Genomic DNA, 144,179 nt, shown 5'->3' with positions numbered 1-144,179 from the left:
GCGATCATATGTGGCGTTTCTGCCTTTATAATCGTCATGTGCGACTCTCCATTTAGAAGAAAGCGCAAAAGCGTTTTGCGTCTTATTAGGTAACTTCCATTGGCATAGCGCATCCAGGGAGGGAGAAAGCGAGCCACACAGGAACCAACACAAAGCGCCAACTTTCAACAACCGAGTTTATTTTCGGGATCGCCAGCACGCATACCCTGCACTTGGTGCGCCACAAGACACGTGTTCACACATTACAAACATAAAAACGCAAAAGAACACATGGCCCCGTTACAGATGTTTACGTCATACGCACAGATTCCATTCCTTTTGTTGCATGTGCGCGATGGATGGTATGCTGATGCCTGCGTCTCCTAAACATGTCAATGCCACTGGGATTCTTGGTAGTTTAGCGTAAGTGAAAAGAAACTCTATTGTTGAAAGTTAGCGCTTACGAAGACGGACGATATATATTTACGGCGCTGTTATCTGTTTCCGCATTTTCGAAACGGAGCCAGGATATACCGACCTGATACTTTCTGTAGTACTTGGTCTTCCTGATCAAGAAATCGAGGTCATGCATGCCGTCCAGAGCCGATTTCCAGGGCATGTAGTCGTCTTCTGGACGAACCAAGTCCAGGAACTCCAAGGCAATGTCGTAAGGCAGGTGGCCGTTCCTGAGAAGACGCACGCAAAGAACAGCATGACGAAAAACGCAATGATCGAAACTGACCTGGTCAACGGTGTAAATTTCTCATATCAATTTACTACTTTTACCTTTTTTTATTTGCTTACGAAACAGAATGTTGGGTGTGCCGGCGACGTGACGGATGGATGTATGTCCCAAGTTTGGCAACAGGCGCGTTTATGTACTGTGTCCTATATTTTCCTATAATTCTTTTCTACATGTTAGTGGCGCTTTACGCCGTTTTTGGGTTGTCTTGGCGCAATATTTATTTGTAATGCATTCACTCACCGCAGTGCTCTAGCGGTATGGTGCTCGACTGCAGACCCGAAGGTCGCGGGATCGAATCCCGGCCGCGGCGGCCCCATTTCGATGGAGGCGAAATGCCATAGAGGCCCGTGTACTTAGATTTAACACCACAAAACAAAATGTCTGGAGCCCTCCACTATGGCGTCCCTCATAATCATGTCGTCGTTTTGGGATGTAAAACCGCAACAATCATAGTATTTGTAAACCCCTCCCCCCCCCCCCCAAAAAAAAAGAAAAAAAAAACGGCAAGAAGTGAAAGATGGAAGCTTGCGATGAAAAATTGGTAAACAGGGGGTGGGTGCTCGAGCCGACGTTTCGACAAGTGGACTTGTCTTCTTCGAGGCTGGAACTGCCTTGAAGAAGTTCCAGCCTTGAAGAAGACAAGTCAACTTGTCGAAACGTCAGCGCGAGCACCCACCCCCTGTTTACGGATTTTTTCATAGTATTTGTAAGGCATTCAAATAACAATCAGCAAAATGTATTCAGTGCAAATTAAATTGTGTGAGTATTCGTCAGGCTATACTTTGCCCCACTGGCACGAAGCCAGAAACGTGAAGATTTTCGAAGTACCATTACGTAAAAGGGTGCAGGCGTGACCGCGAAGCTTTTGGATGACTGTGGCGTTAAAAAAGAGCTGGCACCAGTCTAAAAAAAGAAATATTCGGATACAGTTCTGCGGCAACCAGCAACACGCAGACTCAGGTACGCGCAGTGCCCACAGAAAGCGGTTTACTAAAACTGGTATATGAGACGATGACGGTGAGAATAAATCGCCGAACTCACGAAGACAGCGAGGAGAGAGGGGAGCATGCAGGAACTTGTAATAATGCGCTCTTTTAAATCTGTAGACGGCGTTTTCCGTCAATGCTCTCTCTGCTGCTACCAAAAACTAAAATACCGCGGTCGTGTGCATGACGAAACACAGATTATGCGCTTAAAGGCAGGCTAAAAGGCAACAAAGTGAATTTTCACATGCGAAGCGTTCAAAAAAAACTTATTTCGCTCATATACCAGTAAAAATGTTGATTACTGGAAGAAGCAATAAAAAGTATGCCGTCTTTCAGAAGCATTATACGTTGGACCAGTTGGTGCATCGTTTACAAGATTCCGCCGCTGAACTACGCTGAAGTTTAGGTACGTTGGCCAAGCGGGTCACGAAGAAGAGACTGCCTCGGGAAACACTCGCCGTCCTCTTCAAAGGGTGGCATGCACCTACCGACCTACCTATTACGGCTGCACAGTGCAAAATGTGTTATCTAAGCAGGAATTAGCATTTCCGGTGCTTTTGCATGTATAAGCATTGTTTCTGCCATCTGACTGCGCACATGCCTCGTACACTTTGTTGGAAACCCGCCATTCACTATTAAACTTCAGTCGTAAGAGAGCGTCTGTCCTACTCGCATAGTATCTTCCCGCCCTGATTACCGCTCCGCGATGCTCTCCCGACGCAAAGCTCGTCTCATGGTAAAGCAAAGAATTTAATGTCAACGAAGCGTATTTCGCTGGTGAAGTTTAGCTTGGCATTTCGCCTAATGCCTCACTCTAACGCTTACTTAGATATTCCTAACCGGAACGGATGGTTCAAACAAGTCTTACTTTGCAAGATCCAAGGCATCATCAATGAGCTGTGCCCGATTCAAGACGTGTATTGCCTAGGAAAGAGAGAAAGAGAAAACGTGTTGGTAACGTGTCTTTTGGGAAGAAGTTTATACCAACAGAAAACTGTGCGAAGTATGAAAACGACGACTTTTCTAGAGCAGTTGTTTCTTTTATTTCGTCACATGTAAATATGCCATGTCAAAATAGAGCACTTAATTTTTGTAAGTCGTAGATATTTCCGAAGCGCACCATATGTCCAAATGTAGAAGTGCGATATTCCAGGCCAACAGCCAGATAATGTTTCAGACAGGCATGCCGGGCCACCGCTTATTCAAATGTGTCACGCTGCAGCCATACTGAATCTACTGCATTACTCATAGCTCTGTCGAGACCACCCAAAGTTTCTCTTTGCGTTAAAGAATACACACTCGAGCAGCCTATAAACCCAGAACTTAAAGGGGTCGTAACACCGTCACCTAACGCTCGCGGAACTGGAAATGGGAAGCCAACTGGCGACCCTTGACCAGGCCCGGCGAGCCGCTGTAGCCAGTGGGGCCCTGGAAGAGGGGCACCACCCACCCTAACCACTCCAAGGCATGACATAAATACATGTTTCTTCTTCTTCTTCTTCTAACGATTTGCGGTTCCTTTCCCGAAGAAGACAAGTAGAGTGTCTACTTTGCCTAGAGCTATATGAAAAATGCACTGTAAAAGAATATTTCAGTGCAAAATAAGCCCTAGAAGTCGCCGCCTATAAACCCCGTCCACCGCCGGCGATCGCCATTTTAACATGGCGTGTGTGACATCATGTGCCGCATGGAGAGGAGCCATTGTCTTCTACCAAAGTTTCAGCCGCTGCAGATCGTTCAATTTAATTGGTGAGCGTGTGCGTGTGCGTGTCAGAGAGAGAGAGCGAGAGGAAGAGCACGTGTTCTCATGCTACGACAGCCGGCTGCGAGACAAGAAGTGAGAAAAGGAGAAGGCGAAGCGATAAAATGCTCCAGCCAGTCTGACACTCGAAAGCAAAGAGAGCAGCCCCCGCTCGACACTCCAGTTTTCCCCCGGAGTCGCACCTTTCGCCGACTCGTAATAGCCACATTGTATCCATGGTTATAAACAGCGCGAAGAAGACGCGGACAAGAAAGAACACAGGACTAGCGCTGACTGCCAACTGATGTTTCCCTTCCCCGTTTTTTCTGTATCTGTGTATATTTTGCGCGTTTTAACAATAAACCATCAGTTGGCAGTCAGCGCTAGTCCTGTGTTCTTTCTTGTCCGCGTCTTCTTCGCGCTGTTTATAACCATAAATTCTCACCAACTGGCTCGCATTCGTTCGCTTTTAAGCAACATTGTGTTTTATCGAAAATGTAAAAAAATGCCTCTTTTATAGCACTATATCTCACATCATGCCTCTGCAGGAAGCCGGCCACCTTTATAGCTACGTAACAGTGCAGGAAAGATGGACACGAAAAATATAAGGGGTACATACGTTACTTGCGCTTGTTTTCGGCACGGTTTCCTCGCTATCGGTCTAACACGTGCATTGGCTCAGATTAGTGTAGCTCGGGAATATATTTTTCGCACTTTTAATATGACAGATGAGCGTCATAACCATTATTATATTCTCTGCGCGTGCGCAATAGTGTCACGCATCATTTGGACATGACTTGGCCAGGAGCGCACCTCAGCGAAACAAAAGGTCTCAGACACACACTTCAACAACAAAGTCGTGCTTTAAATCGAGGCTCCCACCTCGGGTTTCTCTCTCAGTTGAGACTGCAGCAGCCTCCAGTTGAAGATGTCATAGTTGACCCGGTAGTAACCAACGCGCTGGATGTTCACTATCAGCCACTGGTTGCCTGCTTCCACTTTTTTCTTGAGTTTCCCTGAACGCGCGCAGGTGCGAGAGATTTCGTTTTATGCTGGTTTGCATTCTAAAACAAATGAACCGGGCTCGTGATTGCATCGGTACGTGCTGTCGTCTAGAGTTATTTAATCATACCTGTTCTGAAACACGAACAGGCCCATAGACGAATTCGCGGAGGATAGCAAACAGACATTATATAATATAATATCTGGGGTTTTACGTCCCAAAACCATGATATGATTATGAGGGATGCCGTAGTGGAGGGCTCCGGAAATTTCGACCATCTGATGTTCTTTAACGTGCACCGACATCGCACAGTACACGGACTTCTACCGTTTCGCCTCAACCGAAATGTGACCGCAGCGGCCGAGATCGAACCCGCGACCTTCGGGTCAGCAGCCGAGCACCGTAGCCCCGGGCCTGATCCACCGTGGCGGACCGCAAACGGACAAGCCACAGGGAAGCGACGGCAGAAAACACATTTCGTTGCCACGATCGCTGCAGTATTCGCTGTCTTTGAGCGAGTTGCCGCGACAAGAATTAGAATTGCTTGACAAGGAAGGTCGAAGAGTTCTGTGGTTGAAGTACCGTTTGCGAAATGTAAGCCACAAACGTAAAATCACTGCTTGCTTCATCAATGCGACATCTCTTGAAGGTTTGGGCAATGCAACAATGAAAAATAGCGTCTATTGGTTTGTTTTCCTGGCTACAGAAGGCACCACAATCAGCAAACTTCGCGATTTTCGGCCAACGGCGTGTTGCCATTTTGTGATACATGGAACTTATAGGGAGTTTCGTATGGTTGAAGAACTCTGAATGTCAGCGGCTGCCATCGTAGGCCTACCACCTTTGTCACCACACGGCGACAAAGCGCGCCTGCCCTTAGCTTTTATCATTCGCACACGTAGCCAAGTACGCTTATTCGACTTGTGCATTCATTGGCTTTTACTTTTTAAAATGCTATAGTGCACAGAAAAGCAGGTCCAATCTGCTAACAACAAAAAGCTCCATTTAAAGTTGCAACATTTTACTTAAGTGCATTCATATTTATACGCAGTTTCTATTTTTTAAGAATCGGTGACACGTGATTACTTACAGCAAGTTCTCGGCTATGCTTTCTGAATGTGACCTGGTTGAAGAAGGGTACACTGAAGGGGGGCCATGGAGGTGGTACATGTTGGAAACAGCGCGGAGACGGGAAAGAAGGGAAGAAGCACAGCGCTTGTGTCGCGTGCGTATTTCATTCTGCCCCGTGCTGTTTCCATCGAGGTATACCTGGTCTTTATGAATAAAGCTTAAATTCGTAACGCAACGCAAGTACTGCGTGTACTGCTTCTGGTGTCTTGTGATTTCGCCTTCTTTCATTTCGTGTGCAGCGATGAGCGCCTTTTAACCTACTTTACAACAAGGTCGTAATGGAAGATGCGATAGAGTTAAGAGCGAACCCACTTTCTGTGAGCGTGCAAGTGCCGCACTCACCTTCTCGCTTGTTAAGCCATTCGATCTTGGCATTCTCGTCGAAGTTTTTCTCTGACATGGTCGTGTACGTCATGGGAATGTTCCAGGTGGTTTTCCTGTAAATAAGGAAGAATTTCACAATGGCTGTGTAAGATGGCCGCTGTCCACTTAGCTGTCTATTTAGCCGTCTACGGTGAGTATTGGAACACATCCAATATCGAAAATGTCTTGCCTATGTGCACAATCCTTATAATGTAAACGAGGCCTCACTGGATTCACCTTCTTGGTATAATGCGCTGACGCCCTTTCAGAGCGGTAACGTATAACACTCCTTCTCCACTGATGCATCAAATGCGAAAATCAAAGACGCATTTTACGTTGCGCTGTGTTACATGATTTCGCGATCACTCTGAGCGTTCATTGGAGGTATGTCATGCCTATATACCTAATGCAACTAGTGTTAAACTTCCTATAAGCACATCATACTTTCAAATGCTAATGAACAACAACGACAAACATTTCAGTGGTTCTTAAAATTTTACCAGAGATGCCAGCGCTAAAAAAGGGCTAATTTCTATTGTAATAGATGCTCGATGTTACATATCCTAAAACGGCAGAAAATCCATTTCTGTCTCCACTTGAGATTTGTGTCATACAACATAAACTGACTCCAATTAAACTATGAAAGCGCCGACTAAGTAAATTCTTCAAGTAACAGCGCAAAAAACGACCGTACATAGAGAAGAAAAAACGCGCAGCTCTGTGTGCGTCTTCTGTATGTCCTGTCGTTTTTTGCGCTGTTCTTTGAAGTATGTACAACCAACTAATTCGCAATTTTGAAGTAAATGTTTTTCATTTCAAGTTAATTTAACTGAATAGCATTGTCCTGGTCACATTTTAAAATTTTGGAATTAATCTATCACTTTCCACAACGGATCCTCGACAGTGGGAGACGCCAGTCTCACGTGTCATGCCGGTTGCCCCTTGCCGGTGCGTAGGCTTCCTGCGTGACGACGACTGTTCCCGTGCTGTAGTTCCTGGTGGCCGTCAGCAGAGGGTAGCCGGGTGTCTTTACCCAGGACTTCATCACTCGCTTCACGCTCACCTTTGGTTCGTCACCTTGAGCCTGTGGTTAAGGCTGCATTTGTTAGTCACCACTACAATGGACGCCAACGAAAAAAGAAATACCTTGTCATCCTTAAGGATTCTTAAGTCTCACCGACAATGGAGTACATGCCAAATGCTCAAGCGGGTTGTCGCGTTTTCTCAGCTTTTGTTGTTGTTATTCGAAGGATCTTGCGTAAGACATACCGTATTTACTCGAATCTAAGCCGATCTTTTTTTTTCGAAAAAAAAAAAAAACGATGTGCGAAAGATGGGGGGAGGGGGGGTCGGCTTAGATTTGAGTACAATGACTAAGTCTTTTTTTTTCTGGCCTTGAGAATTTCGGGGGTCGGCTTAGAATCGGGGCCGGCCTAGATTCGAGTAAATACGGTATATAATAAAAATTGCAGAAGGGAAAGAAATGAACGCGCGCAGACCTGTCTGATTCAGGTACTGCAGAAAGGAAATGACGCGTATATGTTGTCTGTTATCCAGCGGGTAAAGTCATGCGGAACAAGTGGCTTTTCCCATTTTTCCTCACTGAGCACGCTGTACATTTAGTATCAAGGCATAGCCATGGCCACATTTCGCCAGGCTACAGAAAGTACGTGACAATGACCTTGCTTTCGCCGACATGCTAATGCGTATTACACGCTGGAAGTGAAAACTTTTTCTACCTCCAGCAATACTCGAACCGTCGCTGGCTTTCTTTTCATAGCATAGGACTGCTGGATCCCTTGGTCGACAACGGCCCGCGTGCATATTTTTGTCACTAAGCACATTCAATTGTTACAATACGAGTAGGGCCCACGCGGCTGATACATCTCAAATGACGGCCGTACGTAAATCTACGACACGCTACACCTCCTCATCATGCGTGAAAGGTATATATTATAATTAACGCAATTTTTTGTACACCTGAAATGCTGTTAAAGAATAAACTGCAATAAACTACGTTTTACCATCGAGAAACGAAGCAAATGCGCTCTCCATGCCGCGTCCTGTGCACTCTAAGAAAAACAAGATTCCCTGTCACTCGTTCTGGAGAGTCGAACTATCTTCAAAGACACGCATTAACTTTCTTTTGGAGCTATTCAGACTCGTGGGAGGCACGGCTCTCTAAAGAAGTGCAACAGGTAAGCTTTTTATTTATTGTTCTTTTTATACGGTGCTGTTGAAATGGAAGTTCACTCGAGTCCACAGAATGCAAACGTTGCGGGAAGGGTGAGCAAATACAACCGCGTAAAGTAAGACTTACTGAGCTGAGTTCGTGGAACAGGTCTTCTTGTTTGACATTTTTGAACTTGTATTTAATCAGGTAGGCCTGAAAAGAGAGTTAAAAATATGAAAAGCACATGTTGCAGTGTTTAAACATATTCCGTAGGCCATACGAAGCCAACGTAAAGTTTAATTTTTACTCTGTTGAGGTACATATTGAAGTACCAAGATTTTTTTTTTTATAGAATATCTCGACTAGTGCACAGCCCCAAACTATGCAAAATAATCTCTACACGTTCATAAAGAGAACTTTGTGGCTTAACATTAATGTACAATGCGAGTATTTCTGTTATTGCGCAGTCCGGAATTTATTTCACACCCTTTTGACCCCAATTAACACCAGCCATTATTATTATCGAAGTCTTATTGACTGTGTGCACTGCTCGCCAAATAAAACCAACTCGCACTCAACATTAACGAGGCGCAATGTATTTATTCATCTATGTCTCATAACATTTACTGTCGTTCATGTCATGTTTCTCACTAATAAATGAGCATCAACTATCGCCTCATCTATGAGCATTTCTCTTCCTTTGCTCAACCTGTCTCTGTCACTGAGACTTAACGCATCGACACATTCTTCACATCCTTTATGCATATAATCGGGACATTTTTTTGACAACTGGCATGCAGTAGCACTTAGTACAGGGGGTAAATAACTTTTTTTCTGTCTGTAACATCTAAACTTACTATTGAAGGACACGAGACGGACACCTACTCGGACACCTACTTATAGAAGGTGGTCCGAGCAAAAAAGCCCATCGCTGTACACCAACAATACTCCATTTTTACCAACGCTTTGCCTGAACTACAGCGACGTGACTGACCTTAAGACCACGGATGAATACCTCCGGTGTCAGGAAATGCACCATCATTCGAATCACGCTTGATGCCTGGAAATTAACCGCGGTTAAATCATGAGACAAAAAGTTTATGTGCTCTGCGAAAATTATGCATCGCACAACTGCGCCGATGGTAGCACAATCAATTGCTCCAGAGATCAATGAAAGCGAACAGAACTTGCCTTGCTGTACACGATTCTGTCAAACAGTGCATCCAAGTGATGTGTCGAATTCGATGTCACCGACACTGGATGTGCCGTCACCGTGGATTCAGCTCTCAAGATAGGCTGCATTTCGTTAACCACGAACAGATCCATCTGCAAGGACGAAGCCCATTTTTGTAACAGTTGCGCACTACGGATTTTTAACCTACTTGGACCCTGGCTCATGGTGAAATTTCAACGCGCACAGAAGACACATTGAAGTGGACGATGAGCTCTTGGCCTCTCAACTGTTTATTCTTCGAAATGACAGAACATACGAGCACCAGCAGTCTGAACTTAGCATTTGCAAAATGGGCCATGAATTATAAGAGAAATAGAAACCCAGATAAAAGAAAACGCCATGCGGGATTCAAGAAAGCGAATAATTTGCATTCTTAAATTCCGCACGAAGTCTATCAGCTTTTTTGTTTTTTTTTTGCAAGCCATGACTCGTTTTGTAAATGCTCAGTTCATACTGCTGGTGTTGAACAGTTGAGAGGTGAAGAGCTCATTTCGTTCACCTCAATGTGTCTTTTGTGCGCGCTGAAATTTCACTCTGAATAGTAACCAACTCGTCCAAATTTTATTCTTCTGGCCCGTGGTGTTCTCGAGTTATGAAATAGCAATTCAACTTTGTTAGAGGCCTGACTGCGGTGAAACCAATCGGACGTAGCCAAAGATGGTGCAGTTGCAATTGTGGCGGTACCGAATGCATTCACTTGTACCTAACCATTGCCGTACACTTCTTCGATAAATGATTGGATGATATTTAATATACACAAAATTCTGGTGCCAACTTTTCGTGCGATCCAGGAGCGTGAAGCCTATAGATAACGGACACGAAAGTGCAAGCATTTCATGTTTTCATTGCGCTGCGCTGGCGTGTCTCATGTTCCCCGTTGAAATTGCGCAAATAACTATCAGAGCGCATTCGCATTCTGTTGTGCAAAATAGTTTACCTTTAAGTACAAATCTTATTGTTTAGTCACTTGCTAATGCTAATTAAATATTTAAGTATGCTATAATGCTAAGTAAATACCTGAGTACTAAGTAAATGTCTAGCGCTTTGGGAATACCGACAGCGTACACAGAGGTGGTTTGATTCTGTTGCATGACCTCGTAATGATATGACTGAATTTAAATAATGTCTTTCGAGATTGTTGACGCGGCGTAGACTTGCGCCGCACAAGCAATGCAGGACTTCGAGCACCCACCATTCGCCACTGCTGCTGGATGTAGTCTGCTCCGGTGTACTGCATGTACGTGGCGAATCCCTCGTTGAGCCACAGATCGCTCCACCAGTTCATCGTGACCAAGTTGCCGAACCACTGAGTCAAGAAAAAAATAAAAGCTACACTCAATTTCATGGGTTGAAACCGCATGCGGAAGCGGCACTTTCAACAGATCAGCCCTGTTGACGTTTCTTTTTTATTCGCAAAACTGTAAACCACGCTTTGACTATGAGGCAAGCAGTCGTGAGTGGGTTGGGATTAATTTGGCGTGCACCTAAATCTATAGTCGCTTAAAACCTAAGAATAAATGCAAGCTCCGGCCGCAAAACCACGGCGCGCTTGTCAATCAACTATGGAGAGGCTCGTGCAGGCTGGTTTTCTTCCGAATTATAAGTACTTTCTCTGTGCTAATGCAAATATCACGAAAATCGATAACTAAAGGCCAGTCGTTCCTATCTATAATATGACATTTGGCTAAGTGGTGATGTCACAATCTCTGATCAAATTGGCCAGGACGTTCACGTTTTCGTCTTATATCAAGCGAGAAGCGACACGAACATGTGTCTGTATGGAAAAACCAATCTGAAACACGCGAATTGTGCTTGATGTCGCGGAAATGAGCAAATGTTATTGGATAAAACATCCATGCAAATTATCTCTGGGTGGCACAGTGATGGATGTGGGTGTTTAATTGGAGCCGACTATAAGTGCATGCGTATTCGTGCATTTCGGCCCTGTCGCCGTGGCCAATAAGAATCGAAAGAGCGTTCTCGAGCTTAGCATTGCGACACCTTAGCCGCTAAGCTACCACGACGGCTGAAGAAGAACATCCAGCAAAGCGTGGCGTCAAGCATAATCGGACCCAGTCACAAACAATGGCTGCCTTCACTGCTCTTCACTGAAACTAAAGTTGCCAAGAGTCTTAAACTGCGCTTTCCTTGATGCGCCCATAACGCTCCTGCTATTCTTTCGTGCCAATATCTACCTCCTCTTCTCTCGTTCTCATGCGGTTCAGGGGAGCTCACCTGACAGACTGCGTTATTTTCTCCTATCAAAATGAACCTCTGAGAAGCGTCACAGAATAATGCTTCTCTGTACTCGGGCTCAAGCATAGTTTTTGGCGCTGTAAGGGAAAAAATGTGTGCGTGCGCATTTCCTTCACGTTATTCCTTTATCGAGCTATACGAATCTTGCAGGCAATAACACGTGCGAGCCATGTGTGCTTAAACTTTCTACGATCATTCTCTCGAAGTGAACTCATCGGGCTTTACGCGAACATTAATATGTTCCATTGCAAAAGCGTCAACCCTTTCAAATTAATACGTCACTGCGTTAATTTTCTTTTTCGAAATTCCCGTCCAGCTTTTGGGACCTTTGGTGAGCTTCAGTAAGCTTTAACGGTGAATTTGAGCGCTCGAACATTACAATGGCTTTTACATCAATGTCATCGAGGTTGGGAATCCGCACCTTCTGTTGTAGATCTGCTGTCGATCCTGTTTATACAGGCTTCACTGCGTCCTTCAGCTTCACCCATCAAGTAGTACACATGCACCTGTCGCTGACGCTTGCATTTCCTCATCGTGTTACTCAGCGCATGCCTCGCTCGAATTCCGAAAGCTGCCTATGTTTCGCTTTTGCCAACGTTCTTGAAGTATTTTTGCAAGATTTTTAACAGAGACACAAAGGACGATGGACGGTGAAATACGCAACACAGAAGCTGTCGTATCACTATCCGTCACCTTTTGTGCGCTGTTCCCAATCTTCCATGAATGCATCAGTTTATCAACCTTGGCAGCTGTGTCATGCTTTGTGCCGCTATTAACCGTGGAGATGAGTTATCATTGTCGCTTGTGTGCCGTCATGAGATCATTGCGACAGCGTTGTTTACGATTCTAGTTGAAATATCGACGCGAAATTTAATACAAAATATTTAACCTCGACTTCCATTTTATATTCTGAAAATTTGCATATTATGGTCAAGCTCACAAGGATAAATGTTTTAAATGACACTTTGTAAGTATAAAGCGATTTAATGTTCCTCTTTATTGCGTCTATAGAAAATGGTAAACAAGAATGGAGTTGATATTTAGAAAATACACCACTTGCTACAGCACTTATATAATTCCACCTTTGTTGTACTATTGCCATAGCTAAATGTTTAGTAAATTGTAGTAGAAAACAAAAACGGCAGAAGTGTGGTCGCAGCAGGATTCATGTGAGCCAAGTTATGGCGGTTGTATTAACGTACGTCTATGGGTGCCTTGGGGGCCACAAATATCTGTGCCATCGCGCCTGGTAGCATTTTGCAGAAGGTGAGGACATTATTTCGTGCTTATTGATGAAGAGATGGTTTCTGAAAGCCCACACAATAAAAGCACGGGTTCGTTTGGCTAGAAAGCAAAGCACAGAGGCTTGCGTCAGTCAGTTCTGTCTTGCTACGTCTAATCGCCGCTTGTAATAATTGCCTCCATTACCGCAACGTGCATGTTTGGCTTTTTGTTTAGCTTTACAATCATGTATTGATATATCGTTTTCATGTTTATCTACCCACTGTGATCAACTTATTGTACATTATGTGAACTTGAATAATGTTTTTAATTACGAGTAACCACTTTGTCCTGTCGTTACTCCGTAGATCAATGTAAACCAACTGACATCCGTCTCGCTACAAGAGCCGCCGCTGCATCCGGCCTACGTCCTCCCCACATTGACAATCTATGTCGCGACTGCACGAATCAACAGGTCGCCCACCTGGTGCGCAATCTCGTGGGCTATGAGGCCCGCGATGAGTGGCTTCTTGTATGGCGTCGACCGCTCGTCGTACAGAAGGCACTGCTCGTGGAATGTGAGCAGGCCCCAGTTCTCCATGGCATCCGCCAAGAACGACGGCAGGGATATCATGTCTGGCAGAACATTGAAAAAAAGTGTGACAGATTACTTAACGACAATAACGCACGTGGCTCTGACGACGTGATTATCCAGAACAAGCCTTACAAAAGAGGGGCAGGGATGAGATAATCAAGATAACTACGAATATGAGTTTGAGTTTCAAGATTGTTTTGTTCTTTCCTTGTACAAGAAACAAAAGCTATCTGGGACTGAACGCATTGTGCCTGAAAGAGGACCCAACACCCTCGTACGCAGTTCGGGCAGAAATCATATTTGTACAATAATACTTCAGTCAATATAGACCGCAAACAGCATTCACGGTATCCAGTCCAACATGAAAAAGACAAACAAAAGAGGAAAGAAACAATGTGTGATATTAGCTTATATCAGGCTGTGACTATACAATACGCGTGCATCAAAGATACTAAAATAGCCACTGCTCTGGACAAGGTAGAGAAGAACAGTATGAAACAAGTGAAACACAGTATCCCTATGGTTAACAGAATACACGCAATACAAATTTACGTCGTCCAGCTACTATCATTACGTACAGCAGTATTTGTTACATTATTTTCTGGGCTAACCATCAAAACGTCTATTTTCCTGCATTGGGACTCTTTCTATAGCTTGAAACCTTCTTCAGGAGATTTGAAATTGAGCTTTCATTCTAGTTTAATATGTAAGTTATTATGTAGATAAAACTATGTTTCCAATAATTGTTCATGTTCTTTGCATGCGGCCTAAGTTCTCGCGGATAGGATAATGGTGTTGTCTAGCTCATTCGTTTTGCGCACACAGCTTTTAGCTATACATGATTTGTAACACTTTGATGCAAATAAATAATAATGATGAAAAATGTCATCAGAACGAAGCATTTGAAGTTTTGACACGAAAGCATTTTATGCCGGGGTCCACCAATATTTTCATTACGTATTACCATCACGGAAATACGTCAGCAAAATGAACGCCATCAAATGGCAAAGAAAAAAACTATAAAGTTCCGTTGACAGTAGTCGAACCCATGACCTCTCGGTCCGCGACGATAGCTGGCGGGCGTTTAGCCCACTGAGCTACCGCCAAACTTTTTTTAGTGCCTACGTACATACATACAACACATAACGGAGGCTACATGAACACGCCTTTTACCTTTCACACTTTCCTCTCACAGTGCTCTGCATGGCTGGATGGATGGATGGATGCTATGAGCGTCCCCTTTATAAATGGGTGGCGACATGTGTGACACCAGGCTCGAAAAACAATAAAAAAAACGCGCCGTTGCTGCGACCGTCCCATTCGGCCCATTTCCAATAGAAGTGTTTCCAACACACCGCGAGGTGGTGGCTTTTGCCCAAGCCTCGCTCATAGCATCCATCCATATAGAAACATAGCTCTCCAACGCTCGCCTGGCTGTCGCACCGCGTTCCCCGCTCGCCCTGTGAGAATTAACTGCCAGGCTAGAGGGAAGGCACAACGCGCGTAGCTTTCTCTTCGCGTTTCACGACGCTTGGAGGAGTGCATATCGAGTATCAGTGTTTATTATGTGCTTGTTGATGCCACATTGCGCGGGATTCACCATATGCGGTGTCCACATATATGTCAAGAACTTCAGCTACCGCAAGGGTCAAATCATGATCGTAGGCGTCAGTCGTCGGTACGGAGATGTGCCACTAGGCGTCAACGTGAGTGCGTCCACATCAGGCGGTGCTACATCTGCCAAACAACAATAGACATTAACCAAGCTCTGATATACCAACGCTCTAATTTAAATAAACGAGCTCTCCAATGTTTTTCCTAATTGCCTAGGTCGTTGCAGTAAATTCGGCAAAATATTTTCTGCAGAAGCAAACAGTTTCTCGTATTTAATTTTGGTAGTTGTTCCCTATACCATAGCTTCGTAGCAAAGCTCAGAACGAAAAAAGGCAGTTGTATATCTGCTGTTTCAGTCATAGCGGAGTCATTTAGGAAATTCCACACATAATAACGATACCTTTAGATAAATTTATACACAGTTTAACTGAATTCCAGCTGAATTCTTCACTAAACATGTGTCGCGTTTTTACTTGGTGCAATTTCATTCCCAAATAATTAGTTCCCTATATGTGTGTGTCCATATTGTTACCTTATGTACTCAACCATACCATTTTATTTCAAAAGCTTCCATAGTCGGTACAACTAAGAAGTAGGCCCCACCCGAGGATGACCGAAGCGCAGCAGCCGATCACCTTCGAGATTAAAGAAATAGTCCCGCTTATGCACTAGACAGCGTTTTCCAAAGGTGGAGTCGCCGGCCGTCAAGCTCATGACGTCGGTCTAGAGATCGCGCCCATTGGTGCAGTCTTGTGTGCATCCGCCTCTGAGAGTAAATGCATCAGACTTCTAAAGTTGTGCCCGACTAGCACGACTATGAAGCTAAAATAATGACATAAGGAGAAGGCCTCTCTGCGCGTGACTAATGCCAGGAAATCAAACTGCTGGAGACTTCGCGCGAGTTGTGTGTTTTTCATTGGGATGAAATATCTCTCGCATAGCATAAGTGTCTACAAACCCATCTTCGGTAGCGGATAGGCGACGCCCAGCAGATCTTCGTAAAATTTGAGTAGTTTTGGAGCCACTTCCAGAGCGTACTCCAGGTACGGAGACCTGTCAGTCAGTGACCATATGGTAACCTGTCAAAAAAGCGAAAGTCAGTAAAGCGTGCAGAAACTGGCAGAAGATGTGTTGCCACCTCGCATAAGCCCGAAACCAGTTTAGTCACCGCGGTCACTTCAATTCCTAGTGCCGTCCAGTACATTGCGTTCATTCCAGGTCACTAAATGCCGTTCAATACACGACTTGCCTCTTTTTACGGGGGCAGGAAATACCAGGCCGACGTGTGCTTGTGTTTCGCTTCTTAATATATATATATAGTAGACTAACATAGAAACTCTGCTTTCACAAATATTTTTGAATAATGATAGTCATAAACAATTGCCTTCTAGATGCTATATGAACAACGAATGCTTGTTCTGTAGTAATTGCGCATAATTAATAAGGCTGCTGAAAGAAAATGGAGGCGTGGGTCCGTCAAACTGTTTCGGACGGCTTTTTTCCTTCCCCTAATCTGGTTCCTAACTGGCCGAAATAAAAGCGATTTGATTTGGCAACAACTCTACGTGAGTTTCTAAATTGTGAATATCGGATTGCGATTGGACAATCAGGGCCTGCGTCAACGCGCCGCGTAAGAAAGCGGGTGTATATTGCGACAGTTGTACGTGGTGCGTCACACGTAAAGCACAACGCGGCTAATGTTACACGACATGCTAGACAGCGTATATAGCTTCATGCATGAAAAAATGCACTCATCGGCTGGACAGAATACACACGTGGTCAGTTATCCTCCCCACTGCCTACTTCTGTTTTCTTATATCTCAGCTTAGAGCAACGAATGTATTGTATAAAATATTGGGTAGGTGGGACTTGAAGCTGCTTACGTTTCCGTTGCTCTGGGACGAGAAGTTGAGGACCGCAAAGGCCAGAGTGTACGTGGACATGGGCATGGTCGGCGCGAACGTATCCGCCACAAAGCCGTGCGATCTGCAAGTTTACCGAACAGGGTGAGCAGAGCACCACGCCGTCGCCTTAACGACGCGAGGCAAATTTTGCGACGGTGGTGTGACGTCATACGTGACGTTTCTGCTCAGGTCATGTGACTCATGCGACGGCAACCGCACGCTCCGCTGTTGCGCTCTTTAGGATATGGAAACTCGCCTCGTCGCTGTGTAGAATATAGAGGGTGTCCAAAATATCACGCAGCACGATTTAAAAAAAAGAGGAACGTCGTTACGCGAAGCACGCATAGTGCATATTGTTCCCTGTATACTGTAGTAGCCGCTACCATGTTTTTTCGTTAATGAGGCTTATTTATTTAGTCCTAATTATGTTTTTAACTCGACCTATACTCACATAATCATTAAAATGTCAATGCGGCATATGTAGGCATGTTGAAATGACATCTAACTGCGCTATTTTCAACAATGTACTAATTGCGCGCTCGCTTTTCTTGGCTAATAAAGAAACACCCGCGAAATTAAAAAAAAGGCCGATCTCTCCTTCATAGGAATCGGTATAACACGAAAGTGAAACGTGTCGTCACAGAAGTAGTTTATTGTTTATAGTGCATTAGTACATGAGAGCTTGTACAATGTATACTGTTGTTTGGCAGATATACATCGCTTGATGTGGACGCATCGCACTCACGTTGACGCCTGTTGGCACATCTCCGTACCGACGACAAACGCCCATGATCATTAGTTAACCCTTGCGGTATCTGTACTTCTTAACATATACGTGACACCGCATGTGGTGAATCCCGCGCAAATATGGCATTAACAAGCCCATAATAAACACTAATGCTCGTATGCACTCCTTCAAAGCGTCGTGAAATGCGAAGGGAAACACTAGGCGCGTCGTGTCTTCCTTCTAGCCAGGCCGTTACTTCTCACAGGGCGAGCGGTGAACGCGGTGCGACCAAGGAGGTTAAAAAAATTTCTGGAGTGGAAGGTATCGCAACGCCTTGCCAGCACAAGTGAAGCCAGCTTTTGCCCACCAAAGAGCACGGAAACATGCTCTTTTCTGGTGGTGCCTACTTAGAGATCAAAAGGCTTTGATCTGTTAGTGTGAATACTACGTTAATTATAAAATAAAAGATCGTTGTTGCCGACAAAAGTAACCCGTCGAGAGGAATATGACGATTGATCTCCAATAAAATTTGCCTTGACTTTGAGGCTCATTTAAGAAACTAGTAACACAAAGACACTTGGAGGAGCATCTCACCTGTAAAAGTTGCCATATTAAACTCGTCTGGCGTGCGAGGGAAAACGCGCGCTTTCCTTCGCCAAACGCCTATGGTTTATCGTGCCCCTACTAAGATGGCGGGTGCAGCCGCCATCTTTTGGTGGGCATGGCTTCACTCTTGCGCAATAATCGCCACTCCAGCAATTTTTTTTTAACCTCCTTGGGTGCGACAGCCAAGCGAGCGTCGGGGAGCTATTTGTCAATATAGATGGATGCTATGAGCGAGGCTTGCGCTAAAGCCGCCACATCACGGTGTGTTAAAGCGTTGACGAAATTAAACTTGTATTGGAAACGCGCCGAATCGACGGTCGTTGCAACGATGCGTTTTTTTTTTTCGAGCCTGGTGGCACAGGTGTCACCGCCTACGTTATAAGGGACGCTCATAGCATCCATCCATCCTCCATATCCATCCATACATCCATCCAAGAGCACTGTGAGAGGAAAGTGTGAAAGATAAAAAGCGCGTTCATGCAGCTTCCGTAATGTGCAGCTCAGTGGGCTAAACACCGCCAGCCATCGTCGCGGACCGAGAGGTCATGGGTTCGATTCCCGTCAGCGGAAATTTTTCTATAGTTTTTTTTCTTTGCCATTTGCTGGCGTACATTTTGCTGGCGTACTTCCGTGACGGAAATAAGTCATGAAAGTCTTGGTGGACCCCGGCATAAAACACTTTCGTGTTAAAAATGACCCGTGATTAGACTGCAGCGAGCATCAGGAAGCAGCACCCTCAAACAGGCTCACTGTGACGTAGAAAGTCAAGACTACGCTCTCACCTTTTGCGGGAGGGAGCATAGTCACGTTTTATTTTTCATATTTCGCGTGCTTTCTTTATCACCCGGGGAAAATGAGCACGTAATCAGAACGTTGCTGAAAGTAGCGCAGTTAGACGTCATATGAGCATGCCTACATATGCCTCATACGAGAGGTTACCTCTCGCAGTGCCTACATATGCACTGCGAGAGGTTATTTGGTCACTCGAAATGAACGAATTGAACAAGTTAATATAGCTGTGGCGCTTTATGCCATCTTTTAACTTCCGGCCACTCATTTATCGTAACAACATGAGCTCATCAAGGCGCCTTTCAACGAGGAACATGCCCACGGGCTCGTTCGACCGCTACGAGAGGTGCGCGTACCTTTCTTCCTGTTTTTGAACTGGCATAGTAGACAGAGCAGTGTAGCCTTCCGGTCTCACAATCGTCACCGTGAAGACGGCCTTGAAGTCTGGCTCGTCGAAACACGGAAAGGCTCTTCGTGCGAACGTCGGCTCGAAGAAGGTCAGGAGGAGGTGTCTGAAAATCACGCGTCTCCTTCCGTTAACACGCATGGGGTTGTTTACACAGATCGCTCGTGGTTTGAAGGCTCTGCGCTTTAGAGCTCCATTTCTACATTCAACTGCTATAATACCCGGAACATCCCTTTCCTCCGTTGGCAATCTATTTTATAATTTTGGTGATCTAGCTGCTGTATTTGTGCGTTGTGGGATCGGCGCACAGCGCATATGCAAATGCTTTGCTCGTGTTTTGGAACGCAAGTACAACACCGGGCACCTCACAGGAAGCGGATTATTGTCAGGCAAGTCGTTTCACAAATGATAGACCACGTAACGCTAACACAACGTCTATATTTCATGGTAGCAAGTACTTGCGTAACCAAGACATCATGCAGGACAAAGCTTTTACAATTGTTTCAGTGCAGATAAATTTAAGGAACATGGGAGTCTTGAATGTTATACTGAATCTGAAGGTCCACCGGCTACCACCCGATCTTATTAACAAAGTATAGGCATCCATGAATAGCATATCGATTTCTTTTATTTAAAGCCAACTTCCTATGCATTTGTGCGTACAACAGTTCGTGACGAGCAGATACACGGCATAAGGCTGAATTTTAAGCAACAGATGTAATGCCTACATCACTGAAGGTATACGGTGCGTTAGTGACACAGCGGGAAATGATGAAGGTGCGTTAAAAACCGAAATAAAGTGACTGAAGAAGGATATAAAAACAGGCAAGGTTTTCTCCAGCAACCTGCGCAGCCACGCCCGGGCTTACTTGAGTGTACCGTTCGCACGGTAGTGATACTTGTAGAAGCCTCTGTCGGTGCCCAGTTTTCCTCGGAAAGCGATGCTCAGTGTATAGGACTCGTTAGCGCGAAGCTTTTCTGCCAGATGAATTTGGAGGAACTCCTCTTCCGGTTCCAGGGTCAAGTGGTTGGCTTTAACCTTGGCGAACGGCGGCTGGGAGTGACGAACCGTCACGCCAAGGCCTTGTGGCCGCTCAACGACAGCTCCAGCTCTGGAGATGCGTGCAGAGTGATGACGTCCGCCTCTGCAGCAGCATTTAAATACGTCTTTCGGGATCCATTACAGCACTTATCACAAAGCTGATGAAAAGGCTCGGAATGAACTGTTACACGTATACGGTATTGGTTAATTTCTTATGTTACATTAGGCAACCATGGCTACGCACTGTGGTATAAGACAATCTCTGCGTTCTGTACACAATTTTACGTAAGACATGTGGGCGCCGTCACCTCGGGCTGTTAAACGAACGCTTTCTTATTTCTGTATCGCGACGTGAATTGATATCATGAAACGTCGAATGTACCAACCCAACCCGTATGCGACCACCGTAGCACTGTTCATTTCGTTGTTAAAGACACGAAACCGCAAGGTTAACAGCCCAATAAGCCGGCACCGAAACCCGCCCGTAAAATAGTCTATAGAGGCGTTCTTCATGGACGCCTTTTGTTCACCGTAATACCAGGGAGATGGAGTTTGGCGTGCTTGTGGTGCATGATTAGTTGCGGTATACATGGACACCCTCAAGACACGCAACACAGCGCAGCACGCGTCTGCCCTCGTCGTGTACGTGCCACCATAGGCGAGCGCAAAGTAGGGCGAGCCAAACTGCACCGCTCACCCCGATAAAGGCAGCTCACCGGCCGTGCAGTTGACGAGTATGTCGACGTGTCCGCGGAAAGTGTCCACCTGCTTGGGTTTTCCCTCCAGCTGGGGCTGCAGCTCAAGCGAGTAGTGGACGGGCACCAGGTGTCGGGGCAGGCGGCGCGTGTGGTGACGCTTCCCCGAGGACGGAGCCACGATGTCGTGGCTCAAGTAGGCCTGGCGGTCGACCAGGGACCACGGCTGTGGCGGCACCACGTCCTCGAGCGGCGGCGGTCCGGACTCGCCCGCGGCCATCGGAAATAATTGGTGCTGGATGAACACGCGCCTTTCGGTGGCGATGAAGATCACCAGGATGATCACCACCGCCGTGGTCACCGTGCCGATCACCACGCCATTCGTGAGCCGGTCGATGCGACCCATCCTCTGCGGAGAACACCTCTTATATCATAACACGAGCAGCTCTCTGAAATGTTAGTTCTGTCGGCTTCTGAGCGACAGGTCGAGATCACAATTCCTTTCGCACACCAGTGCTGTCAAAATGCACGATGAATGGATGTTACGCGTGCAGACATGGCCACAAGAGATCAGAACAACGCACACGCTAACTATCAAATAAAAGAGCGCACTGCAGCGCAAAACAAAGTAGACGCAATAACTTATCTGCGCATGCGCAAGCATGAGGTGCCACCTTTGAATCCAGCACACGTGGGGATCTACGCGAGAGATAACTATAGTCAGGCATTTCATTTCTTCTTTATGCAAGTTAATCTACGGCTGGTTTACGCATGCACTACCACTTTACTATCGATATGCCAGGCCTCTACCATCAGCCGCGTGTCTTCATTCTTGTACGTGTGCAACATTGCACATTCATTGAATTTCGGCGTGCATTTGCATCTCGATACAGGCGTCATGACGGGTGAGGAGAACGTAAATACAGTCGAAACCCGCGATAACGAAATCCCGAGGGAACGAAATTCTCACCGCAACGAAATATTTTCGGAGCACCGGCGAACGCCCATAGGAGCCAACGCATTTCGCAACTCGCGACCTTGCTCGCGACTACGAAAGATATTCATACCGCAGTCCCTTATAACGAAAATTTTGAAACTCGAGTGCGCAAATAATCTACTCTCGCAACATTAACTACATTCGAAAACTGCTGAAAGGCATTCATGCTAAACTTAAATTGTGCAAAACTATCGCTACAGCGCACTTAAGAAGCAGCCGACATCATTGTTCACAAAAAAAACATAAAGCTGGCGACAATGATGATGATGATGAGATGGCTTGCCGTTATCGCGGACTACGTAGCCAACTCCACATTCCTCATGAGTTTCGTTCGTTGGCTTGGCTCTGCGCTTGGCTTTGTCGGCTTTGCGCGCACATGGTCGCGTGTGTGGAGCCATTTGTGGAGCGTTTGCTTGGTCGCTTGGTGCAACGTGAACTGTGTGTCGCGATTGCTTCGTCCGATTTTGCTGCCTGCGAAGATGCCGCCTCCAACGAAAAAGCGGAAGTTCACCACGCTGGAAAATAAGGCTGCAATCATCAGTGAGGTGGAAAGGGCAGGAAAAAAATGGACATCGTCGAAGAATTGGCGTTGCGTGCAGCTCGTTGTCTACGATTCTGCGCTGATCCGCGCTGATCCAGCGGAGCCGGAAGAAAGTTCGCCTGTAGGCGCGCTTGATGACGGTACTAGTGACAGCGCAGTGCCGCCGTCACTGACCAGTGCATGGAGCGAACTTTGTGCCGTGGCAAACGAGATTCCCGATCGAGAGGCATGAAATTGCTGCATGGTAAGGCCCGCCAAAGCGAACTTACTGACTTTTGGAAATAAAATGTGTTTTTTTGCAAATTCCATGTCTTTTCTGTCGCATTCTCGCGCCAACGAAATTCCCGCAAGAGCGAAATTTGGTGCTTTCCCCGCCGATTTCGTTATTGCGGGTTTCCACTGTACTAATGCGTAGTAGGAGCGTACGATCACACCAGGCGTCCCATCGTGTGAATTGAGTAACGGGTGATGGTGTTACAAAGGGCTGAGCCTCCTCATCAGCAGCGCAGCACAACAAGTGTGCAGCTACGTAGGTGTGCGCGTATCACCTTACACACGTGCAGTGTGTACTTTGCTAAGTCTGTACTACACCTTTGGAAATTAAGTTGAAAGGCAAAAGTGCTCGCATTTAATGCAAACATGTCGCAGCTCACTTGTCTGACCCTGTATGTGCAGCCAGACGTTCGCCTTCGTGTGTTACAGAAGAGTAACACTTGCCAAATTTTTAATGAAAGCTGAACCAAAATATTGCATTATGCACTTTGTGACCTGCGGAATTACCTCTCAATCACGAAGGAATGAGTTCTCGGACTTCCCTTCGTAACCAACACCAAACAATTAAGTCTTATGGTAAGTATATCACAACTAGCGGTCCGAAAATTCAGGCACCACTGCACACAAGAGTTGACGTAAAACAATGCCAATTAAGGTAGAAAACGAAGCCCGGCAGGCCATGTTTAAGGGCTCATTCGAATGCGTCCACGCTCAGCTGCTAGCTTTCACGGCTTCTCTGGAATGCATGATTTAAAAATTTTTGAAAAGTAGTTTGGTACGAGCACTCGTATTGAGTCCAGAGTGATCTTAAACGAAAACGCGGAAAGAATTCTGCCATAAGCTCGGCGTTTCTAATACGGCAGCGCCCCACGCGCCATAGCTAAAACTGTCTGCATCGTTCGATAGAGCTCGCCTGGCAGTGCGCTGCATTGCTGACATCGCTGAAGGTTTAAGGACAATCGAAATGGGAACGCATTAACGGTGATAAAAGCGATTTCAGCCAGAACTTACGGAGACGTCTGTGCGGTCGACTCTTCCTTCTTCTTCTGCGAGGCACGAGACATATCTAGTCGTGTGGCAATGCTACCAGTCAGCTACGAAAACATTAACATCGCAAAATTAGCAATCATGCGCATTGATTGAAGAAATACCCTTATTTTATCGCATATTTTCTTAGTCACAGTACTAAAAAGTTATATTACCACAAGTATCGTTGCATGGTAAAATCGGCACCATTTCGGTTCGGTGTTTGGTTTCTTAGGGGGCTTCGTCCCTTCGACTCTAGTCTTTACTTTGCCTGTCTTCCCGTAGCAATATACTAGAAATGGGAAACGTCTTGCAAGGCGTCAGTTAACTTTCCTCCAAAAATTGCGTTTCCTTATCATCCAAGGCGATAGAGGGCTATCTGAAGCACGTGTCTGAGTTAACATTTAATGGCAACCTTCAACAATCTCGCGGTTGATTTGGCTCACATTTTTATACATTAATTCAGTTTGTATGAAACAGGGTTCGCAAACAAGGGTTCGCAATTCACGGCCGCATATAAACCCGCTTAATTCTAGACAGCGGCGTGCTCTCTCATACGACGTTCAGTCCCGTTTGGTCTGAGTGCTTTTCCCGCACGAAGTGGCATGACGCCCATAGCTTCGACTGGCATGGCACGCCTGCCTCATGGGCGACAGATAGAAGTCTGGACGCCCGTCAGGTGTATTGCGCGGCCTTGTTCAACGAGTTCCTGCAAAATGACAACTCGAACGTCATATTTCTTACCTGTCTTTTCTTTTTTTCAGTCCCTGCCCCACCTGACGTTCGTTAAAACTTTGTTTCTCTAACGGAATTTCATCGGCGCTGTATCATCCATCTAACGCATCTTCGCTCTTTTTGGTCGTACACTTCTGAGATGAAGTAAAAAGGGCGTCTTTTTTGTTCACAACAATAATCGTCATCTGGCTTACTTGCGCTTCCTCTTTTTTGAACTCGGGCTCGCACTTTCTTATCATGAATGCTATCACCGCGATACACGCATGCCGATCGTGACTTCGAAGTACAGGACGCACGGCGACGGTGCACGTAAAGGCACACAAGACAGACGACGGTTTATCGTTGCGGGCAAAAATACACCCTCTTTACTCGCTCTTTTCTAATCGGTACGAGCGAACTGTATTTCAGTTCGTTCACACTCTTGCATTGTTGAAAGTGGCGCCCTGTGTGTGTGCGTTGTGTGTGTGTGTGGTGTGTGTGTGTGTTGTGTGCGTGTGTGTGTGTGTGTTGTTTCTATCTTGTTCGTTGCCGTCTTCGCTCCTTGTGCCTAGGATCTGTTTTCAAATTGCCCATTTCAAGGGAATAAACGGAGCGTAATCTATTAAAGCCTTGACAATCACTGGTACGTACTTGGATACGTGCTGTCGTATTTCGACAGGCGCGTATATTCCATAGATATGTGAAGCTCGCTACACAAGAAGCAACCAGCAAGGAACAGGGCCTTGTGTATTCACTTTACTCTCCTTTCACGGTGCACGAAATCCGCCATTCTAGCGTCCTGTAAGTAAATAGAAAGAAAGAAATGGCGCTGGTGGACGCGTCATCCGCAGATGGAACGCCGGCGCTTTTTCTAGTGCTCCGGGTGATCTCCGCCTTTGACAGAGCGCACTTTGGCATTGATTCATCGGGACGTATAAGTTTTAGCGCTGTTGCACGTGAGCACGGTATAAATGACGCAGCCTCTGGAGAGACTACTGATCCGTGGGAAACGACGAGCTTTAACTACGAGCACGCGCCGTGCAATGAAACAGTGGGCCGTTGTGTTAGCGCTTGTCGTCCAAGGCTGCTGCGCGATCACTTTCGCCGAATGGCGGAAAAATCTACTGAGCTTCAACCCAGGCTCACTGCAGCCAGTGCAAGAAGTGAGTCTCTTGTGGCGGAGGAGAACCTTTTATAGCGGGGCTCTTCATTGTAACCGTTAGTCGTCGACAGAAAACTATCATCATCATGGACCAGCCGCGGTCTGTTCGGTCGTTCTCTTCTTCCTTTTTTGCTTCGCTCCCAGAACAAGTACGCCGATCTATCCGCGTGGATGCAACGACTCTGATGGGCGAGAGATACAGAGAGAGATAAATAAAGAGAGAGAGAGCGAAAGGGACGGAGAGAAATTCTGGCGAAAAACATTCTTGTGACGAGTGGCATTCGAACCCGCGTACCCAATTACGAAGGGCGTCGTAACCCCTCAGCTATTCGGAACGCTGGCAGAGCATCGCATAGCCTTGTATAGTATTATATACCAAGGGGTTGGGATGGGAAGTGAGGGGGAGGAGGTGGGGAGAGAGTAAACCATAGCATAGAAAGAAAGAGAGAAATAGAGTGAAAGAAGGGAAGAAAGACAGAAAGAGAAGGAAATAGAGAGAATCAAAGAAAGGGAGAGACAGACATAGAGAGATAGAAAGAAAGAGGAGGCGAGAAATAAAGAGAAAGAAATGCAAGACAGAAAAGAGAGAGCGAGGAAGAAATACATAAAAGAAAGAAAGAAAGAAAGAAGAATGAAAGAATGAAAGAAAGAAAGAAAGAAAGAAAGAAAGAAAGAAAGAAAGAAAGAAGAAAGAAAGAAAGAAAGAAAGAAAGAAAGAAAGAAAGAAAGAAAGAAATAGGAATAGACAGACACAAAAAGCAGATAGAAAAACAGAGAGGCGAGAGAAAGAGACGAAGAAAGAGAGATAAAAATAAAAAGAAACAAAGAAGACTTCCTTCAGGCTTGGCACCACTAGCGCGAAGCTGCCTTAATCTTTATTTATCTGTTAACACTGACGGGCGTGGATGGGGCGAGTCAGAAGGGCCCGCCTCCTCGCAACACTAGGAGGGATCTAATAAATGCTTGTTGGGCGCGTTGGTTCATTCTGTAATAGATGAGCGCAAACGGACGGGACAGTAGTCGTCTTGTCTTCTTGTGTGGGATGCAATGACTCTGAATAAACACACTAGGAGGGATCCCTGCCTGTAGCTGCCGTGGTGGCCCGGGCTCTAGCCACCACTGCCCGTTAGGCTTGGAGGTCGGAGCAGCCGAGCAGAACAGCTTCCCAGTTGGGGATTGGAGGGGCATGCCTGCACTGTGTGATAGGTGCTAGATAATTAGCGCGTGGCTCCCCAGACGAACAAGCGCAAAGCGAAGGTGAGACGAGTTCACGCGTTGTTCAGGAAGAAAACGCATCTATAGAAAGACGGACTTGCAGCAGCCACTGACTTTCAGCGATCTTTCTAAAGTGAAGCTATCTTCGATTGGAAGGAATAATTAGACACACAGTACGCAAGGACATCAGCTGCGTCAATGAAAAAAAAAAGAAAATTGACAAGTTGGTGCTCCTTCGATTGGTCACAAGCAACGTCTTGTAGTCGGAGGAACGCCGTCCAATGTCTCTTAATGTACACCGTATTTCTACGTCGTTCTACGTGATTCAAAAAGCGGCACGCTAATATTTCCTTTATATAGAAGTGAGAACAATAGGCACATAATTTCAGGATTGCGATCTCGGCATTTTTTTTTTTCACAAATGTTTGTTTACGAGACTTTGGTGCACGTATTAATACTAATGACGAAAAATTCTAGCATAAGCATTCAGGGCTACGCGTAATAGATGCGGCTTCCGGGTGTTCGAAGAGCACGACGGAGTAATTAAAGCCGCCGCCTCGCTCGAAGGCTCTCAACCATGTCAAACCCTAACGACGAAATTATCAATTTACTATACCTCTTTAAAATGTACGAAAAGAAAGCTTCTAATTTTTCAACGACTTTTTATTATTGCTCGAAAGCGCATTCCTACTATACGAGCATATCACGTCCGTAATTAACTTTCACTGGTCATCTGAAAGTGGCCACCATTGGGTGCTGTTAAAAGGCTTCAAGTCGTTTGGAAAGAACTTCCTGGCGGAAGCTGAGATAACCGGTAATATCTGATTGATATTCACTGCAGGTTTGCTCTGCTATGGTCAGAGTTATATAAATGAGATGGAAGGCAGAAAAATTCACCAGAATAATTATTCCTTGTTCATGTGTCGTATTTTTTTTTCTGGCATCATGTATGTTTAGCTCTTGTTCACAGTTGTGTGAGAGGTACAGATGGATCGTATGCTTGGATATTAGCTTGAATCTTCCCTCTTCCTTTAAAACTTCTTGGTAATTATCGGTAAAGCTACCTTCGAACAAGAGGAATGTTTTTTGTGCTCCATGTGGCAACTCATTATGATATATGCTTTATCGCATTTGAAAAGTAATTCTAATATTTAACAACTTTCATTTACTAATTTCTTAAGGTAAGCTGCCGGAAATAGACCGCTGATAGCACGCCCTTACAACAATAAAAAGTGGCATCACAATATAGAAGACTGAGCAATCTAGGCCGTTCAGAGAAAATGAATTCAGTACGAGAATGACCAAGTGAAGGCCATTAAGGACGCGAGCACAAGAAGAGCTCACGTTTTAGCGTGCTAGAACCTCTAACATAATCTTCATATACCAACTGGCCCAGAAAACTACACTGCCAATAGGAGTATACTGAGCCCCACTTTGAGAAAGTTCGCAAGCTGGTGATTGAAGGCATTGCGTCATTCACGCGAGCAAGGCGATTTAAGGCAATATCGTAATTTACTTTCAGGTCTATATTATACAGATGCATAAGTCGAAATTTCGGCATATGTTCTCAAGCTACCATGTTGCCTTACTTGTTGACCGTATTATCTTCTTTTTTCGTGTGTGTGTGTGTGTGTTGTGTGTGTGTGTGTGCGTGTGTATGTGTATGTGCATGTGTGTGTGTGTGCGTGCGTGCGTGCGTGTGTGTGTGTGCGTGCGTGTGTGTGCACGTGTGCGTGTGCGTGCGTGTGTGTGCACGTGTGTGTGTGTGTGTGTGGTGTGTGTGTGTGTGTGTGTGTGTGTGTGTGTGTGTGTGTGTGTGTGTGTGTGTGTGTGTGTGTGTGTGTGTGTGTGTGTGTGTGTGTGTGTGTGGTGGTGGCGCGCGTGTGTGTGTGTGTGTAGTTTTGCGTTACATGCCTATTTACTGGCGCTGAACCGAGGTTGGTTCTCGATAGCGGAGGCGAAATGGAGAAAGACTTGTGCATTTGCAAAAATGAAAATACGTAAAGCAATGCAAGATATTCGGAAAAAAGCGGAACAGTGTTCGTGCGCCCTTCTTTTTTGTTTCATTCTGCAAGTTTTCAAGGCCTGCAACGTGAAGTTGTTCAGCTTGATTGGTGTGATGGAGGCACTCAAGCAGAACTGGGACGAATACACGGTGAGTGCTTGCATATGGTTTAGCGCTTGATAACACGCGCTCATTTTGGTAGCTCAATCCCGATCGTCATCCTATGTCCTGCGCAGGACGCAGGCCTCTCCCAATGACCTCCAAACCCGCCCTGCGCTCATTTCATTTCAAGACTTGAAGTTTTTTAATTTCCTCTTTCCACCGAAGCCGTCCTCAGCCGCGCTTCCCACGCAGCCACTTCGACGCTATAACTCATCAGGGCACCCAGCGGCGCAGTTTGCTGTAAGACACAATGGATCTTCTATGCGAGCTTATGTAAAGACGTCCACTTGTAATCGAACAGTGCAGCATGATTCGCTCTTTTAATGGTGCTAATCACGAACGAAGTAATTACATATAACTGACTCAATCAAGATCTGCCCACTTTTATGTCTACTGCAGGACGAAGGCTTCTTCTCCTAACCGTTCACCTTGTCTAGCGCGAGCTGGTTCTATTTTACGCCTGTAATTTTTTTTAAAGTTTCATCCCGCCATCTAACTTTCTGGCAACCTTGGCGGTGCTTTTCATCCATCGGTATTCATTCGGTTGCTCTGACTGCGTGGAGTCTCTCACAGACTCGAGAAACAAGGGAAGCGGTACGCAGTATATTGCTGACCAACCAAAAAACGCCAGGTCTGCGCGGAGCGCTCCGCACAGTCACAGCGTAAGCTGGAGGAGCGGCCTTTAGCGAGCCCATTGTCAACTCTCTTAGACGAGTACTGCAATTATAGTAGCGAGGTACCCACTACGCAATAAATCATTCCATTTTACGAAGTACCGAAGCCCCCACTACGAGTTCCTAAGGCAATATGCGCACCTGCGCAGCTACACACTTTGTTGTTGCTGTGCTGGATGATGATGAATAGTAATTGCTGAGCCCTTTGTAATCGTTGGGAAGCTGTAAACCACCCACACGGTGCGCTGTTCACATACGTATCCCCGGCGTCAGGTGGCGCCACCGTGGGAACACAACGCCATCTCTCGCATGGCGGTGAGTACGATAGTGTCTCGAGGGGAAGCCGACGTACAGGACACGCGGGCGCCACGTGGTGGAAACAACAGTTCAAGGGGTCCTAACACCCCCGCAAAAGACCACCGGCTATAGGGGGTATGCACTTGACGTCATCCGCGAGGAGCACTGCCGTCGTGCGCGGTTGCCGCCATGCTGAGGGTCGCGGTTTCATGCGCTGGCGCTGGCACGGCGGAGGATTGAGCGCAAGCTGTCTCTTTTTATGATCAATCCTAAGGTGCGCCCTGTGGCTGCCATTCACGCAAGCACGCGGGTTAAATAAACCTGTGCGTTATCACAAAAGAGTGCGCCTGTGCGGCAGTGTAGAACCAGTCCAATTGAAATGCACTGGACTTCAGCGCGACGTTGGAGTGTTTCCTCGCGTCGACCGCACCGACGTCAAGGGCTACCTTTTGCACGCAACAAACTTTGTGTCATTCGAGCAACTGAAAGCATACGAATTAATTGAAGGTCATAATTACCTGAAGATCGCGTGGCCGGGTGCATCAACCGTGCGTCAAGGTTCTCGGACAGCACGATCGTTGTTGTGGGAAACATAAACACGCCTAACCCGTCTATTTCAATCGTGGTTATTGTGCAATAGCCGTGTGAACTCTGTGTGCGTCCCGTAATCACAGTAATTGAATGTGACGGTCAGCAAGGGGTCAGCAGTTTCCAGCGGTTGTTTTCAAATAACTTATAAATCTCAACAGCCACTGCGTGCCGTGCATGTGTTTAGCAGAGTTGTTGCTGGTTCCGCAAGGACGGTGTCAGTCTGGTTCTTCGGCCATCATTCAAGTGAGGCGACCTGCGCGTAAAGAGGAAAAACACAACAAGAACTGCAAGCACACATCTGTCGTCAATCACTGCGTGAGCAACATTGCGAATTAAAAATCTCTTCATAGTAAGCAGGGGTTCTGCCCTAGCCACGGTGTAAGATATTACACCGTGACCCTAGCCAGCCATGAAGGAACTCAATCGCAGGCCACGCGCCCATGCTTGCTCAACGTGAAATGAACTGAAGCGTACGAATGCGTTCTACCGACGATTAAAAAATGAATAGGAAGGCAGTGCTTTTGCTGTGGGTGCTTCATTACAATATTTCGTGTTAGCGGACTAAAAGCGATCTGCTGAATAACGCGTATAGGTCGATATTAGGAATTGCATATTACAGAAAAATTTCCGAGAAAGTAGAATTCCTAAACCATGTTTCCATGATCGCGTCACGGTCCTTTCATATGGCCGTCCTACAGGCTGACGAACGCTGGACAGAACGCATCTCTCTATCTACCATCTAGCCGCCTACGTCCGGTTGCTTCGTGATCGCCTCCTTAACTTGGTGCAGACCAAAATTGGCATGAGAGGGTGTGAGGGTTTGGCGAATATGACTGTCGGGTCATAACATGAATAACGTGAAAATCCGGTCGCGTACATCGTCAAACCCTTTCCTCCAGACATGTGTGGCACATACCCGTATACCACGGGCCACGGTATGCGGGCATGTGCCACAGCCACATGTGATCGACAGTTTATATCTACCTACGAACGGCGAGAACAGACGTTGGTAATTTAAATGCAAGAGCGTTAAGAAAAAATGCCCCCACCTCCCCGAAGGGAATCGTGAGGAAATGCGAATGCATTTCTTGCGCCGAGAGTACACGGCCTAGTAATTTTAATGGTGTAAATTAATGACGAGACGAGGATTTGTACCATAACCATTTATTTACACATTCATCAGCACCTGTTTGTGTTGTCATTGTACCTGACGGCCATAATCTCAGCCTTGTGGTCGCCGTTGGCGTTTCACAGCGGCGTCTCGAGCACACATATCTTGAGAGGCGCCCAGCCAGCGAACGGTCCAGAGTGAGGCGCGAGCGGACGGGAGAGTGGGGCGCAGGGAGGAGAGAGAGCGAACGGCGAGAGAAGAAGCGGCGAAGCACTGCACCTACCCTCTCCTACACTCTCTCGCACCACATGCTCCGGTTGCTAGGGGCCAGGATAAGCGCGCGCGCCCGCAGCTGTTGCTATGGGAGAGGGAGTGAGAGCGGAGAGATAACACCTGCCGGCGCGCGGACAACGCCGGACGCCTCACATAGCCCGACTAAGAAATGCACTCGCACTTAAAAGGGACATCGGCAGCACTGACCCAACGAATGCAAAGAATAAAGAACAGGATCCCAGCAGGAATCGAACCCAAGTATTCTGCTTGGCAGTCAGGTATTCTACCACACAGCTACGCAGGTCTTGAAACTGCTTTGGAAAAATGCCCTATACATGTGTAATGTCGGTGTAACGTCAGTTGTGGTTGCAGTGCTGGCTATCTAATTTCAGAATATTGTATACTCAGGCTCTTTCTAACTTAATGTACGTTTCTATTGTACTTGCATATTTTGTTGCTTTTTTTCTGATTTTTTTTTGTGTATGTGCTGTTACCACTCCCCCTCTGTAACGCCTCTAACATGACGGGTATAATAAAATGAAAATTAAAATGAGATGAAATAACAAAGCAATAAATATTGTATACGTACTCCTTTGATACAGGCGTCATGTCAGGTTATCGTCAGTTGTGGTCCTAGTGTTGGCTCCGCTTTCATAGCAGTAAAATAAACATTACATTAGTATTCCTATGATTCAGCAAGCTATGTTCAAGCGTTGCTCGACCCCAGAACAATACGCTAACGAAAGTTACGCATGATATTCACATCATCGCACCGTAAAGTGCATTTCGTTTTGATAATACTGACGTCTGCGCTCTAGCGAGTGCTGGCGTTACGTCGTACCATAAGTTACCCTTTACTCGCCAGCGTAGTCGACGTGCCTGGTAAGTCCACGATGCGCACACAACTACTACGCTTACAAAACACGTCGATCAACCTCGTAAAGCTTGGCTCAACGCCATAAAATACAGAATAGAAGTACTCGCTGACTGCTTTGCATGAAACCGATTCCCACAACGCGAGTGATGTGCCATTTCTTAAAATTTTTTTGCTTCAACATTGCAGGCAGTGCCATGCGTCAAAGGGATGTTATCAAGGGCCTTCCCGGATTTTAGCGAAGAGTGTTCGATGAGCGGATCCTACGGAAACGTGAGCGCCTGCCTTTTCAGGGCACTTCGTCCGTACAACGTATCGTTCACAATAGAGGCCTTATTTGGATGCAGCCTGGGGGAACCGCGTGCGCCGTGCAATTCTGCGTGAAGCAAAATAAGAAAATAGTCGAGGGTTCGACGAAATATCATCTTGCGAGGAGCGAACATTGTAGCAAAACTGAGCGCTTGCCAAAACCAGGAGCGAAAGAAAACTATACGACGGTCAAAAACTCGCACTGGTTTTTTGTTGACGATGGAGCGAATGTACAAAAAACCGTCCTTATGTAAAGCCGTTAGACAGCGCAAACATCTTGGATACTGTTCTGGCATGTTGTCACGTGTCCGGTTTAGAGTATGATTAGTAGAATGATTGTATAGCGTTTCCACGTAAAAATCATTATCTTCTCGCCTACTACAGAAACAAATGGTGAAAGTTTTAGGGCACTTGTGGTACAGAACGACAGCGTTCTGTAGTCTTGTTGGACGGATTGTGTTCTCACGCTTGTAGTAGAGGAAAGAAAGACCTCCAGCACGCGGCGCGTTCTTTGTGCTCCACATTGTGCGGCGCACACAGCTATGAAGGTGACCTCGACTCAGTGAAACGACGATCTATCATGCCTCTAGACATCGCCAAGGCCGTCAGCAGTTATTTTTCTTTATGGGAAGCTTCGCACACTACAAATGAAAAAAAAAGAGAGAAGTCCGTGCCCGAACGAGGTTGCCACAGCTGAGTACACTTTTAGGCTTAAACGCAGCTGAATGGCATAACGAAAAGAAATCGTAAATCCAACCCTCTACAGTGTGCTATACCATTTAAAACAGTGAGCGTATACTGATAGACATTTTTTTAATAATTTTAAGTTGTATGCAAAATTTATTTACGCACAGACACCTGTTGTGGTGGCTCAGTATAAAGTGCCGCGCTTATAAGCTCGGAGACGCGGCACTAAGAGCGATAAAAAAAAGTTTTTATTTATATCGCTTTCTTTACTCATATATTTAGGTATAGCAAGTAGGCACGTCGGTGTTAACGCTCTAGAGTCATCTTGCGCTCCATGTATCCAGCGCGACACTGGGCCCACAATCAGGCACGGCACTAGGCACTGGGATCCAGTGGCGTTGGGTTCGGTGCAGATTAAAGAACCCCAGGGGTCGAAATCATCCGGAGCTCTCCACTACGGTGTCTCTTATAGCCTGAGTCGCGGTGGGGCGTTAAACCCTAGAAACCGACAAGCAACCAAAGTAGGAAGCTATAAGGCTCAAGGAATGAGCACGTCGCCAAAAGCTAGGCGCGCACCGCGCCAATAATTTCTCTTCGAGCTTTGAGCTTCATTCAACGCTAGAGAGGGTCTCGTGCTGCCTCGCAGATACATAATGCTGTAATAACTGTACGGGCTTTACGCCCCGAAGCGATGGTCTGATCATGAGGGACGCCGCAGTGGAGGGCTCCGGAAATTTCGACCACCGGGGGTTCTTTAACGTGCACCTAAATCTAAGTACACTGGCATCTGGCATTTCGGCTCCATCGAAATGCGGCCGCCGCGGCCAGGATTCGATTCCGCGGCGTTCGGGTTAGCAGTCGAGCACCAAACCGCTAGACCGCCGTGGCAGGTGTCTCTCGGAACACGCAGAACTCTAAAGTGCTGTCTTCTACTATACCGCTGCTCAAGACGATCACAATGTACCTTTCGGGTAAAAGCTTTAAGTGCGCCAGCGATATCGCGTCGCCTTCACCGGCCACTTTTTAGAACGTGAGCAGGCCGCGCTTAATGCGACACGCACTTTGAATTGACTACAGTAAATGTCGCTGTACTTAGACACTGCTTCTGCTCTCGAGGAAGTCATAACGTCGACGAACAAGTCGGAAGTTACCTACTAACATTTAAAAAAAAAAGGGCAACAGAATTTTTTGTGAGCACGTTTGCTAATGTGCATCTGCGACGCCCGCCAGTTCTCTTTAGGCGAACAGTGCATAGACAGGATATTCCGGCTTTAAAAAAAGAAAAAGAAAGAAAAAACGAGCAAGGAAGACAGGATCAGTAAAGAGGACATAAACACCGCCTTTGAAAACACGCAAAGAAGCATGATAAATATACAGGGTGCTTTTTTTTAGACAATACAAATTTTTTTTATAAAAATCCTACGGCAGTAAGCCTCTTGCCGTTTTCGCCCATGAACACTGTCACCGCTAAATAACAAGAACTCGTTAATTAACTTTTTAATTATTGACTCGAGGGCAGGTGTTTATATTAGAAAGTTGTTGTGCGTGCCAATTTATGGCACACCCATTTTTTAGAAATCACGAAAGTTGTACGTAGTTCGAGATACTCGTCATCGAATTTGAAGGGCGAAATCGAAACTGATCGCGCCCGGCGCGCACAAAGTGCGGGTGCGGGGGACACACGGACGACACGTGATAGGGAAGTGACGAAATTCGAATCAAGGCGCGCACAAGCAGAATCTGGCCAGAAAAATCGGCAAGCATTCTGAAATACACGAGTAGACAGCCTAATGTTTGTGTGCGATGGGTGGTGCTTAGGTGTTTTTTTTTAAACTATAAAGAGGCGCGAATAACTATTTCGGGTGTCTGCAAGAAGAAGCGCCGAAGTGGCAGCCCCTGAGTTCCATGCTTACCAGACAAAGAAAAGGTTGATATCGCGGTTTTCTTGTGCACAGTTCGAGAGAAACGGATAAGCACCAAACACTATTCGCGCGAAAATAAGGCGATGCGCGGGCACATGTGAGATGACTTGCAGCTTTTCACGAATGTATACGGGCGCGGCGCGTTTTCATTCAAATTTCGTCGCTCCCTTGTGACTCGTAGTTCCGGTCTGATGTAGCAGAACGGTCACGCTTCGTGCGCGCTTTGCGCGATCAGTTTCCATTTCGCCCTTGACATTCAAATAAGAATATCTCGAACTACGTGCAAGTTTTGTCATTTGTAAAAAAAATAGGTATGCCATCAATTGGTAGGAATATCTCGAACTACGTGAAACTCTTGTGATTTGTAAAAAAATAGGTATGCCATCAGTTGGTACGCGCTACAACTTTCTAATATAAACACCTGCCCTCAAATCAATAATTAAAAAGTTAATTAACGAGTTCTTGTTAATTAGTGGCAACAGTTTCATTGTAACAGTGGCAAAGATTTTCCGCCTCGACCTGAAGTGCGTGTGCGAAACCTACAAGAGCCTTACTGTCATAGGATTTAAAAAAAAAATCTATGTTGTCTGAAAAAAAAAGCACCCCGTCTATTGCAATGCACAATCCCATAGTTCATATTATCAAACCAGCTTACTCTGTGCATTTGGTTTTCGCAAATAATAATAATAATAATAATAATAATAATAATAATAATAATAATAATAATAATAATAATAATAATAATAATAATAATAATAATAATAATAATAATAATAATAATAACAGTGGATTCTTGCTCTCGCAATTTAGGACAAGGATGTCTTTAAAAAGTTAATTGAATGAAAAGTATTAATGGATTTACAGCCTCTTAAGCTTCATGCGCACCAAGACACTTGTTTCTTTCGCTATTTGTTTATTCATTTCTCAGCGTGAATGAGAGCACGAAATAACATGCGCAAAGAGCTGTTTCTGTTTGCGAGACTGAGCGGTAAGAGAGTGAGGACACCACTATAAACAGGACGTCGTGCTATTGGGCTGTCGAAATTAGCGCCGTGCCCATTGCATGGCGATGATGGTGAAAATGTCTTTATTCGAGGCTCCCTCGAAAACCGCTCAGTTAGACAGAGAAAGGATCAGTCATAGCCACGCTAAGAGTTGCGGACCCTTGGCAACAGGCGAAGGCGCATCTCCGAAGCAAAAGTCCAATTGATTTCAAAAAGCTCACGTTACATTGTGGAAATCCGCACCAGAACTCACACGCCGATTCCGCTGTGAAGTCGAAGCAGAACAAGTACGGGGGCACAGTTTCTTACATGTGGGCCATCTTCACTCTCTGCGTGCAGTCGATCCCTTTTCGTTAAATTGTGGCCTCCGTGATTAGCTCCGTCAACGCGCCGTTTTGAGAAAATTACACTTGTCCTCTGGGAAACTCGCCGAACGGGACGACCATAGAAACGGCGCGTTGCCGGAGCTAATCGCGGAGGCCACGGTTAAAAGTACCGCTTGCGCAATGCGACCGGATTGATATTATGCCTCTTTCTTTGTTATGCCCACACTGCCGTATTTTTGCTTTCAGTCAATTAAGTGCATGATGTCACCAGAAGCCTTTGTAAGTAATCTATTATTGTTTATTCTTTCATTCGTGCATACGAAAACATTGTCTCCATGAAGACTTGCAGGCTGCTGCACTACGCGTAATACTTAATTTAAGAAATAAAATAAACTTATATTTGGGTTTCGAAACTGTAAAGAATTTATGTAGGAATTCCAGGTTTCTTCATAAAAAAAAAGGAAACGCGCTGTTACGTGTTACCGTAATCACCGAATATCGTGGAAGGTAATGCTAATTGGGAGTTATCCAAACAACAAAAGTTCAGGGGAAGACGGAAGCTGGAATTAGTGAGAAATCGTTGAAAATGGAATGTCGTAAAGACAAGTCCACTTGTCGTAACGTTGATTTCAACGACATTCACTGTTCAAAGATTTCTCAATAATTGTAACTTTTGTACTTTCAAGTCGCATTGTACTAGACGGATGCTTAATAGGCCATTAGTAAATCACATATGTTCTACAAAGTCCTAAATAAATACGCTGTTTGGCCTTTGCAGCCTTTCTCTCATAAGCGTTCAACCTGCCTTAGCCGGCAATCGCAGTGCCCAATAATCTTTACCTCCACAGAACTATAAACCTCAGGTGTCTTAGCTCAGTAACAGTAATTATTTTGAGCGGCCGCAGTAGTATAAACGCTCCTGTAGCGAAACGCTTGTGTGCATGGTGGCGTGACGGTGTATTCTGCGTTTTTTATCTTGATTTTGCTTCAAAGACCATACAGGCGTTCGTGCTGTTTCGCCATAGCGCTCTGTCGTGAGCGTCCTCCCCAAATAAAGGAGTTCCGCATATCCAGCGCCCATTTTGGACCGCATCTGAACGAAGGTACTACAAAACGGTGCGGAAACGGTGATGCGGAAACCATCACTCCGCAGCCCACGCGATCAACACCACCAAGGGTGGTGTCCAACGCTGGCCGAAAGCACGTCATCTTTGCCCATCGAGAGGGCGGCCGAGCAGGCGTTTATTTCATTAACGTACTCGTTGAGTCACCGCAGAGCTAAGAGCCTACATCAGGGACATTTGATGGGGCACCATATAAGCTGATCAGTTATACGAGTCCAGGGTGCGGCAAAACACCAGCAGCCAATGTCAGCAAAATATATTCCACGCGAATTCGCCCAGAAAGACTCGCTTTATAATATTCGTTCGCGCCATTAAGTCACTCCTGGAATTCTGAAGAGCAACAGGTGAAAGCGTCAGGTGATGAAATATCTCGGACGTTTTCTGTGAGTCTCCTTAACTATGATTATGCTTGATAAGCAGCAGCCCTAAAAATATCTTTTAGTATAGTGATATATCTTTAATTTGATTAAACTAATTCGAAATGTAATACTGTACAATGCAGGCCGTTATCGGAAAGAAAAATGAAGAGGCCGTGGGACCAGCATTCGTACGTTTCAAACATTTTATAGCTACTTTTGCTTACTCTACCTGTGGCGTTATTCTACCATCACAATTGCTCATCACATACATAGCTTTTTTGCACAAGCATGCATTAACATTTGCAGTGTTCTGAGTGATGTGTTTTGACGCCTCTGTCCTTTCGCGTAATTTTCTGGCTTCGCTCTCCCGCTGCGAAATGCAGCAAAGTGTGCATGCTTTTTTTCTCTCATTTCAGTGTTCATATCCCCGATCACTTATTGCAAGCGAAAATAATTGATTCACTACAACTTTACAATTCTTAGGAATAAACAGTGTTACGTGGAAGTATGCAGCCGATTAAGTTGACAAGACATGACGGCCGTGGTACGCACACAGCGTGGCTAACCGAAAGGGTTTCGTCTTGCAGAGGAGATGAAATAGGTTCAAGAGTCATGGACATGAACACATTTGCCTAACGTACATCTTTGAATATCAAGTTGATGCGAAGAGCGCTTGTGCGAAGTTCATTACGCAATTCACGACCGATAGGGCAAATGTGTGTGCTATAAGTGGGTGAACAGTGTAACATGACTGAACTGGCGTGGCGTTGCGTGAAGTTGCACAAGCCAAATGCAGCTCACAGGATGCTGCCAGTACTGTAGACAAGTGCTTGTGCGTTTTCTTTATGACTAATCTACTTTCCCCATAGCAATGCGCCGGCGCTGTGTCTTATGAAAAATGCTCGATTTTTCGCGCGTCACTCGAGTAACTGAAATACGACAGCATTATTCGACTTATCATTCGGGGACCATCTGCAGGCATCTGCGTGACTTGTTCGCGTATACGCTTTATGGTCATCATGAGATGTGACACACCGCTACAGTTTCTTTAGTTTGCTTGCTATACTGCCAACAGCCACGTGCATACAGTAACTGTATAGTCTACGCGTCTACAGCGTACCACATGAGCCAGTGAAACAACAGCACAACAAATGCTTATGCTTTGATGCTTTGTTGCTCACGAACACGTCGCGTGCTTCATGGAAGATTATATATATATATATATATATATATATATATATATATATATATATATATATATATATATATATATATATATATAATGTAGTTACCGTTAGCTATATGTAAAGCAAAAAAGCGCAACGTGGAACGTCACCAGACACGAACGAAGCCACATAGATTCATTACAACACGGTATGATGTCATAGTAGGTTTTAACGTCTTCCCCGACCGCGTTTGCCGCGCACGTTGTTTCAGTAAAGACAGGGGCTGCGAGAGCAACACGAGACTGCCGCAAGCGCTCTCTGCAAATAAGGCGATCAATGGCTACGTACGTTGCAGTAAAAGAGCGAGGTTGACCAAAGATATGGAAAGCGACTGCGTGTTATCTGAGCGGCTGGCAAAACAGGAGTACCAGTGTACGCCGATTAAAGCGTACCGGTAACTATATAAGCAGACCGGGCCGAGTCAGCCGATAGCAGGGTCACGTTTTCTCCCGACATTCAGAGGCACGGAAAAGAGAGAGAGAGAGAGAGAGAGAAAAGAAAGAAGGCTGCGGTAAGCTTATGGCCGGTTGATTCCACAAACTGCCCTCACAACCGTTGTTTGCATAGAGGGCTCGTCATTTTGTAACTACACCCTCGCCGCGCCTTACAAGTACGACATCGCCTTGGCTAGCACGAGGGATTTCCTTCGTCGTGGGTACTCACTCGACTAAGCATGGTCAACCGGTCTTCAACGCCGACGCCATCGGTCCCGCAGAATGTCCCGGGATCTCGATGATGTAGTACTTCACAGGCTGCTGACGGATGGCTGCGTAATGGTGTGGGACCTGCTAGTTTCTTTCCTGCGAACACGCTACACACCATCTGGCAGAGAACGCGGGGCCGTCCAGCGCGCCTGCCGCACACGCGCACATGCTACTTCCTCCTGTCGAGTCCCTGCCTTCATCACAACACTTCGCCGAATTTTGTTACCGCTACGTCACTCTCGCCGATCCAGTTACATTGCCAAGAATATAATACTTTGTAGAAGGCAGTTTTTCTATCTTGGATTTCATTTAAGGACGCACATTATATGCAATACTATTAGACTCGGGCCGTGTACGCCTTCGAGTACACGTATATACGAGCTCGGTCGTATGTACATTGCGTACTAGCGCATTTGTACAAAGATATTGCAGAACATCGTTATTTCAGCGGCTATTCATTCTTATTTCCTATATCTCATGTGAACAGTTGTGTCTAGCTTAACATTTTTTCCCCATTGAAATCGAGTTATGACTGTCTCAAGCGCCGTGGCGTGGTCTGCAATGGTGTGTCTACAACCAGGCGAAAAACGATACCACGATGGGAAAGATATTTCTCGGATCTCTCGTGCTTACGGAATTCCGTCAGATGTGAACTCCTTTTCGATTTCAACCGTAGTGAAGGCAAACCAGGTGGATTGCTGGAATAAACGCAATTAGGCGCCACACTACTTCTGTCGCGCCTTTTTCTGTTTTCCACAATTCTGAACAGGCGTGCAACATTTTTGCCTGGCTCGTTTTCCACGCTGTTTTTAACGACGCTTCATAAAGGCCGGCGAAATCTCACGTCCAGTCCGACGTCTTGGTGACGCCTCCCAGACGTATGTCGGTCGCAGCGTGTATGGCCACACTGCGCGAATATTTTCAGTTACGAAATATTTATGAAGCAAAGTTATTCAATATTATTGCGAGCTAGCAGACAATAATGCCAAGGAAAGTATACGAAATGTTATTTGTAATAATTGGGATACGAATGTGAAGAAAGTAAAGTGGACAAAAAGATAACTTGCCGCCGGCAGTGGTAGAGCATCGGACGCATTATTCGAAGGTCGCAGGTTCGGTCCCTGCCGGCGGCAAGTTATCTTTTCGTCCACTTTACTTTCTTCACATTCATATCCCAATTATTACAAATAACATCTCCTATACTTTCCTTGGCATTATTGTGTGCTAGTTCTCATTAATATTGTGTCTAAAAAAGAAAAACGGGCCCTTAAAAGCCATCTCCTTTCCTTCATTCTAAGGTCATTCAAGGTTATTCAAAAATTTGAGTCGCAGCAATTCACACACTTATTGCATTTCTCGTGCTAAAATTACTTCGTAAACGTAATGTCAAATATAAAATACCTTTATTGAAACAAAAATTAAGTTGATAGGCGAATTTACAGTCAAGACGTTTGACGTCGAGCACGTAAAACCTTACCGTGGCAGCAACTCTCCCCCCCATGGCGATGATCGAAATGTGTTCCGATGCATGTATCACTGTTGCTCTGACGTCAGAGGGGCGCGAGCCTGATTTTAATCAACTTTATTTAATTGAGTTATCTAATCTATGGTTCAATTATTTGAGTGGCCTTCTAGCTCAACGAACGCATCACACCTATGTGAACATCGCTGCTATGTGTTTCTGGGGTGTTTCTTTATAACTACTTAGTTGTACCGCGAAATCATCAAGCCGGAGTAACCAGAATAAATCAAGCTTTTTCTAGAAAACAATATTGTGCCATATTGCTGATCGGTAGCAGTGGCACTGACTTTAGCACAAATTATGACAGAAAAACGCCGAGGAGTTAAATGCCGAAGTCCCTGAATGACTTCATCAATGTTAAATTTCTCTTAAGTTTTTAAGAACCATAAAATAAAGAAGCAATAAATACGGTAGTGCTGCCGACTGTTTCGACACTGAAGCCTTGCCCAAGTCGGGCTCAAAGTACTGAGAAAAAAAAATGCGCGGCACATTTTTCTAGCAAGCGTGTATTTTTTATTTTCCTCTGGAATCAGTAATGATGGAATGAACCACTATGAAATAAAGCGCTTGCAGCAAAGCATGTGCCGAAATAAATCGCACTTGTTTCTGTTATAAGGTTGCTGTTGACCTTATGTTATGCTTTTTTCAGAAGTGCCTCATCGACAACGCCCTGCCTTGAAGAAAATCGACGCACGTGCAAAGACGAGGCTATTAATACTGACTTTAATAAAGTTGTGAATCTGCTGAAGGGCTTTGCGACGTCCTATGCAATTTTTTCATGAAAATATACTGTCAGTGCGTCGTGCTAATGTTGTCTATGACAGTTGCAGGCACGCGTATATAGATTTTAAGCATTATGCACTGGTGCCTTTAAGAAAGTGTTATCATCTCCTGTATATGTATTTGACAGCGCACATTGGGTTTGCGCAGCATGGCTGATGCGATAAGCAAAATTAATCTTAAAAAAGACGGTAAGGCGTGCAAACGCGGACGCAAGAGGTGGGAACAAGACAAAACGAACGCCGAGTATCAATGCACTGCGGCGGAAAAGCAGGTAGACACAAAAACACATCTGCGCATGCGCAGGTATGGTAGTGCCACATGTCCACCCGGCACACCGGGAGATCTACGCAAGATATAACTGTGCAGGCATTTCATGTCATGCTTGTGTAAGTTAATCGAAGGCAAAATCCTTACAAACGAGTGTTTTTCAACACAACAACGATTCGCAGCGTTGACCGTCCAGAAAATTAAAATAAAGTAAAGCGTCATAAAATAAATACCGAGCCGACCTGCGTGACAAGGAACATATGTTGAGCTAGCCGATAGCACCACAGCAGTCGCGCGCAATGCCAGGTGTCTTCAAAGTGCACCTGAGAGTGGTCTTCCGGACAAATTTTAACACGATAGCGTTAAAGAGCCCGCGTCTAAAAAAATCCTATGTCTCCGTCGTTAGTTGTGAGTGACAATTCAGCATTGTCTGTAAGCAACAAAATCTACAAAGAAAACAAATAGGTAAACAGATAATTAAAATATTGGGTTGTGGTGGGAATCGAACCCAGGTACTCTACATGGCAGTCAGGTGTTCTACCACAGAGCTACGCCAATGTTTGAAACTGCTTCGGGGGAAAAAAAACCTCTAGAGGTGTCATGTAGTGCAAGAAATGAACTTTAATTGAACGTTGAATTAATGAGAGCAGCATTCCGGGCAAGTTGGTAATCCATTACTTGAGTAGGATTGCGCCACAGTAAAAATAGAGAGAGATTTGATGCTTCTTCTCTTGCCGATATAGTTTACGAAGGCCCAGTGAGTTTTCTAAGCGACAACTTCGACTAAAACTTACCTTATAAATAGAATGCCGATCTTCTTGTCTAGGTTAACTGTAAAGTTCGGACTGCGACTGAGGAACTTTGCCAGTTCTGGCTTTTATAATACCTCCCAAGATTTAATATATTGCCAAGATTAACTGAAACATCTACACCTCAACTGCAGCTGCAATTCGAATTGTGTAGTAATATTCAGATGTGTCGTGAATATTTATTCATATAACATGTTAATCACAGCGCTGACAGCTTTAGTCATTTACACACGTTTCATAATCTTTGTATGTTCCTAAGCTTACTAAAAGCAGCTTTGGCTGTTATAATGCGCTCATAATAGCACGATAAAAGCAGAAGCATAGTTTTTTCATTATGTGGCTACATTGTTGGCTACATTTCTGCCTCTGGCCAAAGCTGGCTACTTTTTTGGCGACATTTCGAGATTTTTCAGCTAGTTTTTTACATTTTCGACCTGACAACCCTGAGGGTCGCCTCACACCGTCGCCAGGGTATACCCGCAGTTACACAGAGGGGCCTCCTGATCGCTACGCACAGCCACGCGCAGGTCTTCAAGGCGGTCCCTCGCTTCGCTGGAGACACTGGACTGGCAAACCGGCAGCAGAGGTTGACCGCCACGTCCAGGCCTATGGACGCCACACTCCTCTCCTTGTCTCCTCTTGTCCCGATCTTCTCTTACCTTTTCCCATCCCCCTAAAGACGCTGAGCCATGCTCCCAACTTGGGCTGCAAGAATAGCCTCTTTTCCTCAGCTCGCCGTCTCCTCCTCCAAATTTGGTCAGAAGCAAACATTGAGGTCATAGCGCTAAACTGACGTGGACAAGAAGGACGTCCCCATCGTCTTTCCTATCGAGGCCAGTTTAACGTTATGGTCACAGTGATTACTAATAGAGCCCCTTTGGAAATCATGTTTCTTCGTATACCGAAGAGCGATGCTTCGTCGCAATAGAGGTTGATTAATTCGTCCATCTACCCCGCGGCCAAAGCACGTGTGCCCTTCCATTATATTTGCGATGGACACGGAAACTGTGTGTGAGTACGCGGAGAACCGAGGACGAAAGAAATAAAAAGAGGGAGAGAACAGCACCGCCGTTCTCGAACCAGCTTACAAGCTTCGCGCAGCCTCGACACCGCGGACATTTCCTTCACTCCGAAGGCAATTCATTAAAGATAGATATTTTTAAACCTGCGTAGCGCGCAGAAGCGGGATGATTCGTCCTGATCGTGTTGTGCACACGGATGTTGCTTCAATGTCGACATGTTTTCCAACTTGAAGCAGCTGGTCGTTTTCGTTCAAAAAGGGGGCACTCATTGAGGGTTCCCCAAAAAACCGCTACGCCATGGAGCCTCGGCGGTTCTGGCTCTTGCTGACCTTGTGCGGCGTGCTAGTGGCACAGCTAAAGGCGCTAAGCTTCAGCGAATATCGAAAGCGTCTTTTCGCCTTCAACCCTGCGACGCTGACGCCACAGTGCAGATTAGGTGAGCTCCTGCGGTTCCTGTAGCAAACAAAGACGATACCACCACAAAACAACAAGCGCCGCTCTTTTGAAGTGCACTGAAAGCCTTTAGTATCTTCCCGCTCTTTAATACACGTAAACTCACTTCAGTTTTTCAGAAGTGCGCCACCAAGCTGCTCAGCATGGTTCACCTCCTTGAAAACGTAAGCAAGCGCTGGAAGGATTACGAGGTAAGCGCACATGACAATGCGATCAAATAATTTTGACCAAAGCTGAGTCGCTATAGTAGCATTTTTTGTTTTTGTTTTTTTGCGATAGTCCTGGATGCTCCTTATCACACTCGTTCTGATGCGTTTGCAAACGCGCGAAAACTACTCAACTATATCCCCAGAAGTTTGCTTAGGAATATTGTAATCCCGTTCTTAAGCTTTCTTTTTCGCTCTTGCGTAGTTTGTTGAAGGAACGATTACGATGTTGATAACATTCCTGACTGCACTTGAGTGAGTGGTGCGACAGCTTACCTTTTGAAGGTGTGCTATGCCTTACTTCGCAGCTACGTGCTGTTCGATGGCGGAAAAAAAGCGGTAAACTGTGGTGTGCATGTAAAATCCTTTACCTTAGCGGTTCATACATTCTAGTCGTGTCACTCTGCTTTCGTGTCATTGCAGTCCATCCCGTGCATGAAGAGTTCCTTCGATCGAGGCTTTCCGGACTACAAGCAGGAATGCAGTAAGAGCGGACTGTACGGAGATGTGAGTGGCGTGGCACTTCGAAGGAAGAGCCGCTCCTCTACTTCTGTCAGAAATAAGCAATGACGTACCTCTCCTCCTTCTCGTATTCCCGGTATTGAAGAGCTAGAGCAATACTTGCCGTTTTATATTTTATCTTTATTTCATACTTCAAACGTGTGCAGTCGACGTGCAAGCTGAAATCGTCACGAGAGCTCTTAAAAAAACTAAAGCCATGGTAAGGCATAAATATCATAGAAGGATAAACGCAACAGAAGGAAAGAACTTGTGAGAAGCCGCTCCTCTACTTTCCCCCAGTGTGGAGTATAGAAAACATACTCCGGCGAACTTTTAACTTTTAACTTTTGCTTTTAACGCTTCTTCACTCACTCACTCACTCACTCACTCACTCACTCACTCACTCACTCACTCACTCACTCACTCACTCACTCACTCACTCACTCACTCACTCACTCACTCACTCACTCACTCACTCACTCACTCACTCACTCACTCACTCACTCACTCACTCACTCACTCACTCACTCACTCACTCACTCACTCACTCACTTTAGTGTGGATTAGATAATATTGGCGACCACAAATTAGCGTGGTCATGGCACAACGTAATGTGCCTTGTCGACCATAATTTCTCGCAAGTTAGACATTACATTCGACTGCACAGTTTTGAGCTTGTCTTTTAAATATGATACTTGTTGCACAGACTTTGTTGGTAATAGAAAAAAAGGAGGCATAAGAACAGCGCAAATAGGGGCCAGCTGGTTATACATGGTCTATAGGGTAATCGCGCTGTAACGTACTTGGACGGACTGTACACACCCCAGCACGGAGCGCAAACTAACAACTGTTTTAAAACAGTTGTTAGATTGCGCTTCGTGTCGTGGTGTCCCCAGTCCATGTTACAGCGCGATTACGCAAGACCAGTAGGTATAAGATTAGGCGACGTTCTAACGCCATGCACCAATCGGGCAACTTCATTTCCAGCAGCGGAATGTCGGAAGACAACGCAACACTCCCGCATACATTGAACATTCCTTTTTACAGTCACTATAAAATGATGTAATCTGCAATAATAAGTAGGGTCTCATGCTTTATGCCAATACGTTGCTCACGGAGCAGAAATTTGCCGCACTTGTGAACCAACCATGTGTGCGAAAATGTGAAAAAAGAGTGCAAGTTTGCGTTTATTAATGTGCCCTTGACCTTTGCAAATATTCATAAATTATTCGAAAACTATTCGTACTATCGAACAATGGTTATTTAACTTCGAAAACAGGCTGAAAAGTAATACCCGTGAATATGTTCGTCTCCTGTAACATTGCTGCTGTCCACCATAGTCATTTGCCCTGCGGCCGAACGGCCAAACATGCTGGTGCATTAAAGTGAGGCTTCTCAGAAAAGAAGCCTGCTATTCTCGCAAAGCAATGTTCAAGGTGTAAGCGTATAACGTGCTTTGTTGTCACTGAAATCCTGTTTCGTTCATAAAGGAAGTACGAGAGAAGCAGCGGATGCATTTCATGTATCGAGAAACGGAAGTGACGTTGTTTAGTCCGCCTTCCGTAGCCTTATCATCTAAGGAAATGAGCCCGTTAAAGAGGTGTGAACAATGAAGAAAATCATACGTGCGACCGCGAGGCAATGTTTTAGGCATGACGAGTGCATCTGCTGACAACGAGCATACTCACGTGCTTGATGTCTGGCTTTAAAGGCAAGCATGCAATCATATATAGCTTGCAGAAGGATATCTTGAAGGGCCAGTTGGTACATGTTGATGCGTTGAACGCCGCGCGAAAACGGGACGGAGAGTCCCGTTGCAACGAGCCGTCAATCGCTCTTCTTCAAAAGAAGATTGCGTATTTGTCGGCCTAATGGTTTTACCAAGACACGTGGCGGACATTATGGCTGTCGCTTCCTCACCGTATCATGTGATAGTCTTAAGTTTCTTTTAGTTCTTGTTTATAGTCTATATATTCTGTTGCAATAAATTTTCACACAGTTGTTCTTCAGCGCTTGTGCTTGTGTTTGTGTTTGTGTGCTTATGCGAACATACCATGTGCAGGCGATAAACATACCCGGGAATTTCTTTAAAGATCATCTCTCTATCTCTCTCTTGTGTTAACTGCTTCTTACCCTCCGGCCCGTTTTCGCGCTGTTTTCATCGCAATATACAGCTTGTTACCTCAGCGAGTGCGATTCATTACAATCTCTGGCTGTTGTCTTCATCAATACAATTCGATGCTTTAAAAAAAAGTATTGTATGACCTACAGAATCGGCAGCCTTTCAGCGTGTTCGGTAAGCACAAGTTCGTCAAAGTTTGACGACATCATTGTAGTTTGAAATCGATGCTCGCTAGCAATAACGATTGCAATGCAGAACACAAAACGTCACCATACACCGATTATGTTTTGCATAATTCTCATTTTCAGGCCGTGAAATGTCAGCTGTCGGATGAAGCCTTGGTATGTATAAAGAGGATAGTGAAATATTTAATTCTAACCAATTCGTTTCTATGGCTTGCAGGACATCTTCAAAGAGAAAAACAAGCTGGCACCTGCATTGGTAATGCGCACATGCTGGCACATACAATAACCTGCACAAGCACCCCGTTTTTTCCATAAGATTAATACTTAAGCCCGAAATTCTTGTAGTCCCATTGATCTTGGTTTCAGAACGACGCCCAAGTGCTGCTTGAAACCGCTGTTGCGTCTCATTCATCTATTCACCACGTTACCACAATTTCTTGTCTCGTCAACTGCAGCTCAATTCGTGTGAGCTGGCGCAGAATGCTGGAAAATTATTCAGGCGAAAACCTTAAGTGCCTCACCAGACGGTGACCTAAAAATTCGGTATGCGGTACAGAAACTGCAGCCACGGTCGGTCGGCAAGAAGGTAGGGCGGATCTTGGTTAATTTCGTGACATGATCATGTGGTGTCATCATGACGTTTCACACCACCGAAATTTGAGACGTTATCGTAACATATGACGACGTTGTCACATTGCATCCGCGCTTGGTCAAAGGTCAGCCGGCCCCTGAAGAAGTGTAACATTACGTGATGTGCAGCTTAATTCCGGGAGAGGTGTGTCAGAGAAGGCTAAGAAAAATATTCAGGGAAGGCGAAAAGGCCCTAAGGCTTTCGCCTTGATGTTTCTTAGGAAGGACATGAGGGCCCAGGTATTTTTTAAGTGGTCCTGCACTTCATTCACCCGGCGCTGTGGTGTGCTGGTTATGGTGCCCGACTGCCGGCTTAGTCAGAAGTCGGGCACCCGAAGGTCGCGGGATCAAATCCCGGCCGCGGCGGCCGCATTTTGATGGAGGCGAAATGCTAGAGGCCTGTGTACTTAGATTTAGGTGCACGTTAAAGAACCCCAGGTGGCCGAGAGAGAGAGAGAGAGATGCGAAGAGGAAAGGCAGGGAGGTTAACCAAGTTTTACTAACGTTTCGGCAGGAGGGACTGCCTTCGTCAGAGTGAAGGAGTGTAGCGGCGAAACATTTATTGCGAAAAATTCACAGGGTCCCTTGTGCATTCACTTAATAAGACAACACGAAGGCGAAAGCGCCATCTTCTTTTTCTTCTCACTCGATGTTCCGCCACTCTCCGAAAGCTTCGTGCACCTCGCCTGGATTTAAACTGCCTCCGTGATTGGCCCACGTTTGAACAAGCTACGATGTCATGTGATGACGGCATTATGTGACGTTACGTCACGCCTGAATTTGTGACGTCATTGTGACGTCATCACGCGATGATGATTTTTTGCATCACTCATGCTGTGCCCGACGCCGCGGGACGCCGACGGTCAATTTTCGCGTTTGATCAGACATCTAAGGCTTTCGCCTTAATATATATATATATATATATATATATATATATATATATATATATATATATATATATATATATATATATATATATATATATATATATATATGGCTTAAATGCGGAAGAGTAACTTCAGTTCAACGTTTATATGTATACAGAGGCGAAACATAGATTGCGAAATAGGCGGAGGTATGTTCACGAGGGGCGGGTGGATGGGGCCCGACGTTATAGACTCCGCTGGCTTATGAGGCCTGCCGTGCCTAGTCGAGGAGTTGCGTCTCCCGGTCCTCTGTGGCGAGCCGGAAGTACCCTCCATGAATTTTGCTCGCTAGCGGAGGTGCGTTGATTTTGGGAGGCCAGATCTGGCTATTCCTCGTAATGCGTTCAAGAGTAGCTTCGCGCCACGGACAGCGAGCGCTGTATTATTGCCTGGCCGAGTGAGTTTGTAAGGCTGGGTTTGTATTAAAATAAGGCTGTGTTCGTAAGGCTCTAAATGAGTGTGTATTCGTCGCCAGTCAACTCGCCCGAATAGATTAGGGTGTGGTGGACTGTACTTTCACGCCGTTGGTGCTCAAGTATTTACGGAAGGGGTTTTCATCTGAGTAGTCGGTTGCTAAAAGCACGAGATGCGCCGTTCGCTCACTCATTGCCCTCGAGTCCTGCGGACCCGGGCCCCGGATTATCGTGTGGTCCTGCGTTAGGTTCGTATGTAATAGGTGAGGGCAGAGCAGCATTCCGGTGGGGAAGCAAGCGATATATCCGTTGGGTAAACTGACACGCAAGGCAGCGTTGAAACGCGTCATATTTCCGTGCCCAGCAACGAAACGCGGTAGTGGGCCTGCGTGGCGGCCGGTGCTTCATTGCGGTGTGCGCTGGGTGTGGGCACGTGGGGGTCAAATGTGCAGGACCAAAGCTTATCGCAATGCTTCAGTTGTATACCATACTTAGTTGGGCGTCCGCAGTGCGCACCGGTCGCGCAAGAAAGCGCTGGCCGCCGTGCGGCCGAGTGCGCGATTTTATATCCTAATGAAATAAGAGCTATACATAGCAGAGCTTCCTGACTGAAAAGGCGCACTGATGAACACGGAACGAGGAGACTAGCGTTATACTGTCGTTTATAAATTTCTCCATGTCTTTCAGCGCCCCTTTTCCACCAACACATACCAACTAGCCCAAGTGTGCAAAATACGCGGTGTTACCATAATATACTATTAAACGGACCAAAGTTATTTCACTTATTTGAGGATTATAAAAACATTTTCGTGCATGAAAACGCTGAAGTCAGCTATTTGAACTTTTTTAACGTGTGCTTCTCATTACAGGAATGCTTGCTTCAGAATGCAAAAGACTGAAGATAATCGAGGGAGGGGCTGGTCAATAAATCAAGTTTTAAAATGTGAGCGCACAATTGGGGCGTCTCGCTTATTCGCGCGCAAGATCGCTACAGCCGCTTGAAAACACCTATACGCCACGGAGATAATTTTGTGCGGGACACATTCAGTAGCCGCAGCGGACATATCGGACTATCACATCTTGTATCCCGGTTAATGAAGCAACAGCAAATTATCTTGTTAGGCGAGCTCATTGCAAACCACATTCCTTATCGCCGTGCTACGCCACAACGGATGCGTTTAAAGAACCCTCTTTCTTTTGCTTCAAAAAATAACATAATGGAACCGACAAAAGCATCCGCCAAACGCTCACTCTTAGTAACCTCACCATAAGAAAGAAAGGGTGTGTATATAACTCTCGCCGTTAGCTACTTAAAGGATCTGCGCTTTCTGGCGTAGTGGTTAGCGTCACGCGCTGCGGAACGAGAGGTCGCTGGTTCGATTCCGCGCTTCGGAAGCATTTCTATGAATTATTTTTCTTTGGGACCTTTATATATATATATATATATATATATATATATATATATATATATATATATATATATATATATATACTTATACATATACGGTGCATGACGGCGGCGACGGCAAAATCCAGCCGAGACTCCATATAATTGCTATCGCAATAAAAAAAAAAGAGCACCTGTAACTCTTTCTGGTGAGTACTGACTCGTCACATATATAACTCCCTTTAAGGATACACGTCCACTCTCTTTCGGAGAATCGCGCCTCCCACGACACTCCAGGGAGACTATAATGATCTCCAAAGAGAGTTAGCGTTAGTATGTTCGAAGAGAGTAACATGTGTGTGTGACTCATGTGTCAGAACTCATCAAAAAAGTAAAAGAAATTTATTCAGCTTTTTTTAATTTTTTAGAGTGCTATGTGACATAAAATCTGTTTCCCGTTTTGCCTGCCATGCCTAGGCCGGCATAGACAAATAGATAGATAGATAAATAAATAAATAAATAAATAAATAAATAAATAAATAAATAAATAAATAAATAAATAAATAAATAAATCGCATCTTGCAATGCACCCTCTTCCTAACTTTTCCTCTCCTCCATGCCGGGAATGGGACCTTCAGCCACGTGCTTAGCAGAGCAACACTTCTGTTGCTATACAGGCAACAACGACGCTCACGCGTGAAACAACGAAATGCAACAATGAAATGTGGCAACGTGAAATGACAACTGACCTCGGTAAAAGATCGGATTGCCATAGCAGAAACGGCTGATCGCCGTCAAGTCCACGATCGAGGCAGCATCGATTATCGGAAAGAAAAACGGCGCCTACAAACACGTGTGACCTTCGAGGGCCTCAGCCGTGCCCACGCGCGTTTCTGTACACTCGCTGGCGCCGGGTTTCTCGCGAGCTAGAGCGCCGTCGCCGCCGCCACCGAAATCTGTCTCTCAGAAGTTTCACCTAAATATTTAACAAAAAATTAAAAGCACGCGAGTGCTCACGTGCACCGTGCGATATGTAATAGTCAATGGAAATCAATAAATGAGTAGCTGCAGATGAATGTGCGCGTAACAGCCCGCTCAGTAAGTGCTATACGTGTGAAATACAGCCTAAGAAGCACACAGTTTCACCATCATAGCGTACGGGTTGCTTAGAGATGAAATGTCTCCCGCAACGCTCAAAAATCACTCCTAAAGTTCGACGCACTGAAACTGCACAGTGGGCTGAGGGACGCCGTAGTTGGGGGACCCACAATTATTTTGGTTAGATGGAGTTATTCAGGGAAACATTAAAAAGGATTAAATCAGCTTCGCACTGGTAGCGCCAAGTTTGAAGGAAGTGCGTAACTGGGCGGCCTTCTCTCCTTATTTTTCTCTTTCTTCGCGTCTTTCTTTTTCTCTCTATTTTTTTCCACGTCTCTGTTTATTTCTATTTCTTGCTCCGCGTGTAGTACACGTATATTCCTTTCTATTTCTCGCTCCTTCTATCTCTCTTTCTGTCTTTCTTCCCTCTCTTTCTTTGTATGCTATGCTTTACTCTCTTCCTCGCCCTCGCTTTCCTTTCCCACACCCTAGGTGTGCTATACTATACAAGGCTATGTCGTGCTCTGCTAGCGTGCCTGGATAGCCGACTGGTTACGATGCTCGTCTTGGGATCGTGGGCACGCGGGTTCGAATACGGCCAATTAAAAAGATTTTCGCCAATAATTTCTCTCTTTATCTATCTATCTCTTTCTGTCTCTTTGCTCATTCTCCCACCAATCAGAGTTATTCCATCCCACGCCGGACAAATCGCCGCGCGTGTTCTGGCAGCGAAGCAGAAGATGAAGACGACGAAGAAGAGGACGAAGATAGCGCGCCCCGGTTCGCGGTGATAATTTTCTGCTCGCGGATTACAACCGACGGCTAACATAAACATGCCGCTCCGCTGTTAAAAGAGCAACGATTACGGAACACCATGCGCATCATGTATACTGACAACGCCACTCGTACGAGCGAAAGCTGCACGCCGCTTATACTATACCCCGAGTTAACATTACGCACGTCGTAACAAGGTTCGACTGTAAACACCTGCTTCAGCAAACCTGCTGCTTGCCTGCATGGCTACGCGATCTGCTAAAAATGTGACAGAATATTTTGGCCACGCTTTAGATGCAATCATTTCCGTTCTATCTCGGCGCAGATGCCGTGTTTCTTGTTAGTCTTCTGCGCGCAGCTTAATTGTGCATAAATTTCCCGCGATAAACCAGGACCTTGTCCTTCGCTCCATCACCGTTTGTCCCCGGATGTACCAACCAGCTAGATGCTCGTTGTCAATGTGAACACTGAACATGTATTATTGTTTATTGCAAAATATTCATCTTTAATCACACAAGTTTCTCTGACAAAGTACACAAACAATGTGGTTAGACAATGTATTCGAGCGAATTGTATAATTTAGAAAGTGGCTGAACAATTTCCTTCGCGGTGTTTAATACTGGTTTCGTTAACATTTTTCCGCGGCAAGAGGTCCGCAAGATGGCCGCGTCAGGGTGGATTATGCTGCTCCTATAGAAGGCGCACGCACTATACTACGTATATAGAGCACAGGTCCGTTTGAAAAGCTGCGTATTAATGAAATATTTACAAAGACGGCGCAAGACATTCATTACTCGTACGCGTAGTAAAGGGCATGATGGTTGCCATACTAACTGATGGCACGGATTGAAACAGCGGCGATCCTTTGGTGCATGCCCCCGAGCAAAGGAAACACGAATCTCCGGCTGTGACAACTGGGATAATCTGTTTGCACCTGAACCCTTGCCTGAACAGCTCGGCGTCACGTGACCTGAGCAGAAACGTCATACGTGACGTCATACCACCGCAGTACAATTTGAATGAAAAGTAAGGTTCTGGCTGGTGCTGCAATAGTATTGCTATTTTGCCAGTGTCAGTGATAGACCGCGTCACTTGGGGACCCGGAGACGATACCACCCACTCTGCAGCTGGATGATTCGCCAACCGAGCACCCGGGCGGGTCATGCTGGGATCAGAAAGGGATCGCATGGTCAGCTATCAGGAAATAACTCCGCACTACAGGTTCGCCCGGGAAGTGTACCCGCCAGCACACAAATCACTTAAGAAGTTCAAAGAAGTAACTTAGAGGTGACTCCAGACAAATACGGACCCCAACCCCGTAGCCTATCCCTACTACTACCTTGACAAATATAAAAATACATGCAAGCAGTGCTAGCAAAGAGCATATTTATTCCCATTCTGTGGTCATGCCCAGCAGCAGACCATAAGAATCAGGAGGTAAATAATACTGAGCAGTGGGAGGCTGCGTTGCCCAGCACTTTCCTTAACCTGCAGCTCAGGGTTATCAAGAGAGCAAGGATGCCGCCCGGGCCCATGGGCTCGTGACCGCCTAACCACAAAGTACCTTGCTTTTTTAAATGCTGTTCTCACTCATTCCTCCACTTGGGGCCCCAGCAGTAAATTATACGCCGTGCCGCTTCCCGGTGCTCACTGTTCTTCCAGAATCCTACTGCCACAGCCACCGGGGTCAACAGCGACGTGCAGCTCTACCACTGACGTCATTCGTGACGTTTCTGCTCAGGTCACGTGACACCGAGCTATTAAGGTTCAAATAGAATCTTCCGTGACAAGTGAACGCAAACTGAGTGCTATGGGCAGTTTCACAAAGAGCCTTCGCACCGCTTTCGCATAGCGTGAACCGAGTTGCCCATTGGCATTGCGCAGCTTCGACCTAGGATCCCTGCATGTGATTTTACATATTTGAAGTGTTCTATCTCGCTGTACCAGATGGTTTGTGCGACGTGGTCGGGAAGCCCATCAAAATCCCCATACACATCACGGTGGTCTCCCGGCCTACTTGTTTGTTTGGATATTCAAACGTTTCACAAAAAGACACTATGTTCCCGTTAGCTTCCCTGAAGTGGTCTCGCAAATACTAAAGTTACATTGACCGCGATCGGTCCTTACGGAGCAGGAATGCAAAGCCCGGGTGTGATCGCAGATGCGATAAACACGACCCGTTATCGTTTCAGGTTAAACAGACTACGGAATGTTTCTTAGTTTGCACGGTTTGTAACCACAGCGAAGAAAAAAAAAGGCTGCAGTAAAATCGCGATATGGAAAAGTGTTTGCATATTTGCACAAAACTGAATATATAGCGCAAGCCACGGGCACATTGAAAGATGGCACGACAAGCGTTAACTCGCCACTAACTCAGTCGCAACTAAGCTGCGAGTCGGCTCAACTCTCTTTGCAGAATACCCTATCTCGACGCAGCTGCTTTATATTGTCCTTCGTGGACGGCGCTGTTCTGTTTTCTGTAATTAAATGCTTCCTGTTGTTAATTATAATTAACAAACTGGAATAAACAAGAATGCGGCTTCTTTGGTATTTTGACGACGGTGGAATCTGAGAGCATAAATATATCTATTTATATCATCGCAGCACGTAAGCTCCGCATTTCAAGAAAAAAAAGACTCTATACCTGTTACTCCTGTCGGTTAGCTCTGACATGCCACGCATATAACTCTCTTTTAAGATACGCGTCAGTGTTAACGCGTATCTGTCGTATTGCTTTGTCAGCCCCAATAGTGGTATTGCGGAAATCGGCATACTCTCTTCGGATAGTCGTGGGTGGCGCGAACATTCAAGGTAAAGTTAACGTGTTTTAAGTGGAGTTATATAGGTGGCAAGTTTGGACCAACCAAAAAGAGTAGCAGGTAGTATTTTGTTTCTTGCAGTGCAGCGTGCGTTGCCTAATAGTCGGTCATCAGCGACGCAGCAATGAAGGGCGGTGTACTAGAACGACACAGTGCTTGAGAAACAAGTGCAGCCCTAGAATTCATGCTCAGTGACGTAGATGAAGATCTTTGCCAGCGCGCTGCCGCTGTACTGGCCATGGTGGTAGATGCTGGTTCGCAGCTCCAGCTGGATGTCTTGCGGTCCCTGCAGCGGCCGCACGATGGACACCATGGCTTCGTTGAAACCGGTGTTTCGCAAGAAGAAGTGCTCCCTGGTCGCCACCTCGACGCCGTGGGCCCTGCGCGCATAAACAGGGTGTCACCATGTGTTATGGGTAGAGCGTCATCACTGTACTTCAACAGACCGACAACCAATCGGATGATACATCTTTTCCTTAGTGCAACAGAAAGCTTACCGGTCAGAGTGTCTAATCATATCTAATCGATGTGCTTTATGCTTGCCTACAGAAAACTGTCGTGATTAGGCGATGGATAGCGCGGGGGAAGAACGCAGACTAGGTGCCCTTTAGTTAGGCTCCTGAAAGGCCCAGATAATAGTTCACTTTTTCTCGAGCGAGAAGAATACTGCAGTCTGAGTACTGCTCTCAAGCAACCGAAATATATCTTTTATTGCGATAGCAATTGTATGTAGACCTTGCCTCACCGACGTCCCCGCGTGGGAGACCTAAGGCCCGGTCGGCAAAAGTTCTGCAGCACTATCAATAAAGTTGTTACTAACCACTTGTATGGAGAGTCTCGACGGCTTTTTGCCGTCGCAGTCATGTCCCGCCTGTATGAAGTCCAAATGGATAAGATCCTCCCCGCGCATCGTATGTTCTACCGCGGGTAAAAGCGCGCGAGCGGGGGCGACGAACGTGGCCGAAGGAGAGATCAAACGAGCCGGCCCATTTCCGTCGCTCGGAGGGTGCATGCTATAACATCACCCCGCTCGGGAGGCCTGCCGTCGGAGCAAACCGGAAACGCGTCGCCCGTGTCGCGCGAGCGTCATCTGTGAACTTTGAGTCTAAGGCGCGGTCACGATCGTTGGCGCGCGCGCTATCTCGACAGCCATCACAGCGGGCGGCTTATACCCTTCTACGTGCCGCGCTCTGAACGCGAAGTGACTATGCGGAGAGCATCTCTGCCTGGAGCGGCCGTATTCTCTTACACAAAGGTTTTGTAGTTACGGGAGATCGGATACAAAACAGTTAGCTGCCAGCCTCACTTCGTATAACACTACAATTTGCTGCTATCGCATTCATTGCTTCGCCCTTGCGGGGAAACTGAATTTTTTTTTTCGCTACTAGCTACACATTTCCGAAGCGTTTTGCTTTGTCAGCCCTAATGCCCATTCCGCCAAGATTATTCGAATACCCCGAGACAGGGACAAATGCATAAAGGAAGCTTCATGATGATTGTGAAAGAGCTCATTGCTTGTTGCTGCTTGCTTATGTGTACAGTTCCGGTTCTCTTGTCTAGGACGGCGTACAAGGATATGACACCTGCTGCTTTCGCTGGAAGTGACGCGGAGCGAGCTCGAGAAGCCCTCCATCAGAAAACCCGCTTTATTTGAACTGCGGCAAGCGTTTTTCTGACGCCGCGGAGAAGTTCTACAAATACGTTGGGACCATTAAAAGTGATAAGAGCTTTATAATAAAAGTTACCCATTGCCAAGACTAATAAATGCAATAGAAAAAAAAAATGCTGAGACGAGCAATAATCTCACCTAATCTGCCTACAAGGCCACCTCATTGGCAAAGGCTTCCAGAACATCTGGAAACTCGCTCAAACACAGAAGTATACACAATTAAACCTCGATATAACGAGCTTCAATATAACAAAATTCTCGATATAATGAAGTACCTCACTTTTCACAACTTTATGTACATAGAACGCCATGTATATTGAACATCAATATAACGAGGCGTGCATATTCATGATTTCAACGGTATATTGACGTTTCAGTGTTGCCGCAGAGGACGGCAGAGGCGATAAAATTAAATTTCTGCTGGGGCCAGTGGTAAAATTGTTGAGTGATTCAGGTTGTCGTCTCGCTTTTATGCGATTTTAGACCACAGCTCTTTTGGCTTAGTGCGTCGAAGCGAGTGGAAAGCAAGTGCTTAGGTTTGGTGAACATGATAGCAACGGCGTCGCACTAAACCGGACCCGAGGTTTTGCTAACAAGACGTGGCGGCAGAGCAGGCACGATAGCGTCGTTTATTCCATGTTTGGCTTGCATTTCTTGCATGCTCGCGAGTGTACCGCCGCGAGGGAATCTTCGCCGTCGCTTCAACAAGCCGCGGTCGCCGGATTTCAGGATCAAGAAAATTAATTTTTCTTTCACGTAATTGAAATTAGTTCATAGCAGCGCAATCCCATAAATGCTTGTTCCTATACTGTGCCTGGATAGCCGTGTGGTTATGACGCTCCCTCTCGGCTTCTTGCCGTTTTGCTCGGCAGTCCTCCCTCCACCGGAATCGCCCTCCCTCGAACCTGCCGTGCTCGATATAGTGGGGCTTGCCGAATTCCTGAGGCGCATACCCGCCCGAGTTATTGCGAACGCTACGCGTAGTTACTCCAAGCTTAAACAGATCCGCTGTTGAAAATAAATTAGTTTCAATAAAGTTTTGCGTCCATCCATCCATCGATGCCCCCACGTTGCGTTTCGGAGAATTGTTCATAGCCAGTCTGTACGGGCGTAGCGGTGCAGGCCAGTTAAGTGGCTAAAGCGGCTATTTAATTGTCTGCAAAAACTAGAAATTAGCAAAATCGAGCGACGTGAAAAGCAAGCGTAAGGCAAGCCGCGCTGCGTTGTAGCACTTCAGCTCTATACATTAATAGTCGTCACGACAGACGCTGTTGTTCGTTGCATAAGCATTGATCGAGCCCTTCTTTTTATTCAAAAGCGTCTCCTTGCAGCAGAAACACTTTTGAACGACATTTCGACTGGTTGCTGAACGTGCTGTGCGCATGAGACAAGCGTTCGCACAGCGGCTAAATATTGTCGACCACTCATTAACACAAAGAGTGCCTGAGAAGCGAAGAAGATACGTCGTATTACAACTGCGAATGAAGGAATCTCGCAGCTCTTTAATTAAGCGCCCGTACCTGGATGACGCGCGTGCCTCGACCAGTTCCAGTTCGAACTGGACGGTGGAGAACCCGAAGCGCGGGCCCCGCATGGTGAAGAAGTCCTGTTGTCCCGACGGTGGTATCTTCATGTTGTGCGGCAGCGTGAAGTAGTTGAAGGACAGCGACACCGGCACCTTCCGGCACTCTTCGTCCCCGATGGCGCAGTCGCGCTTCTCGCGCTTGCAACGCCTGCCGGACGAGAGGAGGTTGGCCACGCGCGTCAAAAAACCAGCTCGCTACTTTGTTAAATAAACAGATGATGTGTCCTTGTAGAGATGACGCAATTATTCGTAAAATGTAATTAAATTAAAACTAACTACTCTTCTAAATTGTTTTCTAATGTAATAAATTACATAAGAAATTACAGCTAACCGAAAGTAATGACATTACGTTGCTATTAGGTTCGAAAAGTAAGACTTTAAAATTACATTAACAATGATTAGTCATTCATGCGCTAACTAATGGACGCTTTATTTAAAGCATACGAAATCTCGGAAACCTTTCTCCCACGCTTGAAATTAACTCATCATTTTTTTTCTTTTTGCTCAATTTTTATGCCAATTTTTATGCCATTTTTTCCCTTTCTGGTAAAATTTTTATGCAGTTTTTATGCCACATTTTAAGCCAAACTAATGGAGAAAGTAATGAGTAAGTTCCTTGAAACTGCTCGCTTGAAGTGATTCAAGCATTAATTCAAACCTACTAACATCACACATCACACGCAAGGAATAAGCGGTACACTTGTATGTTTCAGACGATTTGCTTGTTTTTCCTGAGCGTGTTCTGCTTGGACACACCATGTTTAAACTTCGTCATTTCCTCGTCGCCGGTAATTCCGGTATGATGCAACACAGCGGCCGCATTTCCTGCGCGTCCAGCGCACTATATATGTTTCGATATTTCCATTCAAATTCAAATATGAATATCTCAACTTACGTTCAATTCCCGCCACTTCTAAAAAATAGTCATGCCAAAAATTGCGACGGCTTGCAACTTTCCCATGTGCCATCAAGTTGATCATTTAAAAGTTAACGGCTTGTTGCTAATAGTAGTGATATCAGTGTAACTTTCGCCCCAACAACGTATTTCCGCCTCGACTCATAAGAGTTCGTGCGCGAAGACAGGTGCCTGAATTGCATAGCATTGTTTAAAATCTGTATTGTCTAAAAATAACAGCCTGTACATGTAATTGTTTTACACGCTGAAACTGCGACGCCGTTCCCAAGGACAATTTATACGCTAGCCTAATTTTTCGAGTTTTCTTAGGGTCATTTAAGTAATATAGCCCACGATGTATCACAATTTTTCTGTTAGGTTATCTTGTGATCACTGATATTTCTTCGGCATCTAGCTAGCGTCCAACTGTTATGCTTAAACGGACGCAAGAAAATCGACACGCTTTTCAACTTGAACCGCAGTATCAGCGACAGCGCTGCGCTAACCTATGTCGATCTGAGTCATTGACCTGAAGTAGTGATTTCTCGCTCATTTCGGTTGATTGGTTGGTTTATGGACTCCAAGAATGACTCAGGCTCTGAGAGACGCCGTGGTGGAGGGCTCCGAATAATTTAGGTCACCCGGTTTTCTTCGACGTGCATTGACGGCCCCTAGCATCACGCCTCCATCGAAATGCGACCGCCGCGGCCGGGATCGAACCAGCGTATTTCGAGTCAGCAGCCGAGCACCGTAACCACTCAGTTATACCGCTGCGGCTCTGTTAATTTCTTTCGGAAGACTCGCATATTCACAGAAGATGCCGTACGAACTAATACAGCGCCCAATGGAAGATACAGGAACGAAGAGCCTAAAACCGACCAACAATGGGAAAGCAAGGTATCAGCCTGAAGCCAACATTTTATCAAGTCCTTTGTCAATGTTTGCTATGGGTTGAGGCTTCCCTTGTTCCAAGTCCTTTGTCCATGCATACGTTGCCTACGGGCTGAGGCTTCCCTTGTCTGTAAACTGTTTTAAAAGTATGAACCAGAAAATACTACACTTTTATATGTGAGTCTGTGTGACCGATATGAGTGATTCCGGCAGCTGCTCGCACGTTCGGGTTTCATCTCAAGGCGATTGTGCTAGCGTATCATAAGGTTTGATGGCACCCACGTCTTGTGGTCGGCGTCCCTGTAGTATCCGGGTGGACAGTCGAGCTTGTTGCACCGGTAGCCTCCGCGAGTGTTCAGGCACACCTCGTTCTCGCCCCGGCAGATGTCACGCTCGCATTCGTCAATGTCTGCGCACATTGAAGACAGGCACCACAGCAGGTGGGTATTTCACTACACAGAGTGCGACAGAAAGCGATAAACGACGCATAGAATGGCAGGGCAGCTAACCTGAGACAGTTCCGGTCGACTACCCTGCCCAAGGAAAAAATGTATAGGCATAAAAATAGGCTCTAAGATGGGACAGAAAGAGAACCGTGCAAATAAGGTAACCACGTATACTGTGGTAGAAGGTACGAGGCAGTCTCAGAGTTTATCGTGCCCATAGAAACCCGAGTGAAAGCTTCCACGTCTTTGGAAACACTGGCCTCTTTGTCCTAACAGGGAACAAAAAGGAAAATCGATCGAGGTGATTTCATGCGTATGAACATGATTGCTTGGGGTTCTCTTTTTATTGCAGAAGTACATACCGCTGTTTTTTTTCCTTTTCCTTTTTTTTTGCCAGAAAGCAGGAGAGTTCTGCTATTCAATACAATCGATGTACTACTGTACAGGCTTTTAGATCACTTTCTGATCGCCTTTTAGTACGCTTTTAGATCACAAAACCACGCGAAAAAGCGAAAAGGACAGATGAAGCTGTATAAATACACTGCTAGAAGCATACTATGGCTCAAGGTATAAGGACACATATTAATATACAGATTCAAAGAAAAGACCCGTGCAGTGATGCTCGCACTTAGCGTCTCGCCACGAAAGCCATGTTAGTTTCTCGCCATGAAAATGAGCTACACTCATTTCAGTGTATCAAACACGTCGTGATCTCCGAATAGTTTATCGAGCCTAAATGGAAGTGCCTGAGAATGCTCCCTCCAGTCATGTGAACAGAGGCGACAGCGCAGAATGGGCAAGTACCTTGACAAGTCCTCTTGTCACTGTGGAGGACGTAGCCTTCGGGACAGGTGCACGAATAGGATCCCGGTTCGTTGACGCAAGTGCCGATGCACAGGCTGCCCCGACCTTTCCACATTTCACACTCATCCACGTCTGCACAGCACATGGAGAAAGGTCGGCATTTCCATCTGCACCATCTCAATCGTAGCACGAAACAATTTGTGTTACCTCGCTCTTAGCTCATCAAAAGAACGTCTTATCGCATAAGCACATTAAGCTCAACTCAGTTCGTATATTTGCATAATGAAAAATAATTGGCGCCTCCGCATTCGCGCGTTAGTTGTTGTTGTTGCTGTTGTTGCTCTGGACTCGGTAATAACCTCAAGTTGTAAGGTTCTCGTCTCAGTAGCTGGCTCATATACACACGAGAGTAATCGGCCACACGCTGGATATTAGACTCCAGCGATGGGTCGTCCTCTTTCCTTAATCCGTGTGTCTGTGCTCTGGTTTTCGTGAAGCGTATTTCTGTCAACACCTGTCCTTCGGAAAAACCCATTTAAGTCTATAGCTGCTGTGAAAGCTCAATGCATGTTCTTGAATATTCGAGCAGTAATTTTTCGCACGTCGTACCCACATACAATAAGCTACTTGCAGCTACTTAAGTACTTGCGCCCGCGGATACCAAAACGCTATCAACTTAGATCGCGACTTCGTTGCGGGGTACACCTTCATGAATGATAACACCCTAAACAAGCACCGTTTCTCCTCCGTTTCGTAGTTCTCGAGCTTTATACTTTCCATCCCTTGTAGAGCCTATATGAAGGATTGTAACTATTACGCACGGCTTTTGGAAAAAAAAAGGTGTAGCTTCGCTGGCACAGTCACTGCGTTCACGTGTCATTTGTAGACGCAAATGGAAGAAGCGCCTCTTACCCACGCACGTCCTCTGGTCCTCGGCGAGACGGAATCCTTTCCTGCATATGCATTGGTACGAGCCCCAGGTGTTGATGCAGGAATGGCCGCATGAGTGCGAGTTGTCTTCGCATTCGTTGACATCTGAAGTACAGAGCATATTGTGAGCATAAGTGGAAAGCGCGCGTAGGGGAAGCTAATTTGCGCCACACAGTGACTTAGCGCGGCTCCTGTGATGAAGACCGGACACAACAGACGCGGTTACCACCACTTATATGTAGCGTGCGATTCTACCGGCTAGAGTTGCTGTTGACCCACCCGCATTTGAATAGGAGCAAAATATGTGAGCAAAATAGGAGCAAAATAGGAGCGAAGAAATAGTGAAGACACTAGTGATGCAGAACTATCGGTAAACTGACCATCGATAGCATCGAGAGTTTTTCTGAAACTATCGATAGTCTAACAAACTATCGATAGTGCTAATATCTACAAACTATCGATAGTCCAATCGGTAGTTCCATCGGTAATATTACTAGCGATATTACTGCCACGCGTGTTTATTGCTTTGTTTTGATGTATTCGGGTTTCACCCACAAAGACTGTTCGCAGCGTTTGACGGAGACCGCGCCGCAATGTTTGAGAAGCTTCGCGATGGTTTGAGATCATTTGTTAAGATTAGGCGTCGGACGCGAATAGTCAAGCTTATTTGAGAGCTTACGCGACAGGGGCGTAGCCGGGGGGGGGGGGGTGCTGACCCCCCCCCCCTCCCCCCATCAAAATATTTCTGGCTACGCCTCTGTTACGCGAGCACCAGCGATAATGCTGGAAGGTTCGATGACTGATGCACTACACGGGGTGTTCAATTTAAAAGGTACAAAATGTCGTAACAACATGACCGATAACATATATGCCTATTCCGCTATCCATGGGAGAACGTAGGGAGACATCTAAGGATGCGATTGGAGTCTCTGCCGTGGATAGGAGTATGCGGGGGCGCCCGCATGCGCAGGAGAGAGCAGAGGCTCCTTTAAAGAGCGCCGTCCACTTGACGCAGCAGTGCGTGTGAGGACAGGATGGCGTTCACATCGCAAAGTTTGTCGATTAAGGAGTAGCGACGCGTTATCTGATTTCTGACAGCGGAAGGTGTTAAACCGGCCGCCATTCATCGCCTGCGATTTCCATGTGTCTGGTCCCCTGAAAAAACGTCTGAAAGGGAAGCGCTTCAACTCGGACGACAAACTCAAGGGCGCTATGAAGGACTGGGTCTCGTAACGGCCTCAGGAATTATGGGAACAAGGAGCCCTTCGGTGTACGTTCATCGCTGGGATCGTTGTGATCAGGCACATAGTGCATACCTTGAAAAAGCCTTCATTTATACCCACAGTGTAGGTTCGTACCTTTTCATCTGAACACCCCTTGTATAAAAGACGAAGTGTTCCGCCGATTATCAGATTACTCGACGGCCGGCGACTGTTCTCGCCGCTATCAATGCGCAGCGTGTATTGCTTGTATTTTCAGTTTTGATTTTCTGGGCACAAGTTAGCCCCAAAAAGAGCTCCGTATTTCCCAATTTTGCTATGGGCACCGTGCCTACGTTAGGAGCCGCCGCAGTAGCGCTCTGCTTCCAGCGCCAAAGCGGCCACGGCAACAGATCTGGCGGGATAAGGGAGCAGACAACGCAGGCGGCGGCAAGCCACTGCGCCGTTATCTTTGCCGTTTGCTTCCAAAAGACGTCAAATTGTTATCAGCTGACCGAGAACGTAGCGTTAGCGCGGGTGCTTCTTTTCGCCAGACCTCGTGTATCCTCAGGCGAACGCGGCAACATTAAATGCATGAGCTGGCGGAAGACAACGGAGGTGACGAGCCCGTTGAGCGAAACTGCGCACGTGTAACGCGGGCCATCTCGCTCACTAAACAGTCACAGCTTATCACTCTCTGGCTAACGCGGCAGCTTGAAACTGGTGATACCAGCAATTGCACTGTCACGGCCGCTGAATGAAAAAACGCTTTCCATCGAACGGCCACGGCGCTGCATTCGCTGCGCCGACTTCGTCGTCGTGGCTCGTGTTTTGCTGCCATGGCACTGCAAAGCGTGCCAATTATTATTACGTTTGAATTCAGAGAGCTACGTGATATAGATAGTTTCCTCCGAGGAGCTAATCTGAAGAAGGGCAGGGACCTCCTCGAAGCGGGGTACGTTCACGGCGTCGTGGAAGAGGTGTTGCTCGGCAGATCAACAATCACGGGCAAATGCAACCCCAGAAAAAAAAATACCCCATCTATTGAAAAAACTCACTTTTGTCGTCGAACGAGTGCGATCCACCGTTCACGCCGATTCCGTTCATATTCTCTAAATGGAAACCGGTAAAAACGCGTGCCCGGAGAATTCCTGTAGGTGTTACTTCACCCAACAACGCAGCAATTATTCCTGGAGTTCGGCATTCCTACGAAGAGCGGAACCGGCACAAGTTGAACTGCCCGCGAAAATACCTCGCGCGGTCACAGCGGGAGCGTGGAGCGAGCAGGGGTGCAATCGCGGAACGATGCTATTTCTGATTCCAATGTCATATTCTATGCTATTCTTATCATCCACCACTCGCGGCTGGCCGATCGCGTTGATAACGCGGACGGACCGTCGTTCTGACCACTGGCCAAGCGCGAAAAGAACGAAACGCATTGGAATAAAGAATAGAGTCGTTCCGCGATAGCAGCCCAGGGGTGCAATCGCGGAGCGATGTTGTATGCTATATTATTCTTATCGTCCATCACCTGCGGCTGAGTGATCGCGTTAATAACGCGGACGTACCGTCGCTCTGGTCACTGGCCAAGCGCGAAAAGCACGAAAAGCAGTCATCGTAAAAGGCATAGTTCCTCCACTTCACCCCATTGCGAACGCGTCAGAGCATCCCGCCAAATCTGCGCTTCTTGCCGCTAGGGACACCTTCGCTCGGGCAGCGGAGTTACGTCTGCACGGAGCCTATAGCATTCTTCACCGTCACAAGTGCGTGACAAACTATCCACAGTGGTGCGAATAATGATGCTGTTGCTGGCTAGCCATATTGCCAAAATAGTTGCGATAGCCTACAATCAGCTTCGCTTAATTTATGAGCAAATTTTGACGAGATAAATAAATTATATGCGCATTGAAAATGGCGGAATACGTCCATCTATAAATTCATATTCAAAATCAACCACTTACATCTCACAATTAACAAACAGATCTTGATAATTTTATTTTATTTTGAAATGATAAATGCAATATAAACATGAAGCCGCGCAGTTTCACCACATGTAACGGCTTCCTTTCCGCTACAGCTGAATAGTTTGACTTTAAGATCATGTTTCACCGAAACACTCTCGTGAAGAACCCAAGCATGTCAACTTTCTTGCCCTTCAGCCTGCTCCACCGGCTCCACTATGTACCACGCGCGCGGGGAACCAAGTTTATGCTGCAATGAGTTCGCGCTGTTGATTTTATACTATCCATAATACTTACTGTCGATGGCGGTATATGGGTAGTATTTTTTACCATCGATAGTTCGATAGTTCGATAGTGACTCAGCTATCGATAGTGCCATCGATAGTTCTGCATCACTAGAAGGCACTCGAATATGGGTGTTGCGCGTGTACCTTTGAAATGCTTTTAATAATATCACTCGAGCGTTGAACCGAGGAACATGGTAGCATCTAATATCGGCGAAAAGCTACGAGATCTGGTATACGGTGCGCAAGCGCACGAAGCACGCATGCGTGAATGCTGTCTTTTATACTTAAATATAGATACACTCATGGGCGTGTCCATGGGGGGGGGGGGGGGGGGGAAATTCAAGGGGGCGGCCGGCCCCCTTATCCTCTAAGGGGGGGCGCCAATCCGCCCCATATCTGTATTCAGTCGGATCGGTCCCGTCATTGTGTAAAGGGCAGGGTTATGCCCACGAACGTTTCTGACTATGATGGCGGCCGAGGACCCCTGGTGTTGCTTTTTAACAAGCAGAAAGCCAAGCTCAAAAGGAAGGCCGCTGTGAGAAGCGCGCAATCGCTTGGTTTTCATTTTGGCCCCCATTGTGAAGCCGGTTTTCTTCCAGACTCGACCAACGTAGAGGGGGGGGGGGGGAGAACTTTGTGCTTGCCTATGGATTATCGTTATCTGCACGATAATGTGAAGGCTGGTGCGAAGCTGATCGTCGTATCGCTGATCTCGTTACTTGTCGCCCATATTAGGCGCTACCATGCCCCGAAGTCAACGCTCGCGCGATATTATTAAAACATTCCAAGGGTGTACAAGAGAGGTCAAAAGAACACGAAGGCATGGCCCCATGCATGTATTTCCATGTGTATATCATTCTATCCTTCTTGTAAGCGTTACACTAGTATTTCGATATGGCATACAGCCAAGCCACTATTTCAGCTGTATAAGTGTAGATATGGAAGTTGTGCTTATTGCTTGAGGAAACTCTAGTCGCCTTGTGCAGTGTGCAAATCATTGGGCGCGTTCAGTTAAGGAGCTCGAGCGTGCTCTAGCCAGCGGAGTGCGCTCTTGTAAACTTAACGGCTGAAAAGCGACTTCCGGTGCGTGATTACGGAGCGCGCTCTACGCACTCCAACACTGAAACGGTGCGCGAGAGCTTGCGCCTGTTACGGCTTCCGAAGAAATGATGTGTTTCCGACTCTCCTCCGACGAAGTGCGTTCTCCTTCTCCACTCGTTGCTATCGCGGAAGCAACATAACATTCGCCATGTGACGCTTTCGTGCCAGTCGGCCGGAAATAGCCGTTAAGATAAGCTTCGAAGGCGTTGCACTCGAGCGCATTCGAGTGTGTGATCTTGGAGTTCGGAGCGCACTAACTTAACGCGCCCATTGCTTTGCTTTCCTCTACAGACTCGGACTCTCGGAGGGTCAGCAGTGATGGACAGTGCTTGCCTCGCTCTTGGAAATTAAATGATTTTGTGTGTCACCGCGGAAGCTCCCTCGTACACCATTTTGAGCATGCCACAAAGGTTCAAGAAGGTTTTTACCGATGCAGGTGCGTTCATCGTAGCCCCTCTTGAATCCAGGATTGCAGTCACACGTGTAGGAACCCGGCGTGTTGATGCACTTGGAGTTGACAGAGCAGACTCGGCCCGCGAAGCGCGTGCACTCGTCAATGTCTGTGCGTAGAAAATAAACAGATCACTATCTTGCGAGACAAAAATCTGCGACCACAGTTGACGCTGAAGTGTTGGTTTCTGCTTGCTTGGACTGAAAAGCGGAAGAAGCTATCCGAGTTGGCCTTGAGAAAACCTTATTTAATTAATGTTTATTTATTAGTACAACCTGAAGCCTATTCAGGAAAAAGGAACAAGGACGAGCTTGAAAGTAAAACAACTAGAGAACTTTTTGACTATATACAGCCCATGACGACGAGTTAGATCATGCCTTGGCTCACGTTTAATTATAGTAATATAGACTGATGTTTTATCTGAAAGTGCGTGCAGAGGCACGCGTTGAAAAGATTACATGTCCTTGCGTTATTATCGAAGGAAAGAAAACAAGGATTGGAGTTATTCCGCACAACCGTTTCACGTCGACAACATTTAGTTGCTGCTTTGATTTAAAGTAAAGGAAGGAAGGAACACAAAAAGGGAGAAGGCAGGGAGGTTAACCAGACAGCAGTCCGGTTGGCTACCCTACGCCGGGGGAAAGGGAAGGGGAGTGGAAAGATGGGAGAGACAAAGAGAGAGAGGGGGAGCGAGAAAAAAAAAAGGAAATGATCAATAAATGAGCTGACACGTATGTGGCGGTGGCACTGTACAACAGTCATAGGCGTTCACAAAGGCCCGTAGTTCTTAAGAAGCACAAAAGCGCTTTAACTGCCTTGTGGGCCGCCGAGCGATGGGGACGGTGCTCCAGCAGCATCTGCACGGAGAGCGGTCGATCGTCCAATCGTCGCATCGCGTCAGAAAGAGTTCGTCGTTCAGAGGCAAATCGAGGGCAGCGGCATAACAGATGATCAATGTCTTCCTCAGTGCTGCAGACCTCGCATTGGAGTGACCGATTTAAAGTAAAGAAGTTCAGATAAGAAGGCATCTATCAGACAGCTGAGTGACGAATGCTGTTGCCGACAACAGTGCATTTTCGAAGTGGCTTTAGTAAAAGCGTGTTTTTAGATCGCAGTTTACATACTTGAGGCTGGCAATGCCTCTTCTGAATAAGAAATTTACAAGTTCTGTTACTCAGCAAACACAAATGTCGTAGCTGTTCTGTTCGCTACAGGTACGTACTGTCGGCCGCAAAAGTTTGCGGGATCTGCAGCGCGTGGCGGAGCGACGGAAAACTAAGGAAAACTGCATTGCTGCGTCCCCTACCGTGACGCGGCGGATGTTGAGGCTATCGGCCGCGGCCTCCGCCATTAGATCCGGCAACGGCACGTTGTCTAAACGCGCCGTCGCTAATCGCCGAGGCCGTTAGCCTCAACACCGGTCGCGTCTTGGTAGGTGACGCAGCAATGCATTTTTCCGTCGCTCCGCCACGCGCTGCAGATCCCGCAAACTTTTGCGGCCGACAGTACATATAAGACAGGTTTTATGTTACAAAGTAAGGTACGCTGACAATACTCTCAACCAACAGCTCTTTCTTTCTTTCTTTCTTTCTTTCTTTCTTTCTTTCTTTCTTTCTTTCTTTCTTTCTTTCTTTCTTTCTTTCTTTCTTTCTTTCTTTCTTTCTTTCTGTGTTCTTGGCTATTTCTTTTTTTCTTTTTTTGCTTCTACTCCTTCTAATGTCAACAATCGTTGAACTTGCCTTCCTCCTATTTTCACTCCAATTCAGAACTACTATGTCGGTGCGTGCTACTGGCCTCGCTAAAATGGCAGCAGAGACAGCAATCGATTCTTTTCAAGTGTGCAGCGGGACCGATCACTTTTGTTGCGATAGCAATCATATGGACACTCTCGGTGGGTGTGCCGTCGCCATTATGTTCCGTATAACGCCCAAATCGATAACATTGCACAGCGTGTCGTATGTTCTACGTACGATTGAAAGCGCGCGAGCGCTGCCGACGAACGCGACTAGCAGAAATTAAACGTGTGAAGGCGCGTGAAGAGGGGCTGCGTACACTCCAGCAGCAACTCCGTACTTTGACCCGCCGGGCGTGGTTGCCCGCGGTCGCGATCAGCGGACACCCCATACCTTGTTGTGCTCTCATCGCGTGCTTTGAAGCCCCAGAGAGCAGAAAAGTCGCTTTACTCTCAGCAGCGGCCGCATTTCCTGCGATATGTACACCGTGAGACGACACCACACGGAGAAAGGCACTCAAGACGCACAGAGCGCTGCATTTCCTAAACGAGTGAGCGGCTGGCCTTTCTTCGTATAATATTGCAATTCTTTCGCTATCACATTAACTAGGTTCGCCCTTGCGATAGAACTGGACTTTATTTATTTATTTATTTATTTATTTATTTATTTATTTATTTATTTATTTATTTATTTATTATTTATTTATTTATTTATTTATTTATTTATTTATTTATTTATGCAGGTTCAGGCAGGGAAGGCAAAACGGGGAACACATATACATCAGACAGCATTCTAAAAAAAAAAAAGAAAGTAATTCTACTCTTTTTGGTGAGATCTGAGTCGTCCCACATATAACTCTCCACTGCGTTTCCTTACACCAGTGTTTCGTTGAGTTACGCCAGGTCGCATGCTAAAGGAGTGAGCTGCCAGCCTTTCTTCGTATAACATTCCAATTTAATGCGATCGCATTCATTGCTTCGCCCTTGCGGCAAGACATTGACTTTTAAATGCGAAGCATTTCTTAGCGAACTTCTGCGAGTTTGAGCGTATCTATCTAGCCGCCTACGACTTTGGGCTCTCCTGGCCGTTTCGTTAATAGGATGTATGTACACCAAAATTGGTATGGCGTAACGTGACTTTATGACAAACATAAATGACACGTCATAACATGAAAATCATGATATCCATGTCATGAACGACATGATTTACATGCCACTGTTTTGGTGCTCTTGCGGCCGTTTCGTTAGTTTGATATATACCAAAATTGGTATGGCGTGACAAGAGTGTATGACGAACACAAGTGACAGGTCCTAACGTGCAAATCATGACACGCGTATCATGTACAGCATGATTTACATTCCACGCTCATGGCGCGTTCGCGGCCGTTTCGCTAGCTTGATATACACCAAAATTGGTATCGCGCGACGTCACTGTGTGATGAACACAAATAAAAGGTGGTAACATGAAAATCATGACACGCATGTCATGCACAACATTACTTAAGTGCCACACTCATGCAGCGCTGGCGGCCGTTTCGCTAGCTTGATATACACAAAAACTGGTATCGCGCGACGTGACTGTGTGACGAACACAAATAATAGGAGTTAACATGAAAATCATGACACCCATGTCATGCACAGCATGACTTACATGTCACGCTCATGGCGCGCTGGCGGCCGTTTCGCTAGCTTGATATACACCAAAATTGGTATCGCGTGACGTGACTGTGTGACGAATATAAATAACAGGAGTTAATATGACAATCATGACACACATGCCATGTACACCATGACTTACGTGCCTTGCTCATGGTGCGCTGGCGGCCGTTTCGCTAGCTTGATATACACCAAAATTGGTATCTCGCGACGTGACTGTGTGACGAACATAAGTAGCAGGTGGTAGCACGAAAATCATGACATGCATGTCATGTAGGGTATGATTTAGATGCCACGCTCATGGTGCACTCCCGGCCATTTTGTTCACTGGACATATACTTAAATTGGTATGGCATGACAAGAGTGCGTGACGAACATAAATAGCAGGTCACGCATCGTATATACGTAGCAGAATATATGTTTCATTAGCATGGCATATACCAGATTATACACGCATGCATGTATGACAATCTCGCAATATATAGCGAACTAGATTTCATGACATGAATGACTTCATAAGCCTCAATGACAAACAAGACGATGTATGCAGCTCTTTGCTGGCTGCTTCGCATTACCTCGATTCCCACACTGCGTGGGATCTGCCGATTTTTTTTCTTTTCATAAAATCGATTCTTCACGTTCTTCGCTCTTTGAGATGACCGATTTAAGTGAACAGCGAGCGGTGGTGAACCTTTGCTTCCGGGTCGTAAGAAGAGCACTGTCTCTTCACCAGTAAAAACCTTGCGAAGGAAGTCGCTTTGGAGCTGTTTTTTTTTCGAAGCCCGGCATGCTTGCACTCGACGATCATTTTTCTGGTCTGTCCAAATTCGAGGCACAAATTTCTCAGCGACCCTTCTCATTCCAAAATGTTCTCTTAAAATTCACTGAGTGCCAAGATATACCAAATGACCTTTCTCACTCTTCAATGGTCCGCCGTCGGTCTTCAAGCACAAGTGCGCAAAGTGTTTCGACATTTTCGTCCGTTCGTCAAGTTGGTGGACGTCCAGAACAAGGTTTGTCACGAATCGACACTTGTCTGTTTTTTTAACCGAGAAGACGACTCGTGCCTTTCCGTTTTTCCCATAGCAGCGTCCCTGTAAGCAGTGCTTAACATCTCAAAAGTTTCTGCGGCATATTTTCGGAGCAAGAAACTAAATTTCACAACCGCACGCTGTTCACCTGAATCGGCCATCCCGAAAAACGAGGAGCCCGCGGAGCCTGTTTCACGACAGATATCCCCGTATCCGGAGAAAGCCCTCCTGGTAGAAGCCACCGGATGAAATGAAAGGAGCAAATTCATGTATACTATTTTACGGATGGGTCTCGGTGCCACCATATTGGGCTGTTAACCTTGCCGCTTCGTACCTTTAATAACTGAACGAACAGTGCTACGGTAGACGCATACGCATGAAAACGGTTGGTTTGGTGAATTCGACGTTTCGTGCCTTCGTTATATGGCGCTATAACATAGAAAAAAAAACATTTGCGGCGCCCATGTGTCTTACGTAAAATCATCTATATGCCCTTTCTAAAGGAGTTGCGCGACGCTCGCCTAGCGGAAGGAATGCGAGGAATGCGGGAGGGTAAATGCGCCCAGAACAGCGCTTTGTGCACCCCCTCGTATGTAGCTTTGCAACAAATAAGTTCCTCACGGAGATGTACATTTTCAGTTCGTAATCACGCCGCAAGGAGCAGCACCTTTGACGTGGCTGAATTCACTGACCTTCGCAGTCCCGGAAGGCGTTCATGCGGAACCCGATGGGGCAATCGCACGAGTAGCTGCCCGGTATGTTGTTGCACGTCTGGTTCTCCCGGCATTCGTGAGTGTGGGTGGCGCACTCGTCGATGTCTGCGAAGTCGTTGCACAGACAATAATGGAAACAGTCAGTGTTGCCACTTTTTTACGCTCATAACACATATGCGGGCTCGCTTTCGCTAGCTTGTTCGCCTCGGCGAAAGGAAAATTATCGAGCACGCCGAAATTGGATTTCAGGAGGAGATTTAGCGTGACGAGACAAACAGCAGTGTAGGTCACCGAACTTTTTTATTGCTATTGCAATTAAGGGGACACTCGATGCTTTTGGCCCCTCCGTGGTCGGGAGTCCATGGAGGAGCGCTCCGCTCTCTTCTTTCATCCCTCTGGCGCTGGGCCTTATGGCCTACAGACTGTCTTTCTTGATAACCGCTAAAAAGATTATTATAGGCCAAAACTGCATCCGATGAAAAACTGTTAATGATAAAACGACTATGTTCGTTTGTACCTGGAACAGTGTTTGCACGGTGGAGTCGGCACATCGTGATGCAAAGATGTGTGACGTAGATTAATTCTTTTCCCCCGTCCTACATAAGCATGAAATAAAAAAAAAATTACGCAAGCTTCGCACTAGTGCTGTCAAGCCTGAAGGAAGTGGGCGGCCTTGCTTGTTTCTCTCTTTATCTTTCTCGTTCTTTCCTCCTCTATTTCTATCTTTTTCTCTCATCTCTCATTTTTTTCCTGTCTTTTTTGTATCTGTTTATTTCTATTTCTTCATTTATCTCTTTATGTATTTCTTTCTCTTTCTAGCTACTTCTCTCTCTCTTTCCCTTTCGTGCCTTTCTTTATCTCTCTCTCTCTCTATTTCTCCCTTCATCTTTCTTTCTATCTCTTTCTATCTCTCTCTTTCTTTGATTCTCTCTCTCTCTCTCTTTGTTTTTATCTCTCTGTTCCATTCTATGCTGCGCTTTGCTCTCTCCCCTCTCTCTTTTCTGCCTACTCGCCCTCACTTTCCTTTCCCACCCCCTTGCTATAATATACTGTACAAGGCTATGTTTTGTTCTGCTAGCGTGCCTGGATAGCCGAGTGGTTACGATGGTCGCCTTCAGATCGTGGGTATGCGGGTTCGAATCGCGCCTCGTCAAGAAAGTTTTACTGCACGAATTTCTCTCTTTCTTTCTATCTTTTTCTCTCTCTGTCTCTCTCTCTCTCCCTGTACTCTTTCTCTCGCCCATCTCAGTTATTGTATCCCACGCCGGACAAATCGGCGCACGTGCTCTGGGAGCAAAGAAGTTGAAGAAGAGGAAGAAGGGGACGAAGAGAGCGCGTGCCGGTTCCTTGATGGCGATAGTTTTCTGTTTGCGGTTAGCGGCGCCACGCCACGCTTAACAGCTCGGCCGTAAAAAAAGAGCGCGCGCAATGGAGTACAGTGGGGACGTCGAGGCCTTGCCTCACCGCCGCCTCGCGGGCCTGCTGGACAGCCCAAAGTTGGTCGCCGAGGCTGGGGCTGCGCAAGGCAGCGGCCCACCGCGGCGGAAGGGTTCCGGAGTTAGCACCTAGCGGGTGGAGACCTAAAGCCCAGTCGGCGAAAGCTCTGCCGGACCATCAATAAAGTTGTTACCAACCAACCAAATGGAGTACAGTGGAATTATTTGTCTTGATCTTTGACATCTTCCCTTTCTCGGCCTTTTACTTACGCTTTGCTTTTCCTGTTCTGTCGTCGCTTTCATTGCTTTGTTCAGTTCATGTGTGGAATTCTTTCTCGCAAATGTCTCATTACCATTATCTTACAGCACTGAATATTAATCATTGTTTGTCCTCATTTTGAGCTATTACGTACTAGTATGTTTGTCGTACTTGCCAACATTTCCACGTGCCCGTGTGACCAGCGGAACATTTTTGAAGCCAATTACGAGGAAAGTATCGATTGCACTGCACTTTCAACGTTAGAGCGAGAGTTAGTGAGAGCAAGCAATAAGCCAGGATCATTTAAGAAGAGAACTTCAGCGCAAATGAAGACGGACCGCAAAGACTAGAAAGACAAGCACTGGCGTTTCTTTTTTCTTTTCTAGTCTTTGTGGGTCCGTCTTCATTTGCGCTGAAGTTCTCTTCTTAAATGCTATGTACCAACTAGGCCCAAAAAACGTTTTACTGAAGTCACGATCAGCCGGCGATATTTGAAATCGCTGGGATATTTGCTAACGCGTACCAAGACACCGGTTCCCCTGCGAATTTGGCTCGTATCCTGGGTCGCAGCTGAGCAGGCTCTCGCAATGGTAGGAGCCCGGGGTGTTGATGCACCGATGGTAGCGGCCACACAGGCTGCGGTTGTGCGCGCACTCGTTGATGTCTGCGTGGAAACGGGAGGAGGGCAGTGGAGAGAAAGGGAAGAATACGTTGGCATCGGAATGTGAGCAATGTTGTCCACGCTGTGACAGGCAGTTTAGCCGAACGTTTTCTGCTCTCCGCTCCACTCATGCTCACCCGCTCAGCATTGAGCGGAGGAGCAATTAGCTAAGTGTTCCGCTCGCGCAGCAGACATTCATTTATAAGTATTGAGTAAAGTCACTGCTGTTAAGCCTGAAGCCTCAATAATTTGAGAACAGCTTTTGGTAACCACGTAGAATGATCCCAAATACTTTGCTGTCGAAGTACGTCAACACAAGTCATCTAAAGCAAATGCAAGCTTCAGCTGGAAAATTACGAGTGCTTGCTATAGCGCTAACTTTTATTCCTTAAGAAAGAAAAGTCAGGTAGAGTTAGGTATAGCAACAGTTATTTTAGGCATGTGTACTTATGTGAGGGTCGACCGCGTTGCAGGATAGATCCGCATCTCTCGCAATCATGCTCATTACTACCCCATCTTTGTACACACCTACGCAGTTGCCGAAGCTGTCGCTTGTGTGTCCCGGCCGACAGTTTATGGCCTGGCAGCTTCCGTCCTCCAGTCGGCGGCTCCCGGCGGGACAAGTGCTCCTCACGCAGCGAAACGAACCTTCCGTGTTCTGGCACTCGAAGTTCGGGCCGCAGTTGTGAACTCCCAGGGCACACTCGTCATCGTCTGAGATACAGACAGAACGAGAACAGTGATAGAAAATCAAGGCACAGCAGTACTAAGTCGCAGAATGCCATGCCATTCAACGACTGCTCCAGATATGCACACTTCTAACTTCACCCGTTGAATTTTGCCCTCTCTGGACTCATGGACACTGCAGCGCTTAGAAACTTGCTAAAGTGGTAGGAGACGGACGTATACCTGTCACATGCAAAGCCCCTAGTCACAACAAATAGTTATCAGCTACGTCTTTTTCGCTTGCGGTAACACGACTCGAATGATTTGCATGGTACGACCCATTGTTTTGCGCTGAAGGAATTTGCGATTGCTCTTGAATGCTTCCGCAAACCATTTTTTATGGATAGATGGATGGACGGATGAAAGAACTTTATTGAGGTCCAATAGGTCGCGCTAGTTTCCTAGCCCGAAGCGGGCCACTCCCGTGTTGGGACCGAAAGACCTAGCATTTCGGCTGCTTCGCGGGCCCGTTGTACTGCCCATAACTGTCCCTCTAATATCGGACTGCGTAGAGCTGCGTCCCACCGCTCTTCAGTGTTTTTCTTGTCGCTGTGTAACGCGGAGCAACGCCAGAGCATATCAGTGAGATATATGGTGACGGGGCATTTATGTGTAAATATTATTTTAAGTTTTGTATACGAGATATATTGTAGACACCCACACCTGTGATAGCCTTACTATGTACTTGAATCAACATGCCTATTATCAGCCTATTTTGTGTCCCCTGCACGACGAAGGCCCTCTCTCAGTAATCTCCATATCTCGTTCGAGTCGATTACATTTATTTCTCACGAAATTCTTAAATTCGTCACTCCATCTAACTTGCTGCCGCGCTCGACTACGCTTCCCATCGCTTATATAGTATCTGTAAATAAATAAATAGTACAACTAAATATTAGTGCGGGGGTCTCGCTACCCCTATAGGCGCCCCTCGACTGTAAAACCTGACCTCCTTCCCGATCGACTCAGTTTCACCTGGTGTAAATTCCTTCGCTAGAGTATAAAGTTAGGTGCTTTTAAGACCACACGGCACAACACTAACGTAGCCTGGGGGAGAGGGGTGGGCTGAAGAGGTCCAAATCCCCCCCCCCCCCTCAAAATTTTCAATTTTGCGTGTGTATATAAGCAGGCACACATGCAAACGCATGCGCGAACGTACTTAAGGTATGGTTCAACCACCACCGGAAAAAATTTCTGGCTACGCCACTGCGGCACAGGCGTATTTCGATTGTGTAACGCTAACTGTTTGTCGCGGGGACGAACTACGGCGGTTACTCCCTTTCGGTTTAGACTGTCGATGCCATACCAGCTCGAGTCACAGACGATGTCGCAATGCGTCTCACGTAGACCAATCCACTTGTGCAGAACGTTACATAAGAATCGGCGTCGTGTCATGCGTCAGGAGAAGAAATCATGACGTCGCGGTGCTGGTGATCGTCATCTAACCACTATCGTCACACACACAACTAATCGCCGCGCACAAACACGTTGGTACACACGGGAAACGCTTTGCGGAACACCAAACGATGCTGAATACGGCCACCTGCTTTCAAAATGCTTCGCATGACATCCTTTTTATACAGTGGGTCGCATCTGCATAATTCTTTTGCCATTATGGAAGCCATTATTCGCGAAATTATGGCAAATAATAGCGCAAGTTGCATTTACCTTCACACTGGCCGGTGGCGGCGTTGACGGTGTAGCCGGTTCCACAGCCCGAGATCCGGACGCAGGTGAATGACCCTGGGGTGTTGTCACAACGGAAGCCGATCTGACAGTTGTGGCCGCCGTACTGGCACTCGTTGACATCTGGGTTCGCGCAGCAATGTGTCCACAGTTAGTTTAGGTCGTGAGGACATGAAGACGGACGCAATGCTATTGCCACTTTATATTAGAAAAGTAAACGAGACGGCTACACTTTGTGGTCACCATATGATACGGCCCACGAGGTGAGGAGCGACGGAAATTAGGTTCAATGTATATGACGTCAAGTATATGAAGGCCGTAAAACGTAAAATGAAACGCTATTATCTACTATCTGGTGAATCCACAAACTAATTTTTCAATTTATGATATAATTTTTAAGAAAGTTATCAAATTGCAATTAGAAACCTCAATCATCAAGTCAAACTCTCAAACTCACAATCAAGAAGGACATCACATTTTTACAAAGTGCACGTTACTGATGAATTGTAAGCCACGGTGAAATAATAAACGAATTCGTGGTAGAAATTTTGCAACACCCTCATAAGCTGTGGCTTCGCATATAAAATTTGTATCCCTTAAATGCTCTAACTGACGCAGTGTGCAGAGTTCCGACACCATTTTTTATTGAATACTTATGAATGTGAAAACTTGGTGTACCTCTTTTTCGAACACAATGTCTTCTACCCAAATATTACAGCGAGTGATTATCTGCGATGTCGTTTTCTAACTACACCAAAGATTAGGAAAAGCAAAAGAACTTTACGAATGAAATTTTAAAAAATCGCAGCAGATCCACGTGGTGAATGATGATGAGTGGGGCGAAGCTCCGGAGCAAATCATCAGTAAAGTGTGAATCTTCCGTGTAACGCATTGTAACTACATTGTTTGAGAACCACAATCTGTCGCACACACCACAACTATGGCCGAAACTTGTCAAGGAAGTCACGCTGGAAGTGCGCGTCGGTGCTTTCGGGCAGAGCCCGCCTGATGCGTTTTGCAGCCACTTCACGTGCTCGCACAGCCTCGGGCTCTGCCTACCGGTACGCGCGCTTTCTCGCCGCTTCACGGTCCTTCACATTTTGAAGATCCGATTCGCGCCGCAGCCGTGCAGCTTCGGCCTCGCGGGCTCGAACGGCGGGGTCGTCGCGCCACAGCCGTGCAGCTTGTCGAGCAGCTTCGGCTTCGCGGGCTCGAACGGCGGGGTCTTCTCGCCGCAGCCGTGCAGCTTGTCGAGCAGCTTCGGCCTCGCGGGCTTTAACGTGCGGGATCTGCTTCGCGACGTCGACGTGCAGCTTCGGCCTCGCGGGCTCTCACCTCAGGATTCTGTCTGCGAGCGCGCTGCCGCCGCCTTCCGTGCCCTCCGTTCCGCAGCCTTGTCTTCCATCCGGCGACTCCGAGCGAAAGAGCAAGCGCGCCAAGAGGGAGCCTCTTGGCGCGCTAACACGCGCCATCTAGGGATCATTCTTCATATTATAAGGCTAGCCATACAGCGCCATCTGTCTTCTATCCGGCGACTCCGAGCGAAAGAGAAAGCGCGCCAAGAGGAAGCCTCCTGGATGGATGGATGCTATGAGCGTCCCCTTTATAACGGGGAGGTGACATGTCTGCCACCAGGCTCGAAGAAGAAAAGAAAAAAAAAAGCTTCCTTGTTTCATGTTGGCCTAATACCTTATCTACATTGATTAAATCTATGTTATTATACCAAAACAATATAAATTCACTGTCTATCTCTCTGCCTCTTAAGGCAGAATGACCTTATTTTTCCCCCATTATTTATTTTTGTTCTTTATCTCTACTTTTCTGCCACCAATACTCTAACCGTCTCTTACTTATTTCTATCGCGGACGTGTGCAGCTTTCCATTGTTGTCCCTAAAACCCAAGGCTTCATGTAGACTCGTGCTCACACGTATACCTGGGTGAATATCGCCACATTCAATCAGTACATGTTCCATCGTTTCCTTAGTTCCCCCGCAGCATGTACATTGTTCTTCTTCGTTACTGAATCTCGCTTTATAACTACGCGTTCTAAGGCAGCCCGACCTTGCTTCAAACAGTAAAGCGCTTCCCCTTGAATTATCATAAAACCTTTCCCTCCTTATTTCGCTTTTTCCCTTTCGGTAGTTACTCAGAGCCGGCTTCTTTTCCATCGCTGCCATCCAATAAGTCCTCTCCGCCTCTCTGACATTCCGCTTAATGCTCTTTGTTGCCATATCGCCCGCACTGCTAGCCGTATATTTACTGGTGAGCCTCCTAGTTCTTTTTCTCCACTGCGTGTCAACGCTTTTTCTATACAAATACCTGAAAACCTTCTCTGCCCATCTACTCTTCTTCATTTTCCTCAGCCTCTCTTCGAATCTCATTTTACTCTGAGCTTCCCTCACTTCAAAGCCTGTCCATCCCATATCACCCTTTACAGCCTCATTTGTCGTCTTCCCGTGAGCGCCCAACACGAGGCGGCCCACCGTCCTTTGATTTACATCCATTCCTGATTGTACCTCTGACTTCATGCACACTACTGAGTTCCCAAATGTAAGCCCCGGGACCATCACACCCTTCCACAGCCCTCGAAGCACCTCGTACCTATTGTACCCCCATAAAGCTCTGTGCTTCATGATTGCAGCATTCCTCTTTCCCTTTGCTACCGATGCTTTCTCTTGTACCTCCATATATCTATCCCCCTCATTTACCCATACTCCGAGGTACTTGTACTCGCTTACCCTCGGTATTTTTTGGCCCTGTATAAAGACCACATGGTCTTCGTGATCACTGAATACCATCAATCCACATTTTGTTGCACTAAATCCTAGTCCTAGAGCCTCACATTCCCTTCCGCATATATCTGCCAGTCGCTGTATATCATCTTGACTGTCCGCAAATAAGACAATATCATCAGCATAAAATAGACCTGGAAGCTTCTGCTCAACCATCGTACCGACCTGTTTGTGTGACAAATTAAATCCATTGTTGCTACCTTCTAGCGCTTTTTTCATCCTCACCATGTACAGCATGAATAACAGCGGGGACAAAGGGCATCCCTGACTCAGCCCCTTGCTAATTTCAACGCTGTCCTTGCTACTTATTCCTTCCCATTCTATACAAACTGTATTTTCTCGGTATATTTCCCTCAAAAGCTGTATACAGTCGTCACCTATGCCCACTTCTTTCAGTATATCCCACAAAATTTCCTGATTAACGTTGTCATACGCCCCGGTAATATCTAGATAACCTACGTATAAGGGCCTGTTTTCTATTTTCGATATTTCTATACACTGGGTAAGAACAAACAGATTATCGTCTAACCGCCTCCTGGCGCGCGCCACCAACGCCATCTAGTGAGCACTTCACGAACTAGAGGTGGCTACTACAATCAAACGGAGAATGGACAGACCCATGGCATAAGGAGCTTCGCCCCTAAAAAAGCGATCCACCGCCTTGTGGCAATCGGTTTCATGCGAAACTGTCAGCGAGTAGTTCTATATGATGCATTTATTGGCTTTGAGCCAAGCGTTACGAGGTGGGTCGACGTGTTTTTGCAAGTGTACTAGTAGTTTTGTGCACATCGTGGGCTTACCAGGAGCGCCGACTACAATGGCGTTTAAAGGGTAACTTATGGTCTGACGTAACGTCAGCACTCACGTTAGAGCACAGACGTCAGTATTGCCAAAACGAAGTGCACGCTACCGTGTGGTGATGTAAATATCTTTTGTTAACGTAGTCCTCCGGGATCGAGCAACCCTTTAATATGGCTTGCTGAATCATAGGAACATAAATGTAATGTTTATTAGACCTTTATAAAAGCGGAGCCAACACTGGAACCACAACTGACGTTAACCCGACATGGCGCTTGTATCATAGGAGTACATGTGTAATGTTTATCGCTTTGCTATAAAATTAGATAGCCAAAACTGCAACCATAATTGACGTTGCACCGACATTACGCCTGCATAGGGCCTTTTTCCAAAGCCATTTCAAGACCTGACGTGGCTCTGTGGTAGAATACCTGACTGCCGCGCAGAACGCTTGGGTTCGATTCCTACTGGGATCCTGATTTTTAGGAGCTGGCTCGCCAGGTTCTTAAGATGGGGCAAAGTCCCGCGCCGTACGCGCAACCTTAGTTCCAGAGGCAACCGCTGCAGGCACAGCTCGCGCGAAATAGAAGTCTTCTTCCTCTTGTTCTTCGAGCGCCTTGATGGTGATATTAACGCAGGCAAAACCACATAAAGCATAGCCAACTGTAGCAGGCGCACGCTCACGCGAAAGAGAAGTCTTCTTCCTCTTGTTTTTCAAAAGCCTTGATCATGATAAAAACGCAGGCAGAAACCACATATAGCACAGCCAACTGTAGCATGCGGCGCTTGCTGCAATCCGGTGGTGCACTTCGATACTAATAACATGAAAGAAGAAGACAAGGCGGCGGAGCGGAGGGCTCGCAAGGCAGCAGCCGCGCGGGCTCGCCGCCAAGACTCTGCGGTGAGAGCTCGCGAGGCCGCAGACTGTTTGTGACTGTTTGTGACTGTGACTGTTTCTCAAAACTTAGACGGAGGGTCAAGTAAGCTATACAGTGCGGTTAAGTATTTACTGCACACTGGTTGACTAACGTGGGAAGCCGTAGACTTGCATAGTGTAGGACGGCTGTATCCTTTTAAATGCAAGAAAAAAAAATCTAAATCCTTTTCCGTATTTTTATTTCAGGAGTATTTTGCATTAATGCATAATAATTACACGATATGAGCGCTCAGCGCTGGCGAAACATCACCACGAGCGTTAAAGGTGACGTCAGCGAAAAGGTGCTGACCAGCGCCATAACGCTCGTAGGTTACGTCCCTAGCGGCAGGCGGTATGAACTAGAACGTGGGCGCTGTAGAGGGGACATCTGGGCAAGCCAGAAGTACAGTAGGTCGTGGGCTGGGGCAACTGGCTGAGGGAAGGCCAGTTGCGATCACGTGATCAAAACATGGCAGCGCCTCTGCGCAAAATCGTTTATAGCACCGTTTGACGTGGTTGCACCCACGTCACGGTGCATGAACCGTCACACACGTTGACGTCTAGTGGCACATCTTCATCCCGACGACTAACGCCCATGATCATGATTTAACCCTTGTGGTAGAATATCACGTACCTGGACGCCGCATATGGTGAAACCCGCGCAAAGCTGACATCAACTAGCACATGAACACTGGAACTCGATATGCATTCCTTCAAAGCGTCGTAAATTCACGAGAAACGGCAAGGTGTGCGCTCCCAAGTAAAAGGGTAACCTACACCTGTGCTCATGCATACACTACCACACTGCGCCTAAGCAACACGGGAGGCAGATGTTTGCAGCTTGAGCCATGAACGCGCTAAGGCATCCGCTTCCCGCTGGCGCCTGTCTCGCTCCACCAAGGCTTGACATTCGCTCATCGACATCGTTGTCTTTCTGCGGTGCTTAGTGCAGCAGTATTATTGTCGGTGCTATTGCACTCGAAACAATAGGAAGCGGAGAAACACCGTTGGTGCATGTGGAAGCGGCACTACTGCGACAACGAGTCGTCGCACTTTGACACGAAGCGAAAGGCAAAGAACGCAATTGCGAATAGGGTGCCTCCTCGATGCTAGCGCCGCCAGCGTTACTCGCTGGGGTCGAGGCGCCCTAACTGCCCTAACCGCGTCGTCACCGAACCGCTCCCTATTGGCGCTCGTTAGTGTCATGACTAGAGGCCGGATTTTTAGGAATTAATAAAGCTCGTTTTAGGCGCCCAAAACAGGCAGGCAAAAAATGTTTTAGGACTCCAACGTCGCAAATATAGGCACAATAAATTTTACATAAATGCAAATAACTTCAAAACAAAGACGTGCGCGACCTGTATCTATTACAGGAAAGCAAGGAATGTTATTGTTTATGATGGCACAAAGGCGCCAACAGTTTAACATAGCCATATGTAACTGTCCTTTTTCGTGCTCTGTTCGCAGAACAGTCTCTCCCTTTATTCTCTAGCATGGTGAGTCTAGTGTGCACTGTGGAGTGAACACACTGCTGGGTCTCTTTCTTTCTGGCATGGCTGAGAAGGTCAGCACAGACGCAGATAGCCAGACTGCTAGAGACCATAATGGAGGGATGCCTCATATTGGCCGGGTCGAATCGAGTAGGGACAATTTCTCCCCTGTCGGTGAACAACTTAAAAAGTAAATTACAAACGAAACAGAAGCCGCGTGTTATACACCAAATTTTTATTTCTTCCTCTGCTCTCTATCGGGAGCGGCCACCCTACCGAGACTCCAACGGACACTCTCGCAACTTACGCACCTCATCAAGAGGACCGCAAGCCAACGAAACGGGCTCAAGGAACATGACACCCTACGAATAATGCTCACCAGCCTCATTACGTACGACAAGCCGTACCTCACTTTGAAAACCGCGGAAATAGAAAAACTTAACATAATGATGGGAAAGGCAACCACAGTCGCCGTGGGACTACCCCCCATAGCTTCTACTACACGTCTTCTTAAAATGGGCGTCCACAACACGTGGCAAGAGCTCGCCGAAGCTGACAAGAACAGCCAGGTGGAACGACTAAAGCTCACGCCCACCGGGAGGTCGGTGTTGCGGTATTTCAACTACAGCGAGACGTACATCGCCGATGCGGACCGGAAAAAGCGCACCCCGCTGGACGTTAGAGAGTCCCTGTCCATTGCGCCTATCCCGTGCAACATGCATCCGACTTTCCACAAAAGTAGACGAAAGGCTAGAACTGGCGCTATTAAACGAAAGTTCAAGCAAGACCCGGACGCCCGCTACACCGACGCGGCCAAGTATCCACGTAGAAACGCATACGCTGCCAGCGTCGTAGACTCTCGGGGCCGAGAGTTAAGGCATGTTCACACCAAGCGCGGATCCGGAAAGCGGATGCGGATTATCCGCAAAAGCGGAAAACCCGCGGCCGCTTGCCCGGATCGCTCCTGGACCGATTTTCTCCGCGCGGAAAAGTTGGCCGCTTTGGCCGCAGCCAAACAGGGCCCGAAAAGCGCGCGCGCAGTATTGCGTAGTGCCGCAAGATGGTAACACGTCCGCCGTCGATTGGTGGATTGCTCCATCCCCGCGGCGGAGAGGGCAGAAGGCAACGCGGTTGGTCTGAACAGCCACGCGGCCTCGCTGCCTCTCCGCCTTGAAAATCCGCTTGCCCGCTTGCGTGCTCCGCGTTCGGTGTGAACGTGCCTAATTAGCGTCGGCCATGGTGAAGGCATGCAACTCAAGAGCAGCGGGAGAAGCGGCAATCGCTCTCGCCACAACCACATGTACAGACGCCGCGGTGATCTTCAACGACTCGCAAGCAGCTTGCAGGAATTATGTGAAGGGCCGCATCTCAGCCGATGCACGTAACATTATAAAACGGCGAAGCACTCTACTCCCATTCACCTGCGTAATAGGGGTGGCAGGACACGGGGGTCTACAGGGAAATGAGGTGGCTCATGCCGCTGCCCGCGCGCACGTCAGCCGGGCTGTCCTGGACCCACAGGATACCCGACCCGTGGCTGAAGAGACGGAGGCTGTACAGAACACCTATTCGTCGCTACTTCAGCACTATACAGACTGGAGCGCCAGGTGTACCCTCCACCACATCCAAAACCGACCAAAGAAGAAAGCGTGATCATCAGACGCCTGCAAAGCAACACACACATACATGGAATATTAATGCACCGCCTCTACCCAACGAAACATAGCTTCATGTTCCCGCTCTGCAGCTTACCGGACACCCTGACACATTTGCTCCTGGAATGCCCGTGTCATGCAAACCGCGATATTGCCACGCCCGCTTCTTGTTTTATTTTGATGTAGTCGGGTTTGACCAGCAAGGACGGTTAGCAACGCTCGACGCTGACCATGTCGCAGTGTTCGATAAGGTTCGCGATTGTAGTAGATCACTTTGTTAAGATTGCGCGCAGGACGCGAATAGCCTAGATTATTCCAGAGCTTGCGCGACCACCAGTGATAAGACTGGAAAGTTCGATGCGTGATGTATAAAAGACGGCGCGTCCCAGCCATGGGCAGTTTTATCGCCGGCCGACGCCCTGTTCGCCGCTATCAGTGTACAGCGTTATTGCTGTAGCTTCAGTTTTCATTTCCTGGCCACAAGTTCGGCAAAATAAAAAGTTTCAGCTTGAACACGACGACAGTTCCCTTCGTCGATTTCACGACCCCGTGACAATATGCAACCGCAGACGGACGTGAATCAAGTGCCAAATACGAACGACGACCACCTAACCGAAACGTGGGAGGCCAAGCTCGCCCTCGAGGACATGGAAGACCAGCGACAAACTCTAATAATAATAATATTTGGAGTTTAACGTCCCAAAACCACGATATGATTATGAGAGACGCCGTAGTGGAGGGCTCCGGAAATTTCGACCACCTGGGGTTCTTTAACGTGCACCTAAAGCTAAGTACACGACAAACCAGCGACAAACTCGTCATCAGGGCCAAGAGGGCAGTCGAAGCCAGAGCGTTCCTGGACTAGGGAGCCCTCTGACCTTAGAATAATACCGAGCATCACTCGAAACACTGTTTCGTAAATAAACGTTTATTGCTCTCTCTTTCTCCTTTGCTCTCTGCGGTTCCGCATTCGGCAACCGCTCGCGTCATGTCAGCGGGGCGGCGTATGCTTGTCGGCGCGTCCCATTTCAGTGCTGCTAGCGGTTGTTTTCCGCGAGTTGGTTGAACTACATGACTATGTTGAAAGCTATAGCAGTGGTTTTCAAATGGGGGACCGCGAAGCCATTTTTGGGGGGACCGCGAAACCCATCCTCGAAAAAAAAAACAAACTTGTTTTTTGGACGCACATTATGTCCTGTGGCAACGGCCCCTTCTCATTTTTGATATTATTCACCACACAGCATTTTTGCATTGCGGCAGAGCTGACCTATGTTCCCCCTTCTCCATTAGATGGCTGTGAAGCTTTTGTTGCAGTTTTGTACTACATATGCACGCCAGCATGCTATTTCCACGCTTGCATATTTGAAGAGGAAACATAGCTAGAAACAGGTTAACTGTGGCTGGAGATAGCACAACTTAATGACAAGCTGTTGAGATCGAATTAGCGTGGCACTTTAGTTTGAGCCTACTTTGCCAGGGAGAAACAAAAGGCACCTATCTCTCGCTGCATGTTGAGTTAACTTATGACCCCCCCCCCCCTTCTCACTGCAAGGGGTCCCTCATCACTTCCATCAGTCCACAAGGGGTCCCCGAAACAATAATGGCTGAGAACCACTGCTCTATAGAGTTCCGAACAGTCAGTGTTGCCCAGTAACATGAATAACGGTCTCAAACTGCACTCGAAAGCAAAACTTGAGGCTAAATAGTGTTCATGCATGCCCGATTTTGAAAATAGGCATAAAAATATAGGTACTTAAAGGGATTTAGGCACAAACGCCAAAAATAGGCATTTATAGGCACTATAAGAACGCTATAAAAGCCCTACTTGACCTCTAAGGCAAGATGATATATCAAAGTGGTGCGATAGGAGCGCAAGGAACGCATTTGCTTAAAATCCGGTCTCTAGGACTCATGGCGCAGTATATCACTTCACCGCTCACAGACGGCGACACCGCCTCGCAAACGAAGATCACCCTGCGAGAGAGAATGTGTGAGAGGTATTAGGCGCGTTTGCGGAGCCTCGTGCATGTGCGTCGGTAACTCAGTGGGTAGAGCGCCGGGCTCCTATCATCGCGCACCGAGATGTCGTGGGTTCGATTCCTGGCGACGGAACTCTTTCTTTGTCATTCGTTAGAGTACATTTTACCAACGTCATATCTGCGACGGTTAAGTCTTCGTGGATCGCGGCCTAAAATATGTTCGTGTTAAAGAGAATTGCTCGCCTTTGCAGGTTCCCGAGACCGAGTCACGCTTGTATCCGTGGTTGCAGGTACATTCGAATCCACCGTGAGCGTTGCGGCACACCTCGTTGACGCCGCACGGCTTGTCCTCCAGGCACTCGTCGATGTCTGCGTCACACGATTTACATTTAACATTAACTACACGGAGACGACAGTCGTAGACACGAGATGTGCAGTGGTCACACTGCTTCAATTAATACAAAACACGGGCCTTACTGCCCACATATGATACGCATGTGCACACCAAGGGCCAGTCTTCATCGCAATAAAAAAGTATGAAGTGGTCAATGACTCGAGAGAGAGAGAGAGATAGACAAATGTAATTCGAAAAGGCAGGCAGGTTAACTAGCAGGTAAATACAGTAAAACCTCGGTGATACGATCACGGCTCGTACGAATTTCGGGGTGATACGAATTTTTCTGTGGCCCCGGCCAAGGCCCATTAGCCTGCAATGTATTGGAGTACGGGTGTTGCGAACCGATTGGCACTCCGCGACGTTTGATACGAACGTACGCTGGCGCACAGGTGCGGCCCGCGCTGTCGCGGAAGACGCGGTAGTCACGCGCGGTCGCGGACATGCGCACGGCGCGACCATCAATGGTGCCTCGTGCCTCCGAGATAGCGCGCGCGAATTTTGGAGGCGTTTATGCGCCTTAGCGTTTAGATTACAGACGACGTTGACGTCGCGATTTTTTTTTAGACGCGTTGAAGCGTGCACCGGTGCTCGAGGCAGCAATGTCTTTGTACTGTGTTAACACGTGCCTGCCACGTCGATGCAAGAAGACTGAAACTTGGGCTGCGGGTCCGTCATGAAGTCCCATGAAACGTGGATGAAGACCCCAAGAGACGAAGCGGACGGTCTTGGCGAAGGAGCTTGGCCTCTATCTATCGTGTGCAAAGCGCTTCTTAAGTCACTTGTGCCGCAGTACTTTGTTGTCATGCAGAAAAGCGTAGTAAGATTAGGAAGGGGCCACAAGCGGTCACGGGGCACAACACATCTGGTTCATTAATTACACAGGCGCTCATGCACCGTATATTTACGAGTACAAGTATGATCGTTGGCGTCTAAAAACTTTACTGGTAATCATTCAGAGCTCTTCATGACGTCGCTGCGGCCCTGAGACACACTAAATCAAAACGTATGCCAACTTTCTTTTGTCGCATACTAAATTTCCATAGTTTCTGGTGATACGAATTTCGGATGATACGAATATTTTTTCGTAACCCCGCGAGATTCGTATCACCGAGGTTTTACTGTATCCGGTTTGCTACCCTTCATTGGGGAAAGGATAGGGACACACGCACAGGGGAGTGTCATAGTCGCTCAACAAGTCGCGTTGCTCGCAGAAGTTTCAGCAGTGCCGTCGTCGCTTATTTCCGGTGTGAAGCCCCATTCCAAGATGGATTGCTCAGAAAGCCGCTGGTCGTAGACGCACGCAAACACTGCTGGAGAGAGCTGCGCTGAGAACATTGACACAGGATGTGTTCAATGGTTTCTTCGCTACCGCTGTGGTCACAGACAGCACTGCCTGTCATCCCGATGCGGCAAGCAAAGGCGTTCGAAAAAGACACTCCAAGCCACAGGCGGCAATGAAAGGTCGTCACGGATCGGGGTAGCCCAGGTGAAATAGTGATTCGCAGGCACGGGTCCAGGCGGCGTTCTGAAACCCTTTTTCAGAATGTTTCAAACGTAATTAAGTTACATTACCCGTTAGAGCATGGGGGAATGTAATGGCATTACATCACTATTAATTTTGAAAAGTAATGAAATTACTTTGACAAAAGTTATTCATGCCACCCTATTCAAGGCTTCGAGTGTTACGCGGCTTTTCCGATGGCCTATCTTGTTCTCACGTTTGAGGTTCAGCACGCAGGTTAAGTTGTCTTTGTTAATTTTCTTTCCTGTTTTAGTCAATATTTTATACTATAAGGGAAGCGGGCATGCTATATTTTAGTTAAAAATAATAGGCAAAGTAATGATAAATCTTCTCTAAACTACTCGCTGAAAGTAAATTCATTGCATTACTAAATTACCAGCCTTCAAAAGTAACTCATTGCGTTAATCATTACAGCAAGAAGTAGTTTAGCTGTAAGTTCATTACAGCCAAGTCTGATACGAGCCCCTCTGCTCGCACGTCGTGTTCTTGGAATTTTTCACAAAATCACGTACCTCTGCACGCCCCCGTGAGCGGATCGGTGCGGTAACCGGCCCCGCACGTGGGGTCGCCTGGCCTTCCCTTGGTCGCAGGGGAGCTGGGAACAGGAAATGACGCATCGGGGCGTCTCTCGCACAGGTAGCTGCCCCTTGTGTTGATGCACTGCAGATGACCCGTACAGCTGTGCGTGTACTCCTCGCACTCGTTGATGTCTGACAGGGAGGGAACGTCATCATTACGCCCACGTGCTACACTCAACTCCGTTTGTTTACTGCGCCGTCACGAAGTTCGATCTCGGACGGTAATAAGTCATTCAATAAGATTTGCAACGCCCACGACAAAAAGTGGACACGCTTTTGTCATTCCGGCACATTTCCTACTTTCCGTCTTGTCTTCATTCGCGGTGGCCCGCCGAGCAGCTCGTTAGAAAGAAAAAAAAAGGTAATGCGAAAGAAGGGGCAGCGGTGAGCCATGACGAAGCACGTTGAGCTCGTGGCCGGCTCATATATAAGGCGCAACGCTACAGAAGCTAGCGAGACTTCTTGGAGTAGATGCATTAGGAACCAAGAAATATAGTCCAATGATTTTAGCCGCCCGTAATGTGGTCTTACAGCGGAGCAGTTATGCTTTTCGTTATGTCGTTACGCGTTCGCATAAACAATCATCGTCATGAATGGTCTCTACCTTTCTAGAGCGTGCAACGCAACGACTCTCCTTCACCTTCTGCTTCTCTCTTCTTCATCTTCTGCTTCGCTCGCCGAACACGTGCGCCCAGCGCGCGCTTCCACCGCTGCGCCGATTTATCCGGCGTGGGATACAATAACTCGGATGGGCGAGAGAAATAGTACAGAGAGAGAAAAAAAAGATAGCAAAAAAGAGAAAAATTCGTGGAGAAACAATTTCTTGACGAGGCTCGATTCGAACCCGCATACCCACGATCCGAAGGCGATCATCGTAACCACTCGGCTATCCAGGCACGATAGTAGAACAAAACATAGCCTTGTAGAGTATAGTATCGCAAGGGGGTGGGAAAGGGAAGTTAAGGCGAGGGGAGAGAAAGGAGAAGGGGAGAGAGCAAAGCATAGCATAGAATGAAACAGAAAGAGATAAATAAAAAGAAATGGAAGAAAGACAGAAAGGGAAAGAAAGACGGAAAGAGAGAGAATCAAAGAATGAGAGAGAAAGATAAAGACCGAAAGAGAAAGAGATATAAGGAAACATGAGGCGAGAAAGAGAAAGAGAGAGAAAGAAAGAGAGGAGAGAGAAATAAAGATAGAAATAGATGGAAATACATAAAGAAAGAAAGAAGGAAATAGGAATATATACAGCGACAAAAAAAAAAGACATAGAAAAATAGGAAGAAGATCGATAAAGAAAGAAATAGAGGAAGGAAGAAAAAGAAAGAGAGAAAAAGAAGGCCGCCCAGCTCCGCACTTCCTTCAGGCTTGGCACCACTAGTGCGAAGCTGACTTAATTTTTTTTCGCATTTTTAAACTGCGTAATAAACGAAGATGCTTTGTGCCTTTGAAATCAACAAACCACGCTATATTACACGGTTGTCAGTACGTAGTTCTCGATCTACTTAGGCGTCTTTCTTTTTTTTGTGGCCTCCGCGATTAGTTCCGGTAGCGCGCAGCCGGAGCCACTCGCGGAGGCCATGGTTACAACGACAAAATCCAAGTGCGAGACGCGCGGACTTACAGATTTTGCTGACGGAACTTCGTGCATAGCTTCGACAGCGTGGCACCTGATGTATGAAACGGGTGCTTCTCAGCCCAGTGCATTAATTATGGCTCCGTTAAGACAGCGGGAGCGAGGAGAAAGCTCAAACGGCGGATTCTCTCCCCTTTTTCACTTTAATTTTGCTCCCTTCGCTGTAGCGATGAGTAGGCCTCCCTCGTGAGCTGCCGCAGACAGCGCCATCCTTTTCCAAACAACAACCACCGCTCGCGCGGCTCACGCATTGTCTCCAGTATTGAACGCGATAGAACATATAATACGTGGAAACCAATACAACGGGCAAACTTTCTACTAGCATCGTAGGAAAACTAGAGCGGAAGATCCAATATGAATGAGAGAACGACAGGACACGCATTTTCCCCATCCTAGTATGGCACACTTCATATATATTGTGGCACGTAAAGCGAGGTTAACCAGTCTAGCCTGACGAGGCCGACGTGGTGAGTATCAAGACAGCACGGCTCACTCGTTTGATGAACTATTCGGCAAGTATGGCACGTGCCTATGCTAACCTTGTGCTAGGTTCGTAGTGCTGTACTGCGTAACATTTTGTAGAACTCTTCGATTGGAACTGTAACTTTCGATTTTGCTTTAAAAGATACAGGATATGTACGTGAAAAACACGAGGTTGATTATTCTTAGAAGAACTTCTTGCAGAGTGAGTTGACATCTCTCAGTTAAACTGGAGAGCATCATGCAGTGAAGAATGCCACCTTTCTGATCCATTAATTGTTCCGCAAGGATAAGTTGCTAGTGACACTTATGGATGTGTGCGGTGAAACCCTCGCACACCAATAATATATCATCTGCAGAGTCGAAAGACGGGTCATACTAAATCTCGCTTTCTGTCATCCTTTCACCGCTGCGTGTGTAACATTTCTGCAGGAGTGCAACTAACTGAGTGTGCCTTTCCTTTGTCCTTGTCCTTAGCCTGCGCTGCCAAGTGGCATGCAACATCCACAAGCCCGCATTGCCACCCTTATTGAGCTGATTAATACAGCATTAGGACGAGAAGAAACAGCGCTAGGGACGAGACGGTGGTAGATAAGGCGATGAACAAACAACCACTGGTTCATTGCGGAGAAATGCAATTCATACACAAGCTGCGCGCAGAAGACTAACAAAAAATACGGTATCTGCGTAACATCGCGTAACATACGTCGGCCAGGCAGTCTGTCACGTTTTTAGCAAATAACTGATCACACAGCTGCGCAGGCAAATAGAGGGTACGTACAAGTGACACAGGCGTTTCTAGATGTGTCAGTATGATATGCTTCCCTAATTTCAAGTGTATTTTTTTTAAACAGCGCACTGCTCAAGGATTGGCCAAGCAGCGCCACGATCAGCGCCTTGGTCTCGTAAGCTATCCTCGTCCTGTTCTTTTTCCAGTCCAAACCATTCCCAACTGAAAATAGTGCGCTGACAGTATAGCGGTGGTCCACGGGACAAGTTGTATTTAGCTGTTCTGATTGACTCGAGACAAGTATTTAAAAGTGTTCCACTTCACCTTCGCATCGTCCAGTATCGGCATTTTTCCGGTACCCAGGCGAACAACCGCCGTTTGAGACCGGCACGCAGCTGAAAGAGCCGACGCCGTTGACGCAGATCTCGCCGCTGGCGCAGCTACTCAGTCCTTCGGCACACTCGTCCACGTCTGAAACACCGAGAAACATTTGCTTCCAGCTTTCTCTAAGGCCAGATCAGAAAATTATTTTTTCACACGTCTATCTAAATAATGGGGACGACCGCATTCGAGTAAGTTGCACAAGGCAAAAGTGCCTGAAATCTAACATAGACGTCCGGTACAGAAACCGTAAGGGGCTACAGACGTTTTGATCCTGGCAGCGATGACCAAAAGGCTCAAAGGCAGTTTTGTTCACACAGTTATATTGCATTCCCGTGCACGCTTCCAAAGAAGGATAATAGCGTGAATGCTCGGGAACACTGTAGCTCGTGTGAGGTATTCTAATGCATTTCTCGAAAGGCAGGGAAAACAACGCACACCATACACTCGTAAGCACGGTGGTTTGCGAATGGTGGGTCTGCTTCTCAAAAACACGTATGAGCTGAGCGCACTGTAAGCGCGCTTCCTGGAAGGAGCTCTTGAGAGAGTCAGTGCATGCGTTATGTGATGTAGTAAATATTTTTATGAACGTGGTTCTTTAAAGCAAGAGGTGAACTTAATCACCGAACGACATGGTCATTCCTTTTTTCTTGTGATCAGCTCTTCCAAGTTGTTTAAATTAAGTTGTTTAAAACACGTAATCTTTTCGTTACGAAAGAAAACGTGAAGCAAGAAACGTGTTGCCAGAATAAACGTTGTAATAAGCCTTTTAATCTCGCTGAAGTATCTTTTTTCAACAATCCTTTGATTTGGGTGAGTTGGTTCATCTTGACAGTGTTATTAAAACGCGCTAGAGAGGGAGACACGAATTTTCCTTTGCTCTTCCCTTCCTCAGGAACAGAAGATTGACCCGCCACGGTGGTCTAGTGGTTATAGGCGCTCGACTGCTGACCCGAAGGTCGCGGGCATCGAATCCCGGCTGCGGCGGCTGCATTTTCGATGGAGACGGAAATGTTTGAGGCCCGTGTACTTAGATTTAGGTGCACGTTAAAGAACCCCAGGTGGTCGAAATTTCCGGAGCCCTCCACTACGGCGTCTCTCATAATCATAACGTGGTTTTGGGACGTTAAACCCCAGATATTATTAGGAAAAGAAGATCAAGCACGAGGCGTGAAAGAGTTTTCGTGAGGAAAGTAGGTGATAAGTGCGTCAGCTGTTCCACTTTAGCATTAGAGGAAAAAGTAAAAGTGGCATTTCTTTCGAGGAATAGCGTGACGTTAATGGATTGATTACACAATGTCTTGTTTGAACTGATTGACATATATACTTAGAGTCGTCTGTAAGTTTTTTTTTAAGTACAAGTAAATTCTATACTTGTAAATCATATGAGATTATAATATTTTGTATGACGATGTGTACCTGATCAGAAGAGCCCAAATACGTGACCCTTTCAAGTAAACGCCAGTTGGACGTTTAGCGTCAGACTTGTCGTCTGTGGCGCCTTTTATGAACACTGCCTTTTTTTCGCACATTCTCGGTTCTCTTCGATGTTTGCAATGTGGTGTCTGTGCAAGAGGTTTACGCTGACGCTTCGCGAGTTGTTTCTTTCTTCGTGGCATAGTTTCCGGTCGCTTCTAACTCCGTTGGTATTGGTTGGTCAACCACGGGCCTCCGAAAGTGAAACCTTATCAGCGGCGATCCCAAAGCGACCAAGGGCAGAAGCTGTGCAGGGTATAATCATAGCGTAGAGCAGAACGTGGCCTTGTCATGCAGGATAACCCAGAAGGGCGAGTCAGCAGCCTCATGCGATGTTGCGAAGGCGGGAGGCAGCTATGAGAGGGCCTAGATGAGCAGCGACGCGCTCTCACGCGGGATCGAAGCCCGATCCAAGTGCTGCTCGCTAGAGTGATAGGCGTCAAGAAGCTCCGAAGCACCAAGCCCGTGCCTCACCACCCACTGCCGTCGGTTCAGGACGGCCGTGGAAGCTGCCCAGCCGAGAGTAGCCAGCAGAACAGTTTGCATCGAGGATTGCGGTGGCTTGCTTTGTGCACGGAAGTGGCAGCACCTTTGCATCCTTTGACCTGAAGGTCGTAGCGCCAGCCTTCCGGGCAAGACTGATAGCGGGACTTGTTGACGCAACGGTAGCTGCCCGGCGTGTTCACGCAAAGTGTTCCCCTCTGGGGACACGCGTATCGGCCTTCGGAGCACTCGTCGATGTCTGCAAGGACAGTAAACGAGCACTCATTGTTATGTTCTGGTATAGAATAACAGAGAGCTGAGCTAGTTGGTAAGTATTCATTCTAAAAAGACAGGGCGTGCAAACACGGACACAAGAAAGGAGTCACGACACCACAAACGCCGACTAACAACTGAAGAGACGCACAACGGCTGAAAAGAAAGAAGGCACGAAAACTTATCTGCGCATGCCCATGCAACAGGCGAACCTATCAATCCGGCACGCGTGGCGGTCTACGTGGAAGATAGCTGTTAAGGCATTTGATTTCACCTTTATGCAAGTTAATCGACGGTTGGCTCACGCATGCGCTACCACTATTCTCAATATGCCATGCTTCAATCATCAGGCGCGTTTCTTCATTTCTATGCCGGTACAACACTGCGCATTCATCGAATTTTGGCGTGCACTTACAATCTCGACAATGTAAAGCTAGATTAGAAGGTGAGCCCCCTGTTAGCGATCTCTTATGTTCCAACAACCTCTGGTTAATGCATCGGCCCGTCTGTCCTAGGTAGAAGCGCCCGCAGCTGAAAGAGACCTTATACACCACACTCGTACGGCAATCAGGTTCTTAGTGATTTATACCTTAGCAAGATTGACGAACTTTTGGAAGGCACCTTAGGTAATTCGGTTATTAAGGTTTTTCGTTATGTGGACGATTACTTGATTTTTTGTAGTGGTGAGGACTTTGAAACGGTGGTAACTTCAGTGAGCGAAAAATTTGAATTAAATGGAGGAGGGCTGAACTTTACTAAAGAGGTGCCTCAGAATAATGGAATACAATTTCTAGACATTTCCTTAACGTTCCAAAAGAACCACGTGTGCTGGCAGTATTGTCTTAGATCTTCAAAACCGCTGTTAAATTTTTCTTCGAAGCACTCGAAGGTTGTAAAAAACGGCATCGCCATGTCTTGCCTTAAGTCAGCCCTCACCAAGTCGTGTGAGCACAAAATGAGTGATAACTTTAACGCACAGGTTACGCGTCTTTTAGATGTAGGGTATCCTCGTGATGCAGTGGCCACTATCGCTGAACGTTTAAAGTAGTCCATTGTGTTAAGTCCGAGCATGGTTGCAGAAAGCGATAGGAAGAAACGTGTCGTAGGTATACCGTACAATGCGTATCTCACAGGCTAAAGAAAGTAGGAAATAGATACGGCGTTAATGTTGTTTTCACGGCTGCCAATAAGCTAGGCAAGATTTGTGCCGCTGTGCAGAGGAAGAATGAGCGAGTAAAAGGCAAGAACCGGACCGATATTTGTTTCGTAAAACACACCAACAAATTCACTGATTGCCATACAAGTGTGGTGTATAAGGTCCCTTTCAGCTGCGGCCGCTTCTACGTAAGACAATCGGGCCGATGCATTAACCAGAGATTGTTGGAACATAAGAGATCGCTAACAGGGGGCTCACCTTCTAATCTATCTCTACATTGTCGAGATTGTAAGTGCACGCCAAAATTCGATGAATGCGCAGTGTTATACTGGCATAGAAATGAAGAAACGCGCCTGATGATTGAAGCATGGCATATCGAGAATAGTGGTAGCGCATGCGTGAGCCAACCGTCGATTAACTTGCATAAAGGTGAAATCAAATGCCTTAACAGTTATCTTTCACGTAGACCGCCACGCCTGCCGGATTGATAGGTTCGCCTGTTGAATGGGCATGCGCAGATAAGTTTTCGTGCCTTCTTTCTTTTCCGCCGTTGTGCGTCTCTTCAGTTGTTAGTCGGCGTTTGTGGTGTCCTGACTTCTTTCTTGTGTCCGTGTTTGCACGCCCTGTATTTTTAGAATGAATGTTTTGGTAACTTGCACTTCGGGAATGTTAAACGCGTTGTTCGGTTTTTGTAAGCGTTTGCATTCGTAAATGCGCGGCAAATTAGGCGCGTAGCCAGTGGTTTGCGTCCGACCTTCCTTTAGGTATGTTCGTGCGTGCGTGCGTGTGTGTGTGTGTGTGTGTGTGTGTGTGTGTGTGTGTGTGTGTGTGTGTGCGCGTATATACATGTAAGGATTGTAAAAACTTCGGAGGGGGGGGGGGGTTGAACCACCCTAACCAACCCCCTGGTTACATCACTGCGCTAAACACATGTGAAACAAGAGATGGACAATGTTACGATCCGCATGGCAATGCTACTGATGTGAAATGCAGGGTCTCAGCAGGCATTTAATTTCATACGTTCACAGCTTAGTTGTTCATAAAAGCGCCGAGAGAGATGTTGCCAATAAAATAACTCGTTATGAAATTTCGAAAGTGTACAGACAAGAAAACTATGAGAGGAAAATGCTTCATATAACCTCATTTACAACTCCAGAAGTTGAAAGCTTCCCCGCATTCGGGAATATGATACGGAAAAAGCGCAGCGCGTGACCTTAAATACTTTAAGCAGCGAAATATGATGGAGTTCGCAAATTCGCTGATAACATTTCAAAGATAGAGACAGTGAGATGATGGTATATGACCGATGTACTTCTGACCATAACTTGATTTTCATTATATCAGGTTCTGCAGTATTATAACTGCGATGATCCCGCTGATGGCGTTATGAGAAATGACCCGATCTCGGAAACCATGCAACTCGCTGTCGTATACGACTGATGAGGATCGCAAGCATGCCTTCCACGGCTTCCTGATATGATGGGCAGCCATGATATTGCTATGCTACCGAGTAATTCGCAAAGCAAGAAACAGTTTCAGAGCACATAATTAACTGCATAGATTTCAAAATGTGATTTCCGCATTGAATAAAGCTAAACAACGCTTTCGGTGAGACAGCGAAAGGTATTCAGGACGACGAGCTGTTCTGCAGTCTAGATTATAAGCACATGCCTTCGAATCAAGTTGAAAGAGCTAGCGCAGATTTCCAGATAAAGCTCACCAATGCAAGAGCGGGTGTTCCTGTCCATGCGGTATCCCTCCGGACAGAGATTTCTATCCCGGCAGATGAAGCCGCCTTCGGTGTTGACGCAAGTTTGCGTGGAGAAGCTGCAATTGTGCGTGCCTTCCCGGCACTCGTCCGTGTCTGGGTTAAGCGAAAGAAAAAATAATTTTATTAAACTTAGAGGCCGCTTAAGCTTGGCATTTAAGAGTGGAACGCGATAGCGTAAACGGGTTCCGTTCGCAACGCCTTCTCGTGCGCTGGCCATGCATCGCTTCACGGTGGGCACCTCAACCGTGCCGCAAAGAAACACCTGACAGCCACGCAGAATGCCTAGATATGATTTCGGTTCGAACTTCAGATTTTAACGCGACAGCGTTAAAGAGCTCATTTTGCAGAAATTCCAGCGTCGGTGTCGGCGTCATTGGTACTGAGCAACGAATATGCGTTTTCCGTCAGCGAAAATTCGAGATAGATGCAAATAAATAAATTATTAATTATAAAAATCTTCGGTTAGAGTGGGAATCGAACCCAGTACTTCTGCGTGACAGGCAGTTATTCCACCACAGAGCCATGCCGGTGCTTGAATCTCTTTCGAAAAAAAAAAAAAAAAACATACGAATGTCACGTAGTGCGAAGAGACTCCTTCACGCACGTAATATTGCGTGGAAGAAGCGTAGAATTGCACCAGGCGTCAGAACTTGTGAATTGCGCAACAAGTGGTTGGTCTAAAGGCTTACTGATTACAAAGCACGAAGAGATAATTAATCATCATTATCAGAAGCAGCACCAACAAAGTGTGCAGGCACGCGCGTTGGTTTACGGACGCGTAGTCGGTACTTAGCCAATTCGCAAAAGGAAGAATTATAAGAATTATGGCGTAGTGGGCACTTCGCAACTGCACTTCCAGTAGCCATTCTAGGATACTTTGAAACGGCCAATGTTACGCGCACAGGCGTACGTTTCCCTGCGGCATGGTCGAGGTGACCACAGAGACGCGACGCTATTGGCCGCGAGATCGAGCAGAGTCGGCACCTAGCGGTGAGCGGACAAAACTCCGTGGTATGGATCGCTCCTTGCGTCGTCTGCTAGCCGCACCGTGTTCGCATGTGTGCGCACGTCATGCACGTCCTCAGAGACGGCTTATTTCATTGTGCTAGCACAGTATCAAATGCTTGTACGATATGCCTACACGATATACACAGGCATTTCGCCTTCCGAGACTTGTATGGACTCTTACAAGTGAGTGCATGCACGCGTCGGTATGGTGCTAGGTGTAATTATCATACCGTCCATTCGCCAAAATTATTTCAATGTGGTGCCACTTTGTCGTTCAAGCAGATCACATAGTGCACTTGGCGTCGTCCTAAACGAAAGGAGTGCTAAGTATCGAGGTGTCAATGCAGAATTTTAGCGACATCCGTCTCATAAAGTGTTGGCGATTTCGAAATCCTTGTGATATCGTAAAGCATGAACTAGCGTCTGCAGAGGCCGGTTAGCGGTAAAAAAGACCTGAAGCCATGCATTCCTATAACAGTACGCGTATTCATTCAAATAGAAAAGCACGGTGCACAAAGTTCTACTTCATCTAATTACGCAGAAATACAGGCTCTCTTTTTTGTAGCCGCTAGAGCAAGAAGTAAGTACTTAATTGGCTCAGTCGCGCAACACTATTTATAATGTGGTATAGGCGAAACACAATTTAAACACGTGCAAATAAAGCAAGAAAAAACATCGAGCAAAACACTAATGCGACCGAAGGCCAGTACCCCATTGATTAGCAGATTGCGCTTCTCTCACACGTATAGAACGTTCAGGCCAGTTTCGTGCATTCATGTGGCAATGGAGGGCGTATACATCACCATTAGGCTGAAGTCAACGCGCTTTATTCGCCGACAATCGACTCAAACCGCCTGCGGCGAAGCGCCGCTGCGTACATTTGTAAAAGCGCCGCCGACCGCCTATCCACACAAACGCGGCGACTGGTGCTGCCACCTATAGCCCGATCTCGCGGCGAATAGGCTAGCGATTGAGATGCGCACGGGGCCCGATTACGCTATCGCGTTCTACTCTTGAAGGCAAAGTTCAAGCGTCCTCCAAGGTTTTTTTTTTTTTTATTATTCCCTCACGTACAACGCCACCATCGCCGGAATTTCTGCGACACTGGCTCTGTAACGCTGACGCGTCAACAAAACGCGCGCAGCAATCAGTGAATCGGAGTGTTGAAGATGTGATACTTGGGCGAAATACTCTTTGCTTAGCAGTACCAATCAATTTCATGAAAATGGCACAAAGTAACGGCACTGGTACAAGGCACCATTTTCTGGCATTAACTGATTTAGCCCTACCTTTCTATTTTTCCTAAAATATTTTCCGTGAAGTCCTTGTCTAGTAAAATTCACCGCGCAGGGCCCGGCGCAAGAAAGCAGGCGCATAGGTGGAGGTATACAGTTGCGACCACGCTTAGCGTGAACACGGGAGCGCGTGCAGCACGGTGCTATCGGTGATGCCTACCTATACCAACCACCGATGCCTGCCTATTACCGATGCGCATGCGAAGTTCGGTTTAGGTGTGGTTATTTTTCTGCCGCGTGCATCACGTCATCAGTGAACGTCTTCGACGAAGGCGCGCTCAGATGACGTGGTGCGCGCGAAGTTATGATAGTGTAGCCGCTAATGCCCTGCGCATGCGCCCAGATGGGTTGGTGTAGGTAGGCGTCGCTGACAGCAGCGTGCAGCTAAGTTAGTGCAGAACGCTCTCCCACGTTCACCCTAAGCGTGCTCACGACTGTACGTTTCTTCGAATGACGGATTAAATATTTTCTTATCAACTTGCCTGCAGAATGAAACAGAACCTATTCAAAAGTATGACCATTTTCAAGTGAACAAATATGAACATTCCGATATTTGAAATCGCCGACTCTTCGCTATCAAGAAAAAAAAAGTGGAGCAAAGGTGCCGCAAATATCATCCACAGCAGAACAACAAAAGTTTCGCGGCGCAGCAGGCCCTGACGTCCTTCGTGGATATTTTAGGTCCAACTGCTATCAATAATGAAAAAAAAAAAAAACTCCCCATTTACTCCTATGCTTGCGTTCAATGAATTGTGCTCCATAATGTATACAGTAAATGTCGATGCGAAGGTCTCTTGGCTGTCCCTTATTCTAAAATTATTTAAAAAATGCACGATTCAATTTCTTCCTGGCACTATACGATTGGCGTGTCATTCGACGTACTAAGCCACTATTCACGCACCTCTAAAGGAAAATGGAGAAATACGTCAGTTGCTCAGTGATTTTCCTAGAAGATTGCTCACGCGCCATCATTGGTGTGCGTAAGGCTAAGCGGAACAATTATGGTTTTGGTGAGACAGATTAAGACTTTAGCTTCAAAACATGTTCTATAGAGGCATAATGCACAGGAATAGGTGGCTCAGACAGGCTGGCCATTGTTTCGATAGGCGGGCCTATATTTTTCAGAGACGCCTTGTCATTCTTGGCGTGTTAGTTCTAAAGCTGGTCAGTGCTTGACGTCCTGTCACGTGGTGTTGCTGTCGGTACTTAGGATCTGGAAAAGAATAAACTAGAAGCGATGAGCCATGCTCATCTCCTGCCCAGTTACTATGCGACGAAATACATAAGGTACAACAATATTAATGAGAACTAACAGACAACAATGTCAAGGAAAGTATAGGGGATGTTATTTTGTAGTAATTAGATATAAATGGGAAGAAAGTGAAGTGGACGAAAAGGTAACTTGCCGCCGGCAGGGACCGAACCAGCGACCTTCGAATAACGCGTCCGATGCTCTACCGCTGAGCGGCAAGTTATCTTTTCCTCCACTTTAACTTCACATTTATATCCTAATTACTACAAATAACATCCCCTACCCTATCGAAACGTTCCGTATGCCATTCCGATAATTCCATATGTTCTATACGGAATCCGTATGTTTTCTGGATATTTTCCATATATTTTTTATATGTTTCCGTAAGATTGTTACGGAAACATACGGAATTATTGGAAAGGCCATAAGAAACGTTTCAATAGGGTATACTTTACTTGGTATTGCTGTCTGTTAGTTCTCATTAATATTGTATCTAACAAAGAAAAACGAGCCCTTAAAAGTCATATTTCCTTCATTCATAAGGTACATCACGCATGCTAAAGAGACACTCAAGACAAATAGCAATTTACGTCAGAGCGAAAGCTCAATGTATGACAACGTCTAAAACGGCAATATTATCAACAGCAGTGTCCTACTTACCGAGAAATTAAGCTAAATGTATCACACGATGAGCGCCACCAGTGGGACATTTTGGAAGTGATCCCGATGACGTGGGAGGGTCTGAATACAATTAATCACTAGTAATCAAACTAGCTGCAATAAAAAAAGAACCTTCCGTGCATCAAGACACATAACAAAATGCTGCTTGTTCGTTTCTATTTGATTCATGGAAAAGAGAACCTCTTTGGCGTTGCCATGGAGAACGGCGCGCGTGGTTCAAAGGTTCCGTTTTCGCCGAACTGCGCTTCGCCCGGCGCCCTGCTTCGCTCACGCGGTCGTGTCTCAGTGGTAGTTTCGGTATCGCGTACTGCCGCGTGTGTTTTGCGCGCTCGTGAAAGTCGCTCTGACAGAAAGTTCGACAAAATGCCGCATGCATGTGATGTTGCCTGATGCCCGAATGGTGCACGCCGCCAGTGCACGCCGCCGTGCAGTAAAAGCGGGCAACGTTGGGCACGGCAACAGTGACGTGAGAAAGACCGCTTTCAGGCGGGTGATTTGAAGTGCGCTTACGCGATGCGGACCACTAAAACGTGATTTTATTTCAAAATAAGCACTTCCTTGGCATAAAAGTAGCACTACGAGGTTTCTGGACCGCTATTTCAACAATCAACGTCAACTTAAAATTTGCCTTTAGTGTCCCTTTAAAGCCGCATTAGGCTTGACTGGCAAAGCCTGGTAGACACTATTCTGCCTCGTGTGTTCAAAAATTGATCAATAGATTTTACGTAAGACAGATGGGCGCCACCACCTTGGGCAGTTTTCTTATCTTTGTATATCGCGACATGAATTGATGACGTCACGAAACGTCGAATGCACCGACCCAACCGTTTACATGCGTACACGTCAACAGTAAAGCGCTGTTCGTGTATATTGTTAAAGATACAAAAGGCAAGGGTTAGCAGCCCAATATGGTGGCATCGAAGCCCATTCATAAAATAGTCTATAGAAAAGAAACCTTCAACGTAATACTTTCACTCATAGATCGCGCAAAATGCTGTGCACGCACCTTGGCATTGTCGCGTGTGCCGGCTGTAGCGAAATCCTCGTGGGCACTGTGTAGGCCGACCAGCGCCGTGGCTGACGTCGCGTGTCTTGCAGTGGAAGCCGCCGTCCGTGTTCACGCAGAGCGCCGCCGAGCCGCAGGTGTGGCTGCCTTGCGAGCACTCGTCGATGTCTGGCAAGCCAGGGACGGTGCGCAAAGCACACATTCATTATTTGTACGACGATCGCACGCTTTTCCGGCAAGTGCAGTCGCCAGTTATGAGTTAGGTGGTTCTGTCAAATGGGAGAATTGAAGTTCTTCATGCGAAGAACCCATCGCCGCTATGAGATTTAGAAAAAGCGGCCTCTAGTAATTATTGTGTCGTAATGAAATTCAACCAATTTCGACGGCGAAACCGAAGCCGAAGCACCGATGAGCGCAGCAAGCAGACGACCAGAATGATGTCACTGGTCAAGACAACGACTATACAGAGGTGTAGTTCTTCCGCATTCGTTAACGTATACATGTGCGCCATGCGTGCTATAATTGCAAGCGCAGCCCGCACACCCACACAACGACGTCGGTCGATATAGCGACGCTCAAGCATTCTGGACATCTCAGATGAATAGGGTAGTTGCGCTCTTCCGGGTTTCAGTTTCGGTTTCGCCGCTGAATTTATTTGAATTTCATTACTTCGCAGTTATTACTACAGGCCGCTTTTTCAAAATCTCAAAGCTGCGTTGGATTCTTCGCATTAAGAACTTCAAGTCTCCCATTTCACATAACCGCCCAACTACACTAATAAATGTTAATTATTTAAATGTCTTAATTGCTGTCCCAAATGATGTCTTTAGCCATCTTAAGACGCCTGCCGCTACAGAAAAAGCAATTCTGAAGACAGCGAACACACACAAGGTTTTCTGATTTTTTAGAATTTTCGACACATTTCTGGAAACACCTGGTATACGCTAACGCAGGGTTGAAGAGTTGAGGTGACGCTCTATATTTGAGGGATAACCAAGTGATCACCCGCATGTTACGAATATTCTTTCCATTCATTCATTCATTCATTCATTCATTCATTCATTCATTCATTCATTCATTCATTTGGGCAATACATTGTTGGGCAACGCTGTAGTGCCAACCTCGGCTCGGATGTCAGGTGGAGCTCAGATCAACGTACGCGCCTTTTCATGCGCATCTTGCTGTATACGTGTCGGTTATTCTATCCTTTTGCGCCCAACGATTTTTGTTTTCTTATCTCTCTGTTTTCCTGCTACACACGAACCACCAGACGTATGCTAGTTGCTGTACTTGAGGTGTTTGTTAAGTGAGCCCGCAAAACAGTGATGTAACACTTCAGTCATGCAGATCATACAGATGTTCAGTCATACAGACCTAGCTTCTGAACTCTTGAAGCACGTTTAAGCAAAGTGCACAGGCATGTATGTGTCTGAATTCGCTGTATACTGAATCGCTCGCTTGCCGGCACAGATATTTGGAGTCAATGCTACTCGTTTGGGCGTTTACATACAGCTCATATTATGCTGCGTAGTAAAGTACTCTGGAGCGTTATACCACATAGGAATTATTTCATTTTAAAAGCAAAGAAAGTGAATGCACGATAGTGAGTACAAGGGCTACAGCGGCTGACTCTCCAAGTTTCTGGGAGGAGAAAGTGGACGCCCTGCACGCTGCCGATCAAGAAGCGATGGCCCATCGATCACTCTGGCAGATACAAACTTTAGAGCGCACTGATCGACTAGGATAAGGAAACCACTGGATAAAGGGCTTGACGTGTTCTTTAGGCAGTTATTCACGTTCATTTCGCGCTGTAATCAGCACTGAACTTATTGTAAATGTTTCGCAACTTGTAGAGGGGCCTATGCAGCAAGTCATCGCACGACGTAAGCGAATTATGTCATTCGCAAAAATATACAGGGAGAAATCCGCGCAGCTGTCACGAGCACGATTTCCCACACTAAGTACTCGGAGAGACCAGCATACTGCACTGAACAATATCATCCAAGACGTGACGCATGCAGTCGTGCAGTCTGTTCACTATGAAGGCATCGGTGAAAGCGCACGTTCGCTTACCGAGGCACTTGGCATAGAGGGCGTTGTAGCGAAGGCCTTGGCCACAGATCGGGTCGCACACGTAGCCGCCGACTGTGTTCTTGCACTCTTCCTTGAGATCGGCCTCGCAAGCGCTCAAGCCTTCGGCGCATTCGTCTACGTCTACGCAGACATACAACACACGCAAGCATGTGCGGGCGTACATCTCTTTTCACTACGACGCTACTGCGCGATGCAGAATCGTTCGTCGTCAGAAGTATTGCTATCACTATCACTGGCATATATTAACGAACAGTAAGTACAGGGTCTTTTCGCTTATAAGAAAAATAAAGGACGCTCATCACTGAACTTCGTGGCATTTCTCTTAGACATTAATTTTGATGTGCAGGGTTGCGAATATTTTCTCTGCTGTTTACAAAACTTGAGGCGAGACAACATTTTCTGTAACGCTGCCTTTACCTAAAGCGCGTTTTTGCAGAAAAATCTTTTCGGAAGCTATTGAATGAATACCACTTCAAAGATAGCGCAAACATAAAGCCAAGCTCTTCCCGACTTTATACAGTAAAAGTTTATCATCAAGGAGATGATAAGCAGAGGTAAAAATATAACAGTACCATTGGCTTAGATGCCGAAATTCCCCAGTAATGAATCGCATTACTTATTGCATTGTTTATGCTCACTGGAGGCGGCGGCGGTGGCGCCGGACAACTACGCCACAAAAATAGGCTGTTGTGATCTCATAACAGCTGTACAACAATGCATGTTTCCAGACAGACAAATTCTACTTTAACCAAAATCTGGTGCCTGCAACCATCCAAGTAAGGATGTGAAATATAGCTTGGCATATCCCGTCCGTAGTGTCGCGGACGACGGACGCAATGCGTGAATACGCGGCGCGTTGTCACATCATGTGCCGTTCGTTGCCGAATACTTAGATTAACTCCGTTTGGATCCGCTTTAAATGACCACGCTCACGCTTCCTTTCTCCGGTTTACATGAACTTTGAGACTTAACTTATTTTGACGCCAACTGATTCTCAGAGCCGCATGCAATAAGTAACGCGGTTCATTATTGGGGAATTTCGGCATCTAAGCCAATGGTATTGTTATATTTTTACCTCTGTTTATCATCTCCTTGATATGTATTATACATTATAAAGTACTAACAAAATGAACTGAAAATCATGTGCTACAAATACACTACCTCTTTTTTCATGCAGTAAATTCAGTCGGTTTGTACTGCCCCAATATCAAAATAATGCAATGGTGGGACTGAACTTCAAAATTTTTTTTCTTGACTAAAACAAAAGCTACTTCCATCAAACTTTCTGTAGACGAAGGTGTTATGATTTTCAATCGTATGCACTTTTCTGCTTATTTTTTATTGGACCACCTTAGGGTGCTACAGACGTCTGAACATAGGCCAACGTAGCGTTTTTTCCAAGTTGAGGATTTTATTTCAGAGCCTGTGCGCCGCACACAGGCAAAACAAAAACTTTAAGAAATAGTACGTTTTATGGAAACGTCTGTAAAAATAATTGATGTATTTGGTCTACAATCGTCTTTTGTAAAAAAATTCCCGAAAACGCTGCAATGTACTCAATGTTACCTACGCGCTAAGGAGTGAAAAATATAAAGCTACTCTAAGCAACTGTCCTATAATGAAAGCGCGATGCTCTAAAAACACAAAAACGCAAGTTTCGAATGAACGCGTGAAACGGTTCATTTATAGCGAATTTTTCTTTCGCGCCTGGTTTTCCACCATATCGAGAAGTTCAAATGGCACTCACGTACCCGAAAATTTTTTGCCGCTCAAAATATTTTGAGAAAATACTGTAGAACTAATGTCTATATGTGTGTAATGTTCTCAGATTTTTTCAGAGAAATTGATTTTTGTCGAGTGCCCAGAATGGGACAGTTGGCATGGAATGACCCGTTACGAAGTAGGCGTCTTTTCGGCATGCAGTAAAAGATAATTTCTAAGGTATCATGTACAATAACAAGAACGAGCGCGTTGCTTAAGTTTTCTCTGTGTGCAAAAATGTGTCGTACTGACATCGTTCTGACAGAACATAAAACAACAACAACAAGAACAACAACGAAAAAGTGTTCAGAGTGGGTACCTTGGCAAGGCCGATAGGTGCATGTTACTTGTGATGAAAACAGCGCGAAAAACGGTACGGCGGGTAAGAATGAGCGCTTGTGTTATTTTATTCTTACGCTCCGTCCGGTTTTTCGCGCTGTTTTCATCACAAGTGTTAAGCACCGGCATGTGTGTTTCATTACAAGTGTTGAGAATATTTCAGTGACAGACGGGAATATTTGCCCGTTAAGGGCATCTTGCACAAAGCTTGGTCCGCACTTTAGTGAATATCGGTTCTTTATAGTTTCTTCTTTTCTTTAAGACATGACGGCAGAGAGAGAGAGGAGCGAAGGAGAAGGGAAGATAACGAGACACGTGCTTGTTTAACTACCTTACACTTGGGAAAGGAAAAGGATTTATAATAGATTTAATAAAGAAAAGTACAAAGTCTTTCATAGGGGACGAAGATACGAATTAATAGAGATGTAAAAGTGTTTGTGTTATGTGCATGACTTAAGTGTCACGTGCATCAATAACGAAAGCTTCTTCAATCATGAGGGCAAACACGCAGATGTAAGAGACGATGTAAAAATACACTGCCTTAATCGCATGGCTGATAGAATACATTCTGTGAGCGCTCTACCGAGTTTGACAGAAGGTTCTCGACACGAATAACACCCGTCAGCCACGATACAAGGCTAAGTGATTCGAAATTCTTCGAATTTTCATATACTTTCTAAAACCACAGCGTAATCATTGCCGAAAAACAAATGTCTACGCCTGTAACATGAACCTCTAAGTAACATCAGGCTAGTCACCATACTTACAAAAGTTAACTCATTGCTGATAGTGTCATAGTTAGAATATTCGTCCCACCGTAAAAATGAGTGTGATATCGTTATTATAAGAGTCGCTCCACATTATAGTTTTGGGAATCTCCTGACACAAGAAAAATATAGTAATTAGCAGTAGTCATACATAGTAACACGCCATATTAAACGTCTAACTTGGCATTGCACCTATCTAAAGAAGACTGTTTTGTGTTGCTCTAGATATTAATGCAACTAATAATCCTTTTTTTTATTAGCGAAGAATCAAATTTAAGTTCAGAGATAACGTTCGTCACTAGTGAGAACACTCGAAAGTAAGTTGCGTCACCATACAGAGACGCCGAGAAAAAAACATATAGGATTCAGTTTTCTTCGAGCATTCGAGATCATGTACCTCGCTAGATGCAAGCTATAGCTTCGAACTACCATATTTATACGATTGTAAGTCGACTCGAATGTAGGTAGACTCCCCTACAATCGCACGGCAAAAAGAGGGAAAGAAAGAAGCGCGAGAGCATTTTATAAAGGAAATTTATGATGTTGCTGAAAAACAAACTGGAATTTCGGTGTGTAAAAGTGGCTTCAAGGCAGTGCTTTAAGAGTTATGCAGAAAAGCTAGCTTCGCGGCATTTTGAGAATATTTTCCGCGAATTGTTGTTGAGGGTGCTGGTCGTACACGAGAAAATACGGTATTTGTTACAGGTAGAGGCGGAACGTGAGCATAATGTCGTAACCATGCCACATCGTGCCTGATTTCTCGTTTTTTTTTTTTTGGTTTCGGTTGTAAGTCCACCTTACAGCCGAAACCATTTCCTACCGAAGCCGAAACTGTTTAGCTTCGGTTTCGATTGTAAGTCGACCCCCTAACTTTTGACTTCAAATTTAGATAAAATGGGTCCACCTGGAATGGTGTAAATACAATAACTGAGTTCTAATTTGTAGCTTGTAAATTTTACTGTGGAGTGTACACTACGACTCTTCTCATAAGGAAGAGACAGAGCCAATAATGATCACCATAAGAAACGCTTAAGCTTTATCGACAGAACTGATATGAAGCGTTAGTCAATAGTGTCGATGTCCTTGTGCCAATTTACAGGCGTAAATGGAAGCCACATTCTCAACTGGTCTTCCCTTTAACAACACACAATCCTCTGCCTCATACGACCTTCTGAAGTTTGAGGACGGAATCGTGAGAAAAGCAAAGTGATGAAGACAAAAACAGCGTCTTCCTTCAATTCGGGCTTTAAGTCTTTTTGTGCTTTCATCTCAAGAATGGAATACCATCTAACCCAGCAAACCATCCTCCTCAAACAACTCTACACGAGTTGCTTACTCACCTACGCATGTCTCGTCCTTCCACACGTATCCACCAGGGCATTCTTTGCTCTCCTTAGAAAGACACTGGTAGCCGCCGTGTGTGTTCAGACAGCTTTGAGTGTCCAGTTCGCAGTCGTCTAGTCCCTCCGAGCATTCGTCCACGTCTGTTGGAGCAGTGATTGAGTGGTTGTTGCCCTGGTTAAGTGTGCATGGCAGGCTATGGCACTTACGGGGTGAAGCAAATATCCCGGGCCTAAAATGAGACTACTTGCTATTTTCAGCCGATGAAAAAAGAAGAAGAAAAACATTGACCACCGGCAGCCAAGTCAGCTGCGCTACACTTAGTTCAGATGGAATTGCGCGTTTGATTAGCTAATCATCGGTTGCTGCTTATTTAAGTAAAAGTAAACTTTATTTGGGCATAACACATACAGGGTTTGCCCGCAAGGTAAGGCAAAAGGAGGTAGGCCTTACCGCGCTGGTAAGGCCTAGTCAGGGGCCTTACCAGCGATTTGTATAAGATAGCTCATCGTTTTTTTACAAAAAGCTTTTCTGCGCCACCATCCTGCATCGTGTCGCAATACTGTGGCATAAGTTTGACTGAAATTTCAATACCACCCGCAGCAACACCTGATTTCGGTGTGACCTGAAAACTGTGAACCAATCTGTTAATAAATATCTCAATGTAAGCGCGAGACAAGTGCAATCCAAAGAACTACAACGACGGGAATTAGGGAAAAGCGGTGAAAGGCGGGCTAGTTGGTACATAACTCAAAAATGGGGAAACAGCGCGAAGACAGGACGATAACGATAACGCTTTTGACGATAACGTTATCGTCAAAAGTGCGGGAGAGAGATCTTCGAGGCGTTTACTATCTACCAAAGAGGCGAGCAACGCGTAAGTGTTCGGTCGCTTAATCTGCTGGACAAGGAAATTCGCTATCTGACGTCACGCACGTGATTAAAATTGTAACATAACCTTTTTTCATGCTTTCCTGTTTCTATATATACCTGGTTTCCTCAATAAAAATTTTCAGTTGGCAATTAGCGCCCGTCCTCGTGTCATCTTTCTTCGTCCTGTGTTCGCGCTGTTTTCCCATTTTTGGAAATTAGGAGATTGGCACGACGGGTGTATCAGCCTGACCAGATTAACATATCATAGGCAATTATAGACGTGAAAGTGGATTGCGCGTAAGGCATGACAAAGTCCAACTCTGGTCTAACTCGCCTATGCAGTCCTTGATGGCGGTGTTGTACTTGAAACCGGCGTCGCACTGGGGCACATCTCCGCCAGCGTCCGGCAGGGCAACATTGTCTGCCTTGTGTATGCATTTGAAGCTTCCCTGTATGTTCATGCACTGCTCTCGGGTTTCGTCGCAGTCGTCGCTTTCCTCAGAGCATTCGTCGATGTCTGCGAGGAGAACGGATCGCTATGGAAGAGCTCGCGCCACGCAAACTGCACGCACAGTAGTAGCCATAGGCGTGCACAGGGTTCCCTCCATTAGGGGAGCCAACTATCGCCACAGTGCACCCCCTCTCCATTTGTCGAGTCCGGAAGAGAACAAGCTTCACAATTGAAACAAAAATGAAACAAAAAGCGATTGCGTGCTGCTCACAACGGCCTGCCTTTGGTCGCCGGCTTTCCGGAAGTAACGGTGGGAAGTTAACATCTCTTGGAATGCAACATCAGAGCTCCTTGGCCATCTTTACCATAAAAAAAAACAAAAAAAACTGCGAGGCTATAACCCTGCACATTATACAATGACGGGACAGGTTCGGCTTAGTAAATGTGCGGGGTCATACAGGGCGTCCCATTTGATGACACCCCCCCCCCCCCAATTCCTCTTGCTGCGCACGCTTATGAGAGCAGTCTCCCCGGCAGTACTGCTCTCACGACGGCAGAGCAGCATTACCTGCACAGGTGGTCAAGTCATCCCTCAGGCGAAATCCTTCGTGGCATTCGCATACTGGTGAAGAGTCCACGACGTGACAAAGTTGTTCGCATTCATTATTCCGGTCGCACGGCCTCTCGTGGTCGCCGCCTGCAAAGGCGAAGAAGCGCGCTGAGAACATCCGACGCCACTCACTCTGCAACTCTAACTTCACTAACTTCACCATCATGTCTTTTGATAGAAGAGAAAGTCGCGCTTAAAAGATTTATTCTTAAATTTCGCGCCGAAACCTCTGCTCATGAAGTGAGCGTGACTACGTGGGTTCTAAGGCATTTTTCGTACTTTAGTCATATTTGCTCAACAAAATTTACTTAAACTTGGCACGTTAAGGCACACTTCGAGGACAATGCACTTCCTTTGCGAGTAGTATCAGATGATGTCAGCGGTTTTTCGTGACGAATAGTTCAAGGTTTTCCGACAGGCACGCGTTTTGGACTTGCCTTTTTACCTGAAGAAATGTTTAGTTCCGAAACAAAACAGAAGAATGTGTCAGAAAAGAAGGTATACAACGTGTCACTTAACCGTAAAGCTGATGACTTGCCGCCGGAACTGCGGTACCCTTCGCTAGAAGGAATACGGAGATTACTTTGCCGGACTGAATGTTAGTCCTTTATGATTTAAAAAGTTTCAAACATATTTCAGCAGGCCACGCGGACACGAGTTTGGGATACGGCAAGGTTATCAAATAAAGGGCACAAATAATATGGACAAGGAAGGAGCGCGATTCTATTGGAAAGAGCGTAATGCTTTCTGGACAGATGGACGGCCGAATTGTCGTATAGATATCTACCATTGCCTGACTTGACGGGCACGCAACTTCGTCCGTCGTTGTGGAGTTCCTGGCCAATCGGGCATGCCGGCACGTCGTGTCCTCTTTCACCGGGACCTGCAGGCACTGTAATTATGAAGGCAAAATGCTGCGTCATCCATTCGTGCAAGGAAATATAAGTGCTTTTTATGACCGCGGAGTGAATTTCACTGCAGGGCTTTCAATATGAGAAACATTACACCACGGGTTCAGTTGTAGTTCGCAGGAAAATCACGAAGCAGCCCATCGTCAGATATCCGAAAACATGAGCTTCTTTGCCTGTTGTTCATTCTTTGTTTTTCCGAAACCTCAGTGCACGGTGACTCAATGGTTCTGCATGATGTACCAACGTGGAGCAAAACCGAAATGTGTGTCTTATTAGAGAGTTTTAGTATAGCGGGAAACGCTTACGTTAGCGTTAGCGTGCGTCTCAACGCTAACGCTAAAACGGAATTCGCTGCGTGCCAACGGGTGGCCTTTAGTATAGCGGAAGGCATTCCCGCTAACGATAACGCAAGCACATGCGGCGCCATCTGCACATAAAAACTCTAAATTAAGGTGGCTAGAATGGGGAGGTGTGCTGAGCGCCGCGCGTTTCCCTTGCCAGAGAGGGCCCCTCTGCGCGCCGATGCCGCCAGGGGCGCTGCTGCAGGGGGCGCGGGTACAGCCGGCGCTGTCGCAGATTGCCCGTTGGAAGGCTACCACAAGGAAACGCGGCGTAATTTTTTTTTCTTTTCACCATTTACGCGTTCTTTATTGTACACGAGTCATGCATTAGTGAGCTGTGGTGAAAATGCCCTATAAAACGAAGAGAACTGAACGCTGGTGCTTCGTTCCTGGCTGCTACGAAAGCTCTGAAACCAAAGAACTGAATTGCGAAGAAATACAATGATAGTGATTAACAAAATGTATGTTCGCCCTATCCCGGTATAGGGCGCCGTTTTCTTGTTGTTGTTCTTTTTCTCTGGCAACGCAGCTTAAAAATGAAACCTCTAATACTATTAGAAAGGAATGATTTGCGCTTGTGCCTTGGACTTCTAATGTTCGTTGCAAACAACGTGTTAGATATGGAAGCGCGATTACCTTGGTCTGTAATTAGATCGGAGACACCAACCGTTAAAACGTACATTTTTAAAGATATGCAGTTCGCACCAGAGACAATAATTATACGTTTTCATTTAAAAACCTAGTTTATTCTTTGAAGCACATTGGTCGTGAGTGAACACCCCTCAGATATTATATTCGCATTAGCGCTGCTAGAACTACTCAATGTAAAAATATAACATATTGGCTCTTGAAGTAAGCTCAGTTCGATCCTTCGCACACAATGTCGTGATATAATTTTTCTCCTAATGCTAAACAAATGCCATTTCTGTATTTAAATTACCAGTACACACCTTGCTCACATGACAATTAGCAATACAACTCATTATGTCAATAAAAAAACCGCGACTTATGCATCGGTAGAGGGTAAGGTTAGGACAACGTCACTAGACCAGGTTGCTAACCTTGTCTAGTAACGTTGGGTTAGGCATCATCTCTCGCTCTCTTCAGTGGTCTTTTTCAAATCGACTTCCCAATCACCTAGGGCGCTTAGCCGTGGTCCCTATTGGGTTGCAGAAATTAGCGCTTTTTTTTCTGTCTTCCTCTTATCATCGTATATATTTACCTATATTAATTCCAGAAATACTGGATGTTGTTTTAGCAAGCTCCCGTCAAATGAATCAACAGCAGTTATAGTTACAGATTATCTTTCGGTATGTTCAGCACTTCCTATATACGGCAGCGAATTCAACACTCCTGAGCATGTTTCGTTATCTAATACCTGCAAACTTACAAAAAATTTGATTGCTGAGGGTACTGGGCCACCGCGGATTGTATCTAAATGAAATGGTGGATTCATGAGCCTCAGTATCTCTATGTGGAGCTCTGATTCCTAATTTACCAGATACGGCTTGTGCGACAGCTTTAAGGTATAGAAATGCTTGTTTGCAAAGCGACACTGGCAAATTATCACTGGATAAATTTAAAAACTTCGTACATGTAAGGTATTGCTGGAATAAACAGCGGTGTGCATCGTGACAATTAGAAGTTTCTTAGATTACGCGGTCAAATTCCACGAGTGAATTTTTGTGCAAATTTCGCAATCAATTGAAACAACGGACCACTTCCTTTTATTCTGTCGCCGATATTACAATTAGAAAAAAAGGTACCTCGTAGCTTCACTTCAGAAGATATGATTAACAATAAGTTGCTGTTTTTATATTCAGAGGGATGTCTGTTGTGCTGTATTCGGTTATATAAATATGGCGAAAAGATTACCGCGATGGTTTATTTTTCTTTCGCTTTTCTTTGTTCCAAATCCATTTTGTCTAGATTGATCTTTTGCATTGCTTCAGATCTAGATATTTACTACCGCGAGGATTATCTCTTTCATAAATTCCATCTGACAGTATGACCGCTTGCTCATTTATCATTTTCATTTACTCGATGTTTACTTTTTAATCTAACTTTCTAGTTACCCTTGGCTTCATATGTGTTTTTTTTTTAAATTATCCATATTGTGTGTAACGAATTTTTTTCTTTCAAGGAAGTAACACCAATCGACATTTGCTGGTTGGTGCGTACCGCATGTCACTCCGATATATTCTTTCTCGCGTGCATTCCTTCACGAAAATCAGTAAAAAAGGAGAGGAAGATGAGAAGCGTACGAACTTGAGCTTGTTGGTACACATTCATAGTAAAAAACAGCGCGAAAACTACAAGGACGAGACTAACGAGACAGCGCTAGTCCTGTTTCATCTGTCTCGTCTTCGTAGTTTTCGCGCTGTTTTTTACTAAGAGAGGAAGATGTTACAGTGTGCCCTTTTTTACTGCACCCGCTGAAAGAGAAAAGGAAAAAGACGATTGACGCAGCAAACTGTTGCAAGCTAATAGCGCGAGACAGGTTTGCCGTACATGAGCGGCGCTACGCGGCACGTCGTCTGCTCGACTCCCCGCGCCTCTGCGTACAACGCCCCTTGCGGCATCGGCGCGATTTGGGGACCGGTTTTCGCGGCCGCTTTTCACACCTCCCCATTCTAGCCACCCTATCTAAATGCACTGTAGAATCCACAAAAGCGCCATTAAGTCGAGCTGATCCAATTCACCGTTGTTGCGCCTCCATGTCGCGTTTGCAGAAGCGTTGAGTTCTCACGACCAGAAACGCATAGGTTTCTGTCGACATGCCGCGTTCGAGGTTAAGGATCGTCCTCGCTCGTGAAACGCGCATGCATCACGCATCAGATTCATGCACTGCCGCGAAAAACATGAAGGGAAGCGAATCTTGACGTGTCTTGGGTTGACTTGTGGCCGTATCTTGGAAAGACGCGACTGAAGACAGCGTCGCCATCTCTGCGCGGCAACAGAAAACATGAGCACACCTTGTAAACAAATTTTCTTAAGCCTTCTGTACCGCAAATCCACTTTGTATCTCAAAAACGGAGCTATTTTATCGGCGGTACGCGGTTGGCGAAGCCTCATTACTGAAATCTAAATCAAATACGAACATTACTTGGCAATGAATGAGTTTAATAACGCAGAACGACGACTAGAAAGATTCGAAGTGGACGGTTCTCGCTTCAACAGGCACCGCCATCTTGCCCTACGTACGGGATCTCTAGCGTGCGTTAGCGTTGAACGCTATATTCCAGAAATAGCGTTCGTGCGTAGGAGCTCGGGCTACGTTTACGTTCTGCTCATGCGCATTTAGGAGCACGCAACGCTAACGCTAACGCTAAATCCTTGCGTTTGCTGTTTTCCGATATACTAAAACTCGCTATTGTTTCAATGGGACACTAAGCACAGTCGCACTTGCACAGTCGCACTCTTCCTCAAGAAATGAGCGACACAGTTTTCAAGACAATCGAGGGGGCGAAATATATGAACAATGCATGGCCGTCGGCAGGGGGTTGCAAAAGGGGCACTTGCCCCCCTCAAGCCACCCAAGCACTTGCCCCACCCAATCTACACCAGCGCTCTCCCCTTCCCCCAGCCGCGATACAACGCAGGTTTGCACCCCTCCAGACAAAGTCCTGCCGACACTCGTGGAACAATATCACATGCACTGCGGAGTGCACCGACACAAGAAGTGGTTATATGCACGGAGATGCAGCGAAGACAAGGCTCTGCTGGCGTTGTAGCCAGTGCCGACAGCGACGTTATACGTGGCGCTTCGGCTAAGGTCACGTAACCCAGAGCTGTTGAAGTGCGAACAGGCTCTGCAAATTAGACTCCAACAGTGAGAACCGCCAAGCGGCACCACAGAGGTTACACCCGCCCCCCCCCCCCCTCCTCCCCAACCTGACATGGGGCAACCACTGACACTGGCAAAATCTTGATGCTTATACAAAGCAAAGACTGAATCTTTCCTTTCGCTGTATGCCATGGTAACGCCGCCTGCAGCAACAACACCACCGCTGCAGTGTCGTGTGTATAACCGTTTCCGCTGTCGGCGCACTCCTTAGTGCATTTAACATTGTTAAAGCGAAGCTACAACCTTCGCGTTATCCGAAGGTTGTAGGTTCGGTCCCTACCGGCGGAAAGTTGTTTTTCCGACCTCTTTAAATCCTTTCCATTTAAGATGTACATATTAGTTAAACACTACATGTCCGCTATGCCTTCCTTGGCTTCCTTGTCTGTTGGTTTCATTACTATAGTCGCTTATTTGCAATTCATTTAGACATTCAGGGGTTTATTAGTTCACTACGCGCTATTATAGCTAGACGAAACACGATAGTGATAACCGGTAAACGTAGTGAGAAATGCGGACCATGCTTGGTTTATCATTAACAACGAGATGTAGGAGAACCGGAAATCAGTTGTTTTCCGGTGCACACGTAGCGTTCGTCTCGTTAAATGCACAGTTTTCAGTACCACTCCGTGTTGTCTCTTTCTCTGTCCTGTGTGTCCTTGCGGCTACTTCTCCAATTTCGCTCGTACTGACGGATTCTAAAAATAGATTCGCATGGCTGTAAACTCCGATAGTGAGGTCATTCAACGATCACTCGGAAAAGTGTAGCAGGGCCCTTTTAAGTCTCTGGTTCATGCGCTTATCTTGGCCGTAATAACTCCGACATGGGAGTAGGCGTACCATTGTTGTCGTTAACCGTGGAAGCGGTGTCGTCAGGCAGGTCGTCCCTTCCCGAGCAGCACTGGTAGAAGGCGTCGTCCCAGGGAAGGCCCAGCGAGAAAGTCTGCGGTCGGCACGGAGCTCCTTCCTTCGCTGCGGCCAGACCGAGGCGACAGCCGTCGCAGCAGTCCTGCACACGCCATACAAATAGACAGTAACTAAGACTATGTAGCGTTTGCGCTTCTGTTCGGAGGGCCTTGATAGACAGCTCGTACGAAAGTGAGACAGAAGGTAAACGGGGGCGTGAAACAGACTGAAAACGACCGAACGCATTGACAGTGTACGGTGCTTTACTACGAGGGCCGGCAGGCTCGGGTTGCCGGTCCCCGTGGGACTGAGCCGGATGCGCGACGCCGTCGCGTTATGCAGGACCAAATAAAGTTGTGTTCAATTAAATTTAATGCTGGAAACAAACAAATAAATTTTGGTTGACACAAAAGACCGTCAAATCCTATCGAGATAGATAGATAGATAGATAGATAGATAGATAGATAGATAGATAGATAGATAGATAGATAGATAGATAGATAGATAGATAGATAGATAGATAGATAGATAGATAGACAGATAGACAGATAGATAGATAGATAGATAGATAGATAGATAGATAGATAGATAGATAGATAGATAGATAGATAGATAGATAGATAGATAGATAGATAGATAGATAGATAGATAGATAGATAGATAGATAGATAGATAGATAGATAGATAGATAGATAGATAGAGAGGTGATACGCAAATGCAGCAGTTGTCACCCGGTAAGTGTCGCCGGCGCACGGGCTCTGGACGTCGTGGCAGGGGCGGCCTGCACGCGCGGCGTCTTTGCCGGCGTCGCACAGCCTCTGCCGCAGCGACGATCGGCAGCAGATCTCCTGGGCGATGCGACACGACTGCGTTGCCAGCTGCTGGGGCAGAGGGAGGCCATCGCAGCCCGAATGGGCGGTGCCCCATTGGCTGCCTTCGTCGCAGCAACTGATCAGCCCATCTTCGATGCTCTCGGAGCTGCCTGCACAGGCAAACCACACTTGAGACAATTCTCTTGCACGCATGTCCCACTGATAACAATACAGTTGGCTGATGATGAGTTATTTGTAGCACACTCTCAAAGAATTCAGGCTTTGTAATGTACTTATTGTGTCAAAGGCTACCCAATAAGAATAATAAATAAAGACATCAGGAACATTTTCTTTCAATACTTCTTTGCGAATTATAGCCCTTTGAGTCACGAATTATGATGCACTGTCTGCAAACGCATCAAATTTGCATGGCGTGATTTCAAGGCACTCAGTATTACATTCCAAGAAATAAAACGAAGGAATGTGTTGTTTTGTGTGAGTTCCAGCAATTAATGTTAATTAGCGTGTAATTAAATATCTAATTAATCTGCAATCAGTCGGATCCAATCCTTGCATAAAAGAAATAAACTATTAGGCCCAAAATGCATGCACACTTTGTTTTTTGGTTGTATGCTTTTCGAGCGAAGAAAAAAAATACTCTTGACGTCGGTCCTGGAACGTCGCACGTCGAACGATCGTCGAACATGGTAGTTTCTCCAGCAAATTGATCATCTGCAGCAATAAGCAGCGTAATGAAGTAAAATAGCGAGTTTTAGTATAGCGGATAACAGCAAACGCAAGGATTTAGCGTTAGCGTTAGCGTTGCGTGCTCCTAACTGCGCATGAGCAGAACGTAAACGTAGCCGGACCTCTTACGTACGAACGCTATTTCTGGAATATAGCGTTCAACGCAAACGCACGCAAGAGATCCCGTACGTAGGGCAAGATGGCGGTGCCTGTTGAAGCGAGAGCCGTCCACTTCGAATCTTTGTAGCCGTCGTCCTGCATTACTAAACTTATTCATTCCCTAATAATGTTCGTATTTGATTTAGATTTGAGTAATGAGGCTTCGCCAACCGTGCACCGCCGATAAAATAGCTCCGTTTTTCAGATACAAAGTGGTTTTGCGCTGCAGAAGGCTTAGCAAGATTTGTTTGCAAGGTTCGCTCATGTTTTCTGTAGCAGCGCAGAGATGGCGACGCTGTCTTTAGTCAGCTCTTTCCAAGATACAGCCACAAGTCAAGCACATACATGTCCGGCGTCGCTTCCCTTCATGCCTTTCGCGGCAGTGCATGAATGTGACGCGTGATGCGTCCCAGCTTAAAAAGGCCAGGTAATAAGGGTCTTGAAGAATTCTCGAACGCGGCTTGTCGACAGAAACTATAGTGCCTAGAATACCAATATAGTGTACTAGTACACTATAAATACCAATGTGTCAGAACTCAGCACTTCTGCAAACGCGACATGGAGACGCAACAGTGGTGACTTTGGATCAGCTCGACTTGGTGGGGCTTTTGTGGATTCTACAGTCCATTTAGTGTTTTTATGTCTAGATGGCGCCGTATGTGCTTGCGTTAGCGTTAGCGGGAATGCCTTCCGCTGTACTAAAAGACCACCAGTTGACACGCAGCGCGTTCCGTTTTAGCGTTAGCGTTTAGACACACGCTAACGCTAACGTAAGCGTTTCCCGCTATACTAAAACTCGCTGTTAACAACCGCTAGTTGTCCACTCAGGAAGCCTGGACAAATGTGCACACTAAGTTTCAGGCCATTTGAAGAAACACGCAGTGCGTGATGCGACTCCGCAGTTGATGTGTATAATTGTACACACCGTGACTGAAAGGGATAGGTAAAGAGCAATTCACTAAATAAAGATCGTCCTTTTTTTCTCAACATAAAGGAAAACATCTGGTTTTTGCTGCTCAATCGTTATTGTTTCTTGTGAACAAAGTATGGCGTTCTGATGTCTCGCGAAACCTGCGGTAAATGTTCAGGAGCCTAAGGTGGTCCGCTGTGGATAGCGTGTTACCCATGGTGACATTTCAGACACCGAGCAGCTATCCCTATGTTAGCAGCTTGTCTAATCTATGCGTAGCTCTACCAGGAAACCCTCCACGTTATCTTTAACAGTTACTCGACAAAAACACCAGATATGGTCGCGAACGGTGAGGACGGGAGTGAAGTTTTAGGAATCTAAGAAGACCACCTTTTTCCACTGGCAAATCACATTTCATTACCTATTTTCACGATATTTATACGTACGTATGTTCTGACTTTCACAGGAATACTTTTAAAAATCCAAGCGACTTGTTTTCATTTTTCTAGTCGCAAAGTTCTCTTCTCGTCGGAGATTCATACTAGAGACATCCACAAGGTAGCGTAATTGGCTTCAGAGTTAAGCACACATTCTACAGCAAGTTACTACGCAGCTGCAACGAATAATTTGCGTTTAAATGTTGCTGTGAATGAGCATGCCGCGCCTGGCCGAGCACATTCTGCCCACAGGGCATTTGGGTGGCATTTGCAGGCGTTCAATCCGTTGCAGCGTCATTATTCACGATCTGGCTCATTCGGGAAGTGAAGAGAATGTAGGTTAACCTGATGTGAGAGTTTTCAGCTAAAAATGTTGGCGGAACAGTTGGTCAGAATTCATGATCGGGCGCTATCGCTGTTGTTCTGTCACGCTTACAGATTTCATCATCAGAGTTTTCTCCTGCCTGGGTTTGGAAATAGTTAGGTCTCCCTCAATGAGGGTCGTTAATAAACTGTTAAGGTGGCATAACACGCTATGTGAATGCGGCGCTTAACGAGAATGACTACGTGTTATCGTGTACGAGCCTGTTAGAATGATGGCAGTCCCAAATTTGTCTCTTCAACATCATCTGTCAGCGGAACAAAACACTTTGAACAGAAAAGGCCATTTTTCCTACGAAGATATAATAGCTCCTACAAGGCTTTTTGCGCACCTGCATAGCCACTTAAATTGCATAGCATGTCGTTGGTTAGTCGCAACTTTTTCTTTTTTACGAGTTTCGCGAGCTTCGATGATACATTTCTTTTACTTGAACCGTGTAACCTTGACACTTTTGTAATGTACGTACTTCACCTTTCTCGTTCGCGTTATTTTAGGAAAGGGCGTTTCCTTTCTGAAAGCACCACCAGTATTACGTTGTGCGTGGAGGCACGAAAGCAGACATGAACGAAGAATTATTTCTTATAACGCAAGGAAGTAGTACAAGTTGGTCTTAGGGATGGTCTTCAATAGCCTGAATTTCTCGCGAAACTGCGCGTCATTTTTCAGTCTTTTCCGCTACGGAGGAAAAGGCTTCGAGATCAAATTACCGTAGCGGTGGAAAGTATGCTGAAACAAAATTACAGAAGCGCGTTAGTACATTAACGAATGCTCATGTTCTAAAACGCCGGTAATAAAGAATAACCAACAGGCCCAAACCCCTTCCCACAGATGATGAGCTCACCGGGGTTCCCGAACCCGAGCAACTACAACATATTTGTGGATCAACTTACCCTCAAGGGTGTGGAAGACAAAACACGCCCCGAAAAGAATCGCATACCACCGCATGATCTTCGATTCACGCAAAGTGTCAGCGTGGTCAGCAGCAGCACGACTAGCGCTGCCAGGTCCCTTCGACTATCGACTCGAAGATGTGGGCCGTTCTGTCAACGTCTGGATGAGAGGCGGCCGATAAAGAGTCTTCGGCTAAGTAGATAGCACGCGTCTTTCGGCCGTTACCGACATCGCCGTCGGAGCACCTCGAAGGAAGCGCTGGCCGACGAAGTCCCGCTGCGGACCCACTTGAAAAACGACTTGGAGTTTTGAGTCCCTATCGAAACCCTCGCTATCACCCTTAACTGACGCGGCAATGCCCTGAATGTCGCGGCGCGGCCCCTCACTTGCACGTATAGCTGCCCATGCGGGTTATTACGCAACTGACCAATTCACCCGGCTTTATCGCGATGTCAGGAGTGTGACGAGTGAATGACACCAAGGAAACGCGTACGTCTCCAATCAGTTTGACCTGTGAGATCAGTGCGTCCGTCGGGAGCACGGATCGTTTCAGCGCTGGAGAAGGCTTGGGCGTGGCGCTTTTTCCGATACGAATGCCATGTAATAACCGCGCAAGCCGGATTCGTAGTATTAGCAGTAATAACGAAGACGTGTAATGCATCAGGCAAACAGACAGAGAGATAAGGTGTTTTTTAGGCAATTCAGATATTTTATAAAAACTCAATGACAATCACGCTCCAGTTGTTTGCGAACACGCACTCTATATCGAGGCGTCAATACATTGCTGCAATTAAAATGACATTCACGAGAATAATTGACAAAGACTCGTTAATTATCCTTTTAATCATTGACTTTAGGACACTTGTTTATATTAGAGAGTTGTACTGCATGCTAATTTATGGCATACCCATATTTTTTAGAAATTACGAAAGTTGCACGTAATTTGAGCTATTCATCATGGAATTTTAAGGGCGAAATTGAAACTGGTCGCGCCCGGCGCGCGGAAAACACGGCGTCTTTGTTACGTCAGGCCGGAACTACATGTGATAAGGAAGTGACGAAATTTGAATGTAGTCTTGTCAATGTCATTTTAACTGCGGCAAAGTATTTCCGCCTCGTCAGAGTACGTGTGCGAAAACTACTGGAGCATGACTGTTATGGAGATTTTATAAAAAAATATGTATTGTAAAAAAGAAAAGCACCCTGTACACACAGACAAATGCCGCTCTCACGGCCGAAACGGCACAATAAAGTGTGCGAAAACCGTTCATTTTCGCACACTGCATTGCGGATAACTGACTCGTTCTGTGTTTTCATGTGCCATACTGAAAATTAAACGCAAAACGCAAGACTCACACGCAAAACGCAAGACATATATATATATATATATATATATATATATATATATATATATATATATGTGTGTGTGTGTGTGTGTGTGTGTGTGTGTGTGTGTGTGTGTGTGTGTGTGTGTGTGTGTGTGTGTGTGTGTGTGTGTGTGTGTGTTCTATGGCTTTCTTAAATTTTATTTTTATTCCAAAAACCAAGTTCAGAGGAGTAGCTGGAACCAAAAAATGGCAACAACTCCTTAATTTATTTTTATTGGAATAAAAATAACCATGCATTTGCCAAGCAGGCTAAAACCTGAAAACCTGAAAAATACATTATTGTTGTGCTGTTTAAGGTGTTAAATAAAATAAGATGATTGTATTGTGCCGAAACGAAATTACGAACGTTGCATTTGTCTTTAGAAAGAAATCATGCGAACATGTACACAAACAACGCAAGACACACTAAAGTAAGGTACGCGGCTCATCAGGCGCCCGCAGAGCGATAAGAAAAAAATTACAGCTTAGATATTATTGGACATATAAAAGACCGCACTAAACACTACTCGCGCGAATCCCAGCTACAAGTAATGGCACGCTACCGGCCGATGTCGGCCGCAATAAGAGATCAGTGAAACATAATACCCGTAGCACAGAACGCAAGAACGCAGAATAGAAAATCACGTTACACAGTCATAAACATCGGCCATAAATCCCTGCGCAGCACGGGATCACGGTGTAACACGGCGTGCGCGAGGAACCACGTGGTTCGGCGAGAAACATTCCTCCTCTTCCTATTGAAGCAGGAGGGCGCCACGTGTAAAGCAAGAAGTCGCTGCTCTGAAGGAGCAATGCAGCCCGCTGCTCCATTATTGTTGCACTTTCGCACCCCCCCCCCCCCCTTGTCGTTTTTAAAGAATGAATACGTAGTGTATGTGGTAGATTATTTCTGAGATTTTGCACTCCTAGTAGATGCATTCACGAGCACTGTACCAAGCGTTTTCTTTTTTAACACGAAAGTGTTTTATGCCAGGGTGCACCAAGACTCATGGCGTATGCCCGCCACGGAAATACGTCAGCAAAATGCGCATGATCAGATGGCAAAGCAAAAACGCCAGAAGAAGAAAAGTTCCGTAAACGGGAGTCCAACCCACGACCTCTCGGTCCACGACGATAGGTGACGGACGCTCAAACCACTGCGCCACTGTCACACATGCAGGAGGCTTCACGAACGCACCTTTTATGTCACACTTTCCTCTCGCAGTGCTCTTGGTTCGCGAGGTGGTGTCGCCATCTGGGAGCAGTAGAGTGAAGTGAAGTAATGTATGACCTCCGCGATTAGCTCCAGCAACGCACCAAATGGGACGGCCGTAGTGTAGCAATGCGCAACACCGTTGCTACGGCCGTTCAATTCGGCGCGTTTCCCATAGAAGTGTAATTTTGCCAACGCCTTACACCGGGAGGTGGCGGCTTTAGCGCAAGCCTTGCTCATCGCATTCATCCATATTTTAAAAAATGGTTTTGCGACGCTCGCCTGGCTACAGTGAACTTGCCTGGCTGTCACACCGCGTTCCCCGCTCGAACCGTGAGAAATCACGGCCAGACTAGATGGGAGACACGACGCGCGTCGTGTTTCCCGTCGTGTTTCTAGCCCGGTCATGGTGTTTAACTCTGTAACATTCCGCGGGATGGCGCCATTAGCCCAAACTCAGTAAAGAAGCTCAGCGTTCAATAACCGACGCTCTTCCGGCTGTCACAGCACCTTTTCAGATTACGCTCTCCCCGTGCGAATGGAACGGCCTGAGCAACACTAGCAACGGCGCGTTAGCGGAGCCAATCCCGGAGGCCACGAGTAATGCATCATGACATTAACGAGCACCGAGTGCGAGTGTTTCGGTAGTCCTAGCGCGGCGGAGGCTTTCGTTGTAATGTTGTAGAAAACTCAATGGTCGGTGAAATGCGGCGTCCACGGTGATTCGATTCGGTGACGACGCAGTTGCGTGACTCGCCCTTCGCGTTAGCGTGTGACGCATCCTCGCCAGCCTAGAGCCCCTTCCAAATGGACCAGTTGCGTTTCTCCGCCACCTACAGCTACTGGTGCACTGGCACCGACTACTAGAGAGCGCACACCTCGCCACTTCTCTCCTCAAATGACGACGCTTTTAAAGAGTGCATGTCGAGCTAGTGTTTATTATGTGCATGTTGAAGCGATCTTCGCGTGGGACTCACCGTATGCTGTGTCGAGGTGTATGTTAACTGCTACAGCTACCACAAAGGTGTAATCATGTTCATGAACGGTAGTTGTCGGGATGGAGATGTGCCACCAGGCGTCAACGAGTGTGCGTCCACATCAAGCGGTGCTATAGTTGCCAAACACCAATAGACATTGCGCAAGCTCTCGTATATCAATGAATAATAAACATTCCATTACTTCTGCGAGGACACGTTTCACTTTCGTGTTATACCGATTCCTATGACGGAGGGATCAAACCCATCTTTTTTTTAATTTTTATTCCACGTTTCCGGTATCCTTGTGGTCGGTAATCGAGCCCGCGACCTCGTGCACTGCGACAAACAACTGCGACTAATAATTATCCGGGGCAGATAACTGACACGTTTTGTGTTTTCATGAGCCACAGTGAAAATTGCGCGCGGGACTCTTACCTATACCACCGCCCTACGTCACGAAAACGGGGTGGCGCTGTCGTCGGGATTTTTGGCGCTGCATGCCTCCGTAGCCGTGCCTAACGTTACTGTTGGCCGTGCCTACAGCAGCTGCCGGTGTGTTTTTGCTCGGGCGTGTGCTGTTTACCATCGCGCAAAGAATAAAAAAGGGCATACAGTCGAACCCGCATATGTCGAACTCACTAAAACACGTGAAATATTCGATATATCGTATAGCTCGATATGAAACATTTAAAGAATTCACCAAACTTTATATGCGAATTGCGGTGCGCAAGTTGTCTTCACGGCACTGCTTCACGATAATGCAAAGAAGGCGGCTTACGGCAATACACGGGGAAGTCTTTATTTTTCATTTTTCCGCGGTTTATAGTAGGGGGAGAGGGTTATATGCAAGGGCGGGTTATAGGCGAGAAAATACGGTATCGATGTGAGCAGCCCTCAACATCTTTAAACGCAGCTGTGCGTATTCGCGGCGCCGGAAGCCTCGACTTCATTGCCCCTAATCTTGGCGCTGTTTTTCAATATCAAACCCAGCGTGCTTCTTCGGATGCTGTACGCAGCAGCGACGTCAAACGTCAGCGGTGACATCAAAAATTGAGCGGTAGAGCGGCATCGTTAATCTTAAAAGAAATGTACATCGTAGCTTGCACTCTGATCGGCACCTATAGCTGGTCCTGCCTTTACGAGATTATGCTTGGTCTTGCCAAATTTTGCGAGGTGATTCTGGTATTTCTTTGTTTTTCTCGCTCTTCCTATGTTCCTTTCTCTTTCTTGCCTTTCTCTCTCTCCCTATTTCTGGCTTCCCCTTTCTATCTCTTTCTCTGTCTCCATCTATTTATTTCTTTCTCTTACTTTCTATGCTATGCTTTACTCTCTGTCCCCTCCTCCTTCCATACAAGGCTATGCTTTGCTCTGCTCACGTGCCTGGACAGCCGAGTAGTTAAAGGGACACTAAAGGAAAATATTAAGTCCGCGTTGATTGTTGAAATAGCGGTCCAGAAACCTCGTAGAGCTACTTTTGTGCCAAGGAAGTGCTTATTTTGAAATAAAATGACGTTTTAGTGGTCCGCATCGTGTTAGCGCACTTCAAATCAACCGCCTGAAAGCGGTCTTTCTCATGTCACTGTTGCCGTGCCCAACGTTGCCGCCTTTACTGCGCGGCGGCGTGCACCATTCGGGCATCCAGCAACATCACATGCATGCGGCATTTTGTCGAACTTTCTGTCAGAGAGACTTTCACGAGCGCGCAAAACACACGCGGCAGTACGCGATACCGAAACTACCACTGAGACGCGACCGCGTGAGCGAAGCAGGTCGCCGGGCGAAGCGCAGTTCGGCGAAAACGGAACCTTTGAACCACGCGCGCCGTTCTCCATGGCAACGCCAAAGAGGTTCTCGTTTCCATGAATCAAACAGAAACGAACAAGCAGCATTTTATTATGTGTCTTGATGAACAGAAGGTTCTTTTTTATTGCAGCTAGTTTGATTACGAGTGATTAATTGTTTATAGTCGGACTCTCTCACGTCATCGGGACCATTTCCAAAATGTTCCACTCGTGGCGCTCATCGTGTGATACATTTAGCTTAATGCCTCGGTAAGTAGGGCGCTACTGTTGATAATATTGCCGTTTTAGACGTTGTCATACATTGAGTTTTCACTCTGACATAAATTCTTATTTGCCTTTAGTGTCCCTTGAAGACACTCGCCTTCGGATTGGGGTTACGCGGGTTCGATTCCCGCCTCGCCGAGAAATTTTATTTTTCGCCGAGAAATTCTCCCCCTCTCTTTCTTTCTACCTCTTTTACTGCGAAAGCTGCTATGAAATCACAACAGCGGATTTTGGTGCCGTAGTTGTCCGCCGCCGCCGCCTGTGTCCGTAACCGCTATCGCGCGAAATGAGAAAAAAAAAGCTAAGTGAAAAAAAAAACATATACTGGATCAGACGGGATTTGAACCCTGGCCATCTGCGTGGCAATCCAGCATTCTACCACAGAGCCACGCCGGATTTTTTTTCTTATGACAAGGAAGGAAACAGCTGCACTTATAGTGATATAAAAATTAATAATCAGGCATATTTAAACACAAATCAAACACAGAAAACCATGTCTAGAGCGTCACTAGAAAGTTCATATATCCCGCGTATTTGAATCACTTGTTCCTGGAATGAAGGAAAGGCGTGGAAATCTTAAGGGCTCGTTTTTCTTTGTTATACACATTATTAATGAGACTACCAGTCTCATTAATATTGTTTCTGGAATATGTTTTTAGATGCAAAATCATCTCTTGCTCGGGGGTATGTCCCGCGGCATGGTAGTCCGCAGCGTGGTAGTCCGCACTCACACTACGCATGCGCAACTCTCCTCCTTCCCTCTCAACAACAGCTGCGCGTTACTCTCTCCACTTCTCTCCTAGCACCTGCTTGCGCTTCTCCTGCGTTCTCGCTTCTGCTCTCGCGGCGCATGCGCTACACTCCTCATCTAGTCTCCTCTCCCTCAAGTGGTAGAGCGCTGCGCGCGTTGTCCAGCGCTTGCTTCGGTTGACTCCTCTGAAATGCGGGCTCGACATGCCGAAATTCTCTCCTGCGCAACGCCGCGATGAGCGCCAGCACATGCGCGTCCCCTCCCCCTCTCTCCGTCCTCTCCTACACTGCCCCCCTCTCGCAAGCCTGTCGACCGCGTTCCCCGCTCGCCCTGTGAGAATTAACGGCCAGACTAGAGGGAAGACACGACGCGCGTAGTGTTCCTCTTCGCGTTCCACGACGCGAGGTCGGTAGCATGCCCAACGAACGCCTACGGAACGCGATCGTGCAGGTGCTCCGGCTTCGCATCGCCTCATGGTCCCCTTTAGCGGGAGATTCGAACCTTCAGTTTGCGGTTCCACTTGTGGCGTTGCCAGCGTCTCGCGAGTCCCCTCCGCGCCTCCCACAGGTGCAATAGGTGGGGGTCGACAACGGAAGTGTCTCTCGACAATTGGATTACCCTTGCGTGCTTCTCCGCTCTTTCCAGTACTTTTCGGGTCCACATTTCGATGTCGTCTATCGTAGCATCAACAGCGCTCTCTTCTTTGCGAAAGGCTTGCCGGTCCGTTATCTTGGCCTTTCCGATCTTTGTCGCCTATTTGTGGTGTGGGATGGTCGTTTCTACTACGAAATGGTCGCTGCCCAAATTTTAGTCCATGCAGCTCCACTCATAATGTTTGAGGCCTTTTACGAACATGAGGTCAGGACTGGTGTTTCTTGATACACTGTTGCCTGTGCGCGTGGGTGCATGAGGGTCGTTGAGCAGGGTAAGGCGGTGGTGTTGCGCCACGTTGTGCATATCTTCTCCTTTTTTATTTGACGCCGTATAATCCCAGGCTACATAGGGAGTGTTAAAATCACCAACCCCTATTATTGCGTTGCCCTAGCTCAGCTCCGAGTAAAATCAGCTTTATGTCTCAATCAAAAGCAAATGAATAGTTCTTTTTACACACCGAGTTTTATCATTATATTTTTTGTTTTAAGGAAGGAAATAATTTTTGATGTGCTTCATCGACGGCTGCATTCCTCATTGAGGTTCCCCATTGCCGCCAATGGTGGCTTCAGAAATTATTTTCTTCGTTAAAACAAAAGATGTAGCCACGTAAGAACTATTTATTTGCTTTCGATTAAGGCAAAAAGATGATTTTTACTCGGAGCCCCACGTGCTGCAGGTTGCATCTCAATGTAGGCCAAAATGAAGATTTTCTCAAATTCGCGATTTTTCATCGTAATAATTGTAATCCTCACTGGTCTAAAAAATTTTAACGGAAAAATATACCTTCCGTAGAATAAGTATAGCTTACTGAAATATTCATACGTAGCGCAATATTTCAAGAGCAAAAATGCAAACATAGAAGATTTTAACAAGACTCTTTGTTGGCCTAGTTGGTATTTACTTAAGGACCTAATTAGGCCGCGAATTAGAAGACACACACAAAGAGAGGAACACGTACTGTCTTCGTGTTCCTCCCTTTGTGTGTGTCTTCTAATTCACGGCCTAATTATGTCTTAAATAGAAGATTTTGGCAAGATTTCTCGAGGCGTATATGGCAGAAAATTAAGTAATGATATTGAGGTTCACACACCTTACACAAAGGCATCTGCTTAATATGTCAACCAAATTTGATATTGAAACGATAAACGATACTCTCAGAATACATTTTCTGAGAAACATCCCTCAGACGACATTATGCGAAATTCGCAAGGCTTCCACGTGACCAATTTTTTTCCCCTCTCCGAAATATTCTAGCAGCTCAATGTTTCCAGTGTAATGAATCAGCACGATTGTTTTCGAGTACATTTGAGATGGTCGCCGAAATGGCTGGGACGTTTGGCATGGAATGAACCTGTGATGATTTATGGCGTAGTGCACACGTGCGCACGTGCGCTCTCGAAGGCACTCGTGTGCACGTTCTCTCCTCGCGCTGTGCTGAACAGCAGTGCGCGTGCTGTCGCTCGCGGTGCTCATGCCACCGGGCTTGAGCGTTAACCTCGCGCTGCGCTTGCTCTCGCGTTCTATTTAACTGCGAGTGGTGGTCTCGCCTGGTTGGTGGAGATGGTGTAGAGCACCTTTGTCAGGAAATTGGCCAAGACAGCCGGCCTTTTGGCGATGGTAATGCCCAGAAGGTCGAGAAAATGACGGGCTGAAAATAAATTAGTGCGCCATGCTTTTAGAATGGTGAAAAGAAATGACATCAAGATCGCGCAGAACATTTATAACGAGAACTTCTGCAACCTCGATATGAAAATAAACTAAAAAAAAGGTAAAATTAGATACCCTGCTTAAAAACGTGTGTGCATATGAGAGAAGCGTTTCCAGATGACACAACCAGCACGGACTAATTCGTGCCAACCCTAGTTTGGCATGAAAATCAGCCGAAAACGGTGAGTTCCCCCGAAAACGGATTTTAAGCTGGGCTTCTTGGTAAACGTTTTTTGGGGCGAACTGCACAAGGGCAGAGGACGAAACACCACGACGAGAAAATAGGACCACAAGGGAACGAAGACGACCGGACAAGCACTTCTGCCTTTTCTTTTCCTTGTTCTCCTCGCGCTGTTTTATCCTCTTCTCCAATTATGAACCAACTAGCCCTCATCAAGTTGTTACCAAGGGCGAAACAAGAAAGGTGCATTCTGGTTTGCTATCTTCACTGTTCTGTTTTTGCACATAAATTCTCCCCAAGTTTGAGTTGGGCTGTTTTCCTGGTCCTGCGGTTTCCCTAAATAGAACAGTGCGAAAAAAAAGGAAACACGACTGCTGTTTATTTCTTTCTGACGCCATTTAAGAGCAACGTAAAAGCCACATTGCTAAATTAGTGGAACATATATATTGTCTCGGCTAGCAGCACTTGAGCGAATGACAAGATTTTGTGCTGCTTTGCCTCAGAAACATGGGCGAGATTTTTTGTAAACAATAACAGTGGATTTGTACACAGTAGTCCATCGTAAAATAATTGAGAGCGCAACGGCATTTTACGTTGAACGTCCACCAACTAGCCCAACTCGCGATTCTGCTACAGTAGTCCATGTCTGGAAAGGACGGACTGCTGGAGTATCTGTTGCACCAATATGGCCTCTTTACGCGTTTGTAATAAAAAGGAAAAGTTAAGTAGCCTGAGCGCCCGCTTTTGCGAGGTACAAAAATGTTTCTCTTCATATAGTGGATGAACGATATATATAAAACGATTAGAAATGGCCTTTGTTTTAGTGAGTACTACGTACAATAACTAATACAAGGGCTTCCAAGGTTTATCAGAATAAACTAATCGACTTGGTAATGATAAAAATTACAATTGCCGTTTGTGCATTTATGTGATGAATCTACAATAAGAACCCGTTCTGTCACGCGGCTGCATCACGGGCTCGCAGGCCGCGAGTAGGATTCTCGGAGAGCACCAGTGCAGATACGAAATCGGGATCACGGCGGTTAATATTTCGTGGTATGCGCAGTACCACAACTGTTTTTCACATCAGTTGGTGTTCCACTGTGCTCTTTCCTGAAGGTACTGAATGGGTGCTACGATATGTGAGAGGTCGACTAAACTTCCTTGCTCTATGCGTAAGGGCCACTCGATCTGCCGTACGACAATGATGAAAATAAGGCATGCAAAATAAATGACAATTTGAATCTGCATACAGCATGACGCTTATTTTGCCTGAGCATTTCCCTTGAATATGCGGTTTCACAGGTTCATTTCAGTGCTTATCATCTTCTCGAGGCTGATGCGGCACTGCGCGGCATCAGAACGGTGCGTACCGACTTGTGGAATGACGTGGCTTTCTCTGCAACTTGGAAACGCAATCACCGGCAGCACGCGCTCCGCCGAAAACGCGCGCGCGGCAGCGCGCAGTCGCTCATACGGGCGAGCCGACGACCTTCGACGTTTTCATCGGCCCGCCAGTGGAGCATCCGGCGCTGGCATCCCACGTGCAAGCGTTAGGTTGCCTCATTTATAGCACAATGCCGTATTCATTGCATTCCTCACGGTCACCACTGTTTTTTGAACTGCAGAAGCCTTGGACGCGTCAGAAGAGCATCGTTGTACTCGCGTGAGCTACACACGGGGCAGGTGCATTCACGCAGCCGCGAACGAAATGACTTCGGAGATGCTTTACCAAATTACATGCGGTTGCGATGACACACCTAACACAAGTGTCCTGGACACGCATACGCATGCGCACGGGGGGCGCCCCCCCTCCCTAATCCTCTAAAGAGGGAGGCCAATTCTGCCTCATAGCTTTACTCAGTGGGACCTTTCACGTCATTCTTTAAAGCTCAAGGTTATGGCTACGCACGTTTGTCGACGATAATGACAACCAAGGACCCCTTACGTTGCATTCAAAGGACCGTTTACTGCCCGCCTTTACGCCCGAAAAGCCAGGGACCAATGGCAGGCCTTTGTGAGAAGCACGAGGTTGCTTTTATTTTCATTTTTGCACCCATTGCGGAGCTCGTATTCTTTCGTACTCGACCGACCGGGGGTGCGCTGCGGTGAAACTTGGCCACCCGTATGGAGAACCCTGCACGCCTGTTCCATGCCGGTGTTCCGGCTGCGATGGGCTTTGAGAGATTTCCATGTCTGTCAGACTACAAAGACGAACTGCACGCCTGACATGTGCCGAGTCTGTTTCCGGGCTGTACGCCTTCGCGGTCACGACTTGAGCGTACGGGGAGAGCCGCGATCCGTGGTTACACGATCCTGATAGGCATGTAAGGGCCTAGTCCTTGGCATGTGCTTTACCGCATTATCTGTGGTATATAGAGAAGGCTCACCTGCTCAAAAGCCACTCAGCCTTGAACATTTTACAGCGAAAGCTGTTATGAGATCACAATAACGGCCGTTTTTGGCGCCGTAGTTGGCCGCCGCCGCCGGTGTCCGTAACCGCTATCGCGCGAAATCAGAAAAAAAAACGAAATCAGAAGAAAAATCAAGGGTGTAAAGGTGTTTGAACCTGGGCCCTCTTCGTGGAAGCTCAGTGCTCTACCACAGAGTCATGCCGGTGCTCGAAACACCTTTGCAAAACGACCCTATGCAGGCTTCTTGTCGGGAAGGAACCACATTAACATATGTAATATAGCGTGATAGAAGAGTTAAATACAACCAGGCGTCACACAATGCGAATTGCGCAACCAGTGGGTCGTTGAATGCTTCCAAACCATTTCAAAGGGCTCTGCCATAATTCTTCATAGTGATCAGGCAACAAAGTGCACATAATGCCTTACAGGTGTTTAGCGGGTACCGCGGTTCTCCGCAGAATGACGAACAATGGCATAGTGGCTGCTTCCCTACTTCACAAAAATTATGATGATTTATAGCGTAGTGGGTTTCTCGCAAATGCACTTGTATTGGTTGCCAAGGGAGCCCATAAGGCACCCATGATCCATTTCATCAAGGTCTCAATAAAGTTATTTCTCTCTCATGTTAACGTATGTTATATAGCGTGGTGGGAGAGTGAAACAACGACCGGGTATCACACAATGAGAATAACGTAACTAGTGGATCGTTTAAAGCTTCCAACCCATTAGAAAGGGCTCAGCCATATAATTCTTCACCGTGATCAGCCGTCGCATCAACAAAGTGCACATAATACCTTAAATATGTGTAGCTGGCACCTCGCTTCTCCGCATAATGACGAATAATGGTGCAGTTGGTGCTTCCCAACTTCACAAAAGTTATGACTTATGGCGTAGTGGGTACCTTGCTAGTCACTTGTATCAGTAGCCCCAAGAAAGTTTACAACGGACTCTAGAAATGCCGCTCTTCCAGCTTTCGCTGTGACTGTGCGGCGCTTTTTGTCCATACATGGCAGCGCTTACACGCCACCAAAAGGAGGGAAGTTAGAGTCCACTCTAGGCGTGTAAAGCTCACCCGGACACGAAAGTATTACACTCGGTTACAACCTAAGACTAAATTTAAGCTCCGCCCACAGAACCGCGGCACGCCTGCCCATCACCTGTGAAAGACATTTGTGGTTTCCGCTGTGCGTACTTCTTCTCGGCTAATGTGAACACTGCGCATAATAAGAGTTAAAGGTTCGTCGTTACTACTTAGGACATCGCGTTTGGCTGAGCAGCGATGTCGGAATCACTGAAGAAATTTACCAGGACGTTCAGGTTCCTGATCCAGCGACGCAATCATGTGTCTGTGTGGGAAAGACAGGCATCTGAAAGAAGTGCCTGACATCGCGAACATGAGTAAGCGCTATCGGACGGAGAACATGTGCAAATTTTCTGTGGGACGGAAAGCGATGACTATATGCCAAGCTGACATTTTTTTGTTAGGCAGTATCCGAGCGTAGTCATTTCGCGCCCAGAAAGTAGAGCTGCTCGAACTAGCTCGGGAACGCCTCAAAACACAGTGAACGTTTTGGCCTCCCCGTGTCGTGCGTGCGGCTATTTCCGCCCTAACGACAATCCCCACTGCGCCCCTCACCCGAACAATGGGTAATACCTGTCTACCCAGCTGTCTGCTGCTTAATGTGAGAGGCTTCCCGAACCATCGGATATTGTCAGCAGCCGCGTTTTCAATTAAACGACGCTAGTGTATCCAATCAAACTTTTGGGACATCGCACTAGCGGGGAAACTGACTTTTTAGTGAACACAAATATAATGAGCTGTCTCTATCTGACATAAAAGTTTCTCTTCATTCATCTTGTGACGTTAACGGACATATCTCATGGTCGTTGTTGTGTAAGTATGTGAAAAATATTTGTATAGGCTCCATCCGCGGTAATCTGTGTGACCGTCAAATATATCTTGCACTCTGCCCGCAAAGATGTTCTTTGTACGCCGGCAATCGTATACGTATGCATTGCGCTTTCGATTGTTGCTTTTTTTTTTGCCTTCTTTCCTAGACTGTTAATTCGATATTTACCTTCCTATGCTTACGCGTTGCAGAGAGAGAGAGAGAGAAGACATGAGGAAATGAGAAAACGGCCAAGAGGCTATAGCGATTACTCGAATATTGCAAAACACAGAATGAGTCAAGTTATGTTACAGACATCCGGTTTTCTTACGCGACATTTTGTAAACACGGGCAAGCCGTTTTTCACGTGCACAATACTTTGCAAAATGCCCAGTGCTTCTTTCATGGGATCGGTGTGCACCTGGCGCTGCGTGTTGACTTGAGTCGCTAGCTTCTAATGCTGGCACTCTTAACAAAACATGTTGCCGGTCTATTTGGCGATGCATATTCTTCTTTTTGAAAGGTATCTAGCGCTAAACTTGGAACAGAAACCCACAGAAAGACATGACTGTATGGACGCTGTCCCGTCATGTCTTTCTGTGTGTTTGTGTTCAAAGTTTAACGCTGGATACCTTTCAAAAAGAAAAATGCTGGCACCCTGATGGCGCGGCACTTTCTACTGTACCCATTAAGACGAGAAAGGCGCATAAAGTTCGTTCACGTCGTTTATAAAAGAGCCTCGCCACGTTCCTGCAAAACCTTGTTAGGCAGCACGGACAGTATAGCATCACGACGCAGCTATTTTGTGGACTTCGTCCAATAGACCGACACCAATGATTGTCACTATGACATTGGTTGAAAATGTAATGGGCCGTTTACACTCGCACGATACAGCCAGTACTGCGAGAAAACAGGTGCTTTGCAACCATTTGTGTATCGTACAGCCACGGACGAGACGAGAGCTCGGATTTGTGGATGTTGAAGCCATGTAGATGCGAACACGCACCCGCTGGCCGTGGAAGCCGTAGGAACGCCATGTAATGGCTGGGCAGGCTTGGCAACCATGGCAGTGCTGACTAGAGCTAATGATTTTCGCTGCACTTAGCACATACCTATGACGCTACAGTAGAATGAACTTGTTTTTTTTATTTACTATTCGAAAGGTTGCCCGTGGGCACAACATAGTTGCACAGCAGCACAAAACGTCACATGCAAACAAACAAGTTGATTCTGGGCCCAAACTCTTATATTGTTCTGTAGGACGGTCCATGTATCATTTTCTGTAAGTTGGTTGGGCGACCCGGTCGATGACCGTTGCCCCGAGGTGGCCAAAACGCGCTCGCTGTAGCCCCGGCCACGACCACGGCAAGTGTATCACGTCGGCTGTAGAGAGAGAAGCGTTACAAAACTCACAAGGGTCTCTTATGCATTCGCCTAAGACGACTCGAAGGCGAAAGCCACCTTCTTTTCTCCTCTGTCGATGTATCGATCCTCCCCCACCTCCCTCCGAAAGCTTTCTGCACCTAACGTGGTTTAGCGTTGCCTCCAGGATCGGAGGCGTCGCAAGCTTTCCGACCCTCGGCTGGCTTTGCACTGCATCCGTGGTCGGCCCACGCTTGATCAAGCAACGATGTCATGTGGTGACGTCATTAAGTGAAGTCACGTTATTTGACGTCATAGTGGCGTCATGATGACGTCATAATGACGGCACAAATTTCGGGAACGTGTGACGTCATAGTGATGTCATCACGTGATGACGACTTTTTGCACCACTCGTGTTGACGCCGACGGTCAATTTTCACGTTTTATGAGGAATCTAAGGCTTTCGCCTTAAAAGGGGCATGTGGATCCACAGGCTGTGCAGTGGTGCTGCTGGCTACTGGGCGGTCGCTGCCGGTATGAGTGCTAACCCGACGCGAAGTCTCCGACGCGGCACCTCCTCCCAGCGAGTACGCCTACCAAGGAGATCTGAATGTGGCATTTAAAGCAGCGAAAAATGGAGTTCAATGAGTTGAGGGCAACTATAGTTTTGCTTATGTTATGAAATTTATCTGACCGGCAAATTGCCTCTGTGCGCATTAATGATGACAATTCCTTTTGCTCTTTGGCGTGTTGAGACTATATCCAAAGCTAATATTGTGGCTCGGAGAAAGTGTCACAGGGTCCTCCCCCCTTTTCCCACCGTGAAGCGTCCCGAGAGAAATGGTTCTCTCGAGAGATAAACGTGTGACGATGTCAAAGACCCTGTCTATATGTACGACCTCGTCCAGATAAGGACATCTTCTGCAAAGAAAGCTGGCAGACTGTCGGACTTGTCCACAGCACAACGGACTGCACATCGTGCAGAATTCTCGTACCGCTGACGAAGACAATGCAACGGCCGTAAAGGCCGATCACGGGACTTGGCTCGCGATGCTGGGATATTGAGGGCTGCCAGCTACTGCCTCCTTGGCTCGTCGTTGTCGAGCGAAGCCCTGGGAGATCGAGAGGTGATCGAAGCCACGGCAGGACTCGAAAGGTGAGACGTCCCGAACCGGTAGCCGCCGCTGCAGCGTTTTGTGTGGCCGAATGCCGGAGTATCAGAAATTGAAAAACAATTTAAAAGATAGTTGCTTTTAAGGGACCGACCGACCCAATGCGACTCAGACTACGAGAGACGCCGTAGTTGCAAGGGCTCTGGATAATTTGAACCAGCTGGACTTTTTTAACGTGAACCAATATAGCACAGTACACGGACCTCTAGCGCTTCGCCTTCATCGAAATGCGACCGCCGAGGCCGGGATCGAACCCGAGCGTATTTCGGGTCAGCAGCACCGTGACCACTGTACCACTGCGGCGGGCATTATTTAAAGGATAGCGGCGCTTTCATAAAGGGGGAAAAGGAAAATAATATTGAGAGTAGGATATTTTGGGGAGATACGGTGCAACGTTTTTGCGGAAAGGACGTCACGTTGACCCAAAGTTGGGAGAGTTCGCGTAACGAAAGAACCAGCTATCGTAAGTGTCACGTAGCCAAGCCAGCCGAAGAAGCTGAGGAACGCAGCGAAGAGTGCAAAATTTTGAGCGCTTAATGGCGCTTGCCTGGTTCCGTGGCAAACTCTTACCCTTAGATGTCATAAACATGAAACGCAAAGGAAAGCATATTCGATGGGGCGGGAGTAGAAGGCCATTCCTCCATCCATGTTTTCCTATGCCCTTCAAGTTTGTTGACTATGAAATACCGGTGTGCTCCAAGTAGGTAAAATCAATTCGTTGATAGGGACAAACGAAGTTTCCATCTTGCGCAACTTTCTGGCAAGGTAGTAAATGTGCTGACAGCTGCGACTGACAAAATTACATTAGTCAAGCTTTACTAGGTATCGTTGTCATACGCTCGTGTCAGGTATTTAAGTGACCTGCCACGCTGGTCTAGTGGTTAAGGTGCTCGACTACTGACCCGCAGGTCGCGCAATGGAATCCCGGCCGCGGGGCCACGCTTTCGATGGAGGCGCAAATGCTTGAGGTCCATGCACTTAGATTTAGGTGCACGTTAAAGAACCCCAGACGGTCGAAATTTCTGAAGCCCTCCACTACGGCCTCTCTCATAATCATATGGTGGTTTTGGGACGTTAAACTCCAACAATTATTATTATTATAGGTATTTAAGTGGGTACCAAGGCTGTCACTATTAATACACAGGTTAACATTAACCACGGCTTTGCTCACTGAACGTCTGGTTCCAGCTCGCTCTTGTGCCCATTTTTTTCTAATGTCTTAAGCGCGAGTTCGTGTTGTGCGCCTTCAAACTAACTGTTCACTTCCTCTTGCTCTTTCTTCTCTATCTTATCTGTTATTGCGCCTGTGCCCCACCCCACGTGTAGAGTAGCCAAAGCCCAATTGGTTAACCTCCCTGCCATTCCTCCTCGTTTCTCTCTCTCGAATGTCTTAAATGCACAACAAAGTGAAGCAGGTCAGACGGGTGGATTATTCTCTGAATAATCTGCTGTCCTTATTTCACCATCGTGGGTTCATTAATAGACGTGAAAGCCAAGTTTAAGGTTTCGTTTTTAAACTTCGCGACGAAATCTCCGCACATGACGTCAGCATGACCTTAGATACTTTAATATTGTGTTTTCTTCTTTTTTGCCGCATTGGGGTCAACTAAACTTCTTGAAACTTGATACGTTAAGCCTCTGGCCCCCTCTGAAGACAACATACTTCATTTTTACCGATTAAGAAGTATGTAGGCCTTAGCGGACGCCGCCAGAACCTATGGCGAGTTCGTACGGCAACTTCAAGGTGGTGTTGCCGCCTGTCATAATTACTCTCGTCGTTTAGCGTCCGAAAACCACGATATCATTATGAAGGACGCCGTAGTGGAGGGCTCCGGAAATTTCGACCACCTGGGGTTCTTGAACGTGCACCCAAATCTAGGTACACGGGCCTCAAGCATTCTCGCCTCCAGTGTCGCAACCTGTATTTTAAAGCGAGTGAATGCGAGCCAGTTGGTAAGAATCCATGGTTAAAAACAGCGCGAAGAAGACGCGGACAAGAAAGAACACAGGACTAGCGCTGACTGCCAACTGATGGTTTATTGTTAAAATGCGCAAAATATACACACATACAGAAAAAATGGGGAAGGGAAACATAAGAGAGCTTCTAGCGGCGCATGCGTCCAGCGGCACATTGTCGTTTAGTCATAGGTGATTAGTTACAGGAGATAGCAACACTCCTTGTCTGTTAGATTAATAGACGGCTCGCTTACACATGCTTCATCTTTACATTTCATTGCGAAAGCCTCGTAGACTTCACGTGCTGTCTGGTCCTTGTATGTGCGCAGCACACGGGTCTCCTTAAAACGAGGTTAAGGTGGTGTTGCCGCCAGTCATAATTACTCTCGTCGTTTAGCGTCCGAAAACCACGATATCATTATGAAGGACGCCGTAGTGGAGGGCTCCGGAAATTTCGACCACCTGGGGTTCTTGAACGTGCACCCAAATCTAGGTACACGGGCCTCAAGCATATATATTTTGCGCGCTTTAACAATAAACCATCAGTTGGCAGTCAGCGCTAGTCCTGTGTTCTTTCTTGTCCGCGTCTTCTTCGCGCTGTTTTTAACCTGTATTTTCTTTTCGGTATTGTGAAAGGGTACTTTACTAAAATTGGAAATATAGTTTGTCCCCTTAATAACCTTTCAACGATAAGGATGCTAGAAGAGGACAAATAAGAGGTGCACTGTAGCCAACGTGGAAAGTCATAGGAAACATCCGTGCTCAAGATGTCCAGATGGTGTTCTTGGCCGCAGCGAGACGTCTATAGTCGGTCAGAACCTAAGAATAAACAAATTGAAGGACACTTTGTAAATTCCAAAGTGTGTACGGCGAAAGCGTGTGGCCATTCGACTGACTATTAGGGGTGTGCGAGTATTCGAGCTTCGAATTCGAATCGAATACTACCTAATCGAATAATTCGATTCGACTTTCGAATACCTAGTGTTCGAACTTTCGAATAAATAATTCGACAGGACGAATATCTAAAACGCGACAAAGGCCAATGGTGCAACTTGGTGAAGGTGGGGTGGCTAAAACTAACGCTAACGTCGTTACAATAGGCTTTTCGTTAAAACTTTCACCGATTTCCTGGTTCGAAAATGAGCGCATATTTACTTCAGAGGAGACTATGTTATTTCAACACGTAAAAAAAAGAAAGACAAAGAAAGTGGCAAGCCCTTCCCAACTTCGCTTCCGCACTTCTTGCATAGTTCAGTCGCATATGCCGCAAGGGCCGTTAAAACATCCCGACTTTGGCCCGCGAAACCCTTGATGATTGGTTTCAGACGTGGAAATTTGTTCACGCTGTGCAGTCGCCACTGCCGCACTGACCACTCCGTTCTATCAGAATCTCCCATCGTTTCGGCGCGCAATCAAAACGCTGCTGTGATTTTCGGATCCAGAGCACCCATGGCGATGGAGCACAATAACGTGACCATTGTCAGATGAGCCGTATTGCACGGCCATAGAAAAAAGAAAACTATCTACCGTACCACCCTCTGTCACTCATTGGGAGGTTAAAAGTGGCGCTGCTGACTAGAATGGCGGCTCTTCTACCAACATGGTTGCACGCCCATAAAAGCTGGAAAAAGAAAAAAAAAAGACTCCCGAAGAACCGCGCAAGCTGTCACCACGCTGTAGCTTCCATGATTTTTTTTTTGTCTTGCCGTAACTGGCGGTGCACGCTTCGATACTATTCGCTATTCGATTCGATATTCGATAGTTTCGGCCACTTTTCGGCACTGTTCGATTCGAATTCCATTCGAGATGAAATTTCACTATTCGCACACCCCTACTGACTATGCCGTGGTATCGGGGGAATCCACATTCTTGGGGCGCTTCTCCGAACTGCTTGCCGTGGAATCATCACCGGGCCGCTTGGGAGCCATCCGACTAACTCGACTGCTGCAACGAGACGTCTGACGAAGGAGCGTTGCTGCGCGCGCCGCTGTGTCATAGGCCGCTATATTAGCTCACATGCTTTGGGAGTGCGGGTCGCTCGGCCCCACTCACAGCAAGGCCGAGTGGGACGCGCTTTTGTGCAGCCCAAACCTACAGGACCAAATCCTGGCCGTCCAGTGCGCCCGCGACAACCGTTAGGCTAGACCTGCCGGTCCCAACGTGGGAGTAGCTGGTGGCGCAGGGCAACCTCCGCGTCTGCTCTGGACTCTTAATAAAGTTGTACTCTCTCTCTCTCTCTCACGTGATTGCTGAGGGAGTGTGAGGGGGCATGGACGGACGCCGCCGACGGACGCTGCCGCCACGTTGCGCAACAGATGTGCCGCAGCTTGCAGCGCAACTGTTGCTATGCGCCGCTGTGCCATCACGGGATTGCTAAGAGAGTGTGAGGGCGAATGGCACAGCTGGCACCGTTCCAGGGCACGGACGGACGGACGCCGCGAGTATGAGATATTAAAGGCTTGCGCCTTAAAATACAAGCTCCGCCCCTAGAACTCCGGCGCACCTGCGATTTATCTATGTAAGAGAGTCTTGCTTGGGGGATTCCCTTGTTGCCGTAAGTACTTTATTGCTGCTGATGTAAATACTACGCTTATTAGTAAGTAAAAGTTCGTCGTCCCTACTTAAAGTATTGAATTTTCCCGAGTAGTGATGGCGTAATCTTTGCTGAAGTTTTCCAGGAAGTTGAAGCTTTAGACCAATAACCAGCGATGCGAACACGTGTCTGTGTGGGAAAGTCACCTGCCTGAAATACGCGAGAGGTGCCTGACGTCGCGGAAAAGAGCAGATGTAATTGGATGGAGCATCGATGCGAATTCTCTCTGGGTGGGAAAGCGACGGCTGAGGGCGGACTTATTCTTAGGTTCTAACCGGCTATAGGTGTGCTACATCTCAGTACCGTCCATGTACTCAGTTGGCAGCTACTCGATAATGCTTAACAACACAAGAGTTTAGCCGAGAGTGATTCTCGTTCAAGCGCACGTGAATTTCGCGCCCATTCTCCTTTCCACCTTGACTAACTCATCTGGTGCTCGTTTTGTCCGCTTTTTCAAATTTGATTGTTATCGTAGGCCTAAATTTCTTTGAGACAACAGGACTATAAGGCTTTCCCATATATGAGTCCGCTAATTATATTGCCATTAAAAGGGAAAAAAATGCTTAAGTCGTCAATTCACAAATCCCGGAACCGGAAACATATTCGATTAACCAGGGTTGGGAAGTGTCGAAGATACATGTATCTTAGATGGGTCTTTCTACGCCCAACATCCCAGACATTTCGGCGACCATCTCAAATGTATTCGAAAAAGAAATCGTGCTCACT

General features: G+C 46.5%; 3 protein-coding genes across 3 annotated transcripts in view; 1 reads left to right on the top strand and 2 right to left on the bottom strand.

Annotated features, from left to right (window-relative positions):
* The window catches only part of LOC119397690 (thyrotropin-releasing hormone-degrading ectoenzyme), a 139,483-nt gene extending 117,867 nt beyond the window's left edge, over positions 1-21,616 (bottom strand). Inside the window, exons 1-15 of the mRNA XM_049416663.1 lie at positions 21,232-21,616; positions 20,549-20,618; positions 19,424-19,579; positions 16,925-17,027; positions 16,000-16,120; positions 13,317-13,468; positions 10,548-10,661; positions 9,313-9,447; positions 9,116-9,181; positions 8,269-8,334; positions 6,872-7,032; positions 5,928-6,022; positions 4,334-4,467; positions 2,579-2,634; positions 518-665 (exon numbers count right to left, since the gene is read on the bottom strand). Of these exons, the coding sequence (XP_049272620.1) occupies positions 518-665; positions 2,579-2,634; positions 4,334-4,467; positions 5,928-6,022; positions 6,872-7,032; positions 8,269-8,334; positions 9,116-9,181; positions 9,313-9,447; positions 10,548-10,661; positions 13,317-13,468; positions 16,000-16,120; positions 16,925-17,027; positions 19,424-19,579; positions 20,549-20,618; positions 21,232-21,616 (1,962 nt within the window). The remainder of the gene's footprint in view (positions 1-517; positions 666-2,578; positions 2,635-4,333; positions 4,468-5,927; positions 6,023-6,871; positions 7,033-8,268; positions 8,335-9,115; positions 9,182-9,312; positions 9,448-10,547; positions 10,662-13,316; positions 13,469-15,999; positions 16,121-16,924; positions 17,028-19,423; positions 19,580-20,548; positions 20,619-21,231) is intronic.
* Positions 21,617-45,349: 23,733 nt separating this feature from the next.
* Positions 45,350-51,845, top strand: LOC119396978 (uncharacterized). The gene is made up of 6 exons (XM_037664378.1): positions 45,350-45,625; positions 45,754-45,833; positions 46,272-46,355; positions 48,780-48,812; positions 48,874-48,912; positions 51,495-51,845. Exons 1-6 carry the CDS (start codon positions 45,487-45,489, stop codon positions 51,522-51,524), a joined length of 405 nt encoding a protein of 134 aa, XP_037520306.1. The 5' UTR covers positions 45,350-45,486; the 3' UTR covers positions 51,525-51,845.
* Positions 51,846-56,838: 4,993 nt separating this feature from the next.
* On the bottom strand, positions 56,839-121,658 carry LOC119397688 (fibulin-1). Its single transcript, XM_037665111.2, has 24 exons — positions 121,655-121,658; positions 119,545-119,795; positions 118,748-118,916; positions 113,599-113,703; positions 112,770-112,898; positions 112,085-112,267; positions 110,877-111,020; positions 106,649-106,789; positions 104,576-104,743; positions 99,283-99,426; positions 96,240-96,392; positions 94,118-94,264; positions 90,885-91,082; positions 88,697-88,822; positions 78,805-78,945; positions 76,939-77,124; positions 76,273-76,413; positions 74,034-74,159; positions 68,900-69,031; positions 63,906-64,028; positions 62,994-63,125; positions 62,026-62,152; positions 59,893-60,105; positions 56,839-57,083 (listed from the first exon to the last, which is right to left on the bottom strand). The coding sequence occupies exons 1-24, from the start codon at positions 121,656-121,658 to the stop codon at positions 56,879-56,881; spliced, it is 3,588 nt and encodes a 1,195-aa protein (XP_037521039.1). The 3' UTR covers positions 56,839-56,878.
* Between the last annotated feature and the right edge of the window lie 22,521 nt (positions 121,659-144,179).

This window comes from Rhipicephalus sanguineus, chromosome 6 (assembly GCF_013339695.2).
Source record: "Rhipicephalus sanguineus isolate Rsan-2018 chromosome 6, BIME_Rsan_1.4, whole genome shotgun sequence".
In the NCBI taxonomy this organism is placed as follows: domain Eukaryota; kingdom Metazoa; phylum Arthropoda; class Arachnida; order Ixodida; family Ixodidae; genus Rhipicephalus; species Rhipicephalus sanguineus.
This window is presented reverse-complemented; position numbering and strand designations above follow the sequence as displayed.

Bases quoted from the DNA above. Each gene is read 5' to 3' on its own strand.
- LOC119397688 (XM_037665111.2), bottom strand. The intron at 76,414-76,938 runs GTGTGTACAAAG...GTTTCCACGCAG, and splicing joins CAGCTTCGGCAACTGCGTAG to ACATCAACGAGTGCGCGCAC. The intron at 60,106-62,025 runs GTGGGTGCCATC...CTCGTCCGGCAG, and splicing joins AGGGACGCCGACCACAAGAC to GCGTTGCAAGCGCGAGAAGC.
- LOC119396978 (XM_037664378.1), top strand. From the start codon at position 45,487: ATGGAGCCTCGGCGGTTCTGGCTCTTGCTGACCTTGTGCGGCGTGCTA. The intron at 48,813-48,873 runs GTATGTATAAAG...TATGGCTTGCAG, and splicing joins AGCTGTCGGATGAAGCCTTG to GACATCTTCAAAGAGAAAAA. The intron at 48,913-51,494 runs GTAATGCGCACA...TTCTCATTACAG, and splicing joins ACAAGCTGGCACCTGCATTG to GAATGCTTGCTTCAGAATGC.